General features: G+C 46.5%; 5 protein-coding genes and 1 long non-coding RNA gene across 6 annotated transcripts; 2 read left to right on the top strand and 4 right to left on the bottom strand.

The window, feature by feature from the left end:
* Nucleotides 1-8,855: 8,855 nt before the first annotated feature.
* DNAJB1 (DnaJ heat shock protein family (Hsp40) member B1) lies at nt 8,856-11,590 on the bottom strand. The gene is made up of 3 exons (XM_060007839.1): nt 11,305-11,590; nt 9,545-10,125; nt 8,856-9,242 (listed from the first exon to the last, which is right to left on the bottom strand). Exons 1-3 carry the CDS (start codon nt 11,513-11,515, stop codon nt 9,012-9,014), a joined length of 1,023 nt encoding a protein of 340 aa, XP_059863822.1. The 5' UTR covers nt 11,516-11,590; the 3' UTR covers nt 8,856-9,011.
* A 6,496-nt stretch (nt 11,591-18,086) lies between these two features.
* TECR (trans-2,3-enoyl-CoA reductase) lies at nt 18,087-46,126 on the top strand. The gene is made up of 13 exons (XM_060006617.1): nt 18,087-18,238; nt 43,094-43,144; nt 43,766-43,817; nt 44,156-44,200; nt 44,296-44,399; nt 44,476-44,591; nt 44,678-44,783; nt 44,902-44,974; nt 45,065-45,108; nt 45,185-45,242; nt 45,325-45,413; nt 45,740-45,785; nt 45,874-46,126. The coding sequence occupies exons 1-13, from the start codon at nt 18,224-18,226 to the stop codon at nt 45,999-46,001; spliced, it is 927 nt and encodes a 308-aa protein (XP_059862600.1). The 5' UTR covers nt 18,087-18,223; the 3' UTR covers nt 46,002-46,126.
* Nucleotides 21,703-40,649, bottom strand: LOC132421797 (uncharacterized). The gene is made up of 3 exons (XR_009518772.1): nt 40,535-40,649; nt 33,129-33,259; nt 21,703-21,829 (listed from the first exon to the last, which is right to left on the bottom strand). It is a non-coding gene; the product is annotated as an uncharacterized lncRNA (long non-coding RNA).
* A 68-nt stretch (nt 46,127-46,194) lies between the features above and the next one.
* On the bottom strand, nt 46,195-50,570 carry NDUFB7 (NADH:ubiquinone oxidoreductase subunit B7). Its single transcript, XM_060006616.1, has 3 exons — nt 50,384-50,570; nt 46,678-46,846; nt 46,195-46,383 (listed from the first exon to the last, which is right to left on the bottom strand). Exons 1-3 carry the CDS (start codon nt 50,493-50,495, stop codon nt 46,260-46,262), a joined length of 405 nt encoding a protein of 134 aa, XP_059862599.1. The 5' UTR covers nt 50,496-50,570; the 3' UTR covers nt 46,195-46,259.
* Nucleotides 50,571-62,451: 11,881 nt separating this feature from the next.
* CLEC17A (C-type lectin domain containing 17A) lies at nt 62,452-74,734 on the top strand. The gene is made up of 12 exons (XM_060006615.1): nt 62,452-62,540; nt 62,683-62,757; nt 64,732-64,764; nt 64,847-64,897; nt 64,981-65,022; nt 65,197-65,238; nt 65,868-66,008; nt 66,094-66,156; nt 68,192-68,287; nt 68,498-68,649; nt 71,935-72,044; nt 74,538-74,734. Exons 1-12 carry the CDS (start codon nt 62,498-62,500, stop codon nt 74,668-74,670), a joined length of 981 nt encoding a protein of 326 aa, XP_059862598.1. The 5' UTR covers nt 62,452-62,497; the 3' UTR covers nt 74,671-74,734.
* Nucleotides 74,735-82,561: 7,827 nt separating this feature from the next.
* Nucleotides 82,562-124,104, bottom strand: ADGRE3 (adhesion G protein-coupled receptor E3). The gene is made up of 16 exons (XM_060006614.1): nt 123,969-124,104; nt 116,376-116,426; nt 114,997-115,119; nt 108,767-108,922; nt 105,424-105,461; nt 100,703-100,883; nt 97,843-97,959; nt 96,197-96,381; nt 93,935-94,102; nt 92,643-92,840; nt 92,121-92,356; nt 91,442-91,508; nt 91,130-91,221; nt 88,967-89,135; nt 84,841-84,936; nt 82,562-82,690 (listed from the first exon to the last, which is right to left on the bottom strand). The coding sequence occupies exons 1-16, from the start codon at nt 123,991-123,993 to the stop codon at nt 82,682-82,684; spliced, it is 1,911 nt and encodes a 636-aa protein (XP_059862597.1). The 5' UTR covers nt 123,994-124,104; the 3' UTR covers nt 82,562-82,681.
* Nucleotides 124,105-141,781: the final 17,677 nt, after the last annotated feature.

Genomic DNA, 141,781 nt, shown 5'->3' with positions numbered 1-141,781 from the left:
CTTCTGCTAGGTGTCTCAGGGGGTGCGTCCCTCACATCTTACTCCTCTGTCCCCCAAGGATGGAAACCAGGCAGCCTCCACCTCCCCACAGCACAATGAACAGCCTTGGACACGCCCCCTTAGGGACCTGGTGAGAATCTCCCTAGGGGAGAGTACTGGATGCAGAGATACTGGGTCTCTGGGCACACTCAGTTTTGCTATGTGGCCTTCCGGACTAGGTAGCCCCATCACATCCACTGGCTTTGTAGGAGGGTCCCATGTCCCCACATCTCCACCAGCCATTGGCATTACCCAACTTCTAATTCTCGCCACTCTGACTCACTGTCAAGTGACATCACCATTGCTTTATTTTACATTTCTCGGATTTCTAATCGCTTTGAGTATCTTATTTGCATGATGGCCTTCAGGTTCTCCTCTTCTGTAAATTGCCTGTTCATACTCTTTGCCCATTTTGCACTTTGGGTTGCTATCTTTTTCTTGTTGATTTGCACGTGTTCCTCACAGAGTCTAGATCTGCACTGTCCAATATGATCTAATGTGACACTCTGCTCTCCACATGTGGTTATTGAGCACTTGAAATATGGTTAATACCAATTGAGATGTGCTGTAAGCGTAAAATACATTCTGGATTTCTAAGACTTAGCAGAATGAAAAGAGGATGTAAAATAACGCATCTCGTTAATTAGTTTCTATACTGATTACATGTCAAGATGACAATAATTTGGGTATACTGGGCTAAATAAAAAGTATTATTAAAATTATTTTTACCTGTTTCTTTTTACTATGTTAATGTGGCTACTAGAAAATGTAAAGGCACATATGGGCTTGCATAGTTCTATTAGATAGCACTGGGTTATTGAACGCTTGTCAGTTTCAATAATGATAGATAATGTTTAGGCAGAGCTTCCTATGTGCCAGGCACTGATCTAAGAACTTTATAAACAGTTTAGCTCTCCTAACAACCATGTGAGGTGGATACAGTGTTAGACATTGCAGATGTGGTCTACCACTGTGTCATGTGCCGATTTACTTTGTCCATGTTATCCTTCGTTGGAAAGAAATTTTTAAAAAAATATTCATTTATTTATTTGGCTGTGCTGAGTCTTAGTTGCGGCACGCGGGATTTTTGTTGCCGCCGCATCTGGGATCTTCGTTGCGGCATGCGGGATCTCCAGTAGTGGCATGAGGGATCTTTTAGCTGCAGCATGTGGGATCTAGTTCCCTGACCAGGGATCGAACCCAGGCCTCCTGCTTTGGGAGTGGGGAGTCTTAGCCGCTGCACCACCAGGGAAGTCCCGTTGGAAAGAAATTTTAAATTTCACTGTAATAGAACATATACATTTTGTGGTTTGTGCCTGCGACATATCATTAAGGAGGCCCTTTGTACCCTTAAATCACAAAGTTTTTTTTTTAACCCATTCTATGGTTTTTCTTATCCTTTGTCTTTTTTCCACCTCTAGTTCATCTCACGTTGTGGGGTAGGATACAGTCATATTTCTCCATAACCTGCACTGCTCACCAGCTGTGGGACCCAGGGTGAGCCCCTTCTCCCTGTATACCCAGTCGCCTCTTCTGTAAAATGGTGATCATAAGAGGACCCCCTTCCTAAAGTCATTATGATTATACTAGGATAAATGAACTATTCTGTGTCAAATGCCTACCATGGTGCTGGGCAGATAGTAATTGCTCAGTGAACATCAGCTGTTATTATTAAGCTGTTGTGGTGAATAACACAGTACTCATAACAGGAACATGATAGAAATAGATACATTTATTATCCCTTACTGTGTGCCAGGCCATGTGCTGGCTGCCTTTCAGGAGTAATTCCACTGGATATCTCCCCCATTTTACAGAGGAGGTGACTGAGGCTCAAAGAAGGGGAGCCACTGGGTTCCAAGTTGCACAGCAACTCACGGGTGTGATGCTTTAGCTCCTCCCCCAGCACTCATGACATCCCTCTGGAGGTGTAGGTTGCATGTGAGGCCTGCTCCCGAGATGTGCGGGACAGGTTAGACCCAGGAAGGACATTGCTGAGAGGCGTTGCCTCGGCCAGAGTGATCTCAGAGTTTGAGCCTGGCTCTTTGTGGCCTGTGGTTTGACTCCCCCTATTAGCTTGGCAGGACTGGACTGACTCAGCAGGATGGGCCTTGAGGGGAAGCAGAGGAGGTAGGCTTGACTGGGCTAGGTCCCGTGGCCCCAAGTCTCAGCCCCAGTGCCAGCAGCTGCCTTTGGGTGCTGGGTTTCAGGAAGTCACCATAAAACCCAACAATAGTGCTGCTTTCTGGAGGGCCAATGGGTAGATCTCCTTTCAAAATACATCTCCAGTCATTTCCTACCACCTCCTTGGTCACCACCTGGTCCAGCCCCATCACCTCCCACAGCCAATTTCTCCCTGATCTCCCAGCTCCACCCTGGATCATCCCCAGGTCTATTCCCCCTCCCCCCAAGCCCTACAGCACCCAGAAGGCACCTGTGAGCACCTAGGTCAGTTCTCACCCTTCCTCTGCTGATGACCCCCACAAAAAAGCCATGTGCCTTTAAAATACTTTGATGAACTATTTCATCTGGAGTCAGGCCTGGCCACACTGATGCCCAGCATAATCTTCCCAAGGAAAGTTGAGCCCCCATTGAGACAAACCAGCCAGACGTCCGCTCCAACTTCCAGGCAAAAGCAAATCATGCCGTGTCCCTCCTGACTCAAGGTCTTTCAGCTGGCTTCTCCTCTGCCTCAAGCATGGGGGCCAGTCTCAGAAGGGCCCTGACTCTGGGCCTGTCTCATTCCTGGGCACGCTCCACTTTACTCTCTCCTGCTCTCTCTGTTTCACCCACACCAGGCCTCAAGGGCCTCATGCTTCTGAGCTCAGCCTTGCTTGGTCCACGCCCCTGGTCTGTCTAGGAGCCTCATCCACAGGGCCGCAGCTCCAATGGCCCATCTCTGCACCCTGACAAGCTCCTATCCCTTGGCCTGTGCGCCCGGGGCCCACCATGCATCTTCTCTCCAAGCCCTCCGGTCGTGGGAAGTACTTACTTTGCCTGCTATCACAGGCTGAATGGTGGACCCCCAGAAGATATATGCCCGTGTGCCTGAACCTGTGAATGTGACCTTATTTGGCATGAAGGTCTTGCAGAAGTAATTAAATTAAGGATCTCAAGGTGAGGTCATCCTGGATTTAAATGGGCCCTGAATCCAACGTGTCCTTATAAGAGACAGAAAAGAAGACACAGACACAGGAAGGGGAGATGGCCTCGTGAAGACAGAGGCAGGGATTGGAGTGATTAGCCACAATCCAAGGAACGCCAAGGATTGCTGGCAACCACCAGAAGCCAGGAGAGGTGCATGGAACAGTTTCTCCTTCGGAGCCTCCAGAAGGAACCAACCCTGTTGAAATCTTAGTTTTGGCCTCCTGGCTGCCTGAACTGCAAGAGAATAAATTCCTGTTGTTTCAGGCCACCCAGTTTGTTGTACTTTGTTACAGCAGCCGCAGGAAACTAAAACAGAGGTCTGTGTTTCCTGGAAGACTGTGAGCTCCACGAGTTCCCCCCGCGCCACCCCCCTCTCCCCGCCTCCCTGATGGCTTTGTTTGCCTCTCACTGGGTCCCCTGGGGCCTAGTGTTGAGCTGGCCTTCAGGAACTGTGCCCAATGACTAATACATGAATCCTGAAGTGGAAACAGGATCCTAGGAAATAGGGGCTTTCCTGGAGCCAGACAGAATATCCCCTTCTTCCAGGTGGGAACTGGAAGCAGTAGGGTATGGGGGACCCCTTGCTGGGGGTACCCACCAGCAGACCTCAGGGCTGGGTGTGTTCCTCTGCACACTCCGTGACACGAGCCGTGATATGGCAAGTGTTGCAGGTCCACTTTGTCACCCGATTACTCATTCAACAAACACTCAGAGTGTCAGTTCTGGGCCAAGGGCAGCCCTGGGTGCCAGTGATGCTAAGATTATTAGGGCATGGTTGGTGACCTCAAGGAAACTCAGGTTGCTCAGAAGGACGACCTTCTGGAGTGTTCCCAAGGCTATCGCTCCTCTCTTCATGACAAAGAGGGAAGTTGTCTCACTGAATAATCATAGAGTTTGAGAACTCAGAAGAAATCAGACACCACCACGTCCCCCTCTGCCACCAAGCATGGAATCAGCAGGCCGTGAAAGCATTCTCAGGTCCGTGGGAGGGAGCGTGAATTTCTGTACTTTTAAGGACTAGATTTTAATAGAAAATAGATGCTTATTGTTTGCTTTGTGCTATTTGGAAATGGAAGGTTGGTGCGTTGAAATTTCAAGAGAGTGATGATATAGCTCAGGGACTTGAAGTTATACAATCAAATGACAGTCTCCCCCCTTCCCCACCCACCCCCTTAAAAAAGGAAAATTAAGACAAAGCAAAAACCAAAACCTTTGCAAGCTCCTGCCTCACTCAGGAAAAGCCAAAGTTCTCCAGTGGCCCAGCAGGCCCTGCACCGTCTGCCCTGCCTTCACCTCCCACTCACCCCTTGCTCTCCTGGCTGTTCCTTAAACTCAGGCATGCTCCTGCTTCAGGGCCTTTTCACAGGCTGTTCCTTCTGCCTGCAAGGTCCTTCCCTCAGTATTCACATGGATCTCCCCTTACCTCCTTCAACACTTTGTTCAAATATCACATTCCCCGTGAGGCATTCACTGACCATGTTACTTAAAACTGCACCCAACACTCCCTACCCACTTGTTTTATATTTCTCCATCACTCTCATCACAGTCTAGCATGTTAGATGATTTATTTATTTATTCTTAATTTTCTTCTTTCTCACTCCACTCACTAGACTGTCAGCTCTGCAAAGGCAGGAGTCTTTGCCAGTTTTGTTCACTGCTGTGTCGCCAGCATCAGGAAGAGGACTGGGCACACTGTAGGTATTCAATAAATATTTACTGAATGGACAATGCTTGTTATGTGTCAGCCACTATGCTGGGTCCTTCAATGATTAACAACTAATGAGAATAATTAATATTTAAGGAGACCTGGGGCAGGTTTACCCCAACTGCCTTAGAAATATGTGTTTGTGTTAATTGCCCACTTGCTCCATGCCAGGCCTGTGTGAAGTTCTTCTCAGGGGTTAGCTGTCTGAGTTCTGGCTCTGGGGGAGTGAGAAAGTTGGGAGTGGCTATGATTAGTCCTGTTTCACATGGGAGGAAACTGAGGCTCTGAGAGATTTGTTATTTGTCCAGGGGAATGCAGTGAGCAGAATTCGAACTCAGCACAGTCACGCTCCAGAAGCCAAGTTCTTAATACCACGTTCTTTTGCCTCCCCAATGCCCTACCTTGCCCAGTTTTCACACCTCTATGAAGTCTGTACCTTCATTAGCCCTGTTTTTAAAGGAGGCCACTGAGACTCAGAGAAGTGAAGTCACTTGCCCAAGAACACACAGCTGCAGAGTGGCAGAGCTGGGAATCAAACCCAGGGCTGCTCAGTCCTAGAGCCTGATGCTCCACTGCTGCTGTCGAGTGAGCAGGTGGTGACAAGACAGCATGGGAGTGAGCCTGCTTTAGGTACAGTTTCCTCAAGTTGAGTGAGGGCTGGGGTGGAGCTGTGGGTCTCAGGGGCTTGCCTGGGGATTTGGTTCCTGGACCTGACCCGAGAGCACTGACCCAGAAGACCCTGGACTCACCTCAGTCTTTAGAGTTACCAGTTGTGGGCTGAGAAACTTTCACATTGGGATACAAAGATAACTGACACACAGTGCTTGTTCTGTGCCAGGCCCCGTTGTGTGCTTATATATCTATATCTGAAAATCCTTACAACCCTAGAAGTACTATTATTATGCCTATTTTACACTTGAAGAAACTGAGGCACAGAGAGGTTAAGTCACTTGCTCAAGGTCACACAGCTAGAAAGTGATCGAGCTGAGATTCAAACCTAGAAGCAGGAGCAATGATAGAGGAGAGGTAGGGGCCATCAAACATTGAACTAGATCTTCACACCCACCTGAGCAGGCCTGGCAGAATCAGTGTGTAGAAAAACAGAAGTGAGGAAGCTATTTCCATGACATGTGAGAAAAAAAAAAAACACATAGCATACAGTATGTACCACTAGTACAAAAAAAGAAAAATATATTCGTGCAGCATCTCAGAAGGAAATGCACAGGAGACACTGGGAACATTCACTGGGGGTGGACTCAAAAGCAGGGTGGGAGGGAGAATTTTTAACTCTATGTGCCCTTGTAAATTTGGTACTGCGATTACCTAGCCAAAAATTGAAACTGAACATTTAGAAATTATGCTTATGCTTATATAAGCAGACTCTCTCTGGGAGGACGCACAAAAAACATTTTTAAAAAAGGAAAAATTTTCTAATGCCATGGCTTGTCTACAGTGGTTCTGAGGAGGGAGGGGACTCGACTTTTCACCACAGGCCGAATGTAAATTTTGAGTTTTCTACTGTTTGCATCAATGCGACACTCCTGGTGCGATGGATAAAGATGAAGTGGGCCCAAAAAAGAGGCAGCTCCACATGCACCGACATGGAAGGAACTCTGAAACGTGGTCAGATAGGTAGCATGGGAAAGTAAAAAAGATCCATTAACTGGAAGCTACGGAGGAGAGGTCCACTTGCAGACAACCAGACACTTGACACACACAACCGCGCCCAGCGTGGGCAAAAGCTGTACATCTGAGGGGCAGGCTTTCTGTCCACTAGGGTCCTTTCTGTCTTTTTCACTGTGAACATTTTCCTAGACTCACGCTGCCCCATCCACCGCCCTGGTTAGATTATTGCTCTAAATAAGTTACCAGAACTGTGACACATTGAGGCTTTGTGCACGTTCGTGCTGGTGGCCCTTGGATATGAAGTTCACAGGCACCTGCTATGTAATGAGGGAGACGGGGGCGGGGGGATTGGCAGCCCTGGGGGTCTGTGACCCCAACCAAGGCCAGGGCCAATTCTGCAGTAAATGTCATCTTGGTCCCTGGTTCAGTGAACAAATCTTGTGATAAGGTCCCTTTTGGCTCTGATACTCCAGGGGTCACCTCCCAACTAGGATGGCCTCTCTGGGCTCCACATGGCTGCCCTTCTAAGACACCCAGGTCTTACCCAAGTCACCGCTAACCACGTGTGGCTACAGCTACCAAGCAACTTCTATTGAATCTTAAAGAATTTCTGTTTTAAAAGACATAAAACATTCCCATCACTGAAGAAAGTTCTCTTGGACAGCACTGCTCTTAGACTGTTTTCAGTGGTTAAATTCTTTCAGTGGGAAGGGAAAGCCACTCCTACGTTGACGTTAAACATGGTGTTATTTAAGTTTTTACATCAAGACGTTTCGTAGCAAAATAGCAATACATTGTTTTCCGCCTGTGTAATTACTTACCTTAAAATAAAACCAGTTCCTTAAAAAAAGTTGCAAAGTAAAAGCAGTTTCAGTGGCCTGCAAATAAAGGGAGGGCAGGAAATAGGTCTTCACCAGGGCAGGGCCAGCCCTGGGCTGGAATCCTAGTCTGGTTTGGCCAGGGTCTGCCTGACACCAGCCTGTTCTAGCAAGTAAGGAGTGGGGGGAGATACCTACACCTCCCTTTGGCCCCAGCAACCAGACCTTGGAATATTGGGAGGGGACCTGCTTAACTCTGGCCCCAACCTTCACAGAAAGCAAGCTGAGTCCACTGGGCTCTCCAGATGCCTGGATCGAGCCCTGTGGGTTGCTGTTATCCACACCACATCCAGCTCAAGGAGGGTGACTTCTCTCTCCCTTGCAGAGGACTCCTGCCTTCTGCTCACCCCTCCCTCCCGCCCACCCACCCACCCTGGCCGCCTTTGGAGGGCTGCCCAGACCCCACCCCAGCCCGTCAGCAGAGCCCTCAAACAGAGTCACAGGACCGCTCCCCTGAGGTTTAGCATCAGTCTTTAATGCTGTCACACTGCACACTGACAAGTCACACACTTTGGTCTTGTGTTGGCAGTGGCAACTTACAAGGAGTCTAAAGGTCTGAGCACCAGACTGGCCTGCAAGGAACAGATACTTGTTCCTACATGCCTCCCCCCGCCCCCACCAGGTTCCTTCCGAATTCCATCATGGCCCCTTACAGAGAGCAGCAGCTGCTGTGGACTGGTTTCATTTGAGTGCACACCAACTTTACACGGAATTATAAAAACATATTTACAGACGTTCCACAGTGCTCCTGTAATCAGAAGCAAAGACCCTTTTATCAAAAGGGATTATACCTAGGGCTGTGCAAAATGCAAAAGGATCAGATCCTTTTGAGAGTCCAGAGTCCGTTAAATGAAAAATCACCTGGGCCACTGGTAAATCCCAGGTGTGCCAAAAGATTGCCTTACAGAAAAGGAAAGTGAGCGCGCCCAGCCTGGGAGCCAGGGGTTGAGAGGACCCCCTGCTCCGGCCAGGGCCCCAGACGCTCGAGGGAGAGGCAGCTGCTCAAGTTGCTCGCTCACTGGAGGCCGGCTCCCTTGGTCTTGCTGGAACGAGAGAGAGGTATTGCTTGTGGGAGCCGGCCAGGCAGTTCGGCAAAAATAGTCTAGGTTCTCAATTTGAGATGGCAAGAAAAAAGACGGGATTCTTCAGGGGAAGAGTAAGACGTGGGAGACAAATACAGAATAAAAAATGAACTGATTACACAACAAAAACTGAGGAGTGTACAAGACCTGGTAACCAAGAAGGCAGGTCCATACCACGTCTAACATCTGCAAGCAAAGGGACTACAGAGGGATCAAGTCCAGCTGTGGGTCTGCCTCTCCCCCTGGGCAGGGCCTGGGGGAGGAGGGTGTGGGCCCATCCCGGAGGGCGGCAGGACCCAGTGGGGCAGACTGGACTGCCTTTTCCTGCTGTCCCCACCACCTGCCACCCTATCGCTCGAAAAACCACTTAAGTCTAGTGCACGACTTTAAAAGATTGTGTAATATATTCTCTGGAAAACAGTACGAAAGCCCGCCCTGGGCCCTCCCGCCCTCTCGCGGGTCCACAGCTGGTGGAACAGTCTGGAAATCCTTGAGCTCTGGAAAGGTCCCTGGTCAATCCTTGGGGAACACAGTTGACTATATCGGAAGAACCTGCTCAAGAACGGTTCTTGACGTCTGGGGAATCCTCTCGGGGAAGATCACTTCAAACTCAATAATAAGGTCTCCACGTTTCTCGGGCATTTTGGGGAGAGGAAGTCCTTCTCCAGGAACTTTTCGCCGCATGCCAGGCCTGATGACATCTTTGAATACAACAGGTATGGTCCTGCCGTCCAGAGTTGGGACATTCACTGTACAGCCACACAGAGCCTTGGAAAGCAAATGGACAACATTAGATAGAGAGTAGCTTCGGAAGCTCACATCCTGCCCAGAGGCTGTTTAATGTAAGGTAAGCACCATGAGGCCTTTGTAGCTAAGACCCTGCCCCCAGATCCACCCAGGTCACCAGCACAGAAGCTCTGGAAAAACAGAGCCCTGGAAAGTCTTGTTGCTACTGCACCTCCCAAGCCTGGCACACACCAAGAGCTCAGAAATATGTGTCAAGCAAATACTGAACTGTGTCAAAAAGCAGACTTCTCCCTCCACAGACGTTGCCCTGCCTAGTGCCTTACCTCGCGAAGGGTGATCCTGGCTGGGTAAATGACATCAGAGCCATCTCTCTTAAAGATATTGTGTGGCTTGTCCTTTAAAACAAAGACGATGTCGGCTGGAATGTTGTTGGAGGTCTGGTCTCCTTCCTTGGGGAAGGTGATTTTGGTCCCTTCTTTCCACCCCCGCTTCACTTCAATGGTCAAGATTTTGTCTTCGTTGCGAATGCTCTTTCCATCAGGGTTCAGCCGCTTATGAGAGATTTTCATTTTCTTGGTACAGCCGCTATAGATCTCTTCAAGTGATACCCTGAGGTCATGGGTGACAGGGGGATCTTGCTTCCTTCGGGTGGGCTCTTGGGCAGGGCGGGAGCGGCCAAAGTTCATGTTGGTGAAGCCACCCATGCCCATGGGGAAGCCTGAGAATGGGTCATCGATGTCCATGCCTTCCTCCCCGTTGCGCTGCCCAAAAAAGGTGTCAAAGGGATTTCGGCCACCGAAGAACTCAGCAAACATGGCGTGAGGGTCTCCATGGAATGTGTAGCTGAAAGAGGTACCGTTAGCACCACCGCTGCTCCCGCCACTGGGGCCACTGCCCTTTAGGCCTGAAAAGCAAAAGCAGAAGAAATCAGATGGCTGGCTAGAAGTTTAGCTCTCCAGGAGCTTTCTTTAAGGAAAAAAGCTTAGAAGTCATTGCGGGAGGGATTTTTTTAGCCTGTCTGGGAAGAATAACGAAGAACCCCAAGCTTTTACCTCCCACTTGCAGCGGCAAAAACAGAACCCTTACTCCCCAAGGTAGGTAGTTCATTGTGGCATGACAGTAGTGAAAGGCTCAAGCTCTGAGATGGCCATATCTCTTGGGGTCACCCAGATCCTCACACCTGAGTAACCCATCCTTCCTGCAATGTTACAAGGGGTACAAAAAATTCACTAACAGATCCGATGAAAAAAGCACAACCCAGGATCAATTTTCACTAAATGTTTACTCCTAAATACTTTAGGACTAGAGACGTGTGGGGGAGTAGAGATGAAGGTGAAACTGTAAACGGAGACTTTCAAATTCTCACACCCTGGCACTTACTACCATCATTCTTATATAAAAAGTCACTTATTTCTGAAGACCAAGCCCAGAAGCCAGCCTGAGTCATCAACGGACAACTGGACACCAAGAACGCTTTCTTTTTCCCTGAAGAGAGCTACCCCGGGGAGGCTGGGCAGAGACAGGCCCCATTGCTCCATACACCTTGACGGCCGACCTACGTGCCCGGCACGGCACGGAGCCAAGTAAGCACTTTACAGTGATTACCTCACTCCACCCTCGGAGAGCTCCGGGAGGTCGCTCGGCATTAACTGTCACTCTCGTTTGCAGGCTCACTACACGCAGGCTGTGCCCGGCGCTCAGCCAGAGGCCCCGCCCTGCACCTCGCCCAGGTGAGCCTAGGGCCCGCGGGGCCACAATGCCACCACTCAAGCTAGGCCTCCGAACCCTCTCCTTCAGCACCCCGGACCGATCGGGGCCGTGGGCGGAGGCGGGAGCCCAGGGAGGGGCAGTCCCAGACATACTAGAAGCTTCTGGGCGAGCAGCGCAGCCAGGGCTGCTCCTCCCATCGGGCGGCTGCCTATCCGAGACCGGAGGCCCGTGTGGCCAGAGGGCGGGGGCTGCTCGCCCCCGGGGGCCGGGGCGTCCCCCACTCCCCGGGACACCGCAGCGTGGCCGCTGTGCCTCGGTTTCTCCGCCTGTCAAAAGACGGGGCCGCGCCCCCGGCCGCGAGCGCGCACACTACCTTCCTCCCCGTAGCGGTCGAAGATCTCGCGCTTGCGCGGGTCGCTGAGCACGTCGTAGGCCTCGGCGATCTCCTTGAACTTCTCCTCGGCGCCGGGCTCCTTGTTCTTGTCCGGGTGGTAACGCAGCGCCTGGCGACGGTAGGCCCTCTTGATCTCCTCATCCGACGCACCGCGGGCCAGGCCCAGCGTCTGGTAATAGTCCTTGCCCATTGCCTGCGCCTGCCGCTCGCCGCCCAGCTGTAGCCGTCCCCCGGCTCCGCCGCCCCCCGCTCCCGGAGTCTATATACCCGCCCGGCGGAAGCTTCCAGAGCCCGCCAGCCCACTCCAGAACCTTCCTCCCCGCCCCCTACGCAGTTTCGACCAATCGCCGCCGCCCAGGCTGCGACGCGCAACATCCGGGACGGGGCCGCGCCGCCAACAGCCCCCTGCGCGCGGCCACGCCCCTTCCCGCTCCGCCCTCGGCAACGCCTCCCCGTGGCGCACGCCCCCGGGAGGCGGAGGCCCCGCCCACCCCCCGCGGGAACCAATAGAGATTTTGCTTTACTGCTCCTGACGACCCGGCCGGCCGCGCAGCCCGCCCCCTGCCTGGGTCAATAGGTTACGATGCGCTGCTCCGGGAAGGGGCGGGGTCGGAGAAGGCCCCGCCCCTTCCGTAGCAGAAGCAAACGTGCCCGGTCTTATCTCACAGGGCGTGGGAATCAGTTCCTGCCAGGAGTCTCGGGGCGGGGGAGTTACCTAATCTTTCATTGCCCCAGACACCCACCCTGCTTCTGGGACTAAAATTATCCACCCGCCCTCTTCTACCGGCTGTGGGTAGAATGCACTTGGGAGCCCCGGTACTGTCCCTGTCCTCACCTATACAGTACCCTGTAAAGCGAGGTGAGCACCCGGGACCAAAGTTCATCTCCCTGGAGAGGTCTTCTCAGTCCAGCTCCTTAAGTCTTTCAGTTTACCGTATTCTCAAGAACCCCTGCCACTGAAATTTGAAATTACCCTGTTCCTTGGTTTTCATGCTAAATGTCACCCTTCTCCCAGCCTGCGACCACCACGAGGGCAGGGACTGGGTCTTGTCAGTGCTGGGTCTCTAGTGGCAGAAACGTGTCTGGAACCGACGCTTCGTAAATATTCCTGGCTGTTTTTAATACACCTTCTTTTTCCCCTCCCCACTACCTTTATGATTTGGGGGAGACATGGGCGTGTCATACACCTCTCAAGACCTCTGTTTCCTCATCTGTGGGCAACATGATCCCTTTCGGCTCTGAGAGTCTGGGGTGTCTGTGGTCAAGGGCAGGGCTGACGGGGTAAGAAGGCTCAGAAAGGGGTACCACCTGAGAAGGGAAGAGGGGTGGGTAGGTGGTGGTGCCCTGTGAAGGGGAGAGTTTCCTGGAAGAACTGCTTGGGAGGTCTGGGCGGTGTGACACTGGCTCTGGAGCCAGACAGCCCGGTTTCATTCTTGGTTCCAGCTCTTCCTGGCTGTGTGATCTTGGGCTGGTTACTGAGCCTTCCAGGGCCTTTAGCTTCCTCATCTGTACAATGGGGGTAGTAGTTGTACCTGCCTCATAGGGCTTTGAAGTTGACGTTGATTCAACATTTGTGAAGTGCCCAGGACAGGCCTGGCCTAGAGGAAGTGCTGTCAAAGGGGTGACTAGCCATCTGGTTGAATGGTGGGCTGCTGAGCCACCCGTTTCCTGGCAAAAAGCTTCTGGTAGCTACTGCCCTTGTGCAGGCTGGAACTCCTGAGAAAGATGCCATGGCCTTCCCCTGCTGTCTAGCAGGGGGATTCCGGCCATCCCTGGCCACCCCGACCCCAGGGTAACCGTGTCAGTAAGGACTCTGGACTAGGACACACACCAGCTGACCTGGGAGGATGAGTCTGGGCTGGGTGCCCAGGGGCACAGCACTGCAGGGTTCCTGAACCAATCGTGGAGGGGAGAGAGTTTGATTTTTTTAAAAGCTACATAAACAGATAGCGGGAGAGTCACCATGGGGAAAAACTCAGAGCTTGTGGATTTCCTCACACTTATAAATTTAAGAGTTAACAGATGTGGCAGCCTCCAAGGGTCTTCACATAGCCCTGAGTGGGCCAAAAACATCATGTGAAGGGTGTCCTTGTGTTTAGGGGCAACCTGAGAGCTGGGAACTCTCCCTTCCTTGAGCGAGCCTGGGTCATGTTCAGGAAGTTTTAATTGTTCAACCCCCCCCAAAAGAAAAAAACAAAAACTCAACATCTCTTCTTATGGCTATGATTCTTTGACCTGGACACTCACTGGGCACTTTGGAATGTTATTGGAAAAGTGGCCTCTGCAGAAATCTCAGCACAGGCTTGAGCTCTCAACTCAGAGAAGAAGAGAGGATGTGATGGGTAGTTGTATGCATCGACTTGGCCAGGCACTTGTACCCAGTTATTCAATTAAACACTAAGTGCTGCTGTGAAGCTGTTTTGTAGATGTGGTTAGCTTAACATCTATAATCAGTTGACTCTAAGTACAGGAGATGACCATTGGTATTGTGGGTGGACCTCATCCAATCAGTTGAAAGGCTTCAAAAGCAAACTGAGGGAATTCCCTGGCGGTGCAGTGGTTAGGGTTCTGCGCTCTCACTGCCGAAGGCCTTAAAAGCAAATACTGAGGTTTCCCTGAGGATGAAGCATCAATTCCTGGCCAAGAGTTTCCAGCCTGCTGGTCTGCCCTACAGATTTCAGACTTGCCTTGCCAGCCCCCACAATCGTGTGAGCCAATGCCTGAAATAAATCTCTTAATACACAGACACACTCACAAACACATATATCCTACTGGTTCTGTTTCTTTGGTATCCAATAGAACCCTAATGTAAGAACTAAGCAGGACTTCCCTGGTGGCGCGATGGTTGAGAATCCACCTGCCAATGCAGGGGACACAGGTTCGATCCCTGGTCCAGGAAGCTCCCACATGCCGTGGAGCAACTACTACTACTGAGCCTGCGCTCTTAGAGCCCACGAGCCACAAGTACTGAAGCCTGCATGCCCTAGAGCCTGCGCGCCGCAACAAGAGAAGCCACCGCAATGAGAAGCCCGCGCACCGCAACAAAAAGCAGCCCCCGCTCACTGCAACCAGAGAAAGCCCGCGCGCAGCAACGAAGACCCAACACAGCCAAAAATAAATTAAAAAATAAAAAGAACTAAGCAGGTGAGTCTGGAGTCGGTCAGCCTCCGTTGAAATCCTGGACCCACTATTTACTTATTTACTGCCTGTGTGATCTTGCACAACTTGCTCTACCTCTCGAATTGCTAGGTATGTCCTCCATAAAATGGGATAAGGGTAGATCTTACCTCCCAGGGTTGCTATGTGGATGAATTTGAGAGGGGCCAGGAAATGAACATCATAATAATAGCTAACACTGACATGGTCCTACTCTGTGTCAAGCCGGTTCCAAGCACTTGGTCTGTATTAACTCATTTAATCCTGACAATAATCCTATGAGCTTGGACTATCATTACCTCTGTTTTACCGGTAGGGAAACTGAGGCTCTGAGAGGTCATGTGACTTGCCTGAGGTCACCCAGTGAATAAAATGCTGAGGTGTAAAGTGTGTGGCATACTGAGTATTTATGAGTATTAACATGACATTAACATTAACATTAACATCAGCTTACGTTAAGATGTGATTCAGATGATGATAAAGACTTAATTTTTTTAAAAAAAGCATCGCCATTTTTTTCAACTCTTCTCTTCATGAAAAAGAACTTCAAAAGCATTACAGCCATACAAGCTAACAATCTTCCCCTGGTGGAATACCCATGTGAAATAAAAACCTATGTTCACATAAAAACCCATGAGCAAATGGTTATCAAGGCTTTATTTGTCATTACCAACAGCCATTAAAACCTAAATATCCTTCGGTGGGTGAATGAATAAACTGTGATCTGGCAACATGATGGAATACTATTCGACCATAAAAAAAGACTGAGCTACTGACACAGGAAACAATGCAGAGGAACCTCAAATGCATTATGTTAATGAAAGAAGCCAGATTCAAAAGTCTATTTACTGTGTGATTCCATTTTAAAGGACCTCTGGAAAAGGCAAGAGTATTGATGCAGAAATTGGATCAGTGGTTGCCAGGGGCTGGGATCTGCTGCAAAGGGATACAGGGGAATTTGGGGGGATGATGGAAATGTTCTGTATCTTGACTGTGGTGGTGGTTACATGTCTGTATTTATTCAGAACTGTACACTAAAAAAGGTGAATTTTACTGTATGTAAATTATACGTCAATAAGAAGAAAGAAAATAAATCCCATGGACTTAAAAATAAAAATTAAAAAGGCAGACAAGACAGAACTTGGGAAACCTCTCTCTGGGGCTCCTGACACAGTGGAAAGTTGCTAACCAGCCCTGGCTTGTCTGCTATAGGCTTTACCTTCCCTCACACAGCTCTGAATCGGCTTGATCACACACCCAAAAACAAGCCAAGCCAGGTTCCTGGAAGAATCAAGATCTTATCTTACTTGCACGTGGGAAATAGAATTTCCCCTTTGGAAACTGCTCTAAGGGACTTATCACATTTGACTCAGCAAATACCAAATGTATTTACTTGTCACCATTATGAATCAGCCACTGTGCTGGACAATCTAGCTGTCCCTACCAACAGGTATAGTCAGAGCTGTGGTACAGTGTCATGAATGGCTTGAACAAAGTGGCCAGTCTTCATTCTGAGGGTGGATTTGGTTTTTGCTGGCAGACTGATTACTGGAAGCCAGGTGAGGCCAACAAGGGGTCCTCACACGTGTAATACCCATCAAAAACAAAGGACTTCTTTGCAGGCTGGATCATGCCTTTCTATGCATTTCTTGTAGGTGAGGAGAGGGACGGAAATTATTTTTATGCCTCGGCTGGCACACAGCATAGTAGGTTCACAAATTATTTGGTGCCTGTTGAGTGAGTTCAGGGCTCAGGGAAGCAGTCTCGAAAGGGAAATTCCAGAATGTTCTGAGTCTGTAGGAATGTGTGTGGAATCTCCAAAAATGACATCTATTTGGACACCAGACGCCTTGCCTAGCTGGAACCCAGTGATAGGGAAGACATGCTTACTCAGACCACATTGGAGAAGCTGGAAATTGGCAGAACTGGCAAAGTAGCAAAACATGGCTGGGTTTTAGGGGTTCAACCCTGCCCCCTCAGCATCTCAGAAGTAGACACCTCAAGTAACTCAACTTCGTACGATTTAAACTTGTGGCCTCTGAGCGAGTAGTCCCCCATCCCCCTCCATGAGGCCAGGGAATGAGGCCTGTCGGTACATAAAGGATCTCAAGATACTGTGAGCCCCACAACTGCTAACAGGAAGAGATCTGTACAAGAGAAAGTACAAGTATAAAACACTATGTTTTCATCTGTTTTGCCCAGATAGGTCCGATGAAAAAGGTAATGAATTTCTGAAGACCACAGCCTTAGCTTCCTTTACTTGGAGACAGGGGTCCCCATAAGCTGTAGCTTCAGAAGTCTCTAGAGCCTAACCTGGATGACTAAGTGCGAGCATTGACTCACCTTCTCCCTGCCCTGCTCTCCTGTGAATCAGAGATCTATCTTTGAGGACTTCTCACCATGTCCCTGATGCCAGGCCTCTGAATTCTGAAGGGTTCAACAGTTGATGAAGGCTCAGGGGCAGGGTCTGGAATCAGGAGAAAGTAGATAAGGTGAGGGAGTGTGCCAGGTCCTGTCTTAAGTGTGCATGAGTGTGTGTGTGTGTGTGTGTGTGGTGGAAACCAGCCTCCCAGCCTGCTCATGACAATCAATGGAGCAAAAGCATGGCATGACCCCAAACCAGCACTGTCCAGTAGAGCTAGTGTGAGAGGCACAACCGCCAGCCACATGCAAGCTGTGTTTGATTTTAAATGTTCCAACAGGCACATTAAAGAAGTAAAAAGAAACAGGGGAATTTAATTTTAATAATGTATTTTAATCCAATATATCCAAAATAACATCATTTCAACGTGTAATCAACATAAAAGGTGACTAAAGAGGTTTTTTGTTTTTTTTTTTTTACATTTTCCTTTTCGTACTAAGTCTTTGAAATCGGTTTGTGTTTTATGTTTACAGCACATCTCAGTTTTGACTAGCCACATTTCAAGGGCTCACTAGACACATGTGGCCAGCGGTGACCATACTGGCCCGTGCAGGTAGAGACAAATGTGGCCTCCGTGCCCTTCGAGTCGAGCAAGGTGGGGCGGGGGCTTGCATTGAAAAGGGAGTGAAGACAGCCCCAGAATGGTTACAGGTTGGGGGCGGTTCCAGAAGGCTTTTCACCACCCATTTCCCCTTTCCTTTCCTCCCATTCATGACAGATACGGGTCCCCTAGCCAGAAAGGCCTCTCCATCCAGGTGCCCCAGCCCATGCCTCCAACCCCCATCCCTCTCCCGTTGCTCCCCGGTATCCCCCGGGGGCCGCCCACCTCGGAATTCATCCAGTCGAGCTGCCCACCACGCGAAGGCTGCCTTCTACGTCACTCAACTGCTAGCTCCCTCCCCCACGCCTTGCAGTAACCTTCGCTTCCCTTGGTTTCCACAGCAACGCCACCAAGGGGCGGGGCAGGGGGGCTCGCGGCGCCGAGGCCCCCTTTGATTGGTGGGTAGCCAAGCCCCTTCTTTCTACCGACTCCCCTCCCTCTTGCCCGCGCTCCGCCCTCTCGGTGGGTCTTGCAAGCTGATTGGCTAGCCCCGTGGCGAGAGCGGCTATTTCTCGTTCGGACCTGCCCTGCTGGGCCAGGGCGAAGTGGGCGCCCCGTGCGCTGATTGGCTGGAGGGGCGCGCGCGGCAGGGAGGAGCGGGGCGGACGCGGAGCCGCGGTTAGTCTCGCGGGGAGGTCGTGAGCGTGTGAGGTATCCCTTGCAGTGTTGCGCGCAGGTAGCTGCAGCAGCAGGAGCAGTAGCCGCCGTGTGAGGGAGCCATGAAGCACTCTGAGGTAAGAAGCGAAGAAACGGGGGCCGGGCGACCGCCGCAGACCCATTTTTTTCTTCGTGAGACAACGGGAACACCCCCCCCTTTCTCGCCCTGTGCCGAGCCGGAAGGCGCAGGCGCAGTAGGCGCGCGTTGTGCCCCGGGGCCACTCGTAAATCGCAGTGCGCATATGCGGGGGAGGTACTTCTAATTCTGCAACCCAGGCTGTTTTGGGGTTGCCCTTTCTTGGGGTCTCTGCAGGACCTGGGAAGCTTACAGGTTCCTTGTAGCTCCCCCCGCGGGATGAGTTGCAGACTTTGGCAGGGGAGGAGCGAGGGTGTGAAACCCTTGCTTCCAGTCTGAGGGTGTCTTGCACAAACCTTGCACCCTGCCTCTGCTTCGGGCTTTGGAAGGGGCTTTGCAGTCAGCCCAGAGAGGCTTGATCTTTGGATCCCTTCCTCGCCCGGGACGTCTCCCTGAGCGGCTTAGGCGGTGAAGGTGTAGCTCCAGTGCTGGCTCCCGCCGACCAGCAAAGCTGATCTTTGTTTTCTGTTAATATAAGAGATCATCTCAGTCAACCCCTGCGTGTCACCGAGGAGAAATCTCACACCCATAACCAGTCTTGAAGTCTAGGTCTTCTGACTCCTAACTCGGGCCTCTTTCCCTTAAAACGAAGTGTTCTGATGCACTTACCAACCTAGCTGATAATATAATGTTAATAATTTAATTAATTATTGCTGCCTTATAAGTAACATTAAATAATAAACTAATTTATTATTAAATTAATAAGGATAATTTGAAGAGTGCTTACTTTTGTGCTCGTGAGATTCTGTTACGTTGTTTTCTTATCTTCACACCCCTGTGAGGTAGGAGACTATTAATTATTCTTGTTTTTGTAGATGGAGAAACAGTCTCAGAGATGTCAGATGACTTGCTCAAAGGTCCTGAGCTAGTAAATGCAGAACAGAGAGAGAAACTCAGGACTCCAGAGTCTCAGTTGCTAACCACTATGCCATGCTGGTCCCCAAATGAAAATGAGCAGGTTGAGAGGTTTCTTGGTTGTTTTTTTTCCCTTCCCCAATTAAAGAAATTGTGGTAAAATACACATAAAATTTACCTTAACCATTTTTTTTTTTTTTTGCGGTACGCGGGCCTCTCACTGTTGTGGCCTCTCCCGTTGCGGAGCACAGGCTCCAGACGCGCAGGCTCAGCGGCCATGGCTCACGGGCCCAGCCGCTCCGCGGCATGTGGGATCCTCCCGGACCGGGGCACGAACCCGTGTCCCCTGCATCAGCAGGCGGACTCTCAACCACTGCGCCACCAGGGAAGCCCCCTTAACCATTTTTAAAAGTACAGTTCAGTGGCATTAAGTACATTCACATTGTTGTGCAGCCATCACCACCATCCATCTCCAGAACTCTGTTCTTTTCATCTTGCATAACTGAAACTCTGTACTCGTTAAACACTAACCCCCTTTCTCTTCTCTGCCCAGCCTCTGGCAACTGTCATTCTACTTTCTGCCTCTGTGAATTTGATCATGTTAGGTGGCTCATGTAAGTACAAGGAGAGATTTCTTGTTTTTATTCACCAGTGGAATACCACCGTTTCTGCCCACCCCCTTTACTACTACTACGACTACTACTATTATTACTTTTGGCGGTAATTTACCCAGAATATTTTGAAACCTTTAACCCAGAAGTCCTTAGTCATTTTTGACATGGCTCAGAAATGAGGAGGTAGGATTCAATAATCTCATGCTTCATTCAACTTTATGATTATAGATTGAAGTTCTTCTAATAAAGTTCTCCTAATACAGTTTTCCCTCTCAAAACCTCTGTGCAACCCTGGAGAAAAAGCCACATTCACTTTGAAAGATGCACGATGGAAGATACGTGTGGTCTTTTACAAAATGGAGTTAGTTTTGCTAGTTGGCAGGCAGATAAAGTAGGCCCCAGAGGACCCTTGGGGTGGGCACTTTTGTTCCGGGAAGCTGGGCACAGCCTGAGGCCCATGGCTTGGACTGGAGGACATGCTCTAATTTACTCAAGCCCTTTCCCTCCCAGAAGGAGGGAGGGGCTTCAAACCCACTGTTCAAAGTGACCTTGGAGAAAGAAAATAAAATTGTTAATTTGCTGTGTTCTCTGTTATCATTCTCTGCTAACATTTGCCCAGTAAGCACTGAGGTCATAGCTACAGAGTTTCCGTACAGGAGGAGCAGTTGTCTCCCAGCCCAGTTCACAGCACGCCGATCCACTTTTTTTTTTTAAAAATTATTATTGGGGTATAGTTGTTTTACAATGTTGTGTTAAGGCCGATCAGCGCTGGATGTTTGTTGCAGACTAATAAAAATAGAGATTCTTTCCCTCACATTTAACAGTTTGAGAAAAGGTGTCAGTTATCCATAGCAAAGAATGTATTTCTGTTGGGGACTAAGTCCATCCTTCCACCCCCAAGCGACCCCCTATCCACTGAGTGATTAACACCCACCAGAAAGACCTTTTTGACTCTGAGAGAGACCTTGGAGATTATGACGTGTAATTTACAAGCGATAGAGATGCTGCTCAGAAAGGTGCAGGACTTGCTCAGTGACACAGTGAGTTAGTGAGGGTTGGTATCTGATGTTTTTGGCAGGTAGGGTTCCAGCTGGCGGGGAGATTTGCTGCTGCTGTGATGAGTTTGCTGACACTGCCATTCTCCCTTCTATGGTCTTGAGAGGATGATGTGTCCCTTCAGTGGCCTAACTGAGACAAAGCCGGTAGAACAGGTGACTCTCGGGCTTTGGCTGAAGCAGTTCCTCGGAAGGCAGAGCAGGCCTTGGGATTGTCTTGGGATCAGAGCAACGTCGATAAGGGAACTGCTTATCCGAGGCTATAGGATTTTTTTTTTTTTTTAATTTTGTTTTGCCATTGCAGATGAGAGGTCAAAGTGATGATCCCAGTGGCAGCTCAAAAATAGTTGCTATATCTTGTGAGTCTGTTAATTCCTGGAATGATCAGTCCCTCTCAGCCTTCTTGGGCCCAGGTCACTGCCCATTTCCCACAGCTGGGTTCCCGGAGGCAAGGCAGCCTCATCCTCGCGGGGTCCCCACTGCCCCATTTAGGATCTTCCACCCCCTCCCCCCCAAAAAAAGGGTAGCTCTATTGGTTCTCATCTTGTGAATAATCCTCGACCAATACGGTTCTTGCTTCAGTTTTCTCCACAGGAGTAAGTACGCGAAAGTTCTGGAAGCAAGAGTTCTGGTCAAGAGGCAGTTGTTTAGAGCCGGAAAACTGGGTGGAAGGTGAAGATTAAGGAGAACGTAGACTCATGTGTAATGGTGCCGTAGGTGCATGGGCCTTGGACAGGCCTGGCGCTGCCACTCACTAAATAATTGTGACCCAGCGCAGGTTACTTACTCTCTCTGAGCTCCTTGGAGCAAAATCTGTTTAATTGTGACAGCAAAGGCCAGCAATAAAGAACATTATGAAATTGCTGGAAATATATCCTCAAGGGGTATGCATAAAAGGAGAGGTGCTACATGTAGCTCTGGTTCATTTATTTTAACTTGTGCACGATTCCATTATATGAAAAACAATCTAGTTTGATTTCCTGGTCCTTTAATAAATCTCCGAACATCCTGTAGAGTGGAAGAAAAGCAAATAGCAAAAGATTTTATAAATTTAAAAAACATGCCAAATGAGACTTAATGTGTGTTGTTTATGGACATATACCTAATTAAAGGATAAATTGTAATATGAGATGAGAAATGTATGGGAATTACACAGTAGTTAGAGGAACCGTTGCTTGGGTAGAGATGGAGGGGGAGGAAAAGGCATAGGGAAGGTTTCAGCTATTTTTCTTTTTTTTTAAGGGAATCTGATGTAAATAGAGTAAAATATAAATATCTGTTTAACCTGGGAAGTGGCATCCTAAGTGTCTGTTGTTTCCTATACTTTTTTCTTCTGAATTCTTGTGTCCGTCTGAAGTAGAAGGTGAGGGATAATTTGGGTTCTTTTGGCCATCAAGCGCTGTTTTAATATGCTGGTCTCTGACTTTTGCACTTAAATTTGGTGCCTGTTTGCAGGAAAGTGTTGTGCTCTGAGATGGGACTTGCTTGATCTCTCACTCACACCTTTCTGCAGGCTGCATCCAACAGGCCTTCAGAAAACGCTTTTGGGATTGATTTTGCGTTTGCAGGCAAGATAGGAGCCCAGTTATGATCCCCCTCTTTCTGGGTTACTTTTTGTTGCTGGATGATAATTTCAGCGACAGGGCACACTTCTCATGTCCTTCCAAAAACCCTGAGAGGTGGGTACGCCTTGTCTCTTCGTTTTGTGGATAAAGAACCAGAGGCTCAGAATGGTGAAGGAACTTGTCCAAGATTACAGCATAGTGGAGACAGGATCCAGACCCAGGTCTGTCTGATTCCTCATCCGTAGAAGAGCCAGAGCCGTGGCATTGCTGGTGATGCTGGCAGTGCTGGTAATAACAGCGACCAGAGTTTATTGAGTCCTGTGAACACCTGATCCGGTGGGCACCAGTGTTAACTTCTACTTTACAGGTAAGGAAACTGAGGCTCAGAGAAGTCGGTTAAGTTGCTCAGGGTCTCAGAGCGAGGAAGCAGTGGAGCTGGACCTTGGCCTCCGGTTTGCCTGACTCCAGTGGCGGGGCCTGGGTAGAGGACGTGGGCGGGAGAAGCTGAGTGCTGGGTGTGGCTGGGCGGGTGCAGGGCAGGGCAGGGAGGCTGTTAGAGCCCACTGGTGGGGCACTGGGGTGCGGACGGGGAACCCTGAGCCTAGCGGAGCCTCTTGAATAACTGGTTCCTGCGGAGTGAAAAAGGTGGAGGGTTGACAGCCCTGCGTGGAGGGGTGGGGACTGTGCTCCCCAAAGACTACCTGTCTTGTTAACGCAGTTGAGTTTGTTTGGGAAACCCTGTACTTTCACTGACAGTCTTGGCTGGATGAGGATGAGAAAAGCCCGAGACCTTGGGCTGGTTGGTCAAGTTCAGGTGAGGTCTTAACACCCTCTTGCTGATATCGACAGTGGCAGCTGAGGATGTTTTAATAACCTGGGCACAGCCAGAGCATCATGATGAAAGCCACTACTGATACAGTGCTCACTCTAAGTGCTTTTTATCAATTAACTCATTTACCCCTCACAGTAAACGTATGAAGTTGGTACTATTCTTATCCCTATTTTTTTTTTAATTTTAAATTTATTTTTGGCTGCATTGGGTCTTCTTGCTGCACGTGGGCTTTCTCTAGTTGCGGCGAGCGGGGACTGCTCTTCGTTTCGGCGCGCAGGCTTCTCATTGCGGTGGCTTCTCTTGTTGCGGGGCACAGGCTGTAGGCATGCGGGCTCAGTAGTCGTGGCTCGCAGGCTCTAGAGCGCAGGCTTCAGTAGTTGTGGCGCATGGGCTTAGTTGCTCCCTGGCATGTGGGATCTTCCCAGACCAGGGATCGAACCGGTGTCTCCTGCATTGGCAGGCGGATTCTTAACCACTGCACCACCAGGGAAAGTCCTCTTATCCCTATTTGACAGATGAGGAAACCAGGGCCCAGAGGAGCGAAGAGATGTACCCCAGGTCACACAGCTAGTGAGCGGCAGAGCCTGGGTTCTACTAGATTCAAAGTGGGCTTCACTGTGGGTTGGCCCAGGCATTCATGCCCTGAGGAAGGAATGATGTGTGGCCGAGTGGCCGTGGCCTTTGCAAGCCACTGGGTCTGCTCTCGGGACGGTTTCTTAACTGTCTCGGGACAGTTCAGTTTTCTTATCCATGAAGCCAGGATAAAGACACCTGTCTCGGAGGGCCACTGAGGAGAGTGAAGTGCCCAGCACACTTCCTGGCCCATAGTCAAGGGATAAATCATTAGGCGGATAAGGATAAATGGTTAGGTGGATAAAGACAGATCTGCGTCAGTGATGCCACCTGAAGTGCTTTCTGCATGTGTCCTTTTTTTAAAAAATTTTTTAAATTAATTAATTAATTTTATTTTTGGCTGCGTTGGGTCTTCATTGCTGCGTGCGGGCTTCCTCTAATTGGGGCTACTCTTTGTTGCGGTGCGTGGGCTTCTCATTGTGGTGGCTTCTCTTGTTGCAGAACACGGGCTCTAGGCGCGTGGGCTTCGGTAGCTGTGGAGCACAGGCTCAGTAGTTGTGGCTCGCGGGCTCTAGAGCATAGGCTCAGTAGTTGTGGTGCATGGGCTTATTTGCTCCGCGGCATGTGGGATCTTCTTGGACCAGGGCTCAAACCCGTGTCCTGTGCATTGGCAGGTGGATTCTTAACCCCTGAGCCACCAGGGAAGCCCTGCATGTGGCCTGTTTTGAACGCATCATGACTTGTCAGTGAACAAGGCCCATGGAGATGGATTCTTGCTAAACAGTATGCCCAGAAGATGGAGGAAGAAGCCCAGATGCCAAAGATCCTTTCTGATATAACATCACGTACACTAAAGTCACATTTTGGGATGATCTGCTCCGTCCTCCTCTGTGGGACGACCCTCAGTGAGGTCAAAGCCCAGTCAGAACCCACCTTTTTCTTTTTTGTATTTTGGCTGTGCTGCGCAGCGTGCGGGATGGTTCCTCAACCAGAGATTGAACCCGGGCCTCCGCAGTGAGAGTGCCGAATCCTAATCACTAGGCTACCAGGGAACTCCCCAGAACCCACTTTTTAACTTTGGTGACAAAGAACCATTCCAAGAGGCAGGTGCTCACAGTGGGCCTGGTCTTCTGATGCCTGTCACAGCCTTCGTACTCACAAGTGCACCACTTCTGTTCTTGCCCCTCCTGGCTGTGTTCCCCACCCAGCAGCAGCCAGAGGGTCTCTCCCGTGTAGCGCGGAGGATCTTAGCACTCCCCGCCTGAAAACACTCCCCTCAGAGTCTTCTGGTCCTCCTCTACCCCCTGCTCTGCTCACTCATTGGTGTCCTGCTTTTGTCTCAAACATCTACATCCACATCCCTGCCCTGTGCATAGGCTCTTCCCTCAGCCAGAAATGATCTTCCCTCTGTTTTTTCCCATGCCTGCTCCCTTCTTGTTTTTTTGTCTTTTTAAAAAAATATATTTATTTATTTATTATTGTTGGCTGCACTGGGTCTTATTTGTGGCACGTGGGATCTTCCATTGCGGTGTGCGGGCTCTTCATTGCAGTGAGTGCGCTTCTCTCTAGTTGTGGCACGTGGGCTCCAGAGCGTGCGGGCTCAGTAGTTGCGGCATGCAGGCTTAGTTGCCCCGTGGCATGCGGAATCTTAGTTCCCTGACCAAGGATCGAACCCGCGCCCCTTGCATTGGAAGGCGAATTCTCAACCACTGGACCACAAGGGACGTCCCTGCTCCCTTCTTGTTATTGAGAGCCCAGCTTCAGCGTCTTTCAGAGAGGCCTTCCCTGACCATCCTGTCTGGAGTGTGACCCCTGCACTCTGTTCCTCTCCTCTGGCCCTCCTTGGGCTGTGGTTGTGTCTTCATTTGGGAACTTGATGGTCTTTCTACCCCGACAGATTCTGAGCTCCCTGAGGGCAGGGGCTCTTGGTGTCTTGTTCCTGCAGCTTCCGAATGGGTAGATGAATGCGTCTTCTCCCTGCGGTCAGGCTCACAGGGAGTAGTAGAAGGGTGAGTGGGGGCCTGCTGCAGGGACCTGGGTGAGTCCAGTGTTGCATGTGTTGGGCTCAGGTGGCCCCGTGCGACCTGTCCTTAGTGGTCCCAACCTAGGGAAGTTGGCTTTACGGGGTGGTCGTAAGCCCTGGGTCCACCCTGGCCACAAGTGTCTTGTTCCCTGTTGTCCCCCTCCTTCTGGAACCTGGGCATGCTGAGACGGGAGCCTCCAAGACTGCACGTGGGCCTGCCCGTCATTGTTGCACAGGTCGCTGGCAGGTTCTGCTGGTCTGGACACTCCTCCGTGGTGGACTCTGCTCACCTGTTTTCCGGTCCATCGTCTATTTATTAGTTCATTCCTTCCAACATATATATATATATATATTTTTTTTTTTTTTTCTCTCTATACCTGTCATACGCCAGGAATACTGGGCTGAACGAACCACAGCCCCTCCCCTCAGGGTTTCTTCATCTAAGCTGAGGCCTGAAAGAGGCGGTCTTCTGGGAAGGGATGAGAACAGCTTGTGCAGAGGCCTGGAGGCCAGACTCCGTGGTTGTCCCACGTCTAGAGATGAGGCTGGCCAGGCAAGCCTTTGTAGACACCCAGACACCTGTGGACTTTGTCCCAACGGTGATGGAAGTTTCTTTTTCCTGTTGATTTTACCTAAAAGTTTAACTTTCAGAGGGCAGTTTATTGCTAAGTCCTGGGGCGGGGGGGCCCTCCCACTATGGTGTGTGTTATGTAAACATGAGGGAGAGTTCTCATTACAGACAAGGGCGCTGTGGGTGGTGTTTGGGGCTCCCCCCCCCCCACGCCCAGTCCCACGGTTCCTTAGAGATGGGCCACGAGCGTCTCCCAGCCATCTGGGGGATAAAGGGCCTCTCAGTAGCTCGTGGGGATTGGCAGGCTGGCACAGCCCTGTCCCTGCCCGAACCAGGCTCTTATGTAAGCAGAAGTCATGGGCCATTCAGGCAGCCCGGGAGACTGCAGGGTTTGTGCTGTCTCCCAGGGCCTTCTGAATTCTTTTTTTTCCCCTCTTTAAAAGGACCAGGGAGCACTGGCTGGGGACAATGCCGGTTGTGAGGGAACTGGGCCTGAGGGAACGGTGCCTGTCCTCAGGGTGGGAGTGGATCTCTCAAGTGGGCGGGGAGGGCAGTTTAACCCTAGCATTTGGGGCTTTATAGAGCAGCAGGAAGCAGGCTGAACTTGAGGGGGTCCAAGAGCTGCAGCTCGCAGTCTTGTGAGGAGAAGCTGTCTCCCAGGACACCTCAAGAAGCTAACTCAGAAGGAGAAGGGTGGGTTGGGGGAGTTGCCGAATTGACGCTTCTCAGGAGGTGAGGTTGAGGGAGCATGTCTCTGTGCGTGAGGGTAATAGCAGAATTCTTGGGGAGATATGTAGAGTCTGAAACAGTGTATTGTTGAATCCTCTCCACTGCAGAGAATCAAGTCTCACGGAATCTCCTGGCTGGAGGTGGGATCCACAGAGGACGGGCTGGGGTCGAGGCCGGGGAAATCCCAGTGCTGGGGCAGTTTCTGGAGAGGTGGCTGTCCTCGTCCTGTCAGCGAATCCCGTCATTCAGGTCTCAGCTCGAATGTCGCCTCCTCTGAAGGGCTCCCTCTGACCCACCCAGGCCACACTTGTCAGCCCTCCTGTTTCGGTTCTCCGCGTAGCACGTAGCACCTTCTGACAGCTGTTTGTGTGAGGTTCTCCTCTGTCACCCTGACGTGGATCTAGTGACTGTGTGTTTGCCTGTTAAGAGACCTACACATACAGGCAGGGCGGGCTCACGCAGTCGGTTAGGCACATCGTCGGTGCCCGCACAAAAGGCACCGCAACCCAACGAGCAGGAGGGTCCCAGGAGGGTGCCTCACGCTTTGGGGTGCCTGGCCGTTCCCTGGAACCCATGGGTTTGGCCGTGAGCATGTGTAGCTCTGGTGCGTTAGTGTGGGCTTCTGCTCATCTTTCGGTACTTTGGAATTTGGCCACTTTTTCCCCCCCATTTTTGATCCAGAGTTACTTGAACTCTGAGTTTTCATGTAAGGATGAGATGGGGATCCTGCAGGAAGCGCCGACCACGACCGACAGGCCCCAGTAATATCTCCCGCCAGGCTCATCCAGGCGCCATCTGAGAAGCGGGCCCGGGAACTGTGCACGTTCTGAACACCACATCCTGGCTCACCTGGGGCCCCTGGATGGTACCATTTCCAGTCTCTCCAGCTGGGCCTGGAAACCTGCACCATCCGGGAGAAAGCACGGGGAAGGGTGTCTTTGTGAAGATGCCGGGACTCATTTCCCCTTACTTCACTTCCCTGTCTTTGCCAGAGCCAGTAGAGCCGAGCGAGCTGAGACCTGTGGGGCTGGGAGAGGCTCGGAGGGCCTTGGCCTGTGGAGACAACCAAGGTGCCTCCTGCACCCCTCTCTCAACAGCTGCAGCGGAGTATTTTCTCTTAAACTACCTTACCCTTTATAGACATGGCTAGGCCTGTTAAATATTCCAGAAACCCTGCCTTCCTCTGCCAAAATCCTCTTTCACTTGTTACTACTCTCCTCTCTTTGTCCCAAGACGTGCATGCATTTTTTTCCCTTTGGCATTTTCATGTTCCTTAAGTTGGGATACATCTTATGATTTGTGTCTACCTATTTATTTAAAATTTATTTATTTTTGTCTGCATTGGGTCTTCGTTGCTGCGCGCGGGCTTTCTCTAGTGGCCGTGAGCGGGGGCTACTCTTCGTTGCGGTGCGTGGGCTTCTCATTGTGGTGGCTTCTCTTGTTGCGGAACAAGGGCTCTAGGCACGTGGGCTTCAGTAGTTGCGGCACGTGGGCTCAGTAGTTGTGGCTCACGAGCTCTAGAGCTCAGGCTCAGTAGTTGTGGCGCACGGGCTTAGTTTCTCCACGGCATGTGGGATCTTCCCAGACCAGGGATTGAACCCATGTCCCCTGCATTGGCGGGCAGATTCTTAACCACTGCACCACCAGGGAAGTCCCTCTACCTATTTATTTTATGTTGACATATGTGTCGTCCCCACCCACCCACAAATGGCAACTTGTTTTAAATCAGTGGCACTTTAGATCTAGGAATTAGGGTGTCTTTTTCACTGCTTGCCACCTTCATGCTCTAATCAAAGCCATCAGGGTCTCAGGCCTGCCGTCTCTGCTTCCATGTTTGTCCTCAGCAGCGAAGAGGGCTCCTTCTCAAACCAGACCAGGTTGTGGCACTCCAGCAACTTCCCATCCCTGGACGCTCAAACCCAAAGTACTTGTCTTGGCCTCCACTCCAGCTTCCTCCAGAGCTGCGTGCCCTCAAGTACGCTGTGCTCCAGTCTTTTGATGTTCCTGAGCCCTGCCGAGCTCTGTGCTGCCTCAGGCCTTTTGCACTTTCCTCGGGGAGCCTAACGCTGGCTCAAATCGCATTTCCTTAGAGAGGCCTTTCCTGACCACCTCCTGTGGCCCTCTGGGCTCCCTGCCCAGCTCTTTTCTTCCAGCAACTGGTACACCCTGACCTCATGTTACATAACAGATTCTTTGCCCATGTTCCCCTTGAGCGTGAGCAGGCCCAGTCGGGGGAGGGGGGGCTTGGCTATTGTATCCCAGCACCTGGATCACCGCCCAGCATGCTGCTGTCACACCTAGGTCTTTCTGTTCATCATCAAGCCCAGCCCCCTAGCACAGGCCTGGCATATCAAGGGCTCGGTTTGCTCAGCAGATGAAGAACAGGAACTTCTCAGTCAGCAGAAAAGGCTCTTGGGGGGGTTCCAGATGACCTCCACATGTGGTTGAGTCCTTTGCAGGTCTCTGTGTAGCAAGCACGTCCTAGCTCTCCTTGGGCACCGGACACTGTTTCCAGGGCTCTGTGAGTTCCCGGGCCTGGGCCCGGTGTCTCCGAGGAGCACAGGGAACAGGATTGCCCTGCAGTAGGTGGCCGCAGCCATCCTTGGGTAGAGCCCTCTGGCTCATGTACTAGAAGGTCTGATGGGCTTGCTCAGAGCTCCTCTGGGCCATGTAGAGCCTTGGAAGATGGGCGGCGCCTGGGCCTGAGACTGGACTGGGAGGTGGGGTCTGGGTCTCCCACCCTGACTGGGTAATGCCTGCCACGCTGTATGCTCTTGGGGACCTGCATGGGGGTGAGCAAGTAAGCAACACCAGGCCTTGGGGACCAGGTCCCAAGTCACTGCTTTCAGAAAAACAGTGGAGTGGTGCCTAATGGGCTAGTCAGCTGGAAGATCCTTACAGATATTTTTGATACTAGATCACTGTGAGACTTTGGGCCAGTAACTGGGAAGGAGTTCCCAGAATTGGGATTTTTTTTTTTTTTGCTTTAACAAAACTCTGTCCATCCTCATCTGCTTATTTATGTGAACTGGGTTTCTTAGTGTTTACTTTAAAAAAAGAAAATAAAGAAATGTCAGAATAAAGGCTGTAGCTCATTCTAGCAATAAGAAATATTCGCCTTGGCTACATGAACTAATTGTGAAAAAGGGCGCTTCCATCCCACTGAGAGAGGCAGTGCCAATAGCTTACTGTTTATGGTTAATGTTTAGTAACAGTTGTTGATGATTTATGATTTATGTTTATGATGTATGTTTAGCAGATATCGTAATGATAACTCATCCTGAAAGATGTTCTCTTTACACGTAGAGCCTTAGGTCCTGAAAATGTTTTTAAGAAATTTAATTTCAATTTGAGGAATAGGTAGGATGCTCAGTAATAACCTTCAGTCACAAGCGTGTATTTGGATACAATTCCATGGGGGAGGGGAACAGGAACAGAATTCAACTTCAAGGCAAAAAAGTAGCAAATATTAAAGAGCTTGTTTATAGCTTTTTCCTTTTAAAGGAAATGATGGTAGGTATGATATTACTCAAGTATTTAGACTCTGGTGAGATTTAACAGAGCCCCGTAAATGTTTGCATAAAATTTCCAATATCTGCAGTTGGCCAGAAGTGACATCTTTTGCAACTATTCAAGCTCAGGTAAAAAATATTAGGTGTCGGGCTTCCCTGGTGGCGCAGTGGTTGAGAGTCCGCCTGCCGATGCAGGGGATACGGGTTCGTGCCCCGGTCCGGGAGGATCCCACGTGCCTCGGAACGGCTGGGCCCGTGAGCCATGGCCGCTGAGCCTGTACGTCCGGAGCCTGTGCTCCGCAACGGGAGAGGCCACAACAGTGAGAGGCCCGCGTACCGCAAAAAAAGCAACAACAAAAAAACCCCACAAAATATTAGCTGTCAACTTAAGAATCTTTTTTTGCGGGGGGGACATGCAATTTGCAAAATTATTTTAGGGATACATGACCAAAAAGCGTTCGAAGAGCGCTGAGTTTGCTCGCTTACAGATGTTTTCATGTGATCCCAGGGAGGAGGGGTGGTGTTTTTCAGTGAGCTGGATCTCTTTGGGAATGTTCAATGGGCATTTCAGACTCAACATTGTCCAAAACTGAGGCTGGATTCCCCACCACCAACCTGTGCTGCCCCCCAACCCCTGCCGGTGAATGGCAGTTCCAGTCTTCTCGTCACCAGGCCCCCGGCTGTTTGACTCAGCTCTTTCCCTCACACCTCATGTCCAGCAGTCAGCAAGTCCTGTACCTCTGCCTTCAGAATACATGTGGCATACAACCACTTCTTATCGGTACTGCTGCCATCACCCGGCCCGGGCCAGGGACTGGCAGGCTTTACCCGTGAAGGGCCACATGATGAATATCTTAGGCTTTGCAGGCCATACAATCTCTGTGACAGCTTCTCAACTCTGCCGCTGTCACAAAAGCAGCCCTAGACAATACGTCAACCAGCGAGCGTGACCGTGTTCCAATGCAACTTTGTTTGTGGGTGCTGAAATTTGAATTTTGTATGATTCCTATGTGCCATAAAATAGGCTTCCGATTTTTTCCAACTGTTTAAAAATGTAAAAACCATCTTAGCTTGTACAAAAACAGGTGGTGGCCCAGATTGGGCCTGTAGGCCACAGTTTGCTGACCCCTTGGTCTAAGCCATCCTTTATCTTGATAAGTTCTTTTTCTAAAATAAATAAATAAATTTATTTATTTATTTATGGCTGCGTTGGGTCTTCGTTGCTGTGTGCGGGCTTTTCTCTAGTTGCGGCGAGTGGGGGCTACTCTTCGTTGCAGTGCACGGGCTTCTCATTGTGGTGGCTTCTCTTGTTGTGGAGCACGGGCTCTAGGAGCGCAGGCTTCAGTAGTTGTGGCGCACGGGCTTAGTTGCTCCGTGGCATGTGGGATCTTCCCAGACCAGGGCTCGAACCCGTGTCTTCTGCATTGACAGGTGGATTCTCAACCACTGTGCCACCAGGGAAGCCCCTATCTTGATAACTTGTTATTGGTGTTCCTGCTTCCATCCTTATTCCCCTATAGTCCAGAGGGATCCTTTAAGAACCCAAGCCAGGTCACATCCCTCCTCTGCCCAGAACCCTCTGTGGCTCCCACCTCACTCAGAGTAGAAGCCACAGTCCTCACCTGGCCCAGGAGACCCTGTATGACCCATCACCTCCCTGCCCTCACCTCCTTCTTTCTTCCTACCCACCCTGCCCCCAGCCACAGGGGCCTCGGCTCTGTTGCTTGAGCACACCAAGCATGCTGCACCTCAGGGCCTTTGCACAGGCCATTCCTCTGCCTACATGCTCTCAGATCTCTCAACTGCCCTTTCCTTAATTAACTGCCTTCAGGGCTTGGCTCAACATCCCCTCAGGGAGGCCTTTCTTTTTTTTTTTTTTTTTTTTTGCGGTACGCGGGCCTCTCACTGTTGTGGTCTCTCCCGTTGCGGAGCACAGGCTCCGGACGCGCAGGCTCAGCGGCCATGGCTCACGGGCCCAGCCGCTCCGCGGCATGTGGGATCCTCCCGGACCGGGGCACGAACCTGTGTCCCCTGCATCGGCAGGCGGACTCCCAGCCACTGCGCCACCAGGGAAGCCCGAGGGAGGCCTTTCTTGACCACTTTACACGAAGCTGTCAGCTCCCTTCACCTGTCCCTCCCTGTCCCCTTTTCCTGATTTGTTTTTCCCATGGCACATATCGTGTGTGACTATTTTATTGTCTTTGTTCCCTGTGAAAGTGATGGGCAAAGATTTTTTTTTCTCTCCTTCCAGGACCGAACCCCCAGAGTCCTTCCCAGTGCCTGGCATGTAGCAGGTATTCAGTCACTGTTTATGCAGTGAATGAGTGAGCCTCAGTGTCCTCACCTGGAGAAGGGGATTCATAGGAAAGGAGATAATTTGTGTCGAGGACTTGCCTCCCTGCCTGCACGTTGTGAGCGTGCAGGAGGTGGTAGCTGCTGCTGCGGGTAGAAGGCTGGCCACCTGGGTCCCATGCAAGCGGCACTCCCCCGGCGTAGACTGACCTGCCTGCTGCAACCTGGGCTGGGCGTGCTGGGCGCGTAGGTCGGCCTGGATGAGCGCCTTCTGCCGCTCCGGTCAGCCTGTGTCCGCAGAGCTCAGCCTCACCACCTCTTCCAGCTTTGACAGTGCCTTCCTGCCCAGAGATGGAGAGAGACCGGATGTGGTCACCAACCTTGACCCGGCCAGGGGTGCAGGGGTGCAGATCTGGGCCATCTTCGGGGGGTCTGGGGCTAGGGGGCAGCCCTGGAGGAAGAGCGTTCAGTTCTAAGGAGCAAAAGCAGGCAGGGTCCTGCCCCTTGAGCTTGTAACTCATGTGTCCTCGGGGCTCCTGAGCCTTGGCTGCCTCGCCTGTAAAGTGGGGTGACAATGCAAACCTAGCAGGCCAGCATGAGCTGGGGGAGGCTGGCTGTTGGCACCCTGCTGGCTGGTGCTGGGGAAGGGAGCAGGGACGGGGTACAGAGCGACCAAGGGGGTTGGCTGAGGCTCCGCTGGAAGGGTCTGGGAGGGCACGTCAGTCAGTGTCCGTCAGCTGTGGTAAGGGCTTTGGGCATCATCGAAAGGGCAGGACCCTGTTTGAGGAAGGGAGTCCGGGTTGAGTTGGCCGCCTCCATCTGTCACCTGGGAGCTTTTGAAGCTGTGGATGCCTGGCCCTCCATCAGAGATCCCGATCTCCTTGTCTGAGTTGTCCAGGCCAGGGCTCTTCCGGTGGGTTTCATAAGCAGGCAGGGTTCAGGACCACTAGGCGGGGTTCTTAGCCACATCCGCCACGGGAATCATCTCTGTCAGGTCCTCTTACAAACATTCCCATTTACCAGATGGAGAAGACAGGGCTCAGGCAGGGAGGTTGTCTGACTTTGGCCTCTGCAGCACCGCCTCTCGCTCAGGGTTGGGGGAGCCCCCCACCCCTATGGCACTGGTTTTCCAGGCTCATTGGTGGCTTTAGCCTGGGGCAGGAAACCATGCAGGAAGTGTCGAGAGAGCTGCTAATCTTGCCTGAGCCCCTCTGGGTGGTATCGGGGTGACAGGCCTTTCGCCCTTGGTATGGCCAGACTCTGCTGGGGCCAAGGGATGCTGGGGCCCGGGGACAAGCAGACTCAACCTCTCAAGGGCGCTCCTTGTGGAGGTGACATGTTCTGCATTGTTCAGACCTCTGGAGACTAGGTGTGCTGGAGTTGTAATGTCAGCAGGGAAGCTGGGGGTGGGGGGCTGCCTTCCAGATAACTGGGTCCAGGGTTTGTTCCTCCTTGTTTTCTGTTAGCATTTGGCCCTGTTCTCCAGAGTGGAGGAGGTATTACTTTGTGACGCTGAGCAGTGAGAGACTTTGGGCCCGGGTAGGCGGGGTCGGTGCTGGCTCTGGTACTTCCTTGGGCTACGTGCCTTGGGCAAGGGCCCCCTGGTTTCCGAGCCCTGGTTTTCTGAGCCACCTAACTGGGGTCACAGTCCTTAGCTTACAGGCGCAGGTGAGGCTAGGTGAGTTGTGCAGGTAAAGGTCTCAGCACAGTTCTTGGCCCAAAGTAAGCATCTGATAGACGATACTAGTGACGGCACTTCCAATGGAATAGGCCCTTGCAGCCCAGCTCTGTCCAGGACAGCGCCCCCTGGAGGCCCCAGAGGCCGGTAACTGCCCAGGGAGGTGTGTGGGCTGTGGGCACCAGCAAACAGCTGGTCAAAGAGCATGGCCCTCTCAGGCCCAAGACCCAGAGTCCTGCTGTGTTGGCCCAGCATCTCCTTCATCTTGGGCCTCCTGTGGTCACAGCAACCAGCCGGGGCACCCGAGCACCCGAAGAATGTCTTTCAAGGCTGGATGCTACTGGGCTGCCTGGGGCTCTGCCAGCTTCTCCTGGCCCCGGATCCCAGAGCCTAGGGACATTGGCATTCAGACCCTGCCACTTCTTCTCTGGCTACCAGGGGTGGGAGGCAGGAGCCGGCTGGTTGAGGACCTGGGAGTGGGTGGTCAGTCTCTCTCTTGCCCCTTCTCCCCTGGGCAACATTCCCCCACCCCCCAACCACTGTGGCACCTCAGGGAGGCTGTGCAGTCCCCCCAGGAGAAATGGGGTCATGAGTGAGGCCACTGGGGAAGGAGGTATTTCTGGCCGAGCAGGTGTGGCCTGTGCTGGCGTCCTGGCAGGTCTTCTCAGCTGCCCTGGCAAGAGTAGTGTGACTTCGATATTTCTGGAAAGTGGAAGGGAGAGGGAGCTGAAAGTGCTGAGCCGCGGAGTGTAGGTGAACATGCTCAAGACTCTGCATTTGTGAAGCGGCTGAGCCAGTCTGGCATGTGCTGCTCAAGGCCAGGCCTCCGTCCTCTCGTGCCCCGTGTGGGCGCTCTGGGGGCCGAGAGTGCCCGGGTCGGCCGGCTGACGGACCTGTTGGGCCCTCTGCATCTTTGCCTGGAGTTCTAGGCTGCACTGAGCAGGGCTTGTACCCTCAGCTAGGCCTCTTGTGCCCCCGCCTCGGGAGATGTCACCCACCGGAGCCCACACTCCCCTGCAGGCACTCACTGGGTTGTGCCAGGCTGCCCAGCACAAGGCATCCCGGTTGAAGAGCCCTTTTCTGGCAGGCGGACCCCGTGGGGTCCCAGCGAGCCTGCTCTAGGCAGGGTGCGCTGTACTGCACCCTCACTGCGTGGGGACCTCTGCGGGGCGCGCTGGCTGGGGGTGCAGCCCCAGAGGCCGGCGTGTGGTGGGGGTGTGGGCTCAGGAGTTTACTGCTGCGTGAGCTGCGTGTACTCCTCACCCCTTGGAACTCAGCTTCCCCATCTGTGAAATGGAGTTAATGGCTCCAGCTCCCTCGGCTGCCGTGGGGATTGAAAGGAGAGGGTGAGGAGAGGCATTTGGGAAGCAGCTGCGGTTCTAACCCATACCCATTGGGCAGGTTCCATCTTAGGACGCATGGAAGCGGGAGGTGGTGAGGGTGACCAGGAGTCCAAGCTGACTCTCAGGCCCGTGCCCGCCCCTGTCCCAGGCCCGGGGATGTTGACTCTGCCATGAGGCCACTGCGTCTCGTTTACAGGTGGGAGGGGCCTGAGGAACACCGGGCCTGGCTGTGTTTATGAAAATGGGGAAACTGAAGCTTGAGAGGGGCCCAGGCTCCTGGCTTGGGAGGCTTTCTGGGCACTGGTGCCTGGGCCCCGGGTGCCCCGCCTGTGCAGCAGCTCCCACAGGGGAGAGCAGCAGTTGCAAACTTCCAGCCTGGGCTCAGGCGGTGCCTACCCTTCCTGCCGCCCTCCTACTTGGTGCTTCTCCCTTCTGAGGCTCAGGTCAGAACCTCAGACCCACCCCTGCCCCCCATCCCCACACCCAAACCATCAGCACATCTTGTCACTTCCATCTTCATAGTCTGTCCACTTCTCACCCACTCCATGGCCATCTCCCTACTCCTGCCCTCATCATTGCTTCTGCCCTGGTCTCCCATTTCCCACGGGGCTGCCTAGGAACAGCTGAGTCAGGTCACATCCTTCCTCTGCTCAAGAACCCTCCATGGCTCCCACCTCACTCAGCGTAAAAGCCAGAGTCCTCCCTGTGGCCCACAATCCCCTGCAAGATCTGCCCCATCACTTCCCTGTTTGTGTCTTCCTGCTCTCCCCCTCCACACTCTGCTCCTGCCACAGTGGTCTGCTGCTTAAACATGCCAGGCACAGTCCAGTCTCAGGGCCTTTGCAGTGGCTGTTCCCTCTGCCTGGAACGCATTTCCCCTGGATGTATGCACGACTTGTTCCCTCAGTTCCACTGGCCTTTTTAGATGCCCCTTCCTCAGGGAGGCCTTCCTTGACCGCTCTGTCTAAAACGGCCATACTCCCCCACCCCACCCCTGCCACCTTTCTCTTTTTGTCTCCACAGCTCTTGGTGCAAAACATGCCACTATTTATTGTGTGTCCCTACCCACCCCCAGCCCACGCCTGGAATGCAGCTTCTGTGAAGGCAGGGGTTTGTTCACTGCAGTGCCCAGGGGAAAAGGGGAGGCAGGAAAGGATGAATGCATGAAGGAAGGAGCGTGAGGCAGTGGCTCCCCGAGGCCTCTTGGCTGGTGAGTGGCAGAGCCAGAGTTAGTGTTCACTCTCTTGCTCCCATCCTGCACCAGATGTGCCCGGTTCATTCACCTGGAGCTCCAGCTGCTGTGCACACCCTTCCAGCTGGTGGGAGCAGAGGCCGCGGCCACAAGGGGGCAGTGGAGAGCGGGGCAGTCTCGGCGGCTGCCGCCCCGGCTGTGGCGGTGATGAACTACAGTAGGGACGCTCGCCACAGCCCAGCCTCTGCCATCCGCACGTGTCTTGCTATTGTTAGGGTTCAGGCTCACTGTCATCAGCTCCTTGCATCACCTCTCTGACCTTGGTGTGGTTGGGCCTCTTCATGATCGTGGTGAGGACTCGGGGAGGAGGAGGGGCCTGGCTCCCTGTGCGTCTGCCACTTCTGTTTCGCTAGTATCGGTCTGATAACATTTATTCTTTTTAAGAATTATCCTAGACTGGACATGTTTGTGTACTTTCTCAGGGAGGCCTTCCCTGACCACTCTGTCTAAAATGGCCATCCTCCCAACTCCTGACCCCCCTGCCCCCCGTTCTCTGTCTTTCCCCACAATTCTTGGTGCAGAACGTGCCGCTGTTCTCTGTTCCGGCACCCCCGGGCACTAGCACCCCCCGCCCCGGACCTCACACAGACCAGAATGGTGGTTGTTATTATGTGTAAATCTTACAGTGACCCTGTGAGATAGCAGGTGGGGGCAGCCCACTTTGTAGATAAGGAAATGGAGGCTCAGAGAGGTTGGGTTACTCGTCCAGGGCCACACAGCCAGGAAATAGGTGAGTCTTTTTGACCTCAGAGCCTCCTTGTGAGGGGCCGCTGTGCCTGTGTTGCTGCCGCCTCCAAGGGCCCAGGGTGTGTGGAGCCTGTCAGTGTGGAGCCCCTTCTGTGTTGGGGATGCTGGTGAAGAGAGACAGGGTTCCCTAGAAGCCAGAGCTGGCCTACCAGAGACCCTTTCCGTTGGTGAGCAGTGCCCCGCTCCTTGGAGGAGGGTCTGGCAGCCAGAATGCTGGGCTGCACAGGGTCACCGGAGCTGGGTGGGTGTGTCTGCAGGCCTCACAGAGGCTTCCCTGGAGCGAGGCCGCCGGCCCAGGCTAGGGAAAGCCCTCCTGCAGCAGCTCCTGCACTGGGGCGCCCACCTCTGCTCTGGGGTCTGGTGTGGTGGGCAGGCCCCCATCCCCCCAAGTGTGGTGAAGGAGGAGTGAGGGAAAGGCCTTGGCTCAGAGGGTGGTGGGGTGGGGGCTTTGAGGCAAGGTGCCTCCCGCAGGTGCTTATGGAGAACAGCTCCTCGCCAGGCTCTGTCCTGGGTGCTGGGAAGTGACTGAGGACGGGACAGTCCCTGCCCTCTGGAGCTGACCATCCAGTGGGAGGCAGACGGTAAATGTCTGGGTTGCTATTTTAAGTTGACAGTCAGGAAGGGCCTCACTGACGAGGTTAGGGAGGAGCCCTGCGGGGTCTGGGGGAGAGCGATTCAGGCAGTGAGAACAGCATGTGCAAAGGCCCTTAGCCTCTCCTACTCTTTTTTTTTTTTGCGGTACGCGGGCCTCTCACTGTTGCGGCCTCTCCCGTTGCAGAGCACAGCCTCCGGACACGCGGGCTCAGTGGCCATGGCTCACGGGCCCAGCCGCTCCGCGGCACATGGGATCTTCCCGGACCGGGGCACGAACCCGTGTCCCCTGCATCGGCAGGCGGACCCTCAACCACTACACCACCAGGGAAGCCCTCTCCTACTCTTGAGCCCTGGTTTTCTCATCTGCCACGTGGGGACCATCCCAGGAGCCTTGTCTCCCTGAGGCTCTGGGCACCCATGCTAGCTTGAAACAGGTGCTCAGAAAGTGGGCACCCCCCTTTCTACTATGGCTACCTTGATCAGCACCATATTTATTCCCATGAAGGCAGTGAAGCGTGTGGGCCCTGCTGCCCGGCAGTAGCTCTGGGTACTCCCCTCTGGGTGGGGCAGGGCTGCAGCCTGCGGGGTGGGCTGTGCCCTGCCCCTTGTCCAGCCCTGACCTCATGGTGCCATGAGTTGCCCTTGGCTGGGCCCTGGAATCTGGGGCCTCTGGGTGAGAATTCCTCCCAGGCTGGGGAACTGTCATCGTAGAGCCAGCGTCCTGTGCCCCAGGCCAGGGCTCCTGCCTGTCCTTGCCCTCTGTCTGGCCACTGTGCCGGAGGCTTTGGGGCCACACCCCCTGCCTGTGGCCAGTGCCCGGACTTCAAGTCAGTGACACCCTCACGGGCTTTGCTTCATTCATCCTTCGAACATATCACCGCCCCCTTGTCCCCCCAGCCCCTTCCCTCCACGGGGACAGGAAGAGCTGTCCCCGGCTCCTTCAGAAAGTCCCACCACTCACTCCTCCCCTGCCCCTTGCCTGCCTTCTCTCTGGGGTAGGGCCTGAGCCTGCTACCTCCCCTTCTGTGCTCAGGACCCCTGCCTGGGGCTCTGCCCAGCAGCCACCTGTGCCCCTCACCCCAGTCCTGGGCCTATCCTGGGCCCCCACCCCAGGCTGGCCTCAGGCCCGGGCAGGCTCAGGGGTGTGTGAGTGTGTGTGACAAGCGTAGGGACGGGAGTGTGCTGGGGCGCAGAGCAGGGCGGGGTGGGGAGTAGGGGGTAAGCTCAGGGACTGAAGATTGGGAAGTGCGTGATGGGCTCCCCCATATTTAGGCCCTCATCGGGTGGGGTGGAGGTGTGGCTAGCCTCTGCTGCTCCCTGCCCCTCGGCCTTTTCTCTCTATGGGTAATTGGGACCGGTTTGCTAGCCCCACCCTTTAAAAAAAAAGATTTATTGAGGTAAAATTCACGTGACGTACAATTAGCCATTTAAAAGGGAATTTAATTCACAGTGTTGTGCAACCCCCGTCTCTGTCTAGTTCCACAACCTTTTCATCACCCCAAAAGGAGACCCGGTCCCCATTAGTTGCCACTCCCATCTCCCCTCACCCCATCCTTGACAGCCACCAGTCTGCTTTCTGTCTCCTTCCATTTACCTATTTGGGGCATTTCACATAAACACATGACCCCTTTGTACCTGGCTTCTCTCACCTAAATATATATATATATATATATATATATATATATATATATATATGTATAATTTTTATTTATTTTTTATTTTTTTTCCTTCCCACTTGGCTTTTAAAATTTAAAAATTTTACTTTTCTGAAATAATTAGAGAGGCACAGGCAGTTGTACGATGGTAGGCCCTGTGGCTCCCCCCCACACCGCATCCCCACCCCCTTGCCCTGCCCAGGGCCTTTCAGACCTCTCCTGTGGTGGAGATTTGGGGACAGGAAATGGGAAATGAGGACCGAACCTGTCACAGCGGCCTTGAGCTGGGGCAGCCCACTCCCCAGTGGCCCCGGGGCCTTGAGTGCTGCCGCACGGGCCGGGCTTACCTCTGTGAGGGCGCCGCTGCTCCTCTGCAGCCTCGGGCTGGCCTGGGTGTGTTGGCGGCAGTGGCAGCCGTAGCAGCTGCAGCAGCGGCTGCTGGGAGGGTGGCCCCTGTCCCGGCCGTCCCCTCCCGCTGCCCAGCTTCCTTTCCCAGCAGCCAGTCGGGGCCCCGACGTCCCATACTCTCCTCCTGGGTTCTGGTCTGGTGCCCAGGTTGGGGGGAGAGGGTAGGGTTTCAGCCCTCCCCCAGCAGCTGGCCGGCAGGGAGAGGGGCTGGTTGTATTTTAAGCTGTGAGTGGTTCAGCAGGAACTCGGAGGCCTGCTCTCCCAATAGACGTGGTGCAGCCTTCCTGCGGACCACACGAGCTCCGAAGGCATGTGGGCACTGCCCGCCTGGGACCCAGGAACTATTAATATACCTGCCGCCACAGGGCAGCAGGCCCTTTGCCTGCTCGGGGCGGTGCTATCCTCGCCTTTTTGGGCACATTCTGCCTGTACCCCTTCCCTCTTCCGAGTCCCCTTGGTGGGGCCAGACACTCGGGGTAGTGTGAGCAGCGCCCTCTTTCTGGCCCTTCTGTCTGGCCTTGTTATCCCCATGACTCAGAGGGGTTCAGTAACCTGCCCCCCAAGGCCACGTGGCCATGCAGAGCCCCCAGTTGACAGCAGGCGCACTCTCTAGCGTGGTAACAGTAGCATCGGCCAGGAATTCTTGGGCTCTGGACTCTCTCCTGCCCTCCGTCCATGACGTGGGGTGGGTAGAGCATAGGTGGGCAAACAGGCCAGTGTGTTGCAGCGACCCCCTGGCCAGTAGGGGAGCCGGGATCTGAACCCAGGCCCATCCCCTTCCCTTCATCGCAGGCGCCCAGGGTCCCCTCAAGCCTGTCCTCACAGCCTGAGGTTTGGGGAGCACTTCCCATCTGTCAGGTACCACGCCAGCCCCTCGAGGTACACACTTTCCTACCTGCCTCCGGCCTGAGGCTCAGAGAGAAGTGACAGCCCCAGAGTCACCCAGTGACAGCGTGGCAGGGCCGGATTCAGTCCTGTGTGCTGCCCACCACGCCCCCTGCCTCTCCCACTGGTGGTGGAGTGTGTGTGAGGGGAGCCCTTTCCTCCTGGGGGGCGTGGCCCTAGGTGGGTGGGCGTGCCCTCAGAGAGCCCTGTCTGGGGCCCTGCCCTGGGGCTCTAAGATCTGCTCCTTTTCTCCATGCTATCTCTGACTGAGGGCCTGCCAGGCGGGAAGGGTCCTCAGCACCTGCTGCCCAGTGGCCGACTTGGGGTCAGACCCAGCCCTGCCTGCCACGTCCCCATGTCTAATAAGATCTGCGTCAAGCCCTACACTGGGGCCCTCAGGCCTGCGTGGTGGGCTCGGGCCCTACTGGGCCTCACTCCAGCTCCACCAGCAGTTCACACCATTCTCAGCTGGCCCAGGTGCCTTCTCGGACCCGCTTAGGATGGGTGGGTCACGTCCCCCTGGGGGCTTCCTCCCTCCCAGCACTGCCCCTTTGCACCACTGGTCCCACCACTGCCTGGGGCTCAGGGAGAGTGGAGTGGGGTGGGGGTGCCCAGGCTGTCTGCCCTGGGCTTTGGGGGGCTCAGGGCCCGGACGAGGGTGCTATGTTGGGCTGACATGGTGGGAAGACTGCCCTGGAGGTGGCCTTGAACAAGGCCTGGGTGGACCTAGTGAGAACTGGGTGGAGAGGGAGGCCGGGGAGGTGTGAGCCAAGGTCTTGGCCTAGGCTGGGGCGCTTGCTGGAAACTTCCTGGTTTCCTGAACCGTTCCACACTTAGAGAGAGGCTCTCTGCACCAATAACGCCGGAATCTGTCACCTCCCTGGGAACACAGATGCACGAGGAGAATAATCCGGAGTGTCTCTTACAGCTCAGAAGGGGAAATGGAAGATCTATCTCACGGATTCTCAAAATAGCTGGGATTTCTCCAAGCCCAGTGAACTCTGTGCGCCTGAGCTGGGGCCTGGGCGGCCCGTTGGCCTCTCACCCTGCTCCTGGTGACAGGCCCTTGCTCTGCACTGGGCAGGGAGGCCAGGAGGCACCTCCATGCCTCTTCTGGGGATCTCCCTTCCCCCCGCGCTGTTGGGGGTCCGTGTCCCCTCGAAAGCCTTACAGTCAGGGCAACTCAGCCCTTGGAGGGCTGCCCCCAGGTGCCCCCTCCCAGGAGGTCTGTGGCATGGCTCCTGGGGGGCTCAGTGTGGGGCAGTTATATATTTAGTTGGGCCGTGGCTGTTGGGCCACTCGGGTTACATCTGCACAGAAGCTGGCGGAGCCAAGGCAGGCCCGGGCTGTCTTCCAGCACCGCGGCAGAATTTGATCTCGCCGGCCCGGCCCAGAGCACTTCGCGTGGGGAGGTCTGTGGTGGGGGCTGACGGCCGGCAGCTGGGGCCTCTGGCCGCAGCGGGCAGAGCGGGGCAGGCATGGACCTGAGCGTGAGCGTGGTGGCCCGGGAGACCAGCCAGGGCCTCGGCCCCGTCTTTGGCCTCAATGGCCTCCCCCGGCCCATGCCCCCCAAGACGATCAAGAAACCTAAAAAGGCCGTTCTCTTCTTTGAGGTGGAGATTCTGGACGCAAAGACCCGGGAGAAGCTGTGCTTCCTGGACAAGGTAGGACCGCAGTGCAGACTGCGCTGGCCCGAGGGTGCTGGGCCTGCGACCAGGGAGATGGGAGTGCCCCTCCACCTGGGTCCTGACACCCAGCCCCTGCCCTTCAGGGTGTGCAGGAGGCGTACTGTCCCTGGGCCTGCCCCAGCCGGCTTGCCGCTCAGGGTAGAGCACCCTGGCCCCTGGGTGTGGCCGGGAGCTGGCCTCCCAGTGTGAGAGGAGGTGAAGCAGCCTCAGTGGACCCTGCATGGCTCTGGGGCCTGGGAAGGAGGTGGAGTCCTGAGACCAGCCCCACTCCGAGGCCAGGCCAGGGGAAGGGGTTCGTCCCATCCCAGGGAGGTCTGGAACAGGTTGAGGGCCTTTTCTCTGGGGGGAGTTGCGGCTGGGGGTGGAGAGGAGAGGCGAGGTGGGCCTGGCTTCCCATGCTCACACCGTCTCCCAGCCAGTCCAGGGGTGACCTGGCTGCCTGGTTAAAATGGCCCTCAGGCCCATGGCTGCCTTGTCGGCTCCCCCCTCCCATAGCAGTTGCCTGGGACCCCAGTCCATCCCACTTCACCAAGAGGGATTCTGGGTCCCGGGCTCCCCGCCCACGGCTTACTGGTGCCTGGCCTGTGTTTCCCCCAGGTGGAGCCCCAAGCCACCATTGCTGAGATCAAGAACCTTTTCACCAAGAGCCGTAAGTCCAGGGCCCAGCCACACTGCCCCCGCGACCCCTCTGGGCAGGGGCCTCTAGGTAGGACCCTGTCCTACATGCCTCTCCCGCAAGGGCCTGCAGAGATAACCCCAGTGTGGCCCAGGCTTCTCTGGGCTTGCCTGGGGCACCCGCCCCCGTGTGGCCATCAACAGGAACGCCCTTGCTGGGCTTTGGGAAGGACAACATCCCGCTTTGCCTGCTCTTCTGGTCTGCGTCCTGGAGCCACACAAACTTCAGAGATCTTGCCCGGGGGCCGGAGGAGCTGTAGGGACCCCGGGCCCCACCAGGCTGTGTGCTGTGACACCCTACTCTCCCTACAGATCCACAGTGGTACCCCGCCCGCCAGTCCCTCCGCCTGGACCCCAGTGAGTACAGCTGTCTGCTTGGCTGTCCCCGGGCTCCTGGGTGGCCCTGGGCGAAGGCCCAGGCAGGCCCTGAGCCCTGGCCCGACTCTCCGCAGAGGGCAAGTCCCTGAAGGATGAGGATGTTCTGCAGAAGCTGCCCGTGGGCACCACGGCCACACTCTACTTCCGGGACCTGGGGGCCCAGATCAGCTGGGTAACGGTGCGTGCAGACCCCTCTCCCAGCAGCCTCGTCTCCCATCTGCCGCGTTGGGGTGACTCACCTCTCCCCTCCCCAGGTCTTCCTGACAGAGTACGCCGGGCCCCTTTTCATCTATCTGCTCTTCTACTTTCGGGTGCCCTTCATCTATGGCCACAAATATGACTTCACGTCCAGTCGGCACACGGTGGTACAGTGAGTGGGGCCGGGTGGGAGGAGGTGGCAGGGGGAGGGGAAGGCCTGCGGACCTGCCCCCGCTGAACTGGCTCCCCCGCCCCCAGCCTTGCCTGCATCTGCCACTCATTCCATTACATCAAGCGCCTGCTGGAGACGCTCTTCGTGCACCGCTTCTCCCACGGCACCATGCCGTTGCGCAACATCTTCAAGGTGAGCCCCCAGCTGCCTGTCCAGGCCCTTCACCCCCGGCCCTACCCTCCCTGGTCCCCCTCACCTGGGTCCTGCCCTCCACTGGGCCAGGCTCCATCCCGGCCCTGCTCCCTTTCAGAACTGCACCTACTACTGGGGCTTCGCCGCGTGGATGGCCTATTACATCAACCACCCTCTCTACACACCGCCAAGTAAGTGGCCTCGGGCCCTGCTCTCCCTTGTGAACACCCCTTCACCCAGGCTCTCCCCTCACGGGCTTCCCTTCTCTGCTTCCTCTTCAGCCTACGGAGCTCAGCAGGTTAAACTGGCGCTCGCCATCTTTGTGGTAAGCGGGCTGGGACGGATGACAGGGTGCGGGGAGTTTGGGGGGCGGCTCCGAGCTGACCCTGCTTCTCTAACAGATCTGCCAGCTCGGCAACTTCTCCATCCACATGGCCCTGCGGGACCTGCGGCCAGCTGGTGAGTGGCCTGCTCCGGGCAGGGGGGATGGCCACCTGGGCAGGCTGAGCCAGCGGGTCTCATTCCTGTCCTGTCCTCCCAGGGTCTAAGACCAGGAAGATCCCATACCCCACCAAGAACCCCTTCACATGGCTCTTCCTGCTGGTGTCTTGTCCCAATTACACCTACGAGGTGAGGGTCTGCCCTCCTCTCCTCTCCCTCCCGGGGCTTGGGGTCCCATGTGGAGGGCTAGCTTCTAGGAGGGGGCGGTGCCTGGCTCCGTAGCTGTTTCTGCAGTTTGAACTTGGAACATTTGGAAATGGAGAGACTGTGGCCTCTGGGGGCCTGGGAGGTGTCCAGCTGGGCTTGTGGCTGTTGGGGACTGAGGGGCAGCTTCATCGTGTAGTGCCCCCTTACTCCAGGCCCCTCGAGCTCTGGCGTGTGGTTCCCATCCCCTTACTAGAACAGCTGGGGCTGCCCAGCCCTGCCCGCCTTCACCCTGCCTGCTCTGCCCACAGGTGGGGTCCTGGATTGGCTTTGCCATCATGACACAGTGCCTCCCAGGTGAGCCCGCTGCCCCTTCCCCAGGGGGCCCCACCCGTCCCTGCTGGGTGCAGCCCTCCCTCCCTGACTCCCCTGCTCCACCCCACAGTGGCCCTCTTCTCCCTGGTGGGCTTCACCCAGATGACCATCTGGGCCAAGGGCAAGCACCGCAGCTACCTGAAGGAGTTCCGAGACTACCCGCCCCTACGCATGCCCATCATCCCCTTCCTGCTCTGAATGGCATCCCCTCACCCAGGCTCAGCCAGCCAGGCTCGTGTCCCCCCGCCCCAGTGTCATTCTGGGCGAGGAGTGGGAACCACTGCTCTCCAGCGTCTGGAATAAAACCTGCCTGCTCAGCTGGACTCAGACTCAGCGGTGTTTCTTTTGGGGGTCGGTTCGGGGCTCAGCACACCAAAGAAAGAGGCGGAGCTTGGGCTGAGGGCCCTGGAGGCTTTTATTTTTTTTGACTGGTCTACAGGGTGGTAGGCGGGGCCGCTACAGGGCCACCTCGGGGCCCACGTCACCGGACCCCTGGCCTCTGGCCTCCCTCTGCTCCCGCCTCTTCTTCCGCTGGAGCAGCCGCCGCTCCCGCTCAAACTCCTTCATGCGCTTCACGTAGCTGCAGGCAGAGTACAAGGAGGGAGGGGTAGCCTGGGGAGCTGATGGGACTCTGAGGGGGTCGCAGGTAGGGAAGACCTGCGTGCCTGTGATGTAACTCTGGGGTCTGCCCCCTCCCCTGGGGTGGACACCAGTGAGCCCAGAGCAAGAGCTGGGCCTCCCACCTGAACTAGGCGTGGCCACTCCTGTAGGCACCTCAAAGCAGCCCGACCCACCCCACAGCCCCTTTGGGATTCCTCTTTCTACTGAGGTGGGGCCTGGCCGGGTGAGGGCTCGGGGCGGGCGTGGGGCTCACTCGAGGTGCTCGCAGTAGTCCCAGTCGTGCTGCTCGTGCTTGCAGGCCAGGAGGTTGGGGAAGCTGTCGCGCTTGCACTTGAGGAACCGGATGAGGTAGTGGGCGCAGTAGTCCCGCTGCTGGAGCACCAGCTGTGCGTCATTCATCTCCTGCTGAGTGGCCACCATCTCTGCGGGGGGGACGGGTGGGGCTCAGCCAGGGCCAGGAATAGCTTTCTAATTTGCACGAAAGCAACCCCCAACACTGAGGCCCAGATGGGCAGGGTCCCTCTCCCGCCATCACCGAGCACCTCGAAATCCACGCTAGATTCTTGCCTCCCCTCCCCCTGGGGTCACTCCCCAGACAGCCCCACCCTGCAGAGGTGTGTGTGCGTCTGTGTGTCTGCCTGGGGGACCTGGATCCCAGCTCTGTCCTCTCAGTGGAGGCACAGCTTCTGCCCGCCTCATAGAAAGCTGAACTAATAATCCTCGTCCTGCTGCCCCACCCACCTGGTAAACCCCACGGGGATGAAATCAACCTTCACTTCAACTGGGGCCCATCTGGGGGCCGTCAGTAATCGTGGGCACACACCCCAGCCCGCGCCCGCTGTGCTGGTGATCCTGAGCTCTGTCCCCACCTAGCACGGGGCACACAGGACCTAGCCTTCCTGCATCCTCAAGGGAACCCCTGCCCCCCCATCTTACCCCATCTTTCTTGGTCCTAGATGCTCCTCCTTTCTCGAACATTCTCTTCCCGTGCCCCCCCTCTCTGCCACACCCTCCCCAGGTTTCCTGCCATCTCTATGGCTGTCCAAACATTAAGCTGCCCAAACATTAAGCCTTGGCTTCTGGTGGTTCTTGCTAAGAGCCGTCCACTCATTCTAATTCATGGCTTCCGTCTCCACCCCGTATATCGTTGAGTCCCAGGCCTTGTGTCCACCTGCAGCCCCTGATAGTTTCCATGTCAAGGTGGCACTTCACACCTGATGCTCCAGCCTGATGAGTCAGTCAGTAGCCAGGATTTATGGAGTACCAACTGTGTGCTAGGTGCTGGGGATATACAAGGGAACATGCCAGGCAAGGATCCCTCCCTGCTCTTGGAGGGAGACACAGAACAAACAGGTAGAGCTAGATGTTGTAGGATGCCTGACAATGCTAAGTATTAGGGAGGAAAATAAGGGAGAGAGAGAGGCAATGTGGGGAGGTGGGTCACAACTTTAGATGGAGGGGGCCGTCAAAAGGTGGCATACGAAGGTGAGGGAGTGGGTCACATAGACACCCGGGTAAGGCATCCCCAAGAGCGGCACGGCAGGTGCAAAGGCCCTGAAGTGGGAGGACAGGCGGGATGCCTCAGGGGTTTCGGCCTGAGCATGTGGTGGTCAGCGCTGGAGGGAGGCACAGGGTTGGTAGGGGAGGTCAGGAGCTCTGTTTCAGGCCTGCTGAGTGCAAGATGCCCGTTAAATGTGGAGTGGAGATGCCAAGCAGGCAGTGAGGTCCATGAGTCTGGGGTTCAGGGTCAAGGCCCAGCTGGAGATAAAAACTCCAGCCCTGGTGCACAGCAGCCATTTGAAACCAGAGGACTAGCAAAGACCCCCAGGGAGTGGTGGGAGTGGGTGGAGACAGGAGAGACCCACGCAGTGGGGCGCCTTGGCATATACAAGGCAGGGAGGTGGGCGGGAGCTGTGGGGTCTTGGAACCACGTGAAGAGGGGCTCCCAGGAGGTGGCAGCGACCGGCCGTGCCTGCTGCTGCCATAGTGGAGTTAGACCTGAGAATCTGGGCCACAACTACTGAGCCTGCACGTCTGGAGCCTGTGCTCCACAACAAGAGAGGCCACGATAGTGGGAGGCCCGCGATGAAGAGTGGCCCCCGCTTGCCAAAACTAGAGAAAGCCCTCGCACAGAAACGAAGACCCGACACAACCCCCCCCCAAAAAATTTTTTTTTTAAATTTTATTTATTTATTTATTTATTGGCTGTGTCAGGTCTTCGTTGCTGCGTGCGGGCTTCGTCGCGGTGTGCGGGCTTCTCATTGCGGGGGCTTCTCTTGTTGCGGAACACGGGCTCTAGGTGCGCGGGCTTCAGCAGTTGTGGCTCGCGGGCTCAGTAGCTATGGTGCACGGGCTTAGTTGTTCTGCGGCATGTGGGATCTTCCTGGACCAGGGCTCGAACCCATGCCCCCTGCATTGGCAGGCGGATTCTTAACCACGGCACCACCAGGGAAGCCCCAGGAGAAGATATTACGACAGCAGAAATAACAGCGTATTTGCATGTTGATGGGAAAACCAACCTTGCAAGAGAGGGAGAGTGGTTGGAGCAGTCCTTGGGTAGGTGAGAGGATGGGATGGAGGGCATCAGAGGGCTCACCTGGAGCAGAGGCTTAGCTAAAGCCGGGGCAGATCATCTGGGCTAACAGGAGAGAAGGTGGAGTCCAGGGTGTGTAGGAAGCAGGGATGAAGGGAGCCCACAAGAGCTCTTTTGGCTGCTTCTATTTTCTTAAGAGGATACAAAGTGACTAGCTGAAAGGAGGTGCTGGGGTCTGAGAGAGAAGGCGTGAGACCATGGTCTAGGAAGGAGCCCGAGAGAGCGAAGGGCCAGGGAATGTGACAGGAAAACAGCAGCATGAAGAGTCAACTGGGGGGGCAATTGGGAGACCAGTCAGGGAGGATGGGTGTTTTTCTCCCACGATGTTCAGCTGCACAGGGACAGGAGCCACGGAGGAGAGCTGGCTTTAACCAGGGTTCTGGTTAAGCAAGACAGAGGAGGGGATGGGGTGGGGCGGCTCTGGGTGTTTGCAAAACATTAATGGGAAAGCAGGGTGTGAGGGGCAGCGGGAAGGACTGACAGGATAAGGAGGTGGGGGTACTGATGGACTGCAGGTTCCAGTGGGGCTAAAGGAACTACAAGGACTCGAGACACCATAGGACCGTACCTCCCAACATTCTCCTAAATCCACACCTCTCTGCACCACCCCATTCCCTTAGGGATCTCTCTGTCTCCAAGTCGTCGCCCACCTGGCAGCCAACGTGACCTTTTGATAAAGCAAATCTGATCGTGTCCCTCCTCTGCTTTGAAGCACTAGCTCTCCCCTCTCCTTGGTCTCGGTGGGGCCAACTCCTCCGCATCTCCCGCAGGCCTCGCTTCCAGTCATAGTCTCCTGAAAGCCCGCCTTGATACTCCCAGGGGCCATCATCAAGATCCGCCAGGTTCCTTTGTCTTCCCTACAGGGCTGTGAGTTCCCCCTTAGTCAGTGCCTGCTGCATCCTCGGTGCCCAACTCGGGACTTGGTCCAGGACTGGCGCTCGATATGCTTGTGATATTAACGAATAAAAAAAGCAAAGTGCAGAACAGTATGTGCGGCGTGAGCCCCCCTCGTGTTTTCTCTAGCATACCTAAAAATAGTAGCGACATCCGGACAGAGGTACAATAAGCACATCCCTTCCGCGATAAACCCTCCCATAGTTCCCCACTCACTCCAGGACTACCGCCTCATTAGGTCCTGTGTCGCCACTCTCTTTTGCCCCCGGGCTTTTTGTTCAAACAGTGCCTTCTGCCTGGAATGCCTCCACACTCAGGCAGGGTCACGCGCGCCCCCTGGACTCCTCCGGGCCGAGGTCAGGGCTGAACCCAGACACAGTGCATGACGCTCGAGACCAGCCGACCCCGGGGTTCAGGGGTTCCGGCGCCCACCCCAAACTCCCGCCGGCCGCGCCTGCGCACTGGGACTCACCGCGTTCTTTGCGCCCGGGGAAGCCGTAGTCTGGCGGGAAGGTGGGCATCCGCAGGGGGTCGGGCTCCACCGATGCATCGCCCAGGTAACGCCGACCTAGGTGCGCCCCCATGGTTGCAGTCGCCGCAGGCTCCTGCAGCAGACAGGGTCACCCAGCTCCTACCCGGAAGCACTCCTTGGCCAGCGACGGCTTCCGGGTTGCTCAGGCCGCAGCGGGGATCATAGAGATGAACGACTCCGGAGGACTTCAGGTATCTCTGGCGCCACCTTGCGGTTGGGCTGAGATAGTAAGGTGCGCGCCTCTTACTCTGGTGATCGCCAGAGGGGGCCTCCCTGCTTCTGGAAATCCATCTGGGCAGGAGAGGGTGGACGATGTGAGCCTGGGGCTTCCTCCCACCCTCCCTGGGCGCCTCTGGTCTCCTGAAGCTAGAGCACAAATGAAAATTATTCTTATGTCGTATTTCTAGCTTCTCCCGAAGCTAGAGCGCAAATGAAAATTATTCTTATGTCGTATTTCAAAAAAGTCTTTATTCTAAAACTTTCGAACTTGTCATAAAAAACCCTGCACAGAGCTGACATAATTAGCAAATATCAAAAGTTTAAATAAAATTATTTAAAATAAGCATTTTAATTAAGTTTAATTTAAATAAGCAAATAAAAGTTATTTATAAACTATTTATAAGCTGAGATTTTAAATAAATCCAATTTAGTACTTTGTAAAAATAAAACGAGCTGTGATTGTAGTATCCCTGTAGTTGCCCCTGTAAAGAATGAGTATTACATTTCACCCCTGTTACATTAGAGCTTCTACACATGTATATTTAAAAGTATAATACATTGGTAATACTGCCAAATACTTCTTGACCCAATGTGCAGCTGTAACAAATGTTGTGTTAATTTGTTACTCTCTCTGGAATCCTGCACATTGGAACACAAAAGAGAAGCCTTTCACTGGGTGCTTGGCCGTGCTGGGAAATGATACTTGGATGCTGCATGATTAGATTTCATTTGACAAGGTGTTGTGGGTTGAATTGTGTCCACCCCTCCTCCCCCAAATAAGTTGAAATCCTAACCCCTGGGAACCTGTGAATGTGATCTTATTTGAAAGTAGGGTCTTTGCAGATGTAATCAAGTTAAGATGAGGTCATGATGGACTTGGGTGGGTCCTAATCCAATGACTGATGTCCTTATAAGAGGGAAATTTGGACACAGACATGCACACAGAGCATCACATGATGCTGGAGGCAGAGACTGGAGTGATGCATCTACAAGCATATGAACACCAAGGATCCCAGGCCAGGAAGGATCCTCCCCCAGAGACTTGGGAGTAAGCATGGCCCTGCTCACACCTTATTTTGGACTTGCAGCCTCCAGAACCGTGAGACTATAAATTTTTCTTGTTCTAAGCCACCTAGTTTGTGGTACCTTGTTATGGCAGCCCTAGGAAACAAATACACAAGATAATTTGTCTTTTCTCCTACCTAAACTTGTCTGGTGCTCAAGTCCCCTACACACCCCAAAGCAGCATCTGTTTCCAGCACTGGTAGCGGCACAACCAGAATCACACTCAGACACAGGAGGGCATCAGCCAGAGTAGCGGGGAAGTGCTCCCTGGAGGCCTGAGTGGCATTGATACCGAGAGATGTCATGTTTAGAGTTACGGTTGTTCTATGCCAGCTCCAATCACAAGATATCAGGTGACAGCAGCATCCGGTGTTCTTCAGTAAATTTATTTTGTGTTTGTAATATGTGAGATTCTCTAAAGCAAGCCAGATTCCTCTACTTGGGCCAAGGGGGTTTCCTGCTATTTGAGAGAACAGATGTCCTGGATTAGAACCCTATTTGTGTGGTCTGGGTGAGTGCCTTTAGCTCTTTGTAAAATCGAGATCTCAATTTTAATGTTTTAAGCATTAAATGTGTTAATTATATGAAGTACTTATAGCAGTGCTTAGCACATAGCATTAGATAAGTGTTACTTATTGTTACTACTACATCCCTCTATTATGAATAGCTGTGTCAGACCTTGAGGACACAGAGGTGAACAAGAAGAAAAGAGTGGGGGTGGAGGGTATCTCTCTCCACTCACATGCGTCCTACGAAGGGCTTTAAATACAATCTGTAGTGGGTTAAAGAGTGCTGCCCCCTTAAAAAGGTATGTCCATACCCTAATCCTGGGAACCTGTGAATGTGACCTTATTTGGAAAACGTGCCTTTGCAAATGTAATGAAGGGTATTGAGATGAGATCGTAGGCCAGGTAGGCCTCCAATGCAATAAGTGTTCTTATAAGAGAAAGATGGAGGGAGATTTGACATCAACAGAAGAGGAGACAGAGAAAGAGAGAAGGTCGTGTGAAGACAGAGGCAGAAATTGGAGTGATGCGGCCACAAGCCAAGGAACACCTGGAGCCACCAGAGGCTGAAGGAGGCAAGGAGCAGAATCTCCCCTAGAGCCTTTGGAGGGAGCACAGCTCTGCCGACAACATGATTTCAGACTTCGGGCCTCCAGAACTGTGAGAGAACAAATTTCTGTTGCGTTAAGCCACCCAGTTTGTGGTCATTTGTCGAGCAGCCTTAGGAAATGAATACACCACCTTATAGATGGATAACCCCCAAATCTGTCTCTAGATATGTCTTCTCCCCTGAAATGCCGACACATGAATATATCCAGCCACCGACTGGGCACCTTCACATGCTTATTCTGTTTGAGCTGCTATAATAAAGACTTATAAACAATAGAAATTTATTTCTCACAGTTCTGGAGGTGGGAAATCCAAGATCAGGGTGCCAGCATGGTTGGGTTCCAGCGAGGGTCCTCTTCTGGGTTGCAGACGGCCAGCTTTTCATTGTGTCCTCACATGGTGGAAAGGGGGTGAGCTTGCTCCCATGTCTCTTCTTCTAAGGGCACTAATCCCATTTGTGAGGCTCCACCCCCATGACTTAATCACTTCCCAAAGGCCTCACCTCCTAATACTATCACATTGGGGATTAGATTTCAACATATGAATTTTTTTTTTTTTTGGTGGTGGTGGTGGGGAGATACAAACAGTCTATAACACACCCTCAAACGACACTCCTGATTTCTCTCTGTTCTCTCCTAAATCTGTTCCTCCCTCTGTCTTCCTGTCTTGGGCAATGTCTGCTCCATTTTTTCCAGGTGTCAGGCCCCAAACCTTTTGGTCATACTCAACTCTAGTCCTCTCACTCCAGCCATCCAAATCAGTGGCAAATTTCTTTGGTTGCACTGTAGAAACCGATAAAGAACACAACCCATTCCTACCCCCTCCAATGGCCACCAGCCCCATCCAGGTCATGGCCATATCTCCAGTACAACTGCAGTAGGCTTCTCCTGGCCCCCACCTTCCTTAATCTCTCACCCTCGGGTTGCACCTGTCAAAACAGAAATTGGATCATGTCCTTCCTCTGCTGAAACCCTCCCGTGGCTCCCCATTTATGTGGAGCAAAAGCCACACCCAGCCTGAAAGCATTTGACTCAGGAGGTCTGGAGCCCCAGAATCTGCATTTCCCAGGTGACAGAGATATTGCTGGTCTGGGGACCAACCTTGGGAGAACTACTGAGCTAGATTTTCATGTGCTGACACAGGGACGTAGCCATGATATGTTGGGAACTCAAAAAGGCAAGTGAAACAGAAAGTCATCAGTTAGATCCATTAAACTGTAACTTGCTTAATAAGTAGTGAACTGTAACGTCCCTTCACAGATCAAGCTTGCTTTCATTGTTTTTATAAAAACTTGCATGTCCTCCAAGTGTCACGTAGCCTAAACAATAAGATGTCTACCAGGGTTGTTTTTCAGGAACTTGGAGTCAGCTGTGTCCAGTCTGAGCTCAAGCCAGTTAAGACTGGTTGGGACCACCCACCCTCCAACTGGGTCTGCACAGGTGTCCAATCAGTGTCCTTTTGACGTCAGAGGACTCAAAACTCCACCCTCAGAGCAGGCTAACCTTGCCATTTTCTGGACTTGCATCCCGTGGAGAAGCATGTAGCTTACATTGGCCTGAGTAGAATGATGATTACCTCACTTAAAAGAAAAGACCTCTAATCACCTTTCCCCATGCTCCCCAAGCCTCAGCTTTATTCCATAAATATCCCGAGCCCCTCACCTTCAGGGAGGTGGAGTTGAGATATGTTCTCCCATCTTGCTTGGCTGCCTTGTGAGTGAACCCTTTCTCTGCTGCAAAATTGGTGTCTCAGGTTTGGCTTGCTGGGTATCTGGCAAACACACCTGGTTCAGTAACGCAAGCCATGGAGGGTAGACCGATGGTGATTGAGACTTCCTTTCCAGGAAGTTCTGTCCCCAGAACGGGGTATAGATTTGTGATCCTTGCACACTTCCTGACTCCAGGGGACAACATGCACGTTCTTGTCTTTGTGAATGGCACTCCTGGAGTTGTGCAGTGCCCAACCTGCACGGCTATACCAGGCAGCCCTACCCTGTTCTGTGTGTCTCCCCTCTGCCTCTCTTTTTCTGTGTGTCAGCTGCTCACCTAGAGGCCAGAGCTGGGAGGAGACCCAGAGTGGCAAATCACGGTGCCAGCTCACTCTCCCTGCGTGATCTTGGGAAGTGACTTCCCTTTCAGAGATGCAGTTTACTCATCTGTAAAATGGGTCCCTACTAAACAGCTCCCACCCCCTTCATGGTTTTATTTTCCTTATTAGCACTTACTGCCCTCTAACCTGAGATCTACATATTTGACTTAGTATTTAACTTGTTAACTGTTGGTCTCTCCTCTTGAAGGTCAGCTCTGCAGAGCAGGGAATTTTACCTGTCTTGTTCACCGCTGTATTTCTGCACCTAGAAGGGTACTGGCGCACAGCGGGGGTTTAGTAAATACTTGTCAAAAATCAACAAATGAATAAATGAACAGGGTGGTTTGGAAGAACCAGTCGGTCAACCAGTTGATGGTTGCCTGAAAAGCGCTTCCTGCCGGGCACCTAGGAGGTATCCAGTACGCGCATGCGCTATTATCACTTTCATCTGGGTGGCGCTCTCTAACTAGAAGGCCCACCAGAGGGGACTCCCACGACCAGTCGTTTCACTAGAGGATGAAGAGGTCCAAGCCAGGGATGACTCTGGGTGGGTGGGGATGTGGACCTACATCTGTCCTGAGGTCCCTGGACGCAGATGCTTCAGCTTGGTCTGTCCATACTCAGAGTTGGAGATCTGAGGGGGGATAATATTAGAGTGAGGGTGGTATTCAGGGGTGAGGGAGGGGCCGGGCCTCAGTCACCCGTGCCCCACAGTCTTCCTGTTTTTCTTCTTCTACCAACCATCTGATGAGACCTTACTGTGTTCCCCGCCCGCATCCCCAGGTGCCCTGCATCACTGCCCACAGCTTCCCCGCCCCTCCTTCCTCTTTCCCGGGCCACTGCCATCTGCGCAGAGGCTTCTGCTCTGCCCCGGGCAGGGGCTGCATTAGCATTTTGTGGGCGGAACAGCCTCGGAGGCCCCAGGTGGGGCCGGGGATGGAGAAGAACATTCTGGGCGGAGTTTGCGCCTCGCCTCGGTCCGCTGCATGGGAGGTCGGAAGCTCTGGGTACTTTAGTTCCGGAGAGGAGGAAAAATAAATTAGCTTGGCCTAGACAGTCCCTGGGGAAGACCTGGCCTCGGTCCGTGGTAGTGACCAGAGGCGCGCCTGTAATCCAGGAGCTGCCCCGGGATTCTGCTGCCTGCGTGTCGGGCTGCTGGCTGGTGGTGGAGGACCAGCGAGCCTGGAGTGGCCTGGCCTTAGGGTTTGGTGGGCAGGACCGTCACTCATTCATTCAACAAACATCCTATTGGACACAATGTGTGTGATAAGATGGTGATAACTGTTAAGGACAAACGTAATGAATGGAGTGTATGGAGAAGGGTGGGCTTGGAACTTCAGTTTTAGAAAGTTTCACTGAGAAGGGGACATTGGATCTCAGACTCCCTGTTTCTCGAAGACACCAGGAGCTTGCTGTCCTCAGGGCCTTTGCACAGACTAGAATGCTTTTCTTCCAGATAGGTACAGGGCTTTCCCCCACCTTCTTCAGTTGATTTCAACTGTCAGGTCTTTCCTGATCATCTCCTTCTCCTCCCCCCCTCCCTCCCCCCTCCTTCTTTTAAAATTGATATATAATTCACATATAACATTATATTAGTTTCAGGTGTACAACATGATGCAATGTTTGTATATATTGTGAAATGGTCACCACATTAAGTCTTATTAACATCCATCCATTACGGCACCGTTACCCTTTTTTTTATTTTTCTCGTAATGAGAACTTTCAAGAGATACTTACTCTGTGAAAGCAGTGTTATTTCAGGGCATGGATCAGGTGTATGTTCTGTAATGCATATAAGGAAGTGTTTGTAGACACACAAGGTGGTTCTAAGAGTGCTAATTGCTCAGCAAGATTAGATGAGTCTTACATCAGTAAATAACGTGCTGACCATTTTTTATTGCATGTAGTGGTGTATTTAACAGCTCATGTATAAAAACGTTTTTTTTTTGAGCATTCCTTGATCATCCAGTTGTGAACAGTATTACTTTAGTGAATGGATGTGCAGACAGTTCCGTAATGCATGTAGAGGAGTGCCTAGAAACACAGATAAGAAAGATGTTCCCAAAACTGTTACTTGAAAAAGAAAAAGAAAAAAACTCTATTTGCAACTTTCAAATAGACCCAATCACCTTATTTATTTATTTATTTTTGGCCACGCCTAGTGCTTTGCGGCTTGTGGGATCTTAGTTCCCCCACCAGAGCCGCAGCAGTGAGAGTGCTGAGTCCTAACCACTGGACCGCCAGGGAACTCCCCCATCACCTTCTTAAACATAAGTGTTTAACGCCCTACAATTCCCTCTTAGCACTGCTTTAGCTGCTCCCCACATATTTTGATAGGGTACGTTTTCACTTTCATTCAGTCAAAACTATTTTTAGTTTTGACTTCCTGTCTGACCCATGATTTAATTTCCAAATACGTATGGATTTTCCAGATATCATTCTGTGATTTCTAGTATACTTTGGTTCTGGTCCAAGACCATGCTTTGTATCATTTCCATTCTGTGATCTTCCTTACTATTGCAACAGTCCCGCCCCATGCACACCTGATTCCTCTTGTCTGCTTTATTTTTCTTCTTTTTTCTGCTTATGCCTATCTAACAACATTTCTAAGGTATGTCTTTTTATTGAAGTATAGTTGATTTACAATATTATATTAGTTTCAAGTGTACAACGTAGTGATTCAATATTTTTATAGATTATACTCCATTTAAAGTTATTACAAAATAATTGCTGATTTCCCTGTGCTGTACAATATATCCTGTTTCTTATTTATTTTATTCATAGTAGTTTGTATCTCTTAATCCTCTACCCCTATTTTGCCCCTCCCCTCTTTCCCTCTCCCCACTGGTAACCACTAGTTTGTTCTCTATATAAGGTATTTGTTTATTTTATTCATTATATCTCTCCCTGTTTCTAATCCCAAGGGTAGGGATTTTTGTTGTGATTCACCAATGTCTCCCTAGTACCTAGAACAGAGCCTAACACATAGTAGGTGGTCAGTACACATCTGTTGAATAGATGAATGAACAACTGAATCCCCAATCTCCATTGGACTTATCAGGAGACCTCTGCTCGGAGATGTTGTTCTACTTCCCTGAGGTCACGTAGCAAGAATGGGGCAGAGCCGGGTCAGCCTGGGCCCATGGCTTTATGTTATTATACCCAGTTGACAGGACTGGATTTCACTACCAGTTCCTGCACACCTACTGTGTGCCAAGTCTCGAGACATGGCCTTGGCCATGTGGCCGTCACCCTCACATAGTGAGACCATCCAACCTTCACCACACTTACCTTGCCCAGGCCCACCCACCTTAAAGGATGCCCTTGATGGCCAGAGATGCTATCAGTCCTCTTGGTTGGTGTATCCCCCATCCCTTCCTTATCCGTCCACCCTGACCCCCCCATATCCATCTGGAATCTGATACTTGTTGTGTATACTCAGTGGGTATTTGCTGGGCAGACAGACTCTTCCTTCTCAGACAAGTCTCCATTTCCCCATCTGTAGAATGGGAACAGCACACCCACACCTCATGCAGGTGGGAGAGGTTCAGGATGTTACATCATGGGAACGGGGCGGGGGGAAGCCCAGCCCCTGGGGTGAGCTTTTCCTGGAGAGGGAGGCTGGTCTGCTGCTGCCCTCCCACCTCAAGTAGGGCTGGGGCCACCCCCCTCCGCATGTGCTGGGGAAGAGTTTCCGCTGGCGGAGACTGTGGATTGCTTATATTGAGACTGTGAGGTGAGAAATAAATTCCATCTCATTTAAGCCACTCTTGTTCTGAATCTCCGTTACAGCGACCCAGCCCAATTTTCTAACTTGTACATGGACGGGCCTGACGGGATTTCCTTGTTGTTTAAGCCAATCTGAGTTGCATTTCCTTTTACTTTAATGGAAAACCCCTCAAAAGAGTAATTGGGGTCTTGCCCTTTGGGGTATGTAATATGCTATGCTTGCTGTAAAAAATTACCACAAATTTAGTGGTTTAAAACAACGGAAATGAATTCTTTTATAGTTCTGGAGGTCAGAAGTTCAAAGTTGTTTCATGTGGCTGAAACCAAGTTATCAGCAGGACCACTCTCCCTCAGAGGCTTCGAGAATGGGAGAATCTGTTTTCTAGCCTTTTCCAGCTTCTAGAGCTGCCTTCCTTGGCTCATGGCCCCTTCCTGCATCTTCAAAACCACCAGCATAGCATCTAGAGTTGAGACACAGAGATGCACAGAGAAAAAGGCATGTGAAGACGGAGGCAGAGATTGGAGTGATGTGGCCACAAGCCAAAGAGTGCCAGGAAACCCTAGAAGCTGGAGAGGCAAAAAGGATCCTCCCCTAGTGCCTTTGGAGGGAGCATGGCCCTGCCCACACCTTGATTTCAGACTCTATTTTTTTTCCCAAGAAAAATTATATATTAATGCAATGTTTAAAAAAAAAAGTGAAAGAAAATTGTGGTAAAGAAATTATCAAAAGTTTAAATAAAAACAGTTATGGTTGTTTTTCTTCCAGCTTTACTGAGGTATTGTTTTTTTCAAATTAAATTAATTAATTAATTTGGCCGCGTTGGGTCTTTGTTGCTGCGCACGGGCTTTTCTCTCTAGTTGCGGCGAGTGGGGGGCTGCTCTTCATTGCGGTGCGCGGGCTTCTCATTGCAGTGGCTTCTCTCGTTGCGGATCACGGGCTCTAGGTGCGTGGGCTTCAGTAGTTGTGGCACGCGGGCTCGGTAGTTGTGGCTTGTGGGCTCTAGAGCACAGGCTCAGTAGTTGTGGCACACGGGCTTATTTGCTCCGCGGCATGTGGGATCTTCCCGGACCAGGGCTCGAACCTGTGTCCCCTGCCTTGGCAGGAGGATTCTTAACCACTGCACCACCAGGGAAGTCCTTCTGAGATATTCTTGACAGTCAAAATTGTATGTATTTAAGGTGTACAACCTGATAACCCAATATACATGTATATTGTGAAATATTCACCACAACCAAGCCAGTCAACGTATCCATCACTTCAGAGTTAACATTTTCCTTTTATTTATTCTTTTTTTGTGTTAAGAACACCCAAGATCTACCCTCTTAGCCAGTTTCCAGTACACAATACAATGTTGTCAACTAAAGTCACATTGTAGTTTTCTAGAACATATTCATCTTGCACAACTGAAACTTTGTACCCATTGACCAACATCTACCCATTTTTTCCCTCCCTCCAGCCATGGGCAACCATCTCCCTGCTTCTATGAGTTTGCCCCCATAAAGGGGGCAAGGGCAGAAGTGGGTAGACTTAGGTGGAGGCTATTACTGCAATCCAGGTGAAAGAGGATGCTGGCTAAGACCAGGAGGTGAAAAGGACTCAGATGCTGAATATGCTGTGAAGGTAGAGCCAACCAGAATTACTAACAGATTGGTCACATTTCCAGTTATCTAGGGTGTCTAAGAAACCACCCCAAATGTAGTGGCATAAAATAATCACTTCATCTGCTCATGGATTCTCTGGGACAGGGCATGGTAGGGACAGCTTGTTTCTGCTCTATGACGTCTGGGGCATTGGATGGGAAGACCCAAAGGGCTGGAGGTGACTCTAACTCTCCTGGGGGCTGGAATCATTGGGAGGTGCCTTCACTTACATGTCTGGCACCTGGGCTGGGATGACTTGAAATCTGGCCTCAACCGGGATTGTTGAGCCAAGCACCTCCATGTGGCTTGGGCTTCCTCACAAAATGTCAGCTGGGAGCACATGTTCTGACAGAGCCAGGTGGAAGCTGCGTGGCAGCTGTCCCTTGTGCCACATTTTGTTGGTTATAAGAGAGTCACTAAGGCAAGCCCAGATTTAAAGGGAGGATAATTAGACTCTACTTCTTGATGGAGTGGCATGGTCACCTTGCATCAGAACGTGTAGGACATGAGCTATTGTTGCAGCCATCTTTTGAAAACATAATGTGCCACAGCCGTGGAATGAGAGAGAAGGGAGGCGTCATGGATGATTCTCGAGCTGTTGGCCCCAAAGGCTGATGGTGGTCGTTTTGAGAAACATAGGCAGGCTGCTTTCTTGGGCCTCAGTCTGGTTATTCCACCTCTTTCGCGAGGCTCACAGGAAACTCCCACATCCTTGATGTACCAAAAGACGCAGCCACTCGTATTGCAGCCCTTTCCCCTATGTCCGTCATTTCACTTCATGCTGTTTTGGGTGTGAATCAAAACCTCATCCCTTGGTTTCCCCATAGGGTAGACAGACCTCCCTCTCTCTCTCTTTAACTTTCACTTTTTAAATACCCTCCAGTCGATGTCAAGTTCAGGATGAAAAACACTCCTTTGCAAGTTCTGTGTATATGACTGTGGTAGGCAGCCTTCAAGATGGCCTCCAAATGATGCCTACCTGTTGGTATTTATGTCCTCGTGTGGTTTCCTCCCACAGTGACTCAAAGCTGGTCCATGTGATAAATATAGTAGAGATCATAGTTTGTGATTTGTGAGGCTAGATCATACAAGGCTTTGTGGCTTCCATGTTGGCCTATGCCATGTTGTGAGGATACTCAATCAGCCCTTGGGAGAGGCTCACATGGCGAGGAACTGAGGCCTCCTGCCAACAGCCATGGGAGTGTACCGTCGTGGAGGAGATCCTCTAGCCCCAGCCCAGCTTTCTGATGACCGCAACCCTGGGCAACATCTTGACTGAAACTTTATGAGAGATCCCGAGCCAGAACCACACAGCTGCTCTTGAATCCCTGAGCCTCAGAGACTGTGAGATAATACATGCCTACTGTTTTTTGTTTTTTTTTTTTGCACTACGCGGGCCTCTCACTATTGTGGCCTCTCCCGTTGTGGAGCACAGGCTCTGGACGCGCAGGCTCAGTGGCCATGGCTCACGGGCCCAGCCGCTCCACAGCATGTGGGATCTTCCCGGACCGGGGCACGAACCCGTGTCCCCTGCATCGGCAGGCGGACTTTCAACCACTGAGCCACCAGGGAAGCCCCCTACTGTTTTTTTAAGTCATGAAGTTTTGGGGTAATTTGTTATGTAGCCACAGTGAGCCTAAAACTTCACTGTGGGAATGTGGGAGTACTTAGCACCGATTACTTTAACGTCTTGTTGTAAATGTCAACCCCTCTGGGAGGCCTCCGCTGACCACCTCTCTACATTAGCCCCCATCCTATCCCTTTACCCTGTTTTATTTTATTTTAAGGTAATACTTAGTTACTATTGGAAATAAAATTAAAAACCAAACCATATTGCTTATTTCTATATTTCTTTATAGGTTTATTGTCTCTCCTGTCTCGATTGACGTTTCATGAAGGAAGGAGCTTATCTATTTTTCACCCAGGGCTTGGTGCCGTGTAGGAACTCAAATGCAGGGGCTGTTGTCATTGTTATTTCTATGCATGAATCCAAACTGGGGAGAAGAATAAGTGTGTGTGTGTGTGTGTGTGTGTGTGTGCGGTCTGTGGTGTTCCCCTCAAGATAGATTTGCATGTTCTTGACTTTTAAAGAAAAAAGGAACTGAGAAAAAACCTAGTCACCTGAGTTGAGGACACAAGGAGAAGAAGCTGTCGAGCTCTGCCTGCTTCTTCTCAGGCTCCTGTGTTAGCTGCAGTCATGTGCACCCTGTATACTAACTCTGGGTGCAGGGACCTGCCAGGTATGGCCCTGGCCAGGCATGGGCTGGGGACCAGGGGTGGTCAGGACCCAGGTTACAGTATTCCCACCTTGGGGCCAGAGACCAGGGTGTGAGGGACAGAGGAGGGAATGGGCTGGGCTCTCACTTGCCTTTCCTCTGGAAGGGCCCAGAGAAGAGGATGATGATGATGATTATGAGAACACGGCACCACCGTACAAGGACCTTCCTCCCAAGCCAGGTAAGAGGACCTCTCAGAGGCCAGGTGAAGAGATGTGTGATTTGAGGGATGAGGTTGGGGAACAGACTCCCCAGGGGGAACTAGCTGGGCACTGCAGACATACATGGTCAGCCTGCCCATACTGGGCACCATGATGGTGGGAGTATCCATGCGTCCACCCTGAGGGTCTCTCAGTCTGATGGGGGGAGGCAGTTTTGGGCATAGTCTTGGGTGAGCAGGTCTGAGAGGGGAGGGATTATGAAATTGGGGAAATCCTGAGGGTAATTGAGGGGTCTGCCTGCACTAGTGGGAGGATTCGGGGTCAGATGAGGGGACATTGGAGTGAGACTTGAGGGATGAACAGGAGTTTGTTAAGAAGAGAAGCCCAGAAAAGAACAGGTGGATGCAAAGGCCCCGAGACATGAAAGCCAGTATTTCAGAAGCTGTGAGTGGACTGTTGTCTCTCCAACCTCTTCGCATTCACACCCAGGGCCCAAATTTGCCTTTAGACTTGGGTGGGCCATGCCTGGCCAGGGACTCAACAAGAGTCCAATAAGTGTATATAAAAGTGGAGGCTTTGGGTCCAGTGGTTGGGACTGGGCGCTTTTACTGCCATGGCTTGGGTTTCACCCCTGGTTGGGGAACTGAGATCTCGCAAGCTGCGTGGCAGGGCCAAACGAAAAAAACACAGTGGAGACTTTGAGGTTTCCCTGAGTAAACTCCCACCAGGGGAAGCCCCTGGGCTCTGCTTTTTGCCTGTCCGTCTCCAAATCCATCTTGGTCCCAGCATGGTCCCCAAGCCCAACCCGAAGACCCACCCCATCGCTGTCTTCAAGGCCACCCCTTCCCCAAATTTAGGTCCCACCCCCATCTCCAAATGCAGCCCCATCTCCAACCCATCTCCTGTCCAAATCAAAACTATCACCAAGCCCCAACACAACTACAACCCAACCTCAACTTCTCCCCCATTCCCCAATGCAGCTACAGCCCCATTCTTCACCCCAACTACACTCTGAATCACAAACCTACTCCCATGTCCATCACTATCCCTGACCCTTCTTCAACCCCATCATCTCAATCCAAACCCTCATCCCAACCTTAACCTTAACTCTATTCCCATACCCAAACTCACTTGTGTCTTTAACTTAGGGGGATCAACTGTCCCAGTTTGTGCAGAGATGAAAGATTTCTTGGAATGTGGGACTTCCTGTTTTAAAATTAGGAAAGTCCTGGGTCATTCAGGATGGTTGGTCACTGTATCTTAATCCTGTCCCTATCCCTAAGCCCAATTCCATTCTCATGCACAACCCCATCCCTAACCCTCCATTGCAATCTCAATCCTGTTTCTTTTTTCTTTTTTTTGGCCACACTATGCGGCATGCGGGATCTTAGTTCCCTGACCAGGGATTGAACCTGTGCCCCCAGCAGTGGAAGTGCAGAGTCCTAACCACTGGACCGCTAGGGAAGTCCCTCTTTTTTTAAAAAAAATAATAAATTAATTAATTTTACAATAGGTCCTTGCTGGTCATCTATTTTATTTTTATTTATTTATTTGAAAATATTTATTTATTTATTTGACTGCACTGGGTCTTAGTTGTGGCCTGCGGGATCTTCCTTGTGGTGTGCGGGCTCTTCATTGCAGCGTACAGGCCTCTTTCTAGTTGTGGCATGCAGGCTCTAGAGAACGTGGGTTCAGTAGTTGCAGTGCGTGGCCTCTCTATTTGTGGCGCATGGGCTCCAGAGGGTGCGGGCTCAGTAGTTGCAGTACGCAGGCTTAGTTGCCCCACGGCATGTGGGATCTTAGTTCCCCAACCAGGGATCAAACCAGCGCCCCCTGCATTGGAAGGTGGATTCTTAACCACTGCACCACCAGGGAAGTCCCAGTCATCTATTTGAAATATAACAGTGCGTACATGTCAATCCTGTTTCCATCACTGCCTTTCCACCTCATTCCCATCCTTGGACCGGCTGTAATGCTGAGCTTCTCTTCGCCAGGTTGGACGGCTCCACCAAGGCCTCCAAGGGCAGGTGAGCTGGGGCTGGGGGTACAGGAGACCCAGTGCTGGCTTTATCCTGATCTGGGCCTGAGCAACCATTCCTTCCTCCTCAGGAAAGAAAACAGAGAACCCCCCACTTCCCTGCAAGCTCCTGAAGAACACAGGTGAGCATCTAGGGCTGGGACCTTCCTGTTCACTTGGCTGAAGCCCTGCTCTGCATGACTGTTGTCTTTCTGACCCCTTCCAGGCCTGAACCTCACCCCTGTCACCTGCACAACTCCTCAACTGGGTGAGCAGTGGGAATACCCATTACGAAGCCTGAGAGCGGACACTTGGAAGTCCTCCCTCCAGTCCCCCAATTCTGACCAAAGAACAAATCAGAGGGCTTGGGGGGAGGTTGTTGATCTTGGAAGACGAAGTCTTTCGGTGACTTATGAATAAACCTCTCTTGCCTTTCTCCCAGGCACTGATCTTGTACATCCTCCATCCCAGCTGCCTATAGCCAGTAAGTCCTTTAGGTTTACCTCTATCTCCCCTCTCATGGTGGCCAGTGTATTTGAGACCTATAGCTCTGGAGTGAGACCCTGGTAGAGAAACATTTCCTTTCAGAAGCTCCTCCTTTCTGAGTCTAAACCAGACCCCCAGGGACCCAGGATATCCACCAGGTACTCTTCAAGCCCTACCTCCTGCTTGCCTATAAGTTATGGGAAATGTTCTCTGCCCCAGATGCAAGGGTCCACAGCTTGGGCCACCAGGGAGCAGCTTGGGCAGGGGCTGCTGGAGTGCATCCTAAATGTTAAGAGAAGAGCTGGGTCCAAGTTATGCATGACCTCTCCAAGCCCTCAGTTCACTTATTTGCAAAATGGGAATACTATTTATAGCTACGTCATAAGGGTGAGGAGCCAGTAAAATAATAAGGGTGTGACAGAATGTGTGGCGTATTGTATATTCCACAAATGCTCTGGGCTTCTTTAGCGTTTTCTCTCCCTGATATTCTCTTGCTGACCCCACCTGGTGATATAGTCATGACCATAGTCATTTGCCCCCCCTGCTCTTGGAGGAAAGCTCAAGGGTCCATTCCTCACTATCTGAAGCACCAGCATCGGTCTCTCTGTCCCCATCTCTTCCCCCCAGCCACTCCAGTGCCCTGGATCAGTCAGAAGTCCGGAGGTCTTAGGTGTTACCAGGAGGAGAGACTGATGGTGTACGTGTGTCTGCTGGTGGTGGTGTCACTGCTCATGGGCTGCACTGGTCTGGCTGTTACCCTGATTAAATGTGAGTAAGGTGAGGATGGGGCATGCAGAGAAATTGGGGAAGGGGTATGGGAGGACTTGGGCTCAAGCTGGACTCCTTCTCATAGACCGGGAGGTGGTGGAAGAGCTGAGGATGTTAACCTTTCAGCAGATGGCATGGCGAGCAAATGGTGAGTGCTTTCAATCATCCCTTCAAACCATGCGTATTGAGCACGAACATGACCAACCCCAATGCCATCTTTGCTAGGCACTGTGCTAGGTAGCAGGGTGGGGGATGGGTGGGTAAGATGGTTAACACATCAGACATAGTCCCTGTCCCTGTGGAGTGTGTGTGTGTGTGTGTCTAGACCTCCACTGTCCAATATGGCGACCATGAGTCACTGTGGTTGTTGAGCACTTGAAATGTGGTCATTTTGGATTGAGATATACTGTAAGCCTAAAATACATACGGGGGGCTTCCCTGGCAGTCCAGTGGTTAAGACTTCGCCTTCTAGTGCAGGGAGTGCGGGTTCCATCCCTGGTCGGGAAACTAAGATTCCACATGCCTCGCAGCCAAAAAAACAAAAATGTAAAACAGAAGCAATAGTGTAACAAATTCAATACTTTGAAAATGGTCCACATCGAAAAAAATCTTAAAAAAAAATACATACAGATTTCATGGGAATTCCCTGGAGGTCCAGTGGTTAGGACTCAGCGCTTTCACTGCCTTGGGCCCGGGTTTGATCCTGCTTGGGGAACTAAGATCCTACAAGCCACGTGGCACGGCCAAAACAAAAAAACCAAAACCACAAAACAAACCAAAAAACCCAACCAAAAGATACATATGTCAAAGATTTGCTACAAAATAATGTCAAATATATCAATAATAATGATAATCTTTAATATTGATTATACACTGAAATGCTAATATTTTGGATATATTGAGATAAACAAAAATGGCATTCAAATTAATTTTACTTTCTTTTGACTTTTAAAACACTAGAAAATTTAAAATTACCTATGTGGTTCACATCTTGTTTCTGTTGGACAGTACAAGCATAGACAGCCATTTACCAAATTATCATCCAAATGAGGGTAAAATTCCAAGTTTTGATGAATAGTCCAAAGGAAGAGGAAGGCAATTCTATGAAAAAATCTAACAAGGGGTTTTGACCTTATCTTTGAGAGTGTCATATAGAGTTTCGCTAGGGAAATGGTACTATAGCTGTGTGAAGGGAGAGGAGTTAACTTGGTAAGGAGTTCAGGGTCTTAGGCATGTGCAAAGGCCCTGTGGTAGGAGGCGACATAAGTACAAGGGAGGAGAATGGTGAAATTGGGTAATTGAGAGATGATGGATGCTTGGATAAGAGTTGTGGTTGTGGGGATGAAGAGTAGTAGGTGGAGTGGAAAGATTTAGGAGGTAAAATTGACCAGACTGGGGATGAGTGAGTGGGAATGGTGGTGAGTGAGAGGGAAGAGTGTCAAGGATAACGTATATGTTATCTATCTGTCTGTCTATCATCTCTCTATCTAAGATTTCTGTCTTGTCCAACTGAAGGGCCATCTAGTGGTGGCCCTGGGGAGTATTGGGAGAGGGCAAATTTGTGTGAAAGTAGTGGGAACACATACATTAGTTGTAGAAGAGGCTTTCAGTATGATTCCTGAAGTCTGAAAATTGCTCCATTCCACAATTCTTCACCCCACACTTCAGACCAAGCCACTCTTCCAGTCAAAACCCATCAATGGCTTCTCACTGCCCGGAGTCCAACACAAAACCTTTAGCTTTGCATTTAAGGACCCAGACACCAGACCTCTTCCCACTTTGAGCTCAAGCTCCTGTGAGGTTCTGCTTGACCTCTACTGCACCAGTCTTTCCCAACATGCTTGTCTCTGGACCTTTGCTTCCAAGGTGGCTCCTGCCTACTGTGCCTCCCCATCCCCTTAGAGATACGGAATCACCATTTTCCTTTAAAACCCACCTCCTGCAAGAAGCCCACCATCTTTACTCTTCCCCATGCCTCAGGGATTAATCTCTCCTTGGAGTCACATTAGGGCTCTTCTTGGGCACTGAGCATGTGTTTTTGAGTTATACCACCACCCAGTAGAACATGGGTGCAGTGGGGGAACACAGCTCTTGCTGTTCTCTGGTGTGTCTGCAGTCAGTGATGGGTAGGTGGGTAGGTGGGGGTTTGGGTCTCTAACCCTACAGCCCATCCCTGCTGACAGTGACTGGCATGGCGGGGCTAGCCGGCCTGAAGAAGGACATTGAAAGAGTAAGAGCTGACACCAACCAGTCCCTGCTGGAACTTCGGGGCTTATTAGGTGAGTGGGACTTGGGGAACTTCCCTGAGATGGGGGACATGGCAGAGCTGCTACCCTGCATAAATCCATGGAAGTGATTCTTAGTGTAATCTATGTGAGTGGTGCCAACCTGGAGTGGAGCAGTGCAGAGCCTGCACAACTGTACATGGCATACCATGTACATTACTCTGGTTCTGGGCCCACTCTGACAGAATCCTATCCTGTCCCCAGACTGTACCAGGGTCACCTGCCCTGAGGGCTGGCTCCCTTTTCAGGGTAAGTGTTACTACTTCTCTCCAAGTACCAAGTCATGGGATGAAGCCCGGAAGTTCTGCCAGGAGAATTACTCTCACTTGGTCATCATCAGTAACTTTGCTGAGCAGGTGAGCTGTCCCTACCAAGCCCTTGAGAACCAGCAGGGCCAGCCTGCCTCTCTTCTAGGATTTACATATCCTTCTCAGGCCTGGATGTAGAGAAACTGGAATTGCTTTTGAGTCACTAAAACTTTTTCTTTTTTAATAATATGTTTTATTTTAAAATTTATTTTTAATTAAAAAATATTTTTGGCTATGTTGGGTCTTCGTTGCTGTGCGTGGGGTTTCTGTAGTTGCGGCAAGCAGGGACTACTCTTCGTTGTGGTGTGCCCGCTTCTCATTGCAGTGGCTTCCCTTGCAGAGCATGGGCTCTAGGCATGCGGGCTTCAGTAGTTGCAGCACACAGGCTCAGTAGTTGTGGCACGCGGACCCTAGAACATGTGGGCTTCAGTAGTTGTGGCTCATGGGCTCTAGAGCGCAGGCTTAGTAGTTGTGGTGCACGGGCTTAGTTGCTCCGCGGCATGTGGGATCTTCCCGGACCAGGGATCTAACCCGTGTCCCCTGCATTGGCAGGCAGATTCTTAACCACTGCGCCACCATGGAAGTCCCCACTAAAACTTTTAATATGAAGGTTAAGGGGGTATGCTTTGCTTGAGTTCAAATCCTGATTGTGTTTACTTATCCTCTCTGAGTCTCAGTTTTCCCTCTAACATGGAGATATAATATAATGGCTATCTCTTAGGTAGCACTTTCTATTCTCTAGGCTGTATTCTAAACATCTTACATGCATTCACGTAATTCTAACAACAGCTCTATAAATTAGTGTGTGAGTCAGGAGACGTTATGTTATGCTGAAGTAACAGACAGTCCCTATAGCTCAATGATGGAAGTGTATGAGGCAAGTCATACACTGACTTTTAAAACTTCTACCTATGTGCACTCACAAAGAAAGTCCCATGGGCACTGCTATGCTTTAAGATGCAGGGAAAGACGGTTTCATCAATGTTTATGTAGAAGGAGAATTGGAATATGTGTAAATAACTTTAATGACTTAATACTACCAAAGCTAGGTGGTAAGACCATTTGTACACAGTATATATCATTACATATCAGTACTTCACAGATGAGGAAACTGAGGCATATTTCACTTAAGCAACTTGCTTATTACAACTAGTAAGTGTCAGAGCTAGGATCTGAGCCCAGAAAGCTGGTTTCAAAGTCCATATTCTTGGCCATAAGCTTCATAGCACTATTTGATTAGTGTTTGCATGGTTTATCTTTTCCCATCCTTTTATTTTTAACCTGTCTATGTCATTATTTTAAAAGTAGATTTCTGGCTTCCCTGGTGGCGCAGTGGTTGGGGATCCGCCTGCCGATGCAGGGGACGCGGGTTCGTGCCCTGGTCCGGGAGGATCCCACATGCCGTGGAGTGGCTGGGCCCGCGAGCCATGGCCACTGGGCCTGCGCATCTGGAGCCTGTGCTCTGCAACGGGGGAGGCCACAGCAGTGAGAGGCCCGTGTACTGCAAAAAAAAAAAAAAAAAAAAAAAAAGTAGTTTTCTTGTAGATAGCATATAGTGGGGTCTTACATATATATTTTAAATTTAATCTGACAATCTCTGGCTTTTAATTGGTGTTTTAAGACCATTTACATTTAATGTAATTATTGATTTGGTTAGATTTAGGCCTACCATCCTATTTTTTTCCCTCTATTTTAAAAAAATCTTTCTGTTTCATAGCATCATTTGTATGAGTAGGTAGTACAGAGGGGGTTTTTTGAGATTAAATTAGATGATGTAATTTAATTAGATGTAATAAGATGATGGGGAGGTATAAGTCATACTCCCTAAACTCAGGTGCATAAGAAATATAACTTTGTTTTCTTTAAATAACTCATTTCCTGCCTCTTTTGAGCTCCCATTATACCAGGAGGGTGGAAATTTTATCTGTCAGTTGAGATCTTCTATCTTTCTTCTGAGTAGGAACAGCTTATATGGGGTCAAGGCGGAGGGTAGTACATGTCTGGTCCTCAAGGTCTTTACTCCAAGCTGGTATCCACTGGGACATCCACTGGATGAATGATCCTGGACAAATTACTTAACTTCTCTCTGCCTCAATTTTCTCATCTATAAAATGGGGTTAACAATCCTTGCTTCAGTAGGTCACAATGAAGATCAAATGAGATATCTGTGCAAAGTGTGTAGGTCACTTATTAACTTATTAATTCAACGAACAATTTTTGAGCACCTACTATGTGCTAGGCACTATTCTAATTTGATGGACCAAGCAGCTCTTTTCTCTTTCTGGTTTCCTGATACTTCTCTGGGGCTTTACCCAGGCAACAGGGTCGAGGTACACTCTACTTTTTAGAGTTTTCATACCCATCTGAGGTTTTGGCCATCACCTCGGACTCTACCAGGGAATGAAATGCAGAGCCCTCTTTCTGGCACCCACCATGTCTACATCTCCATAATTTCCTTCATATTGCAATCTTTCCTCTCTACCTTTTAGGGAATCTTGGTCTTGAATAAGGTTGAGTGAATGAGATATGATTTGCATACAGTAAAATGCACAGATCTTAAGTGTACATTCACTGAGTTTTGGCATATGTATACACCTGTGTAACTGTCAACCCAGTCAAGATTTACAATGTTTCTACCACCCAGGGAGTTCTTTCATGCCCCTTTCTCAGTCACGCCACCCCCACCCTAGGGAACTACTTATCTGGTTTCCCTTACCATAGATCAGTTTGCCTGGAGAGGAGTTGCTTTAAATCATGATATTTTCATTTTCTTCCTAATCTTTTGTATTTTGCCCAAGTCCTTTCTTTTCTCCCAAAGGCCTGGGCTTTGGAAATATAAAAGCCAGGAATCCCCATTCCTTTCCTTCCCCCGCCACCCAAGTTCTTCTGCCTGGATGCAGATGAGGACTGCAGGGTGGCGTGAAAGTACCAGGGAAATCAAGATATCACTTATTATTATTAAAATGTTCCTTAAATTATATAATGTTAAACGTTAAGATGTCATAGTACTTACTGCATGTCAGACACTGTTTCAAGCTCTTTATGCATACTAATTCATTCAACCCTCTCAATAACTCTATGAGGAGGTAGCTACTATTATCCCATTTTACAGAGGTGGAAACTGAGGCACAGAGTGGTTCATAGGTTTTGCAAGAAGGTGGCATGACTATTACCACTGAACATGCTCAAGTGGGAGGAATGCCTTGATCTTGTTCTGCATGCCATGGGGACTGGGAAGGGTATTGGGGTGGCACTCACAAGCCCTAAATGTGTGTGGGACAGAGCAGAGGGTGTGTAGAAGAACTGATGGCTGAATGAAGTTTGTACTTGCAGAACTTTGTGGCCAAGGCTCATGGCTCTCCTCGGGTATACTGGTTGGGGCTGAACGACAAAAACCGTGAAGGGGACTGGAGGTGGCTGGATGGGTCACCCATCACTTTCAGGCAAGTATCCAGGGCTCTTGGGATCTCTCTTCCTTGTAAGTCCTTGTGAAGTCCAAACCAGCAGATTCTTTAGAATTCCAGGCTGAGCTGGACTGGGAGGCACAAGGGTGCTTTTTTTTCTGATAGGACTTCTGGTGCCTGTACTTTAATTTTTCCTCCATTGAAACATCTCAACCTTTAGCACAACTGCTCAAACATATCAAGTCCCCAGACCAATGGTTGGGGGGAGAAAAAGGAAAAGGAGGCATGGCTATAGGGCAAGAGGAAGAGAAAGATTTTGATTTGCTAAAAGGATGAACAGGATCTCATTTTTTGGGCACTCTTTATATTAGCTCATTTATTTAATCTTCTTAATAATTCTGTAAAGTGAGTACCATTATTATCTCCATTTTGAAGGTATGGAAAATGAGGCACAGAGAGGTTAAGCAACCTTCCCAAGGTCAGACAGCTAGCAGGTGGCAGTGCCACCCAACCTGGCTTAAAACTCTATGCTCTTAGCCATTATGCTTTACTTTCTCAAGGAGTGTATGTATTTGTATTTTAAATAAATATTAACAAATTGTCCCCCATACTGGTTATACCAATTTATTCTCTCACCAGCTTGACTATAATTTTTTGCCCACACATTCATCAAACTTTTGGAATTTTGTTGGTTTATATGTAGGTGAAAAATGGAAACCCAGTGTAGTATTAATTTGCATTTCTCTTATCCCTGAGGTTGGGTGTATTTTCATATGTTTAATAGCCATATGTATTAACTTTTCTGTGAATTATCTATTCATATCTTTTGTGTATTTTTTTATATTGTGGTTTTGGTCTTTTTCTTACTGATCTCTAGGAGCTCTTTCTATATTAGAGATATTAGTGTTTTGTCTGGGGATTTTATTTTTTATTAAAGATTCCTGGAAGGAGGCAGAGCTCTGCAAATTGAGATGTCATGGCATGGTGTGGCACTGCAGGTGCTCAGCTCATATCCCTTCATGGGGCTGGTGAGGGCTCCCTCCAGCAGGGGGCATTGACTGCTAAAAGTTCACAGTTATGCTTTCTCCAGAGAGTTGGCTTCAGCTGAATGGAAGCCTGTTCAGCTAGGAGGTTACTCCACTCCCATTGGGGTCATGCCACAGAGAGTGACCAGTTAAGAGAAGCCTGGACCCCTTGTTTCAAGTTGGAATAACTCTGTGGTGCTATTCAAATTTCAGAGTTTCCTGTGGGATCAGGCTGAGGTTAGATCAGGCTGAACCTACATCCTTGCTCAATTCTATCTGCTGCCACATCCTGTTTCTCTCACTCCCTATCTCCTGAGGACAGCCCTTAATAAATCCTCTGCACCCGAATTGCCAAATCTGGCTCTGCTTTAAGGGAACATGACCTAAGACATTACAATACCTAGAAGGTTGGGAGGAATGTGGTATAACAGAAGTGTTCTTTGGAAGAGGAAGCAGAAACTGACCAGATGCAGGAAACAGATTCAGGGACTGGGAGAATTTCTGGTGAACAGGAGGTGGGGCTGAGTTAGAACAGACAAGCTGCTGGGGTGAAGGGGATAATGCAGCATGTTTAGGTAATTCTGAAAGGCTGAGAAAAGATTTGGATGGCAGAAAGAGCCCTGAACAATGAAGGCCTTTCTTTTTCTTTTTTTTCCGATAGTCTTTTTTTTAAAATGAATAAACTTTATTCTTTTTTCTGTTTTCTTTTATTATTTTTTTAATTGAAGTATAGTTGATGTACAGTATTATACAAGTCACAGGGGTATAATATAGTGATTCACAATTTTTAAAGGTTATACTCCATTTATAGTTATTATAAAATATTGACTATATTCCCTGTGTTGTAAAATATATCCTTGTAGCTTATTTATACCTAATAACTTGTACCTCTTTCTCTCCTACCCCTGTATTGCCCCTCCCCACTTTCCTCTCCCCACTTGTAACCACTAGTTGGTTCTCTATACCTGTGAGTCTGTTTCTTTGTTGTTGTATTCACTAGTTAGTTGTATTTATTAGATTCCACATATAAGTGATATCATATAGTATTTGTCTTTTCCTGTCTGACTTATTTCACTCAGCACAATACCCTCCAAGTCCATGCATGTTGTTGCAAATGGCAAAATTTCATTCTTTTTTTATGTCTGAGTCAGACTTTATTTTTTAGAGCAGTTTTAGATTTACAGAAAAATTGAGAAGAAGGTACAGAGAAGTAGTTCCCATATTCCTTCTGTCCCTCACACTTTTTTTTCTATTATTAACACCTTGCATTAGTGTGGTGCATTTGTTACAAATGATGAACCAATATAGATACATTATTATGGACTAAAGTCCATAGTTTACATTAGGGTTCGCTCTTTGTGCTGTACATTCTATGGGTTTTGACAAATGCATGATGTCATGTATCTACCATCACAGTATCATATAGAATAATAGTTTCACTGCCCTGAAAAACCCCCTGTGCTCCACCTATTCATCCCTCCCTATATGCACTTTTTCCTTTATCCAGCTTTTGGGACCCACAGGAACCCAACAACCTCCATGATGAGGACTGTGCCAGCATGAACAAAGGTGGCACCTGGAATGACCTCTCTTGCGACAAAACTACATATTGGATTTGTGAGCGGAAATGTTCCTGTTGAACCCAAGAGCTGAGGTTGGGTGGGGGTCCGTACCCGGTACCCCTTGGCTTTTGGACATGAGAACCTCCTGCCCTCTGAGAACTGATGTGGACGTGCCCAAGATGGAACCAGCAGCCTGGATGTAGCGAGTTCCCTGGGGTGCAAGTCAGATCGTTTCTAGGGCGAGGACGTGAGGGCTTGTTCAGTTGGATGGTGTCTTAGTCTGTTCAGCCTGCTGTAACAGAATACTGTAGAGTGGATGGCTTATAAATAACAGACATTTATTTCTCAAAGTTCTGGAAGCTCGTAAGCCCAGGATCAAGGCCCAGGGAGATTCAGTGTTTAGTGACGACCTGCTTCCTGGTTCATAGATGCCATCTTCTCACCGAGTCCTCACATCCTGAGAGGGGCGAGAGCTCTCTGCGGTCCCTTTTATAAAGACACTAATCCCATTAATGAGGGCTCCACCTCCATGACCTAATCACTCCCAAAGTCCCAACCTCCTAATAGCATCACATTGGGGGTTGGAATTTAACATATGAGTTTTTTTTTGGGGGGGGACATAAAAAACTCAGTCTATAGCGGATGGTGAGCTGGAGAGACACCAGGTCTTGGTAATGGTCTCCCAGTTCTGGGGTCTGGAGGAAAGTCACCAAGTCCCTGGCTCTTAGGAAATGATACTGATTCTGGGAGCTCCAGGTCTGGCACTGATTGAGCTGGAACAGAAAATACCCTGGCTCCTCTGGACCATGATATGCTGGGACTGGGATCCCTTACTGCCTACTTGATGCGGACCAGCTTCTGGGAAGCAGGTGGGGCAAAATTATTCCTGACATGAAGCTTTTTCGATGTCCTGGGTGAGGTCTGCCCAAGCTAAGTGGTGGCATCAGACCTCTGCCAAGACATGGAACTTCTAGAAAGACAGACCAGCTGAATCATCCAGTGTGGCAGGCCACGTCTTGGTCAGATCCTCAGGACAATGGCGATATCTACCCACATGTGCCTTTAGGCTGTTTGTTGGTCTGTAAAGCTCTTTGATGAAGGAATTCACTTGACTTATGAGTTATGTTAAAGGCTTCTCAAAATGCCAGTTCATTGTGTGGTCCTTGCCCACTGTGCCAGTTTGCTGGGGCTGCCATAATAAAATGCCATCAACTGGCTTAAACAACAGAAATGCATTGTCTCGCATTTCTGGAGGATGGAAGTCTGAGATCAAGGTGTTGGCGTGGCTGGTTTCTGGTGAGCTCTCTCTCCTTGGCTTGTAGATGGGCTGTCTTCTCTCTGTGTCTTCACGTGGTTTTCCCTTTGTAAGTGTCTGTGTCATAATCTCATCTTCTTTTTTTCTAAAAAATATTTATTTATTTTTGGCCGCACGGCACGGCTTGAGGGATCTTAGTTCCCCGACCAGGGATTGAACCTGGGCCCCTGCAGTGAAAGTGAGGAGTCCTAACCGCTGGACCACCAGGGAATTCCCATTGTCTTCTTCTTTTAAGGACACCAGACATATTGGATTAGAGCCCACCCTGATGACATGATTTAATTTAATTACCTCTTTGGACACTTTATCTCCAAAGTCTCCACATTCTGAGGTTATGTGGGCTGGGGGTTAAGGCTTTAACATGTGAATTTTGGGAGGGGGGTGCACAATTCAACCCACTAAATGCCAGAGGTGTCCTTCCCAGTCATTGTGCTAATCAAAAACACTCCCTAGGGTTTCCCTGGTGGCGCAGTGGTTGAGAGTTCGCCTGCCGATGCAGGGGACACGGGTTCGTGCCCTGGTCCGGGAAGATCCCACAGGCCGCAGAGCGGCTGGGCCCGTGAGCCATGGCCGCTGGGCCTGCGCGTCCGGAGCCTGCGGCCCGCAACGGGAGAGGCCACAACAGTGAGAGACCCGCGTACCGCAAAAAACAAAACAAAAAACAAAACAAAACAAAAACACCCCCTAGAGGGCTGGTACTACCCCCAGCTGAGCACAACTCAACACATCAATCTCTTTAGACAATCCCTGCATTTGTGTCCAGGGGTGGGTACAAGCCAGTCAATTTATTGATCAACAAGTGCCCTTGACTAATAGCACAATAGTTCCTGTTTTGACTGAGAGCGGGGGTGGGGGTGGGGGGGTGATTAAGGCAAGGAGGCTCTGAGCAGGGGAAGCAGTGGGAGCAGGGGATTGGCATTCACCTCACTTCCTGTTCCCTCTGTACTTGTCTCCTCCCACCTGCACACCTGCCCCCCAACTCATCAGTATCGAAACTAACCCTCCATATGGCCCATAGACTGCAGAGTGGGTGGACATCCTGTTCTAAGCCCTCTACCCAGGGGAACTTTGGCCCAAGAAATTGTTTTTGTCAGAAGAGGAAGAGGAAACTTCAGTTTCCCCGAATATGTGTGCTGAGAAATGGGGAAGCAGGAGCGCTGTGGTCACATCTCTGAGTCATGCTGTGGGGGAGTGGTCCATAGTGGAGCTGGTCCAAACCTATCTCCCTTCTGCATCTCTCATGATTGTCTAATTTCAGGTAGAGAGGAAAACATGAAGGAGATCCTCTTTACCTCTTTTTTTTTAAAAAAATTATTTAATTAATTTATTTTTGGCTGCATTGGGTCTTCCTTGCTGCCATTGGGCTTTCTCTAATTGCGGAGAGCGGGGGCTACTCTTTGTTGCGGTGCGGAGGCTTCTCATTGCGGTGTCTTCTTTTGTTGTGGATCATGGGCTCTAGGCGCGCAGGCTTCAGTAATTGTGGCGCACGGGCTTAGCTGCTCTGCAGCATGTGGGATCTTCCAAGACCAGGGCTTGAACCTGTGTCCCCTGTATTGGAAGGTGGATTCTTAACCACTGTGCCACCAGGGAAAGCTCTCTTTACCTCTTTGGGTCTAGGGGACCAAAGGTTGGGCATTCTTGGTGGTTAAAAAAAAAAAGCCATGATTAGTCAAGCATATATTATACACTAGATAGATGGAGTAGCTCTCATTTAATCTTCATGATGATTTTGTGAGGTTGGAATAATTACCAACCCCATTTTATAGCTGGGAAAACTGAGGCCCAGAGGGGTCTCATGGCCTGTCCATTGTCATTTAGTGGATAAGTGGCAGAGATGGTATTTGGACTCAGTCTGTGCCTCCAGTGGTTGATCTCTCTCTGTAGCACCTGCTGCCATTCAAGGGACTGTCCGTAAACCTGAATTATCTCTGAAAACTCTAACCCTGTGGCTCTTGCCTCAGCCCACAGTTATAGGAAAGGAACAACATGATATGATAGAACAGACATCCTGGACTGAGGTAGGAGCGCAGGAGTTGGATTCTGAGTCTGTTGATAAATCATCTCTGTGGCTCTCCTGGGGCTATTACAATAACGCAGGTGAGGGATGATGGGGACCAGGGAGCTAATTGTGAAGGCAGGAAGAATTCTAGATCTATTTTGAAGATACAGCGAGTGAGATTTGCTGATGAATTGGATGTTGGGTGTGAGAGAAAGAGAAGCCTAAAGAATGACTCCAGGTTTTCCGCTTCATTAGCAGGAAAGAAGGACTTATCGTTACTAGAGATGGGGAAGAAAATTACTTATGCTAACAACACAGTTAAATTTAGGTGGTTCATGAACTCCTGCCAAGTTCTAAGAACGTCTCTTGGGTCAAGGATAGAATCTTGTATGTAGCAGATGTGGTCATGCCCTGCTTATATCCTTAGTCCTCACATTTTCAGTGACTTCTGTTGGCCAGCAGCTGCCACTGGAAAAACACCTTATCTGGCAGAAGGCAGGTGAGAAGCATCAGGGGGAAAATGCTTCCCGGAACAATCCTCGACCAAAGCCTGAACTTGGTATACCCATGCCCCAGCTCCCTCATCCCTCAGGTGAGATGAGTCTGAGATGCAGGTCCCAAGTGATTGCCCAGAGGTCCCTGCTGGGATTAAGCTCCCATCTTGTATTGGCTTCCTTTCTTCCCCTGATTCACTTCTTTGCAACCCTGCTGGTGTTCACCGGGATCACCTCCAAAATAAACTACTTGCATTAGAATCCTTGTTTCAGAATTTGCTCCTGGGGGAACCCAAACTAAGACACTATGGGACAGGAGAAGATGAGATTGCAATATGATTCTGGTTTTCCTGGGATGGAGGGGTTTCTGGGATGCAGGACTTTTAGTGCCAAATCTGGGAAAGTCCAGGGCGAACTGGGATGAGTTGACCACCCTTATAGGAGGACAGTGTGGTGTTAGAGAAGCCAGGAGAAGAGAATGCTGCAAGAAGGAAAGGGGATAATGCATACATAGATAAAATCATCATGTTGTACACCTTAAATATATACAAATTTTGTTTGTTAATTATATCTCAATAAAGTTGGAAAAAATACCTAAAAATACTTGATTGTCAAAAAAGAGAAGAAAGGAGGACCAACAGAGTGAAATGTGACCCAAAGGTCAAGTTAGAAAAGACTGAGAAGCCATCAGTGAACTTAGCACTGAGGAAGTATTTGGGACATTGAGTCATTCTTGGGTGTGTTGGAAGCAGAAATCAGACTGCGGGCTGAGCAGTGAAGGGTGGGAGGAAGTGGGCACAGCAGGGTGTAAACAAATTTTCTAGAATTTTGGCTATGAAGAGAAGTAGATAGAATGGTTATTGTAGCAGGGGGAACTTCTGGGGTGGAAGAGACCTGAACATACTTCCTCCCTACTCTTCCAACCGCTACACCCAACTATTCCCATAGTAGATCTCCTGGGTCTCCAAGACTGATCATTTTCCTTCATGATTTTCATCTTTTGGCATTTTTTTTGCTCTGTTTTTTTCTTTTTTTTTTTGAGATATTTCTTCCACATGGTCTTCTAACTCACTAATTTGTCTCATCCTCTTCTTTAATTCATCCAGTAAAATTCATCTTTTTATTTATTCCCTTTTTATTTGGTTCCATAGAATGTTTTGGTGCTGTACTTGAACCTCCTTGCATTCTTCTTTTTTATTATTCTTGTTTAAAGTTGTTGTCTGTCTACTCCAGCAGCTCGATTTTCCTGGGTGACAATTATGTTGGACCATCCTCTTTTTGGCTGTTGGGGGCCTCTCACGGGCTGTCATTTTTCTCTGGGGCTCAGATGTGGGGGTTGAGAACTCTAAGTGGTGACAGTTTCCCAAGTGATGAAAGGAGATGGATTCTTCCCTGCAGGGGTCTATGTGTGCACTAGGCAGGTGTGCAGAGGTGCCTCCTTGCTCCCCAATCTCCTTGCTTTCTTCTAGATTCAGGAGCAGAGCTCCTTTTGGAGTCCTTGGGAGCCAGATGGATCAGACACACACACACACAGGAGTGATGCTGACCTTATCCCAGGATGTCTGTGGACCCTGGTGGATCAGACTCTTCATAGGATGAACTGTCTGACTTCCACCCAGAGCATTCTTCAGCTTACCTTGGAACTTTCCACCTGGTGCCTAGGGGAGACATTTCAACCCCAGATTTCCCTTTGGGGATTCCCCCCAGAGATATCACTCTCATGCCCACCCAGCTGCCATGGGTCCCAGCAGACTTTTGGTTCAAAGAGGCAGATATATTAAGGTAGAGCGTGGAGGGGAACTGAGATGTGTGCAGATGGCCATTTTCCTAGAATCTGCCATCTCTCTTTCTTTATCATGGGGGCCAGCAAACTATAGCATTGTGTGTGTGTGTCTCAAATCCTTCCCGCAGCCTGTTTTTGTATGGCCAGTGAGCTAGGGATGGTTTTTGTATTTCTAAAGTGATATACACATATATCCCTTTACACACATACCACACAAATGTATTTATGTCTGTCTGTCTATCTATCACCTATCTTCCTATCTATCACTATATCTAGCCTGAAAAGTCTAAAATACCTGTCCCTTTACAGAAGAAGTTTGCTCCTCCATTTTTAAAAAAAGTATTTATTTATTTATCTATTTATTTATTTGGCTGTGTTGGGTCTTAGTTGTGGCATGCGGGATCTTTCATTGTGGTGCATGGGCTCTTTGTTGCCACACAGGCTCTTCTCTCTAGTCGTGGTGCGCGGGCTCTAGAGTGCGCAGTCTCAGTAGTTGTAGCATGCAAGCTCTCTAGTTGTGGTGCATGGGCTCCAGAGTACGCAGGCTCAGTAGCTGCCAACGTGGGCTTAGTTGCCCTGCAGCATGTGGGATCTCAGTTCCCCGACCAGGGATCGAACCCGTGTCTGCTGCATTGGAAGGTGGATTCTTAACCACTGGACCACCAGGAAAGTCCCGCTCATCCATCTTTAGCATATTTAAATGCCACTGAGGAATGTGAGGATGTGAGAGAGATGGAAGACTCAGGAGAGAGAGGAGATAATCAATGGAGAAAGGTCCCCAAAGAGGCAGGAGGAGACAAGATCCAAAGCACAGCGGTGGAGGTTAGTTTCAAACAAGAAGAGGGACCCTCTCTGCCATTGTGGAAGAATGGAGGAGATGATGAGAATCAGTGGGGGAAGGAATCAAGGATGAGTGTGGATGTGGGTATAATTGTAAGGGATGTCAGAGGGTTGAGGGAGTTTTCATAAGCTGGTGTTTATTTTCTCTGTGAAGTAGGAGACAGTCTTCTACCTTATATAGAGAAAGAGGATGCAGATTGGGGAAAGAACTGAAAAACTAGAACTCCCCATGTGGGGAAGTTGACCAGGGAGAGGAAGAGTGAGTTCCAGGTAGCCTGGAAGGTCTTGTTTAGACCAGAAAACACACATTTGTATTGGCTCCTAGCTGAGTGATTCTGAGAGCTCACTGCCTTGATGGGGAGCAGAGAAGAGACATGATTGGTTCATAAGGAAGGATGCTTTGGACTGCAAGTAACAGCTAACCTGACCCAACTGGCTTAACAAAAGGAGTTTATTTGTCTTACATATGAAAAAGTTCAAGGGTTGGTTCAGCAACCCAACAGTGTCATAAAAGCCCAGATTATTTCTGTCTTTTCACTCTTCCACCCTTAGTATTTCCATGATATCTTCTCTCCAAGCCTCATATTATTATATGATAGCAGCTAAAACTAGGAAGTAATCGGCAAGCTCTTCTTGAATTTGTATTTGTTTTTATCAAGGACAGAATATATGTTCCAGTAGGTGTTTCTTATATCTCAGTGGGTAGAATTGATCCAAATGCCCATCGCCAATGGTTTGGGAGGTTTCTCAACCTCAGAACTACTGATATTTAGGGATGGACAGTTCTTTGCTGTATATGTGGGGGGCTGTCTTGTGTATTGTAGGATATTCAACAGCATCCCTGGCATCTGTCACTTCGGTGTCAGTAGCATCCCCCCTTGCCCCAGTCATGACAACCAAAAATGTCTCTAGACATTGCCAAATGTCCCTAATGGTGGGGATAAATCACCTCCAGTTGAGAATCACTGGGCTGAGACCAATCTCAATGGACCTCTGGACCCAGGTACAGTGCTATCCCCAATATGAAAACAATCAAGGTTCTGTCAACAAGGAACATGTGATGGTGGTGATGGCTGCTGAGTAGACAAGCCACAGTGCCTGCCATGATTGGATCAGTCCTGGATTTGGGTATTCCCAGCTAAATGTAGAATCAGACTGAGGAAGCAATGGTGTTGAGAGCATGGGAGAGGATCATTTGACATGGTTGATCACGAGATTTAGCCTGGATAAGAGAGGAGGTAAAGATGATGGTTTGGAAGAAGATGATGGTTTGAGGGACTCAATGAGTTTAAACTCGTTTAGTTTAAACTCATAGTTTAGAGCAAGTTTAGGAGAGAGAGTAAGAAACTGAAAAAAGGCCTTGAAAAGGGCTTCTTTATTTACAAAAAGTCCAGGGAATATTTGCAATGGTCATGATTTGTGTATCCAGGAACAAGCATGGATTGAACACATCAGTGAAGAGAAGTCCAATTGAATACACAATTATTGAGAGCACATTATGCAGAACAAACACTTCAGGAAGTAAAGGTTAAGCATTTCCTCTCCAGGAATGACATGTATGATGATTCTTCTTGTCCCCACCTTCATTCTTTATGATGCCAACCAGATCCACATGTATGGCTTTCCATGAGGAGCTGAATGTTCTAGTTTTAGTATTTTCACTTGTCCTGGAAAACATGCCCCCCCCCCAAACAAGACGTTTAGATTAAAGGTAGATGTAAGGATAGAACAAACAAACAAACAAATGAACGAACGAACGAATGAATGACAACAAAACAGAAAGAAACAGCAGGAGTGGGTTAAAGCCAGAAATCTCCATCCAGCAGGCAATGATGGCATGATATCCTAGCATTTTGGAATCCTAGGAAAGGTGTGGCCTTCTTTAGCTTACAGTAGGAGGACTTCTCAAAAATCCAGGTTGAAGAATTCTTTTTTTGAAAAAAAGTTTGGATATAGTATCCTACTCTAGAATTTCAGCCCCCTGGATGTTGGTTTTTGTCCATAAAGAAAGGCTAGACTCTAAGCTCCTTGAAGGCAGGTACTGTGTTGGTCTTATTGCTTTTTGTACATCCACTGCCTACCATAGTGTCTTACACATTGTAGAACTCAACAAATACTCTCTTTGCCCCCTACAAGCTCCAGCTTGGTTTAGATGCCTCAGGCCCCCCAGAGGAACAAATATCTTGTACAACAGCCCATGAGGATAGGAATTCCTGACTCAGTTATAAGAGTCACTGTACGCAGGAAGTCCAAAGCTATGCCTTCCTTCCTGGTATTTATGGTTCATTCACAGAATTTCCCACCCAGTCAAGCATATGACTTTTCCCATAAACAGTATTCCCTGGTTATACAGCTGACCTTCCAATGTTATCAAATGTCTGGGGAACAGAGCTAGAAAGTTAACCCAAGATCAAATTTGTCTGTAAAGGACAGAGGGTTTTGTTAGCTTTTTACTCATACTCTGTGCATAAAAAATAAAAGCTTCAGAAATTCTTTTAATTAAAGCAAATGTATTTCTTAAATACAGCTACATATAAAATATATTATAAATATATAATATATAAATAAATAATATATAATTCCCTTTCAAAAGATATACTCATTCAAGTTCCACAATGTTAAACAATAATAATAATAATAATAATAATAATAAAGCTTTCTTATTCATTGTGGGAAACCAGTAGCTGGAGTGCTGGCAGCTTTATTATTTTGGATTGTCTGGGAAACGTTTCAAAGGTCACAGCCAATGGTTAGCACCTACCACCATTTTACTCTTATTGAGAATGATTAAGCTTAATATATATTAAAAAATTTTCCAATCAGCTGACGTGACTGTCCTAAAACTTTTGTCCTAAAAATGGTTCCATTTTCCTCTTGGTTCTTTTGGAAAGATTTAGAATGAATTCCCTTTCCCTCCCTCCAGTATGGAATAGATGTTTCTTCAGTGACCTCAATATTTCCACGGCTGAAGAAAATCCCATATTTTCTCAAGAAATGTAGAAGACAATGTATCAGAAATTTCTCAGTTTTGTTTAGCTTAAAAACAACATATTCTAAGACTCTTTGGCTAGCAGATGTGGTAGGCATGTACATGGAAGGCATAAAACCAAATGAGATTGGGAGGATTTTTATGGATTTTGAGCTTTGGAGCCCATCTGGTTCATCTAGTGACATGGTTTCTTACAAGTATATTCTCCCATTTTTCTAAAAGAGCAATTAGGGGACAACTGTGGAGAGAAGTCTCAGATAGTACTGGGAGCTTATTCCTCAGTGCATTGGTCCTGAGTTAGCTCAATGGAAGAACAGACGAAAATCCAGCAACCAAGTTCCAGAGAGGTTCCCTTTCTAACAGGACCATTTCCTCTCCCAGGAAGGTCCCATTATCACATGCACTCCTCTATAGGTATGTGGAGCATCTGGGGTGGGGTTCCTCTCCTGGATCCTTTCTGTGGTATCCACTAACTCCATGGGGCTCTAGTCCACCTCTCTTTAGACAGTGAGAGCTCAGGGGATGATGACCACTCTGCTATGTCTATGATTGTAAGTCTCCCGCTAAAGGATTCTACATTAGATGGTAGTGGTGCTGTACCCATACTTTAAATGACAGGTATATATAGAACAGCCAGCTTAAGCACTGTTAGCGGGCAAGGAAGAGTCACTGAGAAACAGTATGATGGGAATGAGGAATGCAAACCAGGTCATCAGGAAAAGAACTCTTCTCCATACCCTGCAAGAAAGGGAGTTTGTACTAAGACATGGAGAGGAAGTTCGGGGTGTCAAGGGGTAAAACATTAGAATAAGTCACAAGTCTTCTTACCTCACTGGGTTTTGAGTCAGGACCAAACCTGCTGGAAAGTGTATGAGTCTCAGGCTCAGATTTAGATTTGATGATCTCACCAAACCACTTTCGGACCTGGAACATCAAAGGAAATGCTAGGATTGTTTTTGTTAACAATGGAGAAGAGAAAAGTCAGTGAGTGAGAAAGACGAGAGAGACATTATGAAAAACCTTTCCTACAAAATGTGATATATGCATACAATGGAATGTTATTTATTCCTTAAAAAGGAATAAAATTCTGACACATGCTATAACATGGGTGAACCTTGAAGACATTACACTGAGTGAAATATATGAGCCAGACACAAAAGGACAAATACTGTATGATTCCACATGAATGAGATCCTTATAATAGTCAAATTAATTGAGACAAAGTAGAATACTGGTTACCAGGGGCTTGGCAGGGGAGAATGGGGCATTATTGCCTAAGGGGTACAGTTTGGGATGATCAAAAAGTTCTAGGGGCTTCCCTGGTGGCGCAGTGGTTGAGAGTCCGCCTGCCGATACAGGGGACACGGGTTTGTGTCCCGGTCCGGGAAAATCCCACATGCCGCGGAGCGGCTGGGCCCGTGAGCCATGGCCGCTGAGCCTGTGCATCCGGAGCCTGTGCTCCGCAACGGGAGAGGCCACAACAGTGAGAGGCCTGCGTACCGCAAAAAAAAAAAAAAAAGTTCTAGAATGGATGGTGGTGATTGTTGCATGACAATGTGAATGTATTTAATGCCACTGATCTGTACACTTAAGCATGGTTAAAATGATAAATTTTGTTATATATACTTTATCACAATAATTTTTTCATTTGTTGTAGAAACTCAACAAAATATGCATATGCAAAGGAAGAAAATAGAAGTCACACATAGTTGCTCAATCTAGCGAAAAATCACTGATCATGTTTTGGTGGTATCCTTCCATGTGTCTTGGTTTGGGGTCCCCCAGAGGCAGACCTTGAGACAAGGGTTCTAGTGCAAAGAGTTCTTTCGAGGGGTGATCCCAGGAAACACCAGTAGATCAGTGGGGAAGTGAGATTGAGAAGGGAAGGCAGCTAGTAAAGGATGCATAATCCTTTCCATTGTGGACATCTGGGGTTCAGTGCCACTCGGGGGCTCTGGAGACAACAGAGGACACACCTCAGAGTCATCCCACCTCAGGGACAAGGGAGCTGGGGCAACTATCTACCAGCTCCCATCAGTCATTGGTTGATGGCTGCTCTCAAGGGCCATTACTCTCTGGCACCACCAGCTTGCCCTGTGTATAAAGCAGGCATGTCCTGTGGGCAGTAAGAAGCCCACAGGCACAGAGTCACAGGTGTTTACAATAAGCAACCCTGGGCATGTAGAATATAATGCCAAAGTGATACGAGAGAGTCATCAACAACATTTGCTACACCAAGGTTTCCAACTTTGGCACTACTGACATTTTGAGTTGGATCATCCTTTGTAGTGGGGACTATCTTATGCACCGTAGGATGTTTAGCAATAACTGCCCTCTACCAACTAATTGTCAGTAGTACCTTTTCCCCTAGTTGTGACAATCAAAAGTGTCCCCAGACATTGATAAATGTCCCCCCTGGGAGTGGCAAAATTGCTTGAGAGTAAGTGGTGTTTTTCCATATACACCATTACCCACACGTGAATAACTAGATAACATAGCATAAGAAATGAATATTTATATATGTTATATAAACAAAATAGAACCCTTCTGGAGCAATGTTTTGAAACTTACTCTTTCACTAATATATTTTTAAAAATTTAAAAATTATGTATTTTATTGATGTATATTTGGTTTACAATGTTGTGTTAGTTTCTGGTGTATAGCAAAGTGATTCATTTAAACATACATATGTATATATTCTTTTACATATTTTTTTCATTATGGTTTATTACAAGATATTGAATATAGTTCCCTGTGCTATACAGTAGGTCCTCGTTTTTAATCTATTTTATATATGATAATTTGTGTCTGCTAATCCCAAACTCCTAACTTATCCCTCCCTGCCCATCCTTTCCCTTTTTGGTAAAAATGTTTGTTTTCTATGTCTGTGAGTCTGTTTCAGTTTTGTAAATAAGTTCGTTTGTATCATATTTTAGATTCCACATGTATTCACTAATATAGTTTGAATATCCTTCCGGTCATAAAATATTCTTGTGCCCAGACAAAAATTAACATTTGAATGGTCTATGCCTATGCTCATCCTTTGTTCTCTAGGGAGTGGCTGCTCTGTCGGCTCAGTTTCTTCCTCTCTCTTATCCTCAGAGGAGCTGTTCTTCCTTTCCTAGTTTGGTTCTTTGGGCGTGTAGATGCAGAGCGAGGAAAAGAGGGAGAGAGGAAGGAGCGCGCGCGCGCGCGCGTGCGCGAGAGAGAGAGAGAGAGAGAGAGAGAGAGAGAAGAGGAAGAGGAGGAGAAGGAGGGAGGAGGAAGAGGAGAAGGAAGAGGAAGAAGTATATCAGTCAGGACATGTTTTGCTGCAGTAATAAATGACCTCAAAATCTTAGTGGCCGAGCTCAACAAAGCTCAGCTGGACTATGTGTCTTCTTCATGGTATTTGAGAAGTACAAATAAAGAACTTGGGTGATTTTGTATTTCTTCTGGCTGCTGGAATATCTTTATTTGGCCATTGCACCTCCTGGCCTGGATCATGTAGATCCAAGTTTCATTGGGGTTTCAGTCTTTTACATTATATTTAATAGTTGCATAGTATCCTGTTCTATAGATGAGTATAACTTAACTAAATCTAAGTAGAAGTATGTCAACGTGGTTCAGTAGTATACAGCACGGTAGCATCTTGCCTGGGGTTCATTTCTAGAGCCAGCATGCAGTTCATATTACCCCTGAGCACCCCTTAGTAAGGAACCATCTTAGAGATTTATCTCAACAAGCCCACAGCAGCCAGTATTTCCCAAGTGTCAGACGCACACTGTTTCTTTTGTTCAGCTGCAGACACATGAATTGGCTTGTGTTTAGTAGCCATATTGAATACAAAATATATATCTTGAAAAACTGGAGGCTCACACTGTGAGATGCCTCAGGCACTGAGATGAACTGGGGGAAGAGTACAAATAAGTCTTTTGCGTGGTGCTCATTCAAGTGCATACATCCACTGAGAAGAGTTGCTTACAGTTTTCTTTGGCTGTACATGTGGATGGATGGGTAGATGAATAGAAGGGTAGGTATATGGACAGATATGTGATTAAGCAAACATAGCACAACGTTACTTACAGAATCTAGGTGATCGGTATTGCATGTTCACTACATAATTCTTTCAACTTTTTCGTATATTTGAAAATGTTCATGATCAAATGTTAGAAAAACTATATTATTATGTAATTTCATTATAGAGCTATTAAAACATTAGTAGAGAGGATATACATCACATGGAAATGTGTTTAAGAATTCATGTTAAGTGGTGTGGTAGATTGCTTTATTGATCTCAGTTATTCACTCTTCTGTAGTAGCATTACACCCTGTCTTAGCTTCGTGGTGAATGGAGTGTTTTTCTCCAATTGACTTTGGGCTTGGACATGGGATCTTATTTGGCCAATGAAATATTGGTGGAGGTGATGCAAACAGAATCACCTTGAAATGGCCTTGCTCAGTAGAGCTTGCCTTCTTGTGATTTTGCCATTGTTATAAGAAGACCTTATGTTAGGGAGATGCTCCCCTTTCTCCCAAGCCTCAGGGTCACAAAGAACAGACCTGAACATGATCTTCATCCTGGAGCCAGGTCAAGCTGAGCCCAGCCAAGATCAGCTGAACCCCAGTCAACCTGCAGACTCCAGAATGAGAAAAGTAAATGTTTGTGTTTAAGCCACTGAGATTTTTGAGGTTGTTTGTTACATGGCAATAGATGACTATTACGCATGGGATAGTTGAAGAAAAACATGGTATTTCCTTGATGCAGCAATTATTTACTTTCTGAAAGCCATTAATAAATTAATATTTCTTACAATCAATAGCATCTCACAGTAGAGAACATATAGGGAGTGTTTACATACTACTCACAAGTGCCTATGAAAATTTAGAGAATGTGGATTTGAATGTTTATTAAACTATGTATCTCCAAATGTTTCTTAATTTTAAAACAATAAAGAAAGAGGTCACAGTTTACCTGCTGGCTGAGGAGGCAGTAGACCAAGAAAATGAAGAAACCCTGAAGGCTGTTGATGATGGTGAAGAGGTAGGCCATGACATGGGCAGCTGGGCCGAACTGCAAGACGCCCAGACACCATGTGCATCCCAGAATGAAGAGCTGAGCTGTTGCTTTGAGTGTCAGCATCCTGAGGGAAGTAGTAATCAATAATGTAAAAAAGCTAATGATGGACATGAATACTTCTACAGCATTGTTGTTAACGGTGAAGACTCTGGAGCTAGAATGCCTGGGTTTAAATCAAAGGCAGCACTAACTGTGTGACCTTGGGCAAGTTACTGTCTGGCGTGTGTTTTGTTTTTTTTTTGTTTTTGTTTTTTTTAAATCATGTGGCTTGGGAGATCTTATTTCCCTGACTAGGGATCGAACCTGGGCCATGGCAGTGAAAGCGCTGAGTCCTAACCACTACACCACCAGGGAATCCCTACTTTTCTGTAACTCAGTTCCCTAATCTTTGTACTACTCCTATTTCATAGGGTTGCTGCAAAGATTAAATGAGACCTTAACATATGTAAAGTATTTAGGACAGTATATAGAACAAAATTAGTACCATACATACGTAAAGCATTCTAAAACTGCAAAGATAAAGCTCTTTATCTCTCTCTCTATATATCATTTATAGATGGAGGGGTCAAAACGTGTGCTATTCAGGGGAACTACATTCAATATCTTGTAATAACCTATAATGGAAAAGGATCTGAAAAAGAATATACATATGTATGTGTGTAACTGAATCACTTTTTTGTACACCTGAAACTAACAGAACATTGTAATCAACTATACTTCAATGAAAAAGGAGTGTTTTTAATAATTACAGTGCATCAACAAACATAACCTGGAACCATTCCAGGCAAACTGAGATGTAAGGTCACCCTACTTTTGTATCTATATATTCCTAATTTTAAAATATCATATTACATAAGTGAGAAAAGCTAGTTGAGGAACAATTTATGTAGTGATGCTATTGTATGTAAGTCTGTCTGTTCTACAGAAAATGCACAGAAAAAGTCCTGGGAAAATATCAGACATATCATATCATGCAGTTTGTTACCCCTGGATTCCCTGGGAGGTAAAAGTAGCAGGAAAAGAGGGAGTAAGCAACTTTCACTTTTAACTTTATATATTTTGAAAACTTTTGACAAGTAATGAACAAATAACAAATGTGTTATTGTTGTGATTACAATGAAAACCTCAACAAATTACATGTCAAATTAAGATGGATGCTGAGGTCTTCCCTGGTGGTGCAGTGGTTGAGAGTCCTCCTGCCAATGCAGGGGACATAGGTTTGTGCCCTGGTCCAGGAGGATCCCACATGCCATGGAGCAGCTGGGCCCGTGAGCCACAGCCGCTGAGCCTGCGTGTCCAGAGCCTGTGCTCTGCAATGAGAGAGGTCACAGCAGTGAGAGGCCCGTGTACCACAAAAAAAAAAAAAAAAAAGATGGATGCTGAAAAATAAAAGAAATACTCATAGTTCCCAGTTTTTTGAAATAGTATTATACAAAATATATTTTAACCTAAATCCTCCCTGAACCTATTGCCTCTTGTGCTGTGTGGCCAAAGCTGTATTCTTCCATTCTCCTCTTCTTCCGTTTAGTGTTAGATCGCTTCGCTTTTTGAGATTTATCAAGGACACAGGGCTACCCAGTTAGAGACTACATTTCCCAGGCTCCCTTGCAGCTAGGTGTCACCATGTGACCAAGGTCTAGCCAATGGGATATGAGCAAATGTGGAACTTGCAACTTTCATGTCAACTCCTTCCTGCATATGGGATACTGATAAAGACAACATCCTAGGGGATGGTGGGGCAACACAATAGAAAGAACGTGAGTCCCTGGATCACTCTGTGGAGCCGAGCTTCCCATTAGCCCTGGACTGTTTACCTCTGGCCTGTGGCGTGAGAATGAAATAAACTTCTATTTCACTCCCATTTTTGAGTCACAGAAATTTAGCCTGTACTCTAGTGAATACAGCTTCTCATTAATTGTGATAGTGGAAGATGGTAGTGGTCTTGCTAGTCCTTAGAGCCTGGCTGTGGGGTGTATGTCTGTGTCAATATGTAGGAGGGACCAGTAGGAAGTGAGTAGAGGAAAAGAGGGTTAGAAAATACCACTTGCTTCATCTTACTTTAGATTCTGGATGGTTGACACTTCACTGTTGAGGGAGGAAAGTTTTCTTTTCAAAATCCAAAGAACCAAGATAAAAAATACAAAATTCACCTGCAGGAATGACACAGACCATGTAGAATACAAGTTAAGATGTACTATGTCCACTGTAAATTGTACACAACTCCTACCTCCCTGAACATGGGTTTGAATTGGTAGCAGGTGGAAAAACCAAATCATACAACCGAGAAAATATATGTCCCTTGTGCTATCTTGCACCCATGTCTGGTGCTTCTTCTTAGGTCAGGAACATCAGAGCCACATATTCACTCACACAGATAATGGCACAGACGGGGACGAGGAAAGCCCAGATGAATTTCTGCTTCAGGCTGAGCCAGCAGCTGGGAAAAATGGGAAAAGGGACGCAAAGAGAGATCAGAGAAAGCACATGAAATGGATATGAAATGACACCTTTTCCTAACAGAGAATTTTCCAATGTCTCCTGAAAATGTCAGCTGACAATGAAGGCTTTAATTGTTCACTACCATGTGTTACTGCTACATTTTACAGGCACAGTCCTGTTAAATTTTCGCACTAGTATTCTGAAGGTGGGACCATGGAGGTGACCATTATCCCCATTTCACTAATGAGGGGACTGAGAATTAAGGACTTGAGGTCACAAATTATGGGAGAGATAAAGTTGGGACCTAACTGCAAAATTCTCCCCTTCCAGGGCCCGTGAGCCATGGCCGTTGAGCCTGCGCGTCCAGAGCCTGTGCTCCGCAACGGGAGAGGCCACAACAGTGAGAGGCCCACATACTGCAAAAAAAAAAAAAACAAAAAAACTCCCCTTCCAGAGCCTCTTACATCATTTTTCCCCGCCTCACTGGGAAAGAGATTAGAACCCTTATACTCAAGGAGAAAGTAGAGTGCATTTGATGTGAATATCCCAATCATCACTATTAACACTGCCCTCAAATATGTCCATGGCACAGGGTGAGAGTCAAGCTCACTGATCAGGTGTTCCATAAAGATGAGGCCTGGATGCTGCGGAAATGGTCACGATCACAGCCGGGACTCCGTAGCCCACTGGGAACATGAGCTTCTTCATGAACCTGTTGATACTGGAGTGGTTGACCACCGTCAGTTTGCGTGCAGTGAGGAAGAGGTACAGGCCCTCCAGCAGCATCCAGGTGAAGGAGGCCAGGTAGAGATAGTGCAAGGCACCTGCAATGATGGCACATAGCACCTGGGGAAGGAGGAAGGTGTCACCAGGAGGGATTGTCAGGGTGGAGCATGGCCCCAGGGCGTCTCTTTTATACTGACATTGAGTTCAGAACACCTGGTATTAGACCAAGGTCATTGAAGGTAAAGGTGGTTGATAATCAACGGCAGCACTACTCACCTTGGTACATCTCCCCCAACCTCCCTCTGGGGCCCAAGGCTATTTTATTAAGGTGTCCAATGCAGCATGGCTCCATGAACTCAGCAAACACTGGAGGCAGGGCAGGGGTATTTTGGGACAGTACAAGTACCTTGATCTCAGTTCTATCGATGGCTGTTAGGAAGAGCAGGTGGGCCAGGAAGAGGCAGAGTGAGAGCTGCAGGTGGAGCGAAGTGCTGGTGCTCTGGATGGCTTTGCACAGCAGGAAGGTGAGGGCTGCCAGGAGGAGGCACAGCAGAGACAGGCTCAGCCCCACATAGGTGATCACAGTCAGTGTGGGATCCTTCTCCTGGGACACATCAGAGAGGACATCACAGTCACCCTTTCCTGCTCTGGGATTATACTCCCCCACCCCTTGGAATGTGGCAGATCACCTTCAGCTCTGCAAGGAGGGGAGGGATGCAGGACTTCCTGTATGCTGTCACCCAGCCTATGTTATCAGTACTCTGACCCCTCGTCTAGGATATGTGTCCAGTCTGACCTTCTCCCACCACCTTTGCTGCTGCCACCCAAATCCTGACCACCATCATCTCTCTACCAGTCCACTCCTGCTGCACCACCATCCATTCTTGACCCAGGAGCCAGAGATTTCTTCTAATAACATAAGTGTGCAGCATCCCTGATTCAAATTCCCTCTTGCCTTTCCATTGTAATTTGAATGAAATCCAAACTCCTGACCATAGCATTTGAAGTCTGATGCATTTTCCCTGTGCCCTTTTCTCCAACCTGAACTTTTCCACTTCCCTCTCATTCACTCTGCTCCAACCACATTTATTTCTGGAACACACCAAGTTTGTTCTCTCTCAGGACCTTGACACATAGGTGTATCTCTTTTTGGGATGCTCTTCCCTGAAACCTTTTTTTTTTTCATTGAGGTAACATCCAAATAATATAAAACTAACCATTTTACACAGTACAATTTAGTGACTTTTAGTACATTCACAGTGTTGTGCAACCACCACCTCTCTCTAGTTCCAAAACATTTGAATCACCCCAAAATAAAACCTCATGCCCATTAAGAAGTTACCCCCACTTCTCCCCTTCTCCCAGCCCCTAGAAACCATCAATTTGTTCTGTCTCTATGGATTTGCCTATTCTAGGCATTTCATATAACTGGAATCCTACAATATGTGGGCCTCTGTGTCTAACTTATTTCACACAACATGATATTTTTGAGATTCACCCACATTGTAACCCCACTGACTTAATATTCAGATTTCAGCCTGAATAGTTAATTCTCCTCTAACCATGTTATCTAAAGTAGCACACTTCTGCAATCACTCCAGACACACGCTCTTTAAAAATTTTCCTTATAGCATTTATGGCCACCTAAGCAGGGCCTCCAAAAGGATTAGCTTGAGGAATTCAATGTTTACATCATACCTGTGTGTCGATGGCCATGAGGACAGCGAAACTGGACAGGTGAGTGGCATTGCATATACTGTGAGTCTTGTTTGCTTGTATCAGCGAACAGCCCTCTCTGGACCAGTGGCCGCCCTCCTTTGTACCTTTCCAGTAGACGCAGAAGACCTTTTTGATACTGGAGTTTATCTGAAAATAGAACAGGCTCATCATGTCCTTCCTTGGGAGAGACTGCTCTCAGAGTGTCAGTCTATGCTGGTGGGGTGCAAAGAGATGACACCATGGGTTAGGAGAGATCAGGTAATTTCTATTTTAAGTGAAGAGGATGACCACCAGGAACCTGTCCGCGTAGTCCCAACTCTATTGGGATTCCACATAACAGAAAATGAACCCACCTCTCTCTGGGAGCCAGAATTTTACAAGATGTCATTGGCTTCAGGACTTTATCCTCCAACACGGGAGTCAAATAAAAATAGAGTATAAGGCTCACTTAAATTTTTCTCCCAAATACTCTCTAAGCCAAATTTCCCTGATGTCTTCACATCAATTCTGCCCTGACCGCTTACAACACAATAATTGCTCATACAATGACAGGGGTAGTGTAGGGAAGAAACATTACCAGGAGACAATAAAGTTAGTTTTCAATCTCTCTCTTTTTTTTTTTTGCCCCCAGGATGTCCATAGCAACACTTGATCGGGCCAAGGATGTGAGTTGGATGCTATCCTATTTGGCGGCTGTATCTCCTTTGATAATCCACTGGACCATCCCCAGATATCTTGCTCCACTTCCATTGCTCCATGCCATACATCAAAAATTCCATTCCTAGATTTTATGCATCAGATGGAGAAAACCTACCTTTCCTCACCTTCTCCCACTTAATTCTTATTTTCTTAAAAATTAAAAAAGTTTGATTTATTTTTTCCAGCCTTATTGAGATTTAATTGACATATAACATTGTGTAAGTTTAAGGTGTATGTAATGATTCGATATATGTATATATTGCAAAATGATTATTACAACAAGGTTAGTTAACATCCATCACTTCACATATTTACAATTTTTATTTTGTGGTGAAAACTTTTAAAAGCTACTCTCTTAGCAACTTTCAAATATACCATACAGTATTGTTAACTAGAGTTAACTAGAGTCACTATTCTCTCCATTACATCCCCAGAACTTATTCATCTTATAACTGGAAGTTTGTAACATTTGATCACGATTACCTCTTTCTCCCACCTTCTGTCGCTGGCAACCACCAATCTGTCCTTTGTTTCTATGAGTTTGTTTTTACAGATTCCACATATATATGAGATCAGTCAGTATTTGTCTTTCTCTGTCTGACTTATTTCACTTGGCCATAAGGTCTTCAAGGTTCATCCATGTTGTCAAAAAAACGGCAAGATTTCTTTCAACTCTTACTTTCTAAACAGTTACTATGTCTGGCTATTAACCCTCCTGCCTTTAAGAGTTTGGGCAGAGAATGGGAAAAGGCAATGAATTATATAAAAGTTTTTCTTCTGATTGAATTATGTAGTCTTAATAATTAATTCCAGGCTTTTGTGCAAGAATAAACACTATGTCTCAGTTCAAATTTCACAGATGTAGGAGGTACCGGCAATTAAAAAAATTCCACGAACTAGAATGATGCTGCCCAAGAGAAATATCATATGAGTCACTTATGTAATTTGAAAATTTCTACTACCACATTAAAAAAGGAAAAGAGGGCTTCCCTGGTGGCGCAGTGGTTGAGAGTCCGCCTGCCGATGCAGGGGACACGGGTTTGTGCCCCGGTCTGGGAAGATCCCACATGCCGCGGAGCGGCTGGGCCCGTGAGCCATGGCCGCTGGGCCTGCGCCTGTGCTCGGCCACAGCAGGGAGAGGTCCGCGTACCGAAAAAAAAAAAAAAAAAAAAGGAAAAGAAACAGGTCAAATTAATTTTAATAAAATATTTTATTTAAAGCACTATATTCAAAATAATATCTTTTAATATGTCAATATAAATCAATACATGTAATCAGTGTAAAATTATTGAGATGCTTAACACATTGTTTTTCTTACTAAGTCTTCAAAGTCTGGAAATACTGAATCTAAACCTGGAAATACTAAGTCTTCAAAATCTCAGTTCAGACTCACCATATTTCAAATGCTCAATAACTGTAGTTGGCTCCTGGCTATGATGTTGCACAGTGCAGGTCCAGAATGATTGACTTGGGAGTATTTAAAAATTGTTTGGTCTAACATCCATGAAACCTAAGCAAGTACAAATTGTAGCTTTCACCCACCTTCAGGTGCTGAAAACTTAGAGTCACAGGCTGGGAGAGAGATGTGTTCCTTTGGGGTCCAATAGCGGCACTCACTACCTGGGAGTTCAGGTAAACTTGATCTTTCTCATTCACCTCTCCAAAAAATGTTGCATTTATGATGTTTCCAAGAGAAGAGTATGAAATAAAGGCAACTGCACTGGGACCTGAGGAAACAGAATAATGGAGTCTTAAAAAGTGCCACCATTCCTTCTGTTGCCCTTTCCCACTCCATACCTGACAGACTCCCATGATCGCCACCCCTGTGCTCAGCTGTGTCTAGGATGTTTACTTTTCCTTTCCTGCTCTTCCTACCCAAATATTCACAACTCCTCCTCAAAGACCCATCTCCAACCCAGCCTCTGGCTCGGGAAGTCTTCCCTAGATCCTCTGGCAGCTTGATGTGTCTTTCTCCAAATTCGTATTTCAAGTGCAGTCCCTGCCGTGCCAAAGAGAATTCAACTGTCCATTAATTATTTCCTGTGGATTAATCCTATTTTTCCAACAGGCACTAAACGTACTGAGTAACTAATACCGGATACTTCATTTGGAAACCACAGGGCTCCTAGCACAGTGCCAAGCATGTGGTAAATGGTGAATTCTTTGAAAACATCTTTATTTTCTAAAAAAGTTTAACTTATATTTCAAACACTTAGAAAACTATAAAAAAGACATACAGACATTTACACTCGGATTTAAAATATATTATAGTTTTGTCGTATTGGCTTCAGAATTATGTATTTTTTTAAGAAATAAAATGTTTTAGATATGGCTAAAGATCCCACTATTATTTCATTCTCTTTCTTCCTTCTCGAGAAATAACCACGGACTTGAAGTGGAAGTGTGGCCTTTCCATGAATACATTTGTAATTTTACTACATAAGCATGTTTCCATTATAATATACAGTATTGTTTTCTGTGTTTAAAAATTCACATAAATGGTATCCTACATTGGGTATTCTTTTTTTTTACTTTTTTTAAAAAATTATTTTATTTATTTTATTTTTGGCTGCATTGGGTCTTCGTTGCTGCGCGCGGGCTTTCTCTAGTTGTGGAGAGTGGGGGCTACTCTTTGTTGTGGTGCGCGGGCTTCTCATTGCGGTGGCTTCTCTTGTTGCGGAGCAACTCAAGCTGCAACAACTCTTCCCTGGGTCTTCAGCCTGCTGGCTAGATTTTAGACTTGCTACCCTCCACGATCACAGGAGCTAATTCCTTAAAATCTCTGTCTTTGTCCCTGTCTCTCTCTCCATACACACACACAGCCCCCACTGGTTCTGTTTCTCTGGAGAACCCTGACTGATACACCTACTGATGCTTCCTGGGATCATCTCCCAAATAAAATCATTACAACTGAACTCCTTATACTTGTCCATGGACTGCTTCTGAGTGAACCTAAACTGAGACCCAGGTAGAACAGCCCCTCAACTGCAAAGAAGCCTCTTTCATGCTGAAGAATAGAAAGCCTCTAGTTTAAGAAGATTTTTGTTTTTAAGGAAAAGACTCAAATGACACAGTTTTAGGGTAACAGACCCATTAGGGAGGAGCCTATTGTGGACCTTTCCTTACTACTCACACAGTGATATTGCTCTGCATGTCTTAGGGATTCTGCATGCAGCCACCACATGTACCTTGTGTATTTCCCTGGATGATGTCACTGCAGCGGATATTCATGGAGTTCATTAGGGCGCTCAAGTTGAAGATGACTCCTGTGGAGCAATTGTCTGTAACAACTCGAGTTTCAACAGCTGGTAGGAAAAACAACGGGCAAGCTTACCATTATTATAAGTTTTAAAAATGTGCATAGCTACACAAACAGCTCAAATTTACTGAATGTCTAAGATGTGCCAGGCACTGGACTAAGATCCTTATACATCATCATCTTATAACAGCATCATATAACGCCATGAGGAACCATTGTTCAGATGAGGAAACTGAAGTTCAGAATTTAAGTACGACTCTAACTCCTGAAACCAAGTTCTTAAATAATATTCTCTAGCATATTGTCTTTGAAGCAACAATTCTGTTTCTCGGAATTTATTCTAGGAGAACAATCATGGATAAGAGGACAGAATTAGCTACAAGAAAGTTGTAGCTAATTTCACAACAGCAAAGACGATAATGGTGAAAAATGGGAAGTGACCTAAATGTTTAAGAAGGAACTGATTAAATAAGTTATGGCTTATCTCTTTAATGGGGAACCATGCTTCCAATAAAAATGAAGTCACAGAAAAGCAGGAAATAAGGGAATTCCCTGGCGGTCCAGTGGTTAGGACTCCACGCTTCCACTGCAGGGGGCCCAGGTTCGATCCCTGGTCGGGGGAACTAAGATCGCGCAAGTCACATGGCATGGCCAAAAGAAAAAAAAAAAGAGCAGGAAATAAGCTCATGAAAATATTTATCTTAAAAATCAGAGAGTCTGAGACTGGTCATGAGTTGGAAATTATTCAATCTGGATGATGAGTGCAGTAGGCTTATTATGTCTCCTTTTTTTACGTTTAAAAAGAGTTAAAAAGAAGCAAGTAACAAAATAGCACTTAAAGAATGATACTATTATGAAGTAGATAGGAATATAAAAAATGATACTATTTAAATAAAACTTTATAATACTAAAGAGTGGAAAGTAGAATAATCAAAGTTATAGCAATTACCAGCCCTAGTTGTAAGTGTATTATATGCAGCATTATTATCTCATTTTATAGATGAAAAGACTGAAGCCCCTGAGGTAAGGGTACTGGTCCTCGATTAAACAGTTAGGAACTGGCCAAATCAGGAAAGATGAGAGTTACTCGTAATCTGGTTTAATTTTGAAAGAAATTGTGCAGATTCTGGTTTCCCAGGAAGGTTAGACACTGAATTTTATTTTATTAAAGCAATTTAAAAAATTATTATTTTTATAAAGTATAAAGTACTTTATCATGCAAGTTGGTAAAACAAAATGGTTAGTTAGGCATACACAAATACACTGACATCTCTGAGCTGAATAAAAAGCACAGCAAACAGCATTTCTGGAGGCCAATATAGTGATATGTATCAAAAGTCTATAAAATGTTTTTTTCCCTTTGACCTAACAATTCCTCTTCTATGAATTTATCCTAAGAAAACATCAAACAAACACACAGATAAATTTTCAATGGTCTTTGTCGCAGGGTTGTTTGGTAACAACCTGCATTTACCAGAATAGGTAAATAAATAAATTATAGTATAAATAAATATATAGTATAAATAAATTATATATACAATGTAACTCTATAAGCCATTGAAGACAGTAACATAGGTAATGATGATGTATATGACTTACATGGAAAGATGTTATTAATGTAGTGAGTGAGAAAGCAGGTTGTGCAACCGTATGTAAATTGTAACATACACAACAAACATGTGTCTCTTCATCAGACATGTAACTACATGGGTATCAGATTGGAGGATTGGGTTGTGGGCAGATTTGGCTGGTCTCAATTTAGTTTTGTGTACATGTTTTTTCCTAATTTTTAAAAAATTTAATACTTGGCTTTGCTATGGTATTTTATTTATTTTTATTTTCAAAAACAAAAATTGTATATATTTATGGTGTACAGTATGAAGACTTGACACACACATATACATAGCGAAACGATTACCAAGGTCAAGCTAATTGACATATCATCTCATCACATAGATATATAATGAATATGTATGACTAGTATAGTAAAAGTATTTCTTTTTTTGGCTGCGCTGCGTGGCTTGCGGGATCTTAGTTCCCCGAACTCAGGTCCCGGCAGTGAAAGTGCCAAGTCCTAACCACTGGACCACCAAGGAATTCCCTAATAAAAGTATTTTTATTTTAAAAATATGTAGTAAGATGTTCCTTCTGGGATGGTTTAAGTAGCATCCCTGTGACGTGTGCTGTTGAGTTATGTAAGCACTGGTTGAAAAAAAACCAAAAACCTAACTTCAAGCCAGAATCCCAGACTCAGGATTAGAAACCACTGACAATTTTTATCTATTTAAATTTTTTTTTTAATTTTTTAAAATTATTTTTATTAAAAAAAATTGTTGGCCATGTCAGGCGGCTTGTGGGATATTAGTTCCCAGATCCACCCGGGTCCTGGCAGTGGAAGCACTGAGTACTAACCACTGGACCACCAGGGAATTCCCCCACTGGCAATTTTTAAAAACAGCTCTATGGAGGTGTAATTGATGTACACAAAACTGCATGTATTAGAGTGTATAACTGGATGAGTTTCGTTGAGTGTATACATCTGTGAAACCACCACCACAATCAAGGTAGAGAGCATTTCTAACACCCCCAACAATTTCTCCAAATTTTTCTCATGCCCTTTTTTCATCCCTTCACCTTTCCTCTCCTCCCTGTTACTATAGATTAGTTTGCATTTTCTAGAATTTTATATTAATGGACTCAGGCAGTACTTATTTACTTTTCTAATTGCTCAATCCAGACCCCAGTTAGTAACCACACCCTGTGTGTATCATGCCTTATTGTCTTCTTACCCACAGTACGGTTTTGGACTTTCTGGGGTTTTTGGTCTGGGGCTTTCAAGGCAGCTTCTAGAACAACTGATTCAATTTTCTGGAGAATAGATGTGAACGTGGTTGTGTTTTTCGTCTTTTCCGTTCCCCATACAGTCTCATTGGTGAGAAGTGACTCGATATTCTCAACAACCTGTTGCAACTTTGAAGAGAGAAAGAATTTAAAAAAATCCAATCTGACAGAGGGTCAGAAGAAAACACAAGAAAGCAGGTGCTGGAGCCAGACAACTAGTTTAACTCCTGACCCCACCATTCACCTGCTGAGCAACCTTGGGAAAGTCACTCAATCGCTCTGTGCCTCAGATACCCTGTTTAGAATGAGGACAGAACTAAGACCCCATAGAGTTTTGGGGAAGAGTAAATAAGTGAAGAGATGCTACGTTTTTAGAACAGTGTCTGTGCCTGGTAAACACCATATAAGTGTTAGTTATTATGAACATCTTTTACCAACAAGGAAGTGGTAAGGTTTCTAGAAATAGACCAGTGGTTCTTAACTGGGGGTGATTTTGATCCCCAGGGGATCAAGTTAGTGACAATTTAGGACATTCATGATGTGGAATCATCACCTCTATGTAGTTCTAAAACATTTCCATCATCCCCAGATAAAACCCATTAAAGAGTTACTCCCCATTCTCCCTTCCCCAAGCCTCTGGAAAGCACGAATCTGCTTTCTGTTTCCATGGACTTGCCTATTCTGGACATTTCATATAAATGGAATCATACACGATGTGATCTTTTGTGTCTGACTTCTTTCACTAAACATAATGTTTTTAAGGTCATCCATGTCGTAGTGGGAATCAGAATTTCAATTTTTTATGGCTGAATAATATTCCACTGTATGGATATACCACATTTTATTCATCCATTCATCTGTTGATGGTCATTGGGGCCATTTCTGCCTTTTGGCTATTGTGAATAGTGCTGCTAAGAACATAGGTGTGCAAGTATCTATTTGGGTCCCTGCTTTCTTCTTTCTTCTTTTTTTCTTCTTTTTCTTTATTTTATTGAAGTATTGTTGATTTACAATGTGTTAATTTCTCCTGTACAGCGAAGTGATTTAGTTTTATATACATTCTTTTTCATATTCTTTTCCATTATGGTTTATCACAGGATACTGAATATAGTTCTGTGTGCTATAAAGTAGGACCTTGTTGTTTATCCATTCTACAATATATATAATAGTTTGCATCTGCTAATCCCAAACTCACTTTCCGTACCTCCCTTACTGCCCTCCCCCCTCCTTGGCAATCAAAAGTCTGTTCTCTATGTCTATGAGTCTGTTTCTGTTTTGTAAATAAGTTCATTTGTGTCATACTTCAGATTCTACATGCAAGTGATATCATATGGTATTTGTCTTTCTCTGTCTGACTGACTTCACTTAGTATGATCATCTCTAGGTCCATGCATGTTGCTGCAAATGGCATTATTTCATTCTTTTTATGACTGAGTAGTATTCCATTGTATATATATACCACATCTTCTTCATTCATCTGTCAATGGACATTTAGGTTGTTTCCATGTCTTGGCTATTGTGAATAGTGCTGCTATGAAATAAGGATGTATGCATCTTTTGGAAATATACTTTTGTCCGGGTATAGGTTTGGGTCCCTGCTTTCAGTTCTCTTGGGTATATTCCTAGGAGTGGAATTGCCGTGTCACCTGGTAATTCTATGTTTAATTTTTTGAGGAACGTGGCAATGACATTTTATAAAGAAATGCTCCTGTTGATAACATGATTATTTGTTCATTACTTCAATGAACAGTTGCTGAACTCCCAATGTGGGCTTGGTCTGATTCCTGCCCTCAAGAAGCTCACTGTCTAGAGGGTGACAGCACACCATGTAAATATTATCAGTCTGATGGAGATAATGATGGATAACATAGATGGAACATGTATTCTGGGTCAGGCACTGTGCTAAATACTACACATATATTATCTCATCTAAACTGCTCATCTATCCAAGGGTGCCATTACCACCCCTGTCTTACAGATGAGTAAATTGATCTTGAAGAGCGTGATGGTTAATTTTATGTTTCAGCTTAACTGGGTAATGGGTTGCACAGATATTGGTCAAGCATCATTCTGGGTGTGTCTGTGAGGGTGTTTCTGGATGAACTTAACATCTGAATGGATAGATGAAGTAAAGCAGATTGTCCTTCCTGTTGTGGCTGGGGATCATCCAGTCAGTTGGAGGCCTGACTAGAATAAGAACTCTGAGGAAGGGATTTTCCTCCTGCCTGCCTGACAGTTCCAGCCTTGAGCTGGGACATTGTTTTCTTCCTTCAAACTCGAACTGAAACATCGGCTCTTCCTGGGTCTCAGACCTCTGGATTCAAACTGGAACTACACAATCAACTCTTCTGGGTCTTCAGCTTGTCGACTGCAGATTTCGGGGCCTGTCAGCCAATTCCTTATAACAAATCTCTTTATATCTTTTCCCCTATTGGTTCTGTTTCTCTGGATCACTTGCCATTGTGGTGCTGGGATTCAAACCTCTTTCTACACTTCTAAACCCCACATCCCCTACTGTAAGAACATAGTGGGGGGATATTAACTAAGATGGAGGAGTTTAGGGAGGCCATCCAGGAGGACACGACACCTGAATTGAGTCTTTTTTAAATTAATTAATTAATTATTTATTTATTGGCTGCGTTGGGTCTTCATTGCTGCACGTGGGCTTTCCCTAGTTGTGGCGAGCGGGGGCTACTCTTTGTTGCGGTGTGCGTGCTTCTCATTGTGGTGGCTCCTCTTGTTGCAGAGCATGGGCTCTAGGTGTGCGGGCTTCAGTAGTTGTGGCGTGCCGGCTCTAGAGCACAGGCTCAGTAGATGTGGTGCACGGACTTAGTTGCCTCGAGGCGTGTGGGATCTTAGTTCCCAGACCAGGGAACTAAGCTCATAGGCTCATAGGCTCTAGAGTGCAGGCTCAGTAGTTGTGGCGCACGGACTTAGTTGCTCTGCAGCATGTGGGATCTTCCCGGACCAGGGCTCGAACCTGTGTCCCCTGCATTGGCAGGTGGATTCTTAACCACTGCACCACCAGGGAAGTCCCCTGAATTGAGTCTTGAGTAAGGAAGAATGGGAGGAACCAGCCAGGTGAGGAACTGGGAAAAGGAGTTTCAGGTTGAGAGAACAGCATGTACTTGGAGGCCTGGAGCTTGAGAGGGCAAGGCATGAACAGTTTCTCTGGAGTAGAGCAGGGTGAGGGTGGGGAGTAGGGCAAATAAGGGACAAGTCCATTCTGCTAGACTATAGATTCTCAGAGACATGGATCGTTCTTTTTGTTAAAATTCAGAGTCAGTTTACAGACACTAAATGATTACTACCTATCAGGCATCTTTTTGGTTTCTCTCTCTTAATTGTCCTACAATATCCATTTCCCCCTCTTACTTTTAATAATTGAATGAATTCCTCAAATTTTATCTGGGCCATGCTACCCAACCACAGACCATATTGTCCCAGCCTCCCTTGCAGCTAGGTTTGGCTATGATATATGCGACTTCTGGGTTGTCACCTTAAGACATGTCTCTAGGGACTTCCCTTGTGGTGCAGTGGTTAAGACTCTGCCTGCCAATGCAGAGGACATGGGTGCGAGCCCTTGTCCGGGAAGATCCCACATGCTGCAGAGCCACTAAGCCCATGCACCACAACTACTGAGTCTGCGCTCTAGAGCCCGTGAGCCACAACTACTGAGCCTGCACTCTAGAGCCTATGAGCCACAACTACTGAGCCCGTGTGCCTAGAGTCCATGCTCTGCAACAAAAGAAGCCACTGCAATAAGAAGGCTGCGCACCACAACCAAGAGCAGCCACTGCTCTCCACAACTAGAGAAAGCCTGTGCACAGCAATGAAGACCCAATGCATCCAAAAAAAAAAGAAAGAAAAAAGACATGTCTCCAAGGAAGTTATCCTGACATTATTAGCATATCACGTAGTGAGTAGATGAGGAGACAGGCCCTCTCTCTATTCTCCCCTCTTCACCTTGTACTCCCGAGAACTTGCCCTGAGCACCCTCTTCCCTCTGTCCACCAGTACGAATGCAGCATTGCAGCAACCCAGCTTTGGCTATGCAGTTGAGGACAAGATGCCAGGGGATGATGGAGTAACAGTATGGAAAGACCATGGGCACACTTAATGGACTCGTGGAGCAGAATCCCTTCACCAGCCTGGATTCCTTGCCTCTGGACTGATAAGTCAGAAAATAATAAAAATCTATCTTTTTAAAGCCATTGGATATTTGGGCCTCTTTGTTACAACAGCTCAGCATATCCTAATACAGTCTTGCTTAGTCTGTCTTTCTTGGTTTGGGATAGATCTTCTCTTTAGGGGGCAGACACACACATACCTATATATACATACACATACACCCTTATTTACATACATGCTGTATCTATCTATCTCTATAGTGAGATATGTAGCAATAAACATAGTGATGTACATGTATATATCATAGTTATACATAATACATATTAGATAACATTATAATAATATAATTAACACATATTATAATTAACATATATCAAAATATGTTGTCATAATATATATCATATATTTTATATTATCATATATATGGTATATGACATATAGCACACATATAATATATAGTATTCACCTCCATTTGCTAGCTTTGAGATTTGTAAATATTTGTTACCTGACTAGGTTCCAGGATTCAGCTTCCACTCACCTCTTTCGTGCCATTGGTTGTGTCTGGGGGGGTGGTTTCTGAAAGAGACAACAAAGGATGTTACTGTCGGAATTGAAAGTTAAAGGGTGGAGAGGTTGGCAGGTAAGGTGGGTAACTTTGCATCTAGAAGGTCTGAACTCATACACTTTATGTTTCCTGACAAGGTCATTTGCTCTTTTGGGGGATCAGAGTCCAAATTCCCTGTTGTGGCATAGAGCAGTGTTTTTCAACTTATTTTGCCTCCAAGGGACCCTGGCAATGGCTGGAGATATTTTTGGTGGTCACTCATGACTTGGGGTGGGGGATGCTACAGGCATCTAGTGGGTGGAGGCCTGGGATGCTGCTCAACACCCTACAGTGCACAGAATGGCTTCTGACCACAAAGAATTATGGGGCCCAAATGTCAATACTGCTGTGGTAGAGATACCTTAGCATAGAGGAAGTGGAAAATTGCAAGCTCCAAATTCTTTCATTCAGACCTGGCTGAACATTATAACTGAAATGGCTGAGGAAACAGAAAATTAGGTGCTTCAGGTTTTAAAATTCAGCCTGGCTGGGAATTATAACTGAGACTAGAATGTCAGTTTATGATCTTCAGCTGTTAATGGGACCTTGGTATATTGCTTCTTGTATCGTACGTTGTGAGGATAATCATCTCTATTTTAGAAAGACGAGAAAAGTCTAGCAAATGTTTACATACCTGTTACCATCATACTGAGGTTAAATCTATACTTATTCTGTGTCTTGGTTTTCAGCTGAGTCTATTTGCTAAAAAGAGCAAAGAGTTTTCCTGTACATTGAAGGTTTTGTCTTAAGAGTTCAAGAACTTTTACTTACAGCCTGAGTCTGAAAATGTTTGTTATTGGAAACCACGTTCATTGTAGAAAAACACGCTTTTGGCTGAAAGCTGTACACATTTTTTGTGAGGGCTTTCTTGGACCTACCAACCTTGGTGATAACTAACCCTGGATGGACTCAATCCATATAAAAGAGCTCTTAAAATTAGAAAATGTCTTAAAATTAGGAAAATAACTAAGGCATTTCTCTTTCTTGTTAGATAAGGTGAGTTTAACAGATTAACATCATAACCCAGGCAAAATCTCAGCCTGTTTATACATTGTCAACAGAGGGGCCTGCTGCCTAGTAAAACGCTAATTCACTTTGGCTTCAGTCATATTCTTTCACTCATTTACTCATTAATTCATGTAACAACTATTTATTGATTGTCTGAATTAGTGGTGGACTTACGGCACAGCAACCCCTTCCTACGCACCCCATGCTCATTTCTGTCACCTTCCCCACCTGGACCTCAGTCTCACACTTGGAGCGCGTGCAGCTCCAAGACCCTGGTGTGGGCTCCAGCTTGAGACTTGGGGAAATAGCGTAACCTGGGCCTGAATCTTGCAGGAGCACCTCCCATTGGTGGACAACATACTTTTGATATTAAAGAGAAACCTGAACTTTCCCAGACCTTTCTAACAGGAGCAGGGGTGTTAACGTAGTTTGGTTTTCCTGAGAATCAGATGAAAAGCTAGCAATATTAGCAAATACTTATAGGTACTGCACTAAATGCTTTAAATGGTACTATCTCATTTAATCCCTGCAATAGCCCTCTGAGGGCTGTATATCTTCCAAATTGCCAGCTCTCATCAGATGGACCCAGCTTTTGGATCCTGCTAATACCACTTCCTCTTCTGTCCCCCTAGGTACAGGATGGCTACAGATTTCTGCTCTTGCTAATCCCTGGGTTGCTTCACTGTCCTTTTGACTTCTCAGCTCTTCCTTCACCAGCACCAATTCTCTATATGAAATTACTTATGTTTAAAAGACCTAGTGTGTTTCTGTTTTCCAGGCTTGATCTTGACTGATAAAGAGGAATAACTGATTATTACTATTATTATTATTATTGCACCAAAAAAACATGTGTTGTCCCTTTTATGGCTTCCCTGAGACCCATGCTGCAGTGTAGCAAGTGGCTGAGTGTGGACTCTCAATATAGGCTGACCTAAGCCTATCATCTTAAAAATCATCTTATTAGTTGGCAGACCTTGAACAAGTTACTTAACTTTTGGGTGCTTCAGTTTCTTTCTTTCTTTCTTTTTTTTTTGCGGTACGTGGGCCTCTCACTGTTGTGGCCTCTCCCGTTGCAGAGCACAGGCTCCGGACGCGCAGGCTCAGCGGTCATGGCTCACGGGCCCAGCCGCTCCGCGGCATATGGGATCTTCCCAGACTGGGGCACGAACCTGTGTCCCCTGCATCGGCAGGCGGACTCTCAACCACTGTGCCACCAGGGAAGCCCGCTTCAGTTTCTTTATCTGTAATAACAGTGCTTACCTCATGTAATAAATGAAATAATGAATGTAAAGCACTTGGTGTTGTACCTGGCACATAGTACAAATGAAATAAATATTATCTATCAGTATTATTGTTTCTCCACAAATCAGTTTCCTAGAATTTAGCTTTAAAGACCCTCTCTCTTATGATTTCAACTGTAGTCAATACCTCATGGATAGTCTGCCAAGTCCCATGTTTCTTATGTATAGATCTTCTCCATCTATATGATTTCTATGACAGTGATCATGCTTATCCAAGGTCACAGATCTGAGGGTAGGCATATGACTCAAATTGGGCCAATTTGTACATTTCCAAGTAATATGCAATTATGTCCAAGAGAGAATCAATTGACCCTTCTTTGGGTGGTTGGATCAATAAAAATGGTAAGATTTGGAGCTGTTGGTGGCCAGATTTCCTGTCTTGTGGACAAGGAGTCAGAAAAGGCAGTTTGCAATGAAAGAGAGGAAAGGAGCAGACCCAGAGTATGAGAGACTGGGGTGCCCTGACAGTGTTTGGTCCCCAGCTTCAGTTCATTCCATAATCCCAGCTGTATTATTGCCGTTGAGTTCCAAGACGTTTCCACGCATCTTTATCATAAACCCATCTTTTCTGCTTAAGTTAGCCTGAGTGGGTTTCTTTACTTTGCAATTCAAAGAATCTTCTCTCAGCCACAACCCTGTCACCTCCATCTCCAACTTGCCTTCTTCTTTTTTTGTTTTTGCCGCACTGCACTGCTTGTGGGATTTAGTTCCCCGACCAGGGATTGAACCCAGGGACATGGTAGTGAAAGGGCCCAGTCCTAACCAGTGGACCACCAGGGAACTCCCTCACTTGGCTTCTTAACCCCATTATTTCTCTAAACTTCCTTCTTTCCTTTTCCCCTCCTCCTTCCATCACCCATTTCCCTCCAGAAAATAGACATGTCCTGGCCCCACCACAAGTATATATTTTCTGGTGTTAGACTCAATTAAAAATTAGAAAGGAGACAAGAAGACAAGAATTTTCTTACTCTGACAAGTGTTCTCATTGGAATTATTGAATTGTGCTTTCCCAGGGAGGGCTTTATATCCAGCCTTACAGTGACAGTAGAAACTTCCTTTGGTATTCTGACATTCAGCATTCACACCACAATATATACTAAAGGGTGGTGTACATTCATCAGTATCTGGAACACAAAGGAGAAATTTGGTTATTCATTTGACAAAGATTTATTGAACATCTAAATATGTGCCAGAAGCTATATCCTTTCCATCAGGGTCTATCCTGGCTTTCCAAAACAACTCAGTTAAGGTAATGGTTGTCTTTGTTCTGTCCTTTCTTCATTGATTTTGGTTGGGTTCTCCAAGAAGCAGACATTGAGACAAGGATTCAAGTTCAAGTACTTTATTTGGGAGATGGTCCCAGAAAACACTGGAATGGAAATGGTGAAATGAAACAGGGAAGGGAAGGCAGAAAATAAAGGGGGTATTATCCAGGAAATTTCTACTGTGGGCGACTGAGGCTCAATTCCTCTGGGAACCTCTGAGAGGCAGTGTAGAGCATGCACTTCAGGTAAGCCTACCTGAGGGGTGAGGGAGCTGGGGTATTTATCCACAAAATCTTATTTATTGGTGGAGGAATGTTCCCAGGGAATGTAAACCCTCCAGTACTTCCATTTGTCCTGAGTGTGGACTGAGTGGTCTTCAGTAGCCAGAGAAAGCCTCAGACTTGGTGTACAAAGGAATGAAAAATGCCAAGGGCATATAGATGGGATACTGACCATGTTTGTATCTCCCCCCTACCCCCAGTTCATATGTTGAAGCCCTAACTCCTAGCGTGGCTGTTTTTGGCGATGGGGCCTCCTAGGAGGTAATTGATGTTAAATGAGATCATAAGAAAGGGGCCCTGATCTGATAGGAGTAGCATCCTCATAAGAAGAGACACAGGAGTGCTACTCCAAACCATTGTTTCTGCCCTTATGCCCAGTGAGGAAAGACCATGTGAAGATACAGCAAGAAGGCAGGTCTCACTAGAAACAGAATCTGCCAGAACTTTGATAATGGACTTCTTCCAGCCTCCAAAACTGTTATAAAGTAAATTTCTGTGGTTTAAGCCACCAGCCTGTGGTATTTTGTTATAGGAACCTGAGCAGATTAATACATCTGCTAAACTAACTAATTGAGTTAGAATATTTTTGTTAAATCAATATGTCTCCAGTCCTCAGGGTCACTGTAGCCCCTTTACAATGATGTCAAGTGGGAAGTAAAAATGTGGGATTTCCCTGTCTGTTACAGGAAACAGGGAATTTAGGATTTTCAGAGTGTGACATAGTGTGGCTGATGCTGTTGCTTACTCAATAGCTATTCCTTGTTTGGGAGGCCAAGCATGGCAATCTTGTTCCAGTTTCTCAGGTGCTCTCTTTCTCAGCCTCCCTTTCAGATAGGGTTGTCCTGTGACATACACTTAACCAATGAAAAGTAAGGATGGTCTCCTGAGAAAAACTTTACAAAATGTGAGATAGAAAGTAGTTACAATTCACTACAAAGGAATGAGACTCAATCTGGTACTGGAATTCCCAACTGCAAACCTGTAAACTTGAAGACGGTTTCTGTGATTACTGGGATATGTATCAATGGATTACTGGGGTAAGAGGATGGAGTTAAAAAATTCTCTACACAGCCAAGATAGAATCTACTGGTTAGAGTAAAAGAAAGGTGAGGTTATACAATAATTGAGAGGGATATTACCCATGTACCCAATGTGAAGAAAACATGCAAAGAAATGCTCCAAGCAAACAACAAGTTAACAAGTATTAAATTAGCAAGTACAGAAACCTCAACTTGGAGGAAGATGAAGGGAAGAGGAAGCAGGGTTTCACAATGAACATTGAAATAAAATTAACATTCATGGGGGGGGATTGGAGGGAAGAGGAGGAAAGGAGAGGAGTAAAATGAGAGTATTTTAAGGATGTCATCTCTTTACTGGGGGAGGGGAAGTAAGGGTAAAATTAAGCATCTTGGTAGGGAAAACAATGCAACCTGGTGGGAAAAATAATTGATGAGTGTTTCAAATATTAGGAGAGAAATATGTGTTTGATTATGAAATTAAGAAAAGAGAAAGTAACCATTAATAGGATGAAAAGTATAGTAGAAATTCTAAATAAATAAAGGGAAAAATGGAACTAATAGCAACTTGATAAAACAAACACAAATAAGAAAAAGACTAGTGGGAAGCAGCTGCACAGGGAGATCAACTCGGTGCTTTGTGACCACCTAGAGGGGTGGGATAGGGAGGGTGGGAGGGAGGGAGATGCAAGAGGGAAGAGATATGGGAATGTATGTATATGTGTAGCTGATTCACTTTGTTATAAAGCAGAAACTAACACATAGTTGTAAAGCAATTATACTCCAATAAAGACGTTAAAAAAATCCTATGCAAAAAAAAGAAAAAGGCAAATGAGGAAATCATAATAATATAAAATTAATAATAAATGTAAAGTAAGACCGTGGGAGTAACTGTGTCAGTCATTACACTAAATATAAATGGACTAATATACATTAAATATAAATGGAAATCTTCTATTAAAATAGAGACTAGGAAAAAAGAGAAAAAAATAGAGACTAGAATATTGAGTGTGACAGTTTCAAAACTGTCAAATTATTTGACACTCTTTCCATTGAGATGTGGGCACATTGTCTTATCTCTTTGTGTCCAAGTGTGCTCAGGACTGCTTTAGTCAAAAGACTATTGCAGGGTTTCCCTGGTGGTGCAGTGGTTGGGAGTCCGCCTGCTGATGCAGGGGACACGGGTTCGTGCCCCGGTCTGGGAGGATCCCACATGGCGCGGAGTGGCTAGGCCCGTGAGACATGGCCGCTGGGCCTGCGCGTCCTGAGCCTGTGCTCCACAACGGGAGAGGTCGCAACGGTGAGAGACCCGCATACCGCAAAAAAAAAAAAGAAGAAGACTATTGCAGAAGTGTTACAATGGGACTTTGAGACAAGGTCATAAAAAACGCGCAATTCTGCCTGAGTCTCTTGGAAGCCTCACTCTCTGGAAACTCCATGCTGAGACATTACCTCTCAGAATTCAACCATCAACTGTGAGAAGCCGAAGCTACATGGAGAGATCTAGCATAGGGGCTCCAGCTGACAATCCTAGATGATTCCAGTCTTTGCGTTATCCCATCCCAGGCACAGACATGTGAGGAGAGGTGCTTTCAGATAATTCTAACCCTCAACTGTTTGAGTCACCACCAGCCATTTGAGCCTTTTATCTGAGGCCTAAGATATCAAGGGGCAGAGAAGAGCCATCACTGTTTTGCTTGTCTGAATTCCTGACCCATATGAGCATAATAAAATGGTTGTTTTATGCCAATAAGTTTGGGTTTTATTATGCAGCAGTAGGTAAGTGGAACAATGGGCTAAAAAATGACACCCAACTATATACTGTTTTCAAGAGATTGATAATATTGGAAATAAAGAGGTGCACAAAGAGATACTAGGAGAATTCAAACAGAAATAAAACAATGTATAATATTAATATCAGACTCAGTGGAATTTAAGGTAAAGAGGGAAACTATGTAAAGGTAAAGAGGGAAACTATGTATTGATACTTGACACATTTTATGAAGAAAATTATATTCCATTCACAAATATGTAAAACAAGGTAAAGAGGGAAACTATGTATTGATACTTAACACATTTTATGAAGAAAATTATATTCCATTCACAAATATGTATGCACCAAACAACACAGATAAATACAGAAAGCACAAACAAGTAGAAATGTAAGAAGCAATCAAAATACAATTATACTCGGATATTCAATTCACTTCTCTCGGAACTAGTAGATAAAAAAATAAATAAGAGTAGAGAAGAACTGGATATCACAATCAATAAGCACATACAAACAGAGGAAAGATCTAGTGGATACGAAGTAAAGATATGGGGAAATTAATGAGTAAATAAAATTAATAAATACACATATACAGAAAGTCAGAGAGACAGACAAAGGCACTCATGTGCGCACACACACACACACACACACACACACACAGAGAAATAGAGACTGAAATAGAAGATAGAAGCCTATGCAGAGAGAAAGAATTTTATATTCCTTGAAAATAAAATATATACTTTCTTTCATAAAATCAATCATATGCTTCCACAAAGATATCTCTAATAAAAACTTATAAAGTAGAGATTTTCAGCCATTAGTTTAAAAATTCTAATAAATTTTTTAAAAGTAGAAATGATTCTTTAATTACCTAATAAAATTAGGAATACATAATGCAAAAATGTACAAAAAATCTTAACTTTTGGAAATGAGGTAGCACCCTCCCACATAATTCTTGGAGTAGCAAAACATCAAAAGGAAATTACAAACCATCCACAGATCAATAAGAAGAATACTTCATCCTGTAGAATATATCTAAACCTATACTCAGAGGAAAATTTATAATCTTATATGTCTTTATTTTTAAGAAAGAAAGGTGAAAAAATAAAGCATCTAAGTATTCATTTTAAGAACCCAGAAAAAAGAAATTAAGAAGAGATTAAAGCTGAAGTCAATAAAATAGAAAACAAAAAACATAGTAGAAAGGATAAAAAATTCAAAAGACCAATAAGACAGATAAACCCACACAAGTTTGATGAAAAAAAACCTGACGGAAAATAGCAAGAAGGGGAACATACCACAGTTTCAAGGAGGTGATTAAAATAACCATAAGAGAATGCTGTATGCAACTTTATGGTCACAAATTTAAAAATTAGGGAAAATAAGTGATTTCTTATAAATAATAAATATTATTCCAAGAAGAAATAGAAAATTAGAATAAGCCCATTGAATCAGTAGGAACTGGAAAGATAATTCATGGTCTACCATTAGAAAAAGCACAAGGGGAGCATTTCAAGTGAGAAACAAGCCATGATGCTATATTTGCAAAGAAGGAGATGTCTGGGATCTGGTCGTGTGATTTTTATAGCCTTCATTCATGTGAGGTTTAAAAAGAGTTGGTAAGTAAGAGAGGAAGGATTTATTTGGAGAAAGCTGATGCTGTCCTGTGAGCCCCTCTACTTCCACCCAAGAGGAGAAGTGTGTGTGGGTGCTTTTCTCTTCAGCTTAATCCAAGAGAGGGATTTTAAGGAATTCATTCAGCTAATTACACTGTCTTTGCATTTTATGGGGACCCAGTTGATTGGTGCCTGTTTCCTCCTGAAAAATCTAAATAGTGAGCCACTTGGGCAGAAAAGAGATCTGCTGCACCTGCTCATCTCAAGTTTCTTGGGCAAAGGGTGAGTGAATATCTCCCAAGAGCTAGATGTGGGTCATGTGTGAGAAGTTTTGGGTGTGGGGTTGCTTAGTTTCTTTCAGAGAGGGCCACATGGAGTGGCAAATGGACTTTATCAGGGAGAAGCTAAAGAAGACACAGGATTCCTCCAGGATGAGTAAGGTGTAGGGATGAATTTGCTGTTATCAGGGGAATTTCAGGGGAGTGATTGGGGAATTGTCCTCAAATAACCCACAAAAGCTGTCACGACTGAAAGTGCTATATCTCAGGAACATAGAGACTAAATAGCAACCATAGTATTGTCAAGGAAAAACTTCCCTGCTCCCCTTTCCTCATCTCCCTGCCAGGTTACAACTCTTGCAAGATTGGGTGAAGGAAAGTAGAATGTTGGGTGGGGAAAGAGGAAAGAAACCAATTATACACCTTACTCCCAACTGTAGGCTTCCAACCAGGAGGGATGTTGAAAAGTAGGAAAGGGGAAAAACCTAATATTTACTCAACTCTAGAGTGTTCATTCTTCCATAGGATTGGACATTTAAATTATTGAGTTGAGGCAGCATCTTTCATCTTAGGTGACCACAGACTTTATATTAAAAAAAGTTTCTGCCCAAGCTTTTATTCTTTCTTTGCCATGACTTCAGTACATAATCTATCTCCTTAAAAAATTGTACAAAAAATTACACAATGCTTTATGATTCATGAAGTATAGTTACATTTATTATTACCTTATTCAAACCCCTTACTGCTATCATGAAGTCAGCATTATTATCCTTACATTATGGAGGAGAGAATTGAGACCTAACTAAGTTCTGGAAGAGCCCACTTTTCTGACTTCATGGAAGAATTTCTTTCTTGGTGAAGGTTGAGTTGGCAGAGGTTTCAGTATTGCATATTATTGTTACCCCCTCAAAGCCCTTATCCTGCCTTCTTTCCATATCTACCTCTAGGTGATTTGAAAATTATCCCTTTACCTTTACATGTCTCCAAGGGGAATGTGAAGTATCTCTGCCCGGATTCAGAAGTGTATCCATGGTTGCAGGTACAGTGAGTGGCATTGACACAGGAAGAAAGTGGGGGACACGAACGACAGGTCCCTGCAAGGAGAAGAGAGGCAGGTCAGATGTCACCAGAGTCAAAATCTCTCCTGTTATCATTTGGTTTTGCCTCTGAGCAAAGGCCTCTCAAGGCTGAGGAAGCTGCACCTTTTTCCTTTTGTGAGACGTCAGTACATTAAAAAGTTAAAAGATACCAAGCTACAGAAAAAAGTGTGATTCTTATGCATGATAAAGGACTGAGGTTGGCATTAAACAAGTTAATTTTAACACAAATATTTCAATGCAATATAACTGTGTTATTCTCAAGATCATTGCAGAATATATAAAAGGGGAATGACTTGGTTAAGACCTGGGACACTGCGTTTGATTCTGGCTCCACCACTTACTACCCGTGTGTCTTTGCACAAGTGTCCTACCCTCTCTGTGCCTCAACTTCCTCATCTGTAAAATGGGTTAATGTGAGGAGTAAGTGAATTAATACATATAAAGTTCTTCAGGCAGTGCCTGGAACATATTAAGTGTCAGCTATGATTACAAAAATTTGAATTCGTAGGGTACCACAGAAGGTATATGGTGATAAGGGTACATGTTATCTTTGTAACACTATGTGTAACTTCATTTAGATGGAGATCACTAAGGATCTTAATTTGAGGCCCCTTGAAAATGAATGGAAATAACAGGGGCTGAGGAAATATCTCAAGCTTAAGTCTAGTGGAGAATTCTGGGAGCTGTCCAGGGTTCACACAGAGTGGAGGCAGGGAACATGATGGGGGGAAAATGTGCAGAGCCTGGCAACTCAGAATGCATCCCTAGCTTTTAGCTAGAAATGTAGAATATCAGGCTCCACCCTAGGCTTGTTGATTCAGAATCTAGTGAGATCGCCAAGGGATTAAAGTTAACCTGGAATGAACTTGCTCATTTTTTGTTGACTTGCTTGTGATCGGAATGAAATGATTTTCATCATGCTCTGTCTCTCCCCACCAGAATGTTTACTTCGTGAGAATTGGTGTGTTTTATTCACTGTTCTACCTCTACCTTGGTCATGCTGTGGTTACTAAAAACAAATAAATAGACAAATAACAGTAAAATTAAAAAAAAAGATAACTTAAAATGTACCCAAATTTGATGAAATGATGACTTAAAAAGAATTACAGGAGGAAACCTGCCCCATTTCTGTTCCCAGAAGTAGCCCCCTTCCTCTGTCTTGTTGGAGGATGTGAGTAGGCCCAGGTGCCTTATTGGTCTACACCCTCCCTGATCTCTGGCTATGGAAAAGTCAGGCTTTAAGTACTCACCTTTGGTTTTCTGAGCCACGACTCCTGACAAGCTTAGCAGAAAGCAGAGTCCTGGAACAGGGAAGCAGAAGGGAGACATGAAACGATTGAGGAAAGATTCTAGGATATTCTCCAAGGGCTGGGTATCAGTTATCTATTGCTGAATAACAACTATCACAAAATGCAGACATTCATTTTATTATCTCTTGTGGTTTCTATGATTTGGGAATCTGGGAAAGGCTCAGCTGAATAGTTCTGGCTTGGAGCTTCCTATACAGTTGCTGTTAGACAGTGATGGGGCTGGAGCATCTGGGAACCGGCTGGACATGGCTTCATGTAGTCTCAGGGCCTAGGGTAGTTTGGGCTTCCTCCCATCATGTCAGCCTTGGTCAGGCATCTTCAGAGCTCTAAGCATGAGGGTTCTGGCCAACCAGTCTACATCTCCTCTCAAGATCCAGTCCAGGAAGTCATGCAGCTCCATTCCACCATATTCTCTTGGTTACAAGAAAGTCACATGTCCACCCAGATTCAAGTGGACCAGAACCAGAGTCTTTCTCTTGATGGAGGATAGGCAAAATTCCAGAAACACGTCTTGGAAGGGAAGTATTGTTTCTGCCTTTTTGAAAAATGAAGGCTGCCTCTATGTGAAGGCTACTTCTACTGTGGCTGCTAAAGTGCTATTTTCTTCTTCCCCAAACCTTCCCAACATCTGGTGGTATCATCAGCCATGTTCTTGCTTCTGCAAAGACCCGAAGGTGCTGGATAGATGGGTGGCTTTTCTCTTCCTTTCTTAATAAATCTTACACCACTCTGATTGTTAGTTCTCTCCTTACCTTCTTTTCATTCTCTTATAACATAGTAATGTCTAGAATAATTTGCCACTTGCAAGTACAATATACAAAATATTTAACAACTGGTATGTTTCAGGAACCAACCAATCAGAATGGACATTGGAGACCCTCTCTGAGGCAGCAGGTGTTAATCTTTCAGCTGCTGAATTGTGAGGCAGTCGATGGGGTCCCAGGAAAGGGTCTGGGCTGGCAGGAGTGTCCTGGGAGCTGATTCTGGGAAACAATTATTTACACATGGTGTGGAAACATTTCAATATGAACAACCAGTGTGGCTCTTCTAGTGTGCACAGGTCCAGTGACTAGTAACCTTATTTGCAACATTGGTTACCTCCTAAGAAAGTGGGTCCTGCAGATGAATGGATAAAAAATGTGGTATATATATATATATATATATATATATATATATATATATATATATATACACACACACACACAATGGAATGTTATTCAACCTTAAAAAATAAGGCAGTCTTGCCATTTACAGCAACATAGATGAATCTAGAGGACATTACTCTAAGTGAAATGAAACCAGACACAGAAGGACAAATACTGTATGATTTCTCTTATATGAAAAGGAGTCAAACTCACAGAAGAGAATAGAATGGCAGTTACCAGGGCATTCTTTTTCAATGGGTATACAGTTTTTGCTATATAAGATGAATACGTTCTAGAGGTCTGCTGTAAAACATAGCAAATACGTTTAACAACTTGGTGTTGTATACTTCAAAATATGCTAAAAGGATAGATCTCATGTTAGTCATTTTACAAAAAAAGAAAGAAGAAAAAGAAAAACATTTCCACAAATAATGAACATTTTGGAAGTGATAGATATACTTAATATCTTGATTGTGGGGATGATATCATGGGTGTATGGTGTATCCTTATGTCCAAACTCATCAAGATGTATGCATTAAATGTGTGCAATATTTTTGTATGTCAATTACACCTCAATAAAGCCAAAATAAAAAAAGAAAGTGGGTCCTGGTCATGGAAGGTGTCTGTTTACCAAGTTGGATGACAGGTTGGGTGAGGGTGGACTAGTTTGGTGGAGCTGGTAAACTTTGATTCCTGTTGGTAAAGGACTGGGATTGGAGGACTCGAGGCTGAGAGTCTGGTGAAATGGGTGGGGGGGATGTCTTGGCTACCTTGGGGAGGTTCAGAAGATGTGGTGGCTGGTGTCTGTGGAGCAAGACTTGGAGGAGATGGGAATTTTTGGGTTAAAATGCGGCATGCCCTGTGATGAAAACACCCCTCCATCCTGCCTATGAGCACATCAGTGAAATTTCTCTTGAAGAGAGAGACTCATGTCTTGGGGAGAGGATATCCTGGGTGGGGGAAATTGGGCAAAGTTCTAAGGGCAGCCTCCACAATATCCAAGAGGAATTGAGCTCTTACCACATGCCAGGCATTGTTCTAAACATTTTAGGTACATGAACATACTTCAGCTTTCTAACGACTTTAGAAGGTGAATACTAGAAAAATTAATTTTTAGCAAATATCTACTGGCAGATTTTGGTTTTTGGAAGTAGTTTTGAGAGCATCTAGTTGCTAAGGAGTTTGCAGATTTCGTTTGCATGCACCGTTTTAAACAATGCTTTGCAAAAGATTCTGAAATGAAAAATAGTATATTGAAAAATTATACTCATGATAGTAATTAAATTACTGTCCCCTGAAATAATGTTTAATAATAAACATATGAACATTCAAAATCCTTATGAAAGAATTATGAACTGGAGGGACAATTTGGGAAGAAAAACTCTAGGGAACAGCATTAAATATTTAATCTTTCCTGCTCTTCAGGTTATACTTCTGACTTTTCCTTTTAATTGCAATTTTTTAAAACAGAGAATTGCAAAATATAGAAATGACCCAGTTTGGAGACATATACAAATGTTTTCTTCTCTCAACCAGAAATTTAGACATAAGGAATAATAACTGGTTTATAAAGAATAAAAATACTTTCCAATATAACTAAAATTGCATCACTGAGACTCTTTTAAAAGCTTAAAAGTCATTCAGCCAACATCCTATAATATTCTTTGTACTGTCTCTAGTGTTATTTTTAGCAGGGAAAAGTTTATGCTTGGCATTTATTAACTTCAACTTCAAAATTATTTTTTTCTGAGCCACCAAATTATGGCTTCTGTTTGTTTTAATGATATTTTAGTTGAATTTATATTATAAACTAGGAGAGTTTGGGGGAGAATGGATACATGTTTATGAATGGCTGAGTCGCTTTGCTGTGCACCTGAAACTATCACAACATTGTTAATCGGCTATACTCCAATATAAGACAAAAAGTTTAAATGGTAAACAAAACAAAGAAAAACAAAACCAGAAAGCTGACTATGAGTGCTATTTCCATAGTAAATCTATAGTTGGAAATATTGAAATTACACAATGATTTACACATTCTAATCTAAATTATTTTATATTATAAACTAGAAAAACCTGATATATAGCTTTTTAAAAAAATGAGTGATCTTAGTGTGAAGGGGTTACTAAATCAGATCATTAAAATATTCATGAGAAAGAGAACACAAATGACATAAATTCTTAAGTTTTTAATTCCCATAAAATATCTCAAATATATAGAAAGAGTAACTGCTGTCAGCCAAACACTGCCTTGGACAGAAATGTGAGAACTTTTAAAAATGACTCACACTCAATCAAACAATAAAAGCAATAATATCTGCAGAAAACTATTTGTAAGTATATGTAAAATAATATGATGTATGTTTTGTCCTTTATTTTAAAATAAAAACACATGGAATAAAAAAAAAGAAGGTGCTCTAATTTCATTCTTTTACATGTAGCTGTCCAGTTTTCCTAGCACCACTTATTGAAGAGGCTGTCTTTTCTCCATTGTATATTCTTGCCTCCTTTATCAAAGATAAGATGACCATATATGCGTGGGTTTATCTCTGGGCTTTCTCTCCTGTTCCATTGATCTATATTTCTGTTTTTGTGCCTGTACCATACTCTCTTGATTACTGTGGCTTTGTAGTATAGTCTGAAGTCAGGGAGCCTGATTCCTCCAGCTCTGTTTTTCTTTCTCAAGATTGCTTTGGCTATTCAGGGTCTTTTTGTGTTTCCATACAAATTGTGAAATTTTTTGTTCTAGTTCTGTGAAAAATGCCAGTGGTAGTTTGATAGGGATTGCACTGAGTCTGTAGATTGCTTTGGGTAGTAGAGTTATTTTCACAATGTTGATTCTTCCAATCCAAGAACATGGTATATCTCTCTATCTCTTTGTATCATCTTTAATTCCTTTCATCAGTGTCTTATAATTTTCTGCATCCAGGTCTTTTGTCTCCTTCAGGAGGTTTATTCCTAGGTACTTTATTCTTTTTGTTGCAATGGTAAATGGGAGTGTTTTCTTAATATCACTTTCAGTTTTTTCATCATTACTCCTTAACACCATACACAAAAATAAACTCAAATTGGATTAAAGACCTAAATGTAAGGCCAGACACTATCAAACTCTTAGAGAAAAGCATAGGCAGAACACTCTATGACATCAATCACAGCAAGATTCTTTTTGACCCACCTCCTAGAGAAATGGAAATAGAAACAAAAATAAATAAATGGGGGCTTCCCTGGTGGCACAGTGGTTGAGAGTCCGCCTGCTGATGCAGGGGACACGGGTTCATGCCCCAAGTCGGGAGGATCCCACATGCCGCGGAGCGGCTGGGCCCGTGAGCTATGGCCGCTGAGCCTGCGCGTCCGGAGCCTGTGCTCCGCAACGGGAGAGGTCACAACAGTGAGAAGCCCGCGTACCGAAAAAACAAAAAAACAACAAAAAAACCAAAACTGAATTTAGGGGCTTAAAATAACAGAAATATATTCCCTTACAATTGCGTAGAAAATTCAATTCTGTCAAAAATCACTCTCATTGGGCTAAAATCAAGGTGTTAGGAGGGCTGATTTGGAAGCTCTAGGGGAGAATCCATCTCCTTGCTTTTTGCAGCTTTTAGAGGCTGCCCACCTTCCTTGGCTCACGGCCCCTTGGTCCATCTTCAAAGCCAGTGGCATAGCAATGTCTCTCCTTTCTGGTCTCTTGCCTCTCTCTGATGAGGACCCTTGTGATTATATTGGACCCACCAGTATAATCCAGGATAATCTGCTCATCTCAAGATCTTTAGCACATCTGCAAAGTCCCTTTGACCATGTGATGGGGTTCAGGACATGCCACCCCAAAATATTCCACTTTGGCATATTCATTATTTTGAGCTGGAGGCAATTGAGAGGCAGAAGATGCAGGACGAGCTTTATGATCTACCCTTTTCTACCTAAAAACTGGCCATAATTTCCCACAAGAAAGGTGCCCTCCCTGTACCAGGATGAGAAGAGCATCTTTACTCCCAGAGACTGTGAATGGACCTTGAAACAGATCTGTACAAACTTACTAAAATAACCCTATCTTCCAATACTTTCCCCTCCTCTGTATCTCCTAGTCACTTCCTCACAATTTATTGCATCTAGCCCCAATCCCTTTGTCTGTCTTGTTTCCTCACACATTTATCATTTCTTTGTCTAAAAGGTACAAAACTTTGTGCTCTGGTCACTTCTTTGGGTCTTCATTTTCTTGTGAAGGCTCCCATGTACATGTTCAAATTTAATTAAATGTTTATGCTTCTCTCCTATTAATCTATCTTATGTCAATTTAATTCTTATTCCCAGCTAGAGACCATAAGAGGGTAGAGGAGAATTTTTACCTCCCCTGTATATGTGAGGTAACATATCCACACGTTTCAGGGGATGTTGACATCTTTGGTGGGGGCTGTTACTCCTCCTCCCAGGCTCTTATTCTAAATTGCCAGGTCTGTCCCGTGATCAATTACTTATGCAACTGCTTTCATGGAGCATTTTGAATATTTCCAGTGGTCCAATGAATATATTCTCAGCTGGGATGTGAACCGCTTAATGGCAGGATCCTGGAATATTTCTTAATACATTTAAATTTTCCTTTTTCCTACTTTGTATGATGATTAATTTGCAGCAGCTACACTAACATTACAGCTGCCCCAATGACGACTATAGCTTGCAGAGGCAGCTAGTAAAACATAAGGCTGAAAAGTACTTCCTGGTTCCTAAAACTCAGGCAGTCTGGGTACCATCACATTTCCTCAAGGCTAGTCTTCAAGGTGTCCTTCCAGCCCAGCCAGCAATCCTGTGCTCAATAATACGGGCATGAGTCTTAAGTTAGAGCTCTCGAAGAGTCATTGGCATGCCAGAATCCCAGAGTTCTAAGAGGCTTTAGAAATCATCAGCTGACTCTTTTTGTTAATGAGAAAAGAGGTCCCCAGGGGTCAAGTACCTCAGACACCAGTCGTGCAAATTGGAGCAGGTTGCTTAACTACTCTAAGTTTCCATATATGAAACAGGGTGATAGCATTGCCTGCCTCCTGGGGTTGGAGCGATGACATAAATGAGGGAATTGTGTAAAGCGCAATGTCTGGCTGAAATCACTTCATAAATGCTAGCTGCCTCTATTATCATTTTATTTGCACTAGAATTCTATTTTTAAATTCTTCACCTGATACTCATTCTACTACACTGTCTGTTCCATCTAGTGATGTGGTCAGAGAGGTCATGGATAACTGAAATTCACAAATAATCCATCTCAGAAGTTTCCAGGACTCTGCCTGCAGTTGCCCCAAAGCAGGAAACATCTTTTTTGAGCTTCTCTCATTAAAAGAGTTTTTTAGCTTTACTGAGGCATAATTGATATATAAAAAATTGCACGCTCTCTCACTTAAATTTGACTCCACAGATATATACTGGATACCTCTTATATGTAAGATGTTGCAGAACGGGCTGCAAAAGTGAGGGGACCTTTGCCTTCAAGTAGCTTATATTATTTTGATAGACTTTATGATCTATTACCTGCCTCTGCAACTAAATAAGTGTGAGGTTTTGAGCACCATTTCTGTGATGCCATTTTACATCTGTAATGTGGAGGTACTGTGCGATAATGAATATAGAACATCTTAGCCTGATACCAGGTGCTCAACATATGTTAGCTTTGGTTGATATTGTAGCTATTGATATTGTTATTTGATCTGGAGCCAGAGAATGGAAGGGATTTCAGAGTTGGAGAGCTACCTGCACAGATGTGGTTGTTGAAGCCATGGGATCTTAAGATTCCTCTAGGGAGACAGAGTAGAAAAAGAGAAGGAGAAAACCCAAAGGCATATTAACAAAGATCTGAAGCCAGGAGGCTTGGATTCAAATCCTGGTTCTGCCATTTACAATCTGTGTGACCTTGGATGAGTAACAAAACCTCTCTGTGCTCCAGTTTTCTCATCTATAAGATGGAAATAATATTAGTACCCACCTTATGAGCCCATTATGAGAATTAAATGGATTAATATGCAAGGTGCATAGTGAGTGCTTGAAAATTTTGGTTATTATTATTAGTATTCAGGAAAAGGCAAAAGGAGGAGAAAGAAAGAATAGCAAGAGAGGCAGAGGAAAATCAGGGCAGTGCTAGGTCACAGAAGTTATCAAGGAGGAGAGAATATCAGTTAGAAAACAAGACCTGTGAAGAGGGAGATGAACAGCTCATTGGATTTGACCGTAAGGACAATTTTAGGGATATTTGAGAGCGTAGTTTGAAGAGGGTGGTGAGGAAGGAAACCATAACCCAAGGGTGAAAGGAGAGTGTTCAAAGCAGAGCAGAAGAAAGAGGAGAAGGGAAAGACAGCTAATTGTTGAACCAAGTAGCCCCTGATATGGGGTAGGTTAAGGTTACACATACCTGGAAGAAGCGATGACCCTTGCATTCCTGTGTGCAGGTAACACTTGCCAGTCAGCACTCAAAGCTCCCTACTGTGCTCCCTCTCAACCACTTTTCCTATTTCAAGGAAATCTCATGAGAACTGACATGGTCAGCTGACATAGGAAACCACTGACAGAGAAGTGAACTTCTTCCATCTTTCACCATCAGACCCATGGTTCTGCTTTTCATTTTCGTTACCTTTTCTTCACTTGTTTTCAGATGTTTCCTTGGTAGTAGATTTTTCTAGCTATTGTTGATCACCTTTGGGATTACAGAATCAATTGACCCTAGAAAAGGAATGCCCTTTAATTACAGAGCATTGTCTGAGGAGCAGGAAGTGACTGCGGGATCAAAATAAACTTTAAATAACCCTGTGGTTTGGAGGTGGCTAAGCCAGAATTTACAGTATCTCTATCGTTATCTAAAGTTTCTGAAAGTGTCATTTTTTACAAATCTGTGATCCCCCTTCCCCCTCAAAATATGGCACTCACCAGATCTGACTGGAGTCTCAAAGTCTGGTAGAAGGTGATGTATTATTTGGTCATTTGGAGCTATCTAGACCAATTGCAGGATTTGGGAGTCATTGCCTCTCTCAACAAATATTTATTAAGACAAATCTTATTGAGTGACAAGATCTGTGCTACTTTCTAGGGATATAGCAGTGAACAAAATTAACACAATATTTTCTATATAGAACTACAGAGAAAGGGAACATTGGAGGAAAAGCAGGTTTCGGGGGAGAGATAAAATTAAGTTTGGGTTAAGTTGATTTTGAGGTATTGTGATTTCAATATACATTGTATATGTAATCTAGATCACAAAAAAGAGGTCTTTTCCCTCCCACCCCCAGCCAATAGATGGTAGTTATAGCCATGATAATGGATTAAATCATTTAGAGATAGATTATAGAGTGAGAATAGAGTTCTGAGTAAGTAATTTAAAATCAGGGAGTGGAGGGATTTCCCTGGTGGCACAGTGGTTAAGAATCCACCTGTCAGTGTAGGGGACATGGGTTTGAGCCCTGGTCCGGGAAGATCCCACATGCTGTGGAGCAACTAAGCTCATGCGCCACAACTACTGAGCCCGCGCACCAGAACTACTGAAGCCCGCGCCACCTAGGGCCCGTGGTCCGCAACAAGAGAAACCACTGCAATGAGAAGCCCGCTCACTGCAACTAGAGAAATCCCACGTGCAGCAATGAAGACCCAACCCAGCCATAAATAAATAAATACAGTTATATAAAAAATAAATACAAGCAGGGAGTGGAGGAGCAGCTAATAGACGAGAGAGGGCAAGAGTGGTCAGACAGATGTGGGGGAAATGAGTAGAGTATGGTGTCATGGAAGACCAAGGAAAGAGACCAAAATGAATTAAGACTGAAGAATATTCACAGGACAGAGCAGTAAGGAGGTTGTTCTATTCTAAGAGTAGTTCCAGTGGTGAGGATGATGGTGGTAATGAAGATGGTGGAGGTGGTGGTGATGGTGCTGGTGAAGATAGCAGAGGTGGTGGTGGAGATAATGGTGGCAGTGGGGACAATTGTACTGGTGGTTCTGGTGGTGATAAAGGTGGTGGTTATGGTGATGGTGATGGTGGTGAAAACAGTGAAGGTGGTGGCAGAGATCATGGGAGTGGAGGTGATGGTGGTGGTGATAATAGTGGGGAAGGTGGTGATGGTGATGGTGATGATGATGGAAACCAGAATGAAATAGATTGAGGATAAAATGGGAGGTGAAGAAGTGGAGGCACCAAGTATAGTCAACTCCAGAGAGAGGTGGAGAGAAGTGTGTGAATGAGAGAAGATGAACAAGGACCTCCTTGGGTGGTTGGAGCATGGTGGAATTAGCCAGTTATTGGGATGGACAAGGTCATGAGTCCTACATAGTAAGACTGTTGGGCTCTCAACATCCCACTGGCCCAGCAACCACGTACTGGGTCTTCCTGTTGTTTTTTCCTAGTGGTCCTCTGGGGAGGGGTGGGGGGAGGGGGTGAGAGTTGGAGGCAAGAGTTGATCAAGAAAGACAGGCAGTGCCCCCTAGTGGTCAGACCAATGCTATTGCAGAGTCCTGACTCTAGAGCCAGACTGCCTACTTTCAAGTCTTGGCTTGGGCACTTATTAGCCGTGTGACTTTGGGGAAATTATTCAACTTTTCTGTCCCTAAGGCATCTCTGATATGGGATAACTTCAACAGTCTCCTAAATGGTTGTCTTTACATCCCATGCTCTACCTTTCATCCAGGAAAGCTTTCTGAAACAAGAATCTGAGCCCAGCACACACCTGCCTCACAGCCCCACAGATACTTTGCAGGCTAAATGTGCTTCATAGGCACATAAATCATACTCACTCTGGCCCCAGTCCACCTCACCAGCCTCATCTCCCACCCCTCTCCCTCCGGCTCCTCATCTGCCCTGAGTACTTGCTCAGGCATTGTCCAGCCTCCGTGTGGTCCCCTCCACCAGGAATTTCCCTTTTTCCTCCACTGCTCTGCCCCTGGCCAAGTCCTCCATGTGTGCATTCTTTTGTATGTCCTTCCTTGACCCCCAAGGTAGATCCCCCAGAGCCCTACTCTGCCCCGTTCCCTACCCCAAGGTAGAGTTAACATCTCCCCTCTCTATGCATTCCGTATGTAACCAAACCTAAGGCATCATTAATTTTAAGGTACGCCCGTATTTTAGGTACCACCAAACCTAACAAACTATGACACAATGCCTTCTTATTTAGAATTTTTATGTTATCCTTATTGAACAAGCTGTTGTAGATTTATTTGGAAAAAACTTTTACAACATATCACTCTTTCTTATATATGAAAAGGAAAACAGAAGCGGAAAATAAGTTAGTTAAGATATTTTGGAAACTTCTTTACATTCAGAATGTTCAAAATTGCTTTCAACACAGAGCTATCAAAGTCTATGTTTCAATGTCCATGTTTCTCTACATCGCTAGTTCTCAAGGTATGGTCTCTGGACCAGCAACATCAGCATCATCTGGGAACTTAGAAATTCAGATTCTCAGGCTCTGCCCCAGATTTGATGAACCAGAAGGTCTGGGGTGGGGCCCAGCAAGTTGCGTTTAACAGGTTCTCCAGGTGATTCTGATGCATGCTCAAGTCTGAGAACCCAGATCTGCACGGTATTGTTCTCTGGTCTACCAACAGTATGATGATGAAGTATTTATTAAAGGAACCCCAAAGAGAACCAGAAGCCATTGCTGGCTCTCTACCACCCTTACATTCCTCAGTAGAACACACAAGTACAAACCAAACATCCCTAGCTTTTTACCTGTGATAAGATGAGATTATAATAGCTTTTTTTAAAAAAAATAATTATTTTTGGCTGCATTGGGTCTTCGTTGCCGCACGTGGGCTTTCTCTAGTTGCGGTGAGCAGAGGCTACTCTTCGTTGTGGTGCCCGGGCTTCCTAATGTGGTGGCTTCTCTTGTTGTGGAGCACGGGCTCTAGGTGCATGGGCTTCAGTAGTTGTGGTGTGTGGGCTCAGTAGTTGTGGCTCACGGGCTCTAGAGCGCAGGCTCAGTAGTTGTGGCACACGAGCTTAGTTGCTCCATGGCATGTGGGATCTTCCTGGACCAGGGCTCAAACCCATGTCCCCTGCATTGGAAGGCGGATTCTTAACCACTGCGCCACCAAGGAAGCCCCTATAATAGCTTTTTATAACCAAGTTATTACAGCATAAAACTCCAGGGACTTTCTTGCTGAAAACCAGACCCTCTAAAATTGTCGCAGTATTTTTTTTAGCATTTCCTGCAGGTCCACCTTACAGATGCCTTTTCTATCCATCCATCCATCCATCCATTCATCCATCCATCCATCCACCCACCCACCCACTTACCTTTCCATCCATCCACTCACCCACCTATCTTTCTGTCCATCCCCAATCCATCCATCCATCCATCCATCCATGCCAGACCTTTCACCTTACTGCCAGGTAGCTGTCTTTGCTACTTTTGACCTCCATGAGGTCACTGTCTTGTGCTGGTTCCTAGCCCTGCCATTCATGCCCTAGACTCAGAAACTCTTTCTGCTTCCTCCTGGCTCATCTCAACCAGGTTGTGATGTTTAACAAGACTTTACTGAGGTCAGAGGTAATGTCATCCTGTTAAATCCATGTCGGATCCTGATCCTCCTCTGCTGAGAGTCCATGTGACTCCCACCTCACTCAGAGTAAAAGTCAAATTCCTCACTGTGGCCTGTAGGGCCCTGCATGATCTCCCCCTGTCACATCCTTGCCCTCACCTCCTCCCAGACTCTCCCTCACTTTTTCTGCTTTGACCACACTGGCTCTTTGTCTTTCCTTGAAGATGACAGGCACTCTCCTGCCTCTGGGCCTTTGCCTTTGCTGTTCCCTGTATCTAAATGCTTTTCCTCAGATACCTTCAGGTAACCATATGGCTCACTTCCTCATTTCAAGTTATTGGTTAAGTGTCCCCTTGTCAGTGAGGCCTTCCCTGACTGCCCTGTCTAAAATCACACACACACACACGCACACACACACACACACACACACACACACACACACACCTTATCCCCATTGCCCAATTATTTTTATTCATTGTACCCACCACCTTCTAATATACACAGTTTGCTTATTTACTTTATTTATTTTGTTTATTGTCTCTCTCCACTACTGCAGTGCCAGATCCGTAGGGCAAGGATTTTTGTTTATTCATTGTTGTAACCCTTAGAGTAGTTATCGGCTGCTTCAAGTCACTGACTAGCTCCTGAGAGGTCTCCTGATGGTGGGGGCCACGAGCTCTCAGCAATGGGAATCTCTGGGCATCTACATATCTGAGTCCAGGCTCAATCTCCAGCCTCACCCCAGAGGGCACTGCTCCATTCTTGGTCCAAGGGATAAAATAGTGAACAGACAAAAATCCCCATTCTCAGGGAGTCTTGTTTTTGCACACGCTGTTCCCTCTACCTGAAATTTCCTTTCTCTCTCTAACTCTAGCTCCCCTTCCAACTCCCAGACCCAGAAGAGATATTTCCTCCCAGGAAACCTTCACAATAGCTCCAAAAGTAACTTCTACTAATTGATAGACATTCCTTTATGATGTGGTTATCTTAGGCCAGTCTCCTTTTAGCAGATCTTGAGGTAGGAATTAAGATGCACATGCTTTGTTGGGGAATGCACATGCTTTTGTAAGGGTTTGGATGTACTTGATTTGTCTGAGAGGCAGGGTTGTGATCACATGGTTTGTTGGGTTAGTAAGGGTTGGGATGACATAATTTGTTGGAGGAGTAAGTGCTGGCATGCAAATGATTTTTTTGGAGGGTAACAGTTAGACTGCACATGATATGTTGGGGGGAACAGTTAGCATGCAAATAATTTGTTGGGGGGTAATTGTTGGGATGTACATGGTTTATTGGGGGCAGGGGGAGAAGGGGTTGGAATGCACATGATTATTTTAGGGAGGATATGGGTTGTCCCAGCTAATTCCAGGGGGGGGAGCTCTGGAGTGGGTACCATGGAGATGATCCATCTTGAGGCAACGCCTTTCATCCCCCTGTTTTAGTCAGTCGTTGGTTATGGGCTGCCTCTAGGGGGTAGGGTGTTTACATAACTTGACAGGCAAAGTGATGAATGGGATCTGGACAGAGCACCAGGAGTGTTCACTACAGTGCTCAAAACTTTGTCTGGTTATGTTTATCCACTGCCTCCAAAGTTGCTATACAGAATATGAATGTCACTTCCTCTTCATTTTAAAGTGTTCAAAATAATGATTTCCCAGAGACCATGTTGCATCATCACATGATAAAGCCAGGCGTGAGCAGCTCACACGTAATTCTTAATTCTTTACAGTCTCAAGGATTATGATGTCACTCAGGCTTAATTCATGTTAAGTGTTGGTGTAGAGGATGATGTTAGTACCTCCCCTGGCCCCATTTCCTTAGAAACCAATACTCCTTAGAACCAGTTCCATGAAAATATATTTTATTATTTTTTTTTTAACATCTTTATTGGGGTATAATTGCTTTACAATGGTGTGTTAGTTTCTGCTTTATAACAAAGTGAATCAGTTATACATATACATATGTTCCCATATGTCTTCCCTCTTGCGTCTCCCTCCCTCCCACCCTCCCTATCCCACCCCTCCAGGCTGTCACAAAGCACCGAGCCAACATCCCTGTGCCATGCGGCTGCTTCCCACTAGCTATCTACCTTACGTTTGTTAGTGTATATATGTCCATGCCTCTCTCTCGCTTTGTCACAGCTTACCCTTCCCCCTCCCCATATCCTCAAGTCCATTCTCTAGTAGGTCTGTGTCTTTATTCCTGCCTTACCCCTAGGTTCTTCATGACATTTTTTTTTCTTAAATTCCATATATATGTGTTAGCATACGGTATTTGTCTCTCTCTTTCTGACTTACTTCACTCTGTATGACAGACTTTAGGTCTATCCACCTCATTACAAATAGTTCAATTTCGTTTCTTTTTATGGCTGAGTAATATTCCATTGTATATATGTGCCACATTTTCTTTATCCATTCATCCGATGATGGGCACTTAGGTTGTTTCCATCTCTGGGCTATTGCAAATAGAGCTGCAATGAACATTGTGGTACATGACTCTTTTTGAATTATGGTTTTCTCAGGGTATATGCCCAGTAGTGGGATTGCTGGGTCATATGGTAGTTCTATTTGTAGTTTTTTTTTTTTTAACATCTTTATTGGAGTATAATTGCTTTACAATGGTATGTTAGTTTCAGCTTCACAACAAAATGAATCAGTTATATATATACATATATTCCTATATCTCTTCCCGCTTGCATCTCCCTCCCTCCCACCCTCCCTATCCCACCCCTCCAGGCGGTCACAAAGCACCAAGCTGATCTCCCTGTGCTATGCGGCTGCTTCCCACTAGCTAACTACCTTACGTTTGGTAGTGTATATATGTCCATGCCTCTTTATCGCTTTGTCACCGTTTACCCTTCCCCCTCCCCATAGCCTCAAGTCCATTCTCTAGTAAGTCTGTGTCTTTATTCCTGTTTCACCCCTAGGTTTTTCATGACATTTTTTTTTTAAATTCCATATATATGTGTTAGCATACGGTATTTGTCTCTCTCTTTCTGACTTACTTCACTCTGTATGACAGACTCTAGGTCTATCCACCTCATTACAAATAGCTCAATTTCGTCTCTTTTTACGGCTGGGTAATATTCCATTGTATATATGTGCCACATCTTCTTTATCCATTCATCCGATGATGGACACTTAGGTTGTTTCCATCTCTGAGCTATTGTAAATAGAGCTGCAATGAACATTTTGGTACATGACTCTTTTTGAATTATGCTTTTCTCAGGGTATATGCCCAGTAGTGGGATTGCTGGGTCATATGGTAGTTCTCTTTGTAGTTTTTTAAGGAACCTCCATACTGTTCTCCATAGTGGCTGAACCAATTCACATTCCCACCAGCAGTGCAAGAGTGTTCCCTTTTCTCCACACCCTCTCCAGCATTTATTGTTTCTAGATTTTTTGATGATGGCCATTCTGACTGGTGTGAGATGATATCTCATTGTACTTTTGATTTGCATTTCTCTAATGATTAATGATGTTGAGCATTCTTTCATGTGTTTGTTGGCAGTCTGTATATCTTCTTTGGAGAAATGTCTATTTAGGTCTTCTGCCTATTTTTGTATTGGGTTGTTTGTTTTTTTGATATTGAGCTGCATGAGCAGCTTGTAAATTTTGGAGATTAATCCTTTGTCAGTGCTTCATTTGCAAATATTTTCTCCCATTCTGAGGGTTGTCTTTTGGTCTTGTTTATGGTTTCCTTTGCTGTGCAAAAGCTTTGGAGTTTCATTAGGTCCCATTTGTTTATTTTTGTTTTTATTTCCATTTCTGTAGGAGGTGGGTCAGAAAGGATCTTGCTGTGATTTTTGTCATAGAGTGTTCTGCCTATGTTTTCCTCTAAGAGTTTAATAGTTTCTGGCCTTACATTTAGGTCTTTAATCCATTTTACTGTAAACAGTTAAATATACATTTATGCTTGGAAAACAATGAACACTGTACTTGGATCATGGCAGGGTGCAAATAAGATCCCTTGTTATTAATATCATTTTATTGATTATGATGAGGATGATGGTTGAATCCTATTTGAACTTAGAGTACTTAGTCCTTACACCATACTGCCACCTTCCAGGGAACCTACGGAATAAGAAATTCAAAGCAGCTTCAAGTGCTGGGTTTATGAAACAGGTCGAAATCTTTGGGATGTGAGGAACTGAAGCAAATCCTACAGAAATATTAACTAGTGCCTTTTTATATCACCTTAAATCTATTAATATGTTCTTATTGCATTTGAAAATTCAGGTCCAAAGATATTCATTAAGTTAATAAGCTAAATTTTGTAACAAGTGCATAAAAATGGGAGGTAGGAACTTTATTCATCCCTCCACCTACCCACCCATCATCCACCCATCCACCCACCCATTCATCCATTCATCATCCACCATCCATTCACCCATCGTCTACTCATTCATCCCACAAATGTTTAAGATATACCTTCTCTGTGCTCAGTGATTTTATGTCAGGGTTATTAATTTTACTCAATCTCAATTTTCTCATATTCAAGTGGGGTTAATCATGCCAATCCATTTACTCTTTAGGGGAAAGAAATACATTCATGGCACTAACAAAATTTGATTTTCTTTCTTTTATTTGTTAAAAAATGCATTGTTCATGCAAATAGTTCTAGGCAATAAAATCAGATAGTTGGTGCAGAGCAAGTTTGGGAATAGAGAAATGCTAGGGGATTAAAATAAAGATGTTGCTATGTAGTTAACTCATAACACTGACATATTTTGAGTAGCTATTGTAAATTATATACCACTTCAAATTTAATGACTTCACCACATTGCATTGTGTGGAATTATTTATTCAATTCCCTACTGATAGACCAGACACTTAGGCTGCTTCCATTTTCACCCTATAACAAATAATACTGCAGTGAACATCCTTATGTGTTTTATCACTGAGATCTTGCGCAAATATTTCTACAGAGTAACTTGTTGGAACTGAGTCAAAGGATAAAGACCTTTGAGATCCTGACTTATTCTGTCTAAATGGTGCTTTAAAAAGATTTATGATTTATATTCCCTCCTGCTTTGATTGTCTCCTCTTCACCTCTTGGATGAGGAAGGGATTCTTGCTCAACTGTTAATGGGGATAGTGGAACACATGACATCTGATACTGGACAGACAGCACTTTATTAGTCACATATACTCATAGCCCTGGGGGGTGGGAGGATGCCATGTGTCACATAGGATTCCATGTGGCTATGCTCAACAACAGAGTGAATAGCCAGGCGTTGTCAGAGGCAGGCTTTGTAGTGATAAGAGGATGAAGTGGCCTCTCGTTCCCATGGGTGGATATGACTGGCATGTTTGAATAATTCTGCAGGCTGGCAGGGCACTGAAGCCCGCTATTCGGGGATCAGCAGGAACTGCGCCTGGTCCCCATGGTAAGGAGGATTGTTTGCTAGGGGATCATTTCTGTGGGAGCAGAGCGAGGAGGTGAACTTACAGTAGGCCATTCAAGACCATCCCAGTTTTCCCCAGATGTCAAGGCAGCACATAATAGTGGACCTTAATTTTAGGCCTTACACCACACCTCCCAAACAATAAGGTCAAGTCTAAGGAATAAAACAATGAATAATGTGAAAGCTCACCTCCCAGGCACAACCAGGATTAATAGTTGCGACCAGCCTTCCGTCTATCCCTGTCTGCATATCTGCAGAGAGAAGGATGGCAGACCAGGTCAACTGTAGGGAATATTTGTCATTCTTTTTTGACTGCCCAGATCATTTCAACACCTCCTATGCTTCTCACTCTAGAAGTCAGATCCCGCCCTTCCTTGCCTCCCTTGTAACACAGGGCTAGGCTCCACAAAGCAGATCCAGCATCACTTGAATCCTAAGCTAGCAATGCAGAAGGCAAGAATTTCAGGGGACCCATGCTGGGAGGGTAGTGAAATGGAGAGGACCCTATGGTCCTTCCCTGCCATGACCTCTGCCTGCCTTTTGTCTGCGGAAAATCTTTAGCCAAAGAATGTTTAATCAGAGAAGTGAGAAAATGCAGAAACAAAGGAAAACAGTCAAAGGAGACCAAATAATAGTAGTCATTAAGCATAGTCAAGGACCTTTAGTTCCTTCTCAAGGACTATAGATAATATTCTGAGCCAGATCCTCTGAGCTGTCTTAGACATACTGAAACCCTCACCAGGTGGAAGATGTTAACTACATGATGACCAGACTGTAGCAATGATGTAAGCTGCCACAATTCCAAGAATTGGCCTCAAGGAAATGGGAAGAAACCAACCCTGGAAGTGAAGATTAACTGTACTTAAAACAATCAAAATGATGCTGCTCAGACCACTGCATGACCAATTTCAAGATGACTGTCAGAGCTGACTGTGCTGTTTCTGCATGTAGCCCCCTCCCTCCGTCTATAAAATCTCTTGCCCACTGATTGTCAGTGGGAGACGGAGTCAGCCTTTGGACAGGAGTCTGCCCTCCCACTGGTTGCTGTCGTCCAGGATAAAGCAAAGTTTCCTTTCCACCAACCTCGCCTCTTTATTGGCTTCTGAACAGCAAGCAGCTGGACTTCCTGTTTTGGTAACAGTAGCAGCAGCTATACAAGGTTTTCTGGGGTTACCAGTGCCAGAGGATCAAGAGTTAGCATCCAGCACCCTGCGTTGGTCACATCAGTGTCTGGGTTTTGGTGTCTGTGCCTGCCACGTGGGAAATTACCTTAATGCAATGACAGGTCCCAACTATATCACCAGGCAAGCCATGCTGGAGGTCACAGCATAGAAAAGTTAACAGGCCAAACTGAAATACTTAAATCACATGGTTTACTAAATCAACTTAAAACACAGTGAGGAACAAGAGGAGAGATGGAGTAACACACTTAGTTGTGTGAGTGGACAGACCATGCTGAGTTCTAGGGTACACAATGTTCGTATGTCTTGTCTCCTTCCCTTTGCCCAGTCAGGCTTCCCTGCTGCTGCTGAGGACAGAGCTGAGGTTTGAGCAAGCGGTCCCCAACCAGAAGGTGCCCTGGACAATGACATATGCTTTTGGTCACTGGCATTGAAGTCCAAGGAGCAAGTGAGGAATTCGAGGACTGCAAGGCCAGTTAGTTGCTTCTATATGTGACGGGGAGCTTAAAAAAAAAGAATGACAAGCTCAAAGTCCTAAAATATTTGCTCAAGTCACTTGTCAGGGAATCAGGGACTCTATTGTACTTTACTAAAAGAATGTCTTATTTCCTACATCCTCAGGCTGAAATAATCTAAAACTAACCTTAAAGTTTTATCTTGCAGGTAGCAGAATTACAGCCACAGATAAACTCACAGCCTCAGTGGATTCTCAATTGTGATAGTGTTTGTGTTAAGGAGACTCCATAACTGTCCTAAAATAATCTCTGGGAACAAGTAAACTCTTAAGAACACTTTTAATTTGTATCTTCTAAAAGATATAACAAGAATAGTTGCAAGTAAAAAAAGAATAAGACAGAGCTTTAAGAAATTAAAATTATGGAAGCCAAGATGAAAATTCAATAAAAGGATTAGATATAAAGTGGTGACACTCTGCAAGAAAGGAGACCAAAAAGATAGAGTCTGAGGAGTTTTAGAAAGAAAGAAACAAAAAAGAAAAAAAATCCAAGAGGAGCATGTTATCTAAGAAAATAATATAAAATACTTTCCCAGAGCTGAAAGACATGAATTTCCAGATCAAAGAAGCCTACTGAGTAAACCACAGTGAAATTTTGGAACATGTAGTATATAAAGAAATTATTTTTTTCTATTTCTTTATATTTCCCATAATATATAACATTTTAAAATAAGTAACGTGGATGACTTTAAGTTGTCATAACCCTTTCTGTTCTATGGGGCATTTTTTTTTGTCAACTCCTGTTGGGTGTTATTCATGTTTGTATTGTTGGTGTGGCAAGAACTCTACTGAGGATATAATCTTCTCTTTATATGAGGAATATATCTCCAAGTTTATCACTTATCATTTACTCTTTACTCTTGTTTAATATAGAGAATGTTATAATTTAAGTCTATTAAATCCATCAGTGTTTTTCTTTGTGATATATTAGAAAAATAAGTATTGAATAACACGGATGATTTTAATAATATAAATACAAAACAAGGCAGAAAGGAAAAAATAATTGATAATCAAGAAACAACACCAAATACTACTCTTAAATTTGACCATAACTTGTACTTTTAAAAATTAACACACTGAAGAAAAGGTGGAGCAAATTGAGAAGAGTAAAGAGAACTGGCTCACCCACCACCAGTCCCTCCCATCAGGAAACTTGCACAAGCCCCTTAGATAGCCTCACCCACCACAAGGCAGACAGCAGAAGCAAGAAGAACTACAATCCTACAGCCTGTGGAACAAAAACCACATTCACAGAAAGACAGACAAGATGAAAAGGCAGAGGGCTATGTACCAGAATAAGGAACAAGGTAAAACCCCAGAAAAACAACTAAATGAAGTGGAGATAGGCAACCTTCCAGAAAAAGAATTCAGAATAGTGATAATGAAGATGATCCATGACCTCGGAAAAAGAATGGAGGCAAAGATCGAGAAAATGTAAGAAACGTTTAACAAAGACCTAGAAGAATTAAAGAACAAACAAACAGAGATGAACAATACAATAACTGAAATGAAAATTACACTAGAAGGAATCAATAGCAGAATAGCTGATGCAGAAGGATGGATAAGTGACCTGGAAGACAGAATGGCGGAACTCACTGCTGCAGAACAGAATAAAGAAAAAAGAATGAAAAGAAATGAAGACAGCCTAAGAGACCTCTGGGACAACATTGAATGCAACAACATTCGCATTATAGGGGTCCCAGAGGAGATGACAGAGAGAAAGGACCCAAGAAAATATTTTAAGAGATGAAAGGGAAGAACCTACAACCAAGATTACTCTACCTGGCAAGGATCTCATTCAGATTCGATGGAGAAATCAAAAGCTTTACAGACAAGCAAAAGGTAAGAGAATTCAGCACCACAAAACCAGCCCTACAACAAATGATAAAGGAACTTCTCTAAGAGAGAAACACAAGAGAAGAAAAGGACCTACAAAAAGAAACCCAGAACAATTAAGAGAATGGTCATAGGAACATACATATCGATAATTACCTTAAACGTGAATGGATTAAATGCGCCAACCAAAAGACACAGATTGGCTTAATGGATACAAAAACAAGATCTATCTATATGCTGTCTACAAGAGACCCACTTCAGACCTAGGGAAACATACACACTGAAAGTGAGGGGATGGAAAAATATATTCTATGCAAATGGAAATCAAAAGAAAACTGGACTAGCAACTCATATCAGATAAAATAGACTTTAAAATAAAGAATGTTACAAGAGACAAGGAAGGACACTACATAATGATCAAGGCATCAATCCAAGGAGAAGATATAACAATTATAAATATATATGCACCCAACATAGGAGCATCTCAATACGTAAGGCAACTGTTAAGAGCTATAAAAGAGGAAATCGACAGTAACACAATAATAGTGGGGGATTTTAACACCTCACTTACACCAATGGACAGATCATCCAAAATGAAAATAAATAAGGAAACAGAAGCTTTAAATGACACAATAGACCAGATAGATATAATTGATATTTATAGGACAGTCCATCCAAAAACAGCAGATTACACTTTCTTCTCAAGTGCACACAGAATATTCTCCATGATAGATCACACCTTGGGTCACAAATCAAGCCACAGTAAATTTAAGAAAATTGAAATCATATCAAGCATCTTTTCTGGCCACAATGCTATGAGATTAGAAATGAATTACAGGGAACAAAACATAAAAAACACACACACACATGGAGGCTAAACAATACGTTACTAAATAACCAGGAGATCACTGAAGAAATCAAAGAGGAAATCAAAAAATATCTAGAGACAAATGACAATGAAAACACGACAGCCCAAAACCTATGGGATGCAGCAAAAGCAGTTCTAAGAGGGAAGTTTATAGCTATACAAGTCTACCTCAAGATACAAGAAAAATCTCAAATAAACAATCTAACCTTACACCTAAAGGAACTAGAGAAAGAAGAACAAACAAAACCCAAAGTTAGCAGAAGGAAAGAAATCATAAAGGTCAGAGCAGAAATAAATGAAATAGAAACAAAGAAAACAATAGCAAAAATCAATAAAACCAAAAGCTGGTTCTTTGAGAAGATAAACAAAATTGATAAACCATTAGCCAGACTCATCAAGAAAAAGAGGGAGAGGACTCAAATCAATAAAATTAGAAATGAAAGAGGAGAAGTTACAAGAGACACCGCAGAAATACAAAGAATCCTAGGAGACTACTACAAGCAACTTTATGCCAATAAAATGGACAATCTGGAAGAAATGGACAAATTCTTAGAAAGGTATAACCTTCCAAGACTGAACGAGGAAGAAATAGAAAATATGCACAGACCAATCACAAGTAATAAAATTGAAACTGTGATTAAAAATCTTCCAGCAAACAAAAATCCAGGATCAGATGGCTTCACAGGTGAATTCTATCAAACATTTAGAGAAGAGCTAACACCCATCCTTCTCAAATTCTTCCAAAAAATTGCGGAGGAAGGAACACTCCCAAACTCATTCCATGAGGCCACCATCACCCTGATACCAAAACCAGACAAAGATACTACAAAAAAAGAAAATTACAGACCAATAACACTGATGAACATAGATGCAAAAATCCTCAACAAAATACTAGCAAACAGAATCCAACAACACATTAAAAGGATCATACACCATGCTTAAGTGGGATTTATCCCAGGGATGCAAGGATTCTTCAATGTACGCAAATCAATCAATGTGATACACAATATTAACAAACTGAAGGAGAAAAACCATATGATCATCTCAATCGATCCAGAAAAAGCTTTTGACAAAATTCAACACCCATTTATGATAAAAACTCTCCAGAAAGTGGGCATAGAGGGAACCTACCTCAACATAACAAAGGCCATATACGACACACCCACAGCAAACATCATTCTCAATGGTGAAAAACTGAAACCATTTCCTCTAAGATCAGGAACAAGACAAGATGTCCACTCTCACCACTATTATTCAACATAGTTTTGGAAGTCCTAGCCATGGCAATCAGAGAAGAAAAAGAAATAAAAGGAATACAAATTGGGAAAGAAGAAGTAAAACTGTCACTGTTTGCAGATGACATGATACTATACATAGAGAATCCTAAAGATGCCACCAGAAAACTACTAGAGCTAATCAATGAATTTGGTAAAGTTGCAGTATACAAAATTAATGCACAGAAATCTCTTGCATTCCTATACACTAATGATGAAAAATCTGAAAGAGAAATTAAGGAAACACTCCCATTTACCATTGCAACAAAAAGAATAAAATACCTGGGAATAAACCAGCTAGAGAGACAAAAGACCTGTATGCAGAAAACTATAAGACACTGTTGAAAGAAATTAAAGATGATACCAACAGATGGAGAGATATACCATGTTCTTGGATTGGAAGAATCAATATTGTGAAAATGACTATACTACCCAAAGCAATCTACAGATTCAATGCAACCCCCATCAAATTACCAATGACATTTTTTACGGAACTAGAACAAAAAATCTTAAAATTTGTACGGAGACACAAAAGACCCCGAAGAGCCAAAGTAAGCTTGAGGGGAAAAAAACAGAGCTGGAGGAATCAGACTCCCTGACTTCAGACTATACTACAGAGCTACAGTAAGCAAGACAATATGGTACTGGCACAAAACAGAAATATAGATCAATGGAACAAGATAGAAAGCCCAGAGATAAACCCACAAACCTATGGTCAACTAATCTATGACAAAGGAGGCAAGGATATACAATGGAGAAAAGACAGTCTCTTCAATAAGTGGTGCTGGGAAAACTGGACAGCTACATGTAAAAGAATGAAATCAGAACACTCCCTAACACCATACACAAAAATAAACTCAAAATGGATTCAAGACCTAAATGTAAGACCAGACACTATAAAATTCTTAGAGGAAAACATAGGAAGAACACTCTTTGACACAAATCACAGCAAGATCTTTTTTGATCCACCTCCTAGAGTAATGGAAATAAAAACAAAAATAAACAAATGGGACCTAATGAAACTTCAAAGCTTTTACACAGCAAAGGAAACCATAAACAAGACAAAAAGACAACCCTCAGAATGGGAGAAAATATTTGCAAACAAATCAACGGACAAAGGATTAATCTCCAAAATATATAAACAGCTCATGCAGCTCAATATTAAAAAAACAAAAAACCCAGTCCAAAATTGGGCAGAAGACCTAAATAGACATTTCTCCAAAGAAGACATACAGATGGTCAAGAAGCACATGAAAAGCTGCACAACATCACTAATTATTAGAGAAATGAAAATCAAAACTACAATGAGGTATCACCTCACACCTGTTAGAATGGGCATCATCAGAAAATCTAGAAACAACAAATGCTGGAGAGGGTGTGGAGAAAAGGGAACCCTCTTGCACTGTTGGTGGGAATGTAAATTGATACAGCCACTATGGAGAACAGTATGGAGGTTCCTTAAAAAACTAAAAATAGAATTACCATATGAGCCAGCAATCCCACTACTGGGCATATACCCAGAGAAAACCATAATTCAAAAAGACACGTGCACCCCAACATTCATTGCGGCACTATTTACAATAGCCAGGTCATGGAAGCAACCTAAATGCCCATCGACAGATGAATGGATAAAGAGGATGTGGTATATATATACAATGGAATATTACTCAGCCATAAAAAGGAACGAAATTGGGTCATTTGTAGAGATGTGGATGGATCTAGAGACTGTCATACAGAGTGAAGTAAGTCAGAAGGATAAAAACAAATATTGTGTATTAATGCATATATGTGCAACCTAGAAAAATGGTACAGATGAACCGGTTTGCAGGGCAGAAATTGAGACACAGATGTAGAGAAGAAACGTATAGGCACCAAGCAGGAGAAAGTGGTGGTGGTGGTGGTGGTGGTGGTGGTGTGATGAATTGGGCTATTCGGATTGACATGTATACACTGATGTGTATAAAATTGATGACTAATAAGGACCTGCTGTATAAAAAATAAATAAAATTAAGAAAAAAGAGAACTGGCTCAATCAACATACAAGAAACACAAATGATAAATAGAAAACATAAGATAAATGTAAAATAAGGTGGCAAAAGTACATTAAACATATCAATAATCACATTAAATGTAAGTGGATTAAGTTCCCCTGTTAGAAGAGAGTTACTTTCAGACTTCCTTAAAAAACAAAATCCAGCTACGTACTATTTCTTTTTTCTTTTGTTTCTTCAGCTATGTACTATTTATTAAAAAAACATCAATTAAGAGAAAATGACAAAGAGGTTGAAAACAAGAGACATATCAGACAAATACTAACAACAAGAGCAAGAAGATGTTATGGTAATGTTAGACTAAAATTAAAGGCCAATTTTAAAAAGGGAAGAGGGGGAGATTTTATACTGATATGAGGTTATGTCATCAAAAACTATAATGATAGTAGCCAATATTTATTGAGCACTTATAACATGTCAGGTATTATGATAAGTGTTTTGCATATAGGCATTATATCATCCAATCCTCAGTGCTATCTCATTATTGCCCCCACTCAACAGTTTAGGAAACTTGAGGCACAGAGAAATTAGGTAGGTCACAGGCTGGCTAGTTAAGTATCAAAAACCAGTACT

The sequence above is a fragment of the Delphinus delphis genome, chromosome 3 (assembly GCF_949987515.2).
Source record: "Delphinus delphis chromosome 3, mDelDel1.2, whole genome shotgun sequence".
Lineage (NCBI taxonomy): Eukaryota > Metazoa > Chordata > Mammalia > Artiodactyla > Delphinidae > Delphinus > Delphinus delphis.
The sequence above is the reverse complement of the archived record's forward strand: the minus strand, read 5'-3'. Positions and strand labels throughout refer to the sequence as shown.

Excerpts from the sequence above, each read along its gene's own strand:
- DNAJB1 (XM_060007839.1), bottom strand. The coding sequence starts at position 11,515 with ATGGGCAAGGACTATTACCAGACGCTGGGCCTGGCCCGCGGTGCGTCG. Across the intron at positions 10,126-11,304 it reads CGACCGCTACGGGGAGGAAG|GCCTAAAGGGCAGTGGCCCC; the intron begins GTAGTGTGCGCG and ends TTTGCTTTTCAG. Across the intron at positions 9,243-9,544 it reads CCAGGATCACCCTTCGCGAG|GCTCTGTGTGGCTGTACAGT; the intron begins GTAAGGCACTAG and ends TTGCTTTCCAAG.
- TECR (XM_060006617.1), top strand. Across the intron at positions 44,975-45,064 it reads CCCTCTCTACACACCGCCAA|CCTACGGAGCTCAGCAGGTT; the intron begins GTAAGTGGCCTC and ends CTTCCTCTTCAG. Across the intron at positions 45,243-45,324 it reads GCGGGACCTGCGGCCAGCTG|GGTCTAAGACCAGGAAGATC; the intron begins GTGAGTGGCCTG and ends CTGTCCTCCCAG.
- NDUFB7 (XM_060006616.1), bottom strand. The coding sequence starts at position 50,495 with ATGGGGGCGCACCTAGGTCGGCGTTACCTGGGCGATGCATCGGTGGAG. Across the intron at positions 46,847-50,383 it reads CCCCGGGCGCAAAGAACGCG|AGATGGTGGCCACTCAGCAG; the intron begins GTGAGTCCCAGT and ends TCCCCCCCGCAG. Across the intron at positions 46,384-46,677 it reads GACTACTGCGAGCACCTCGA|CTACGTGAAGCGCATGAAGG; the intron begins GTGAGCCCCACG and ends CTCTGCCTGCAG.
- CLEC17A (XM_060006615.1), top strand. The coding sequence starts at position 62,498 with ATGTGCACCCTGTATACTAACTCTGGGTGCAGGGACCTGCCAG. Across the intron at positions 68,288-68,497 it reads GGAACTTCGGGGCTTATTAG|ACTGTACCAGGGTCACCTGC; the intron begins GTGAGTGGGACT and ends TCCTGTCCCCAG. Across the intron at positions 72,045-74,537 it reads GGGTCACCCATCACTTTCAG|CTTTTGGGACCCACAGGAAC; the intron begins GCAAGTATCCAG and ends TCCTTTATCCAG.
- ADGRE3 (XM_060006614.1), bottom strand. The coding sequence starts at position 123,993 with ATGCAAGGGTCATCGCTTCTTCCAG. Across the intron at positions 116,427-123,968 it reads AGGGTCATCGCTTCTTCCAG|GACTCTGCTTTCTGCTAAGC; the intron begins GTATGTGTAACC and ends TCCCTGTTCCAG. Across the intron at positions 94,103-96,196 it reads TAAGTTTTCAGCACCTGAAG|ATAAACTCCAGTATCAAAAA; the intron begins GTGGGTGAAAGC and ends TTCTATTTTCAG.